Source organism: Elaeis guineensis, chromosome 16 (genome assembly GCF_000442705.2).
Source record: "Elaeis guineensis isolate ETL-2024a chromosome 16, EG11, whole genome shotgun sequence".
Lineage (NCBI taxonomy): Eukaryota > Viridiplantae > Streptophyta > Magnoliopsida > Arecales > Arecaceae > Elaeis > Elaeis guineensis.
The window spans coordinates 47,105,054-47,220,460 of record NC_026008.2 but is presented as its reverse complement, the minus strand read 5'-3'; the positions used below and the strand labels follow the sequence as shown (position 1 = coordinate 47,220,460).

The 115,407-nt window shown below is 40.5% G+C and overlaps 5 protein-coding genes and 1 long non-coding RNA gene across 10 annotated transcripts; 5 read left to right on the top strand and 1 right to left on the bottom strand.

The window, feature by feature from the left end:
- Positions 1 to 6,928: 6,928 nt before the first annotated feature.
- Positions 6,929 to 22,014, top strand: LOC105033423 (protein FAR1-RELATED SEQUENCE 11). Of its 4 annotated transcripts, none has more exons than XM_073249898.1 (5): positions 6,929 to 7,190; positions 7,466 to 7,486; positions 19,049 to 20,103; positions 20,237 to 20,680; positions 20,769 to 22,014. In XM_073249898.1, exons 3-5 carry the CDS (start codon positions 19,090 to 19,092, stop codon positions 21,471 to 21,473), a joined length of 2,163 nt encoding a protein of 720 aa, XP_073105999.1. In that variant the 5' UTR covers positions 6,929 to 7,190; positions 7,466 to 7,486; positions 19,049 to 19,089; the 3' UTR covers positions 21,474 to 22,014. The 4 variants fall into 4 exon arrangements, with proteins under 4 accessions (XP_073105999.1, XP_073105997.1, XP_010906525.1 ...); XM_073249896.1 differs by having other exon boundaries at positions 7,457 to 7,486; XM_010908223.4 differs by lacking the exon at positions 7,466 to 7,486.
- A 6,906-nt stretch (positions 22,015 to 28,920) lies between these two features.
- On the top strand, positions 28,921 to 33,260 carry LOC105033424 (phenylalanine ammonia-lyase 1). The gene is made up of 2 exons (XM_010908224.4): positions 28,921 to 29,636; positions 31,320 to 33,260. The coding sequence occupies exons 1-2, from the start codon at positions 29,272 to 29,274 to the stop codon at positions 33,067 to 33,069; spliced, it is 2,115 nt and encodes a 704-aa protein (XP_010906526.2). The 5' UTR covers positions 28,921 to 29,271; the 3' UTR covers positions 33,070 to 33,260.
- A 953-nt stretch (positions 33,261 to 34,213) lies between these two features.
- Positions 34,214 to 67,539, bottom strand: LOC105033425 (uncharacterized). The gene is given in 24 exon segments (XM_073249886.1): positions 34,214 to 35,376; positions 37,253 to 37,463; positions 37,568 to 38,275; positions 41,687 to 42,945; positions 42,948 to 43,050; positions 44,070 to 44,174; positions 48,211 to 48,431; positions 48,549 to 49,587; positions 50,874 to 51,047; positions 51,228 to 51,548; positions 51,707 to 51,847; positions 52,031 to 52,285; positions 54,508 to 54,657; positions 58,704 to 58,991; positions 59,121 to 59,260; positions 59,374 to 59,546; positions 61,648 to 61,793; positions 61,938 to 61,992; positions 62,141 to 62,271; positions 62,858 to 62,927; positions 64,613 to 65,258; positions 65,516 to 66,234; positions 66,869 to 66,967; positions 67,383 to 67,539. Coding segments are annotated over 22 exon segments (7,746 nt in total). The 5' UTR covers positions 66,150 to 66,234; positions 66,869 to 66,967; positions 67,383 to 67,539; the 3' UTR covers positions 34,214 to 34,600.
- A 15,406-nt stretch (positions 67,540 to 82,945) lies between these two features.
- LOC140850862 (uncharacterized) lies at positions 82,946 to 83,572 on the top strand. The gene is made up of 3 exons (XR_012137535.1): positions 82,946 to 82,990; positions 83,074 to 83,127; positions 83,232 to 83,572. It is a non-coding gene; the product is annotated as an uncharacterized lncRNA (long non-coding RNA).
- Positions 83,573 to 83,911: 339 nt separating this feature from the next.
- Positions 83,912 to 90,029, top strand: LOC105033432 (uncharacterized protein At3g06530-like). Its single transcript, XM_073249843.1, has 4 exons — positions 83,912 to 84,097; positions 84,359 to 85,045; positions 85,130 to 85,539; positions 88,864 to 90,029. Exons 1-4 carry the CDS (start codon positions 83,912 to 83,914, stop codon positions 89,078 to 89,080), a joined length of 1,500 nt encoding a protein of 499 aa, XP_073105944.1. The 3' UTR covers positions 89,081 to 90,029.
- A 15,773-nt stretch (positions 90,030 to 105,802) lies between these two features.
- LOC140854391 (lysine-specific demethylase JMJ13-like) lies at positions 105,803 to 107,899 on the top strand. Of its 2 annotated transcripts, XM_073250347.1 has the most exons (4): positions 105,809 to 105,951; positions 106,027 to 106,197; positions 107,177 to 107,333; positions 107,412 to 107,899. In XM_073250347.1, the coding sequence occupies exons 1-4, from the start codon at positions 105,936 to 105,938 to the stop codon at positions 107,713 to 107,715; spliced, it is 648 nt and encodes a 215-aa protein (XP_073106448.1). In that variant the 5' UTR covers positions 105,809 to 105,935; the 3' UTR covers positions 107,716 to 107,899. The 2 variants fall into 2 exon arrangements, with proteins under 2 accessions (XP_073106447.1, XP_073106448.1); XM_073250346.1 differs by having other exon boundaries at positions 105,803 to 106,197.
- Positions 107,900 to 115,407: the final 7,508 nt, after the last annotated feature.

Genomic DNA, 115,407 nt, shown 5'->3' with positions numbered 1-115,407 from the left:
ATAAAGCTCGACCCTACGAAAGGAGGCTAATCCCGTCCTTTTCAAGAATGGTTCCTTTTCTAACCTAATGAAATCTTTAACTATCAGGACCATACTAGCGAGCGAATTATAAAGCATATCATATACTCTCTCTAAATTATTAAGATTTGACACCTCGAGATTTAGTCCATATTGAGTCCACAATGAGGTTCGCGACGAAAAACGAAGTCCAACGAGATCAAGATCACTTCAAATGAAGTCCGAATGGCCGAAATACGTGCTTTTGAAGCTTGCACGGAACCCAAGGTGATGGAGGACCGTCGGTGGCCGGCGGCGGGCATGCGGAGCGGCGGCGGCGCGCCTGCAGGAGGCGAGACGCCGCCCAGCGCACGGCAGCATGCAGGGCGCGGCCCACGCGCGGGGTGCGGCCTGAGCCCAGGCGCCTTGCACAGGTGCGGCCCAGGCCCAGGCGTCGCGCCTGGGGCCTATACCCCGATCCATCGTGGACCGGATGGTCCACGGCCCAGTGCGTAGATCGTGTGGGCATTTTTCATGCGTTTCGTGCGGTCCACGATACTATTCCGTGGATCGGTCACAATCGAATGGCTTTGGGATGTTGCGGTGTTGATCCAACAGCTTGGGAGATTTTCTGGACTTGATTTAAGTCTAATTAGGAGTCTTAATCGTGATCTAACTTGATTTATGGCCTTTAAAAGGCCTGATGCTCAACAGAGAAAGCTGTGTGTATGGCATGTTTTCCCATGCGACGTGAAGACCAGAGATCTGGGAAGAGAGAGAGAGCCGCGTGACGCTAAGAGAGAAGAAGTAAGAGGCTCTTGGACAGCAGATGCCGATCACTTCAGGGGTTCAAGGGGTCTTCCTAGAGAAAGAGCTTTTGTGAAGGAGAACTTTCTGTGAGAAAAAAATTAGATGTACGAGGATTAAGGATGAGATCTCCTCTTGTAATTTTTTTTTTATAGTGAAGTTTACATGCTCCGTGGAGACGAGCCCTTTTATGGCTGATCCACGTATTTTGATTGTTTTTATTTTATTTTTTCTTTCTTCCTGCTGCATCGTGCGGTACCAAAAAGATCTTGAGAGATGGTATCCTGGCCAGACATCCACCCAACAAGTGGTATCAAAGTGAGGAGGTATAAGGATGCAGATTGCAGCGGTGGTGAATAAAGCTGAAGACAAAAACAATCAAGATGGAGATCAACAAGTTTGATAGAAAGAGCAATTTCTCCTTGTGGTAAGCAAGGGTGAAAGACGTACTCATCCAACAAAAGTTGATCGATGCTCTCTTGTGCGAGGAGAAGCCAACCACCATGGAGGTGCGGGATTGAAAACGGCTACAAATGCAAATGGTGAGTACCATCTGCATGTCCTAACGGATGAGGTGGTGATCTATGTGTTGAATGAGACTTTTCCGACGGTGCTGTGATCGAAGCTTGAGGAGTTGTATATGGCGAAATCTCTCACCAACACTATTTTCCTCTGGAGCATCTAAGCCACTTCCAGAAGATCCTCACTGACCTCCTCAGCGTTGGCGAGAATGTTGAGTAGAAGATCAGGACACTGATTTTGCTGGAGTAGCTTCCCCCTTCGTATGAGTTCTTAGTGACTGCTCTTCTAGTGGGAAAGAGCATCATCAAAATGGACGAGGTCACTGCGGTGATACTCCAGAGCGAGGTTTTCAGGAGGGAGAACCCGGCTTCGAGCTCACATGGCGGTAGCTCAGTTTTGGTGGCTTTTGGAGGAGCAGGAAGCGGTAGATGGAGTGACAGGAGATCGCGACAAGGGCAGTCCAAGTTCAGGAGGGACTTGAGCAAAACCAGATGTTACCGATATGAGGAGTTGGGACATCTAGCCAGAGATTGTCCTCAATTTAAAAATTAGACGGTGGCTGCTGTAATGACGGCCGACAGCGATTCAGATGGAGATGTCTTGGAGATATCTGACGAGGTATCTATTTCTTCCAAGCAGTGGATATTAGATTCTACATGCCCCTATCATGTATGTTGCAGAGAAGAATAGTTTGACTCCCTAGAGAATAGTGAGGGCATTGTATATCTGTCAGATGGATTGAGCTGTGCGATTAGAGGCATCAGAACGGTCAGCTAGAGGACACATGATGGTGCAATGAGAAGATTGGGAGAGGTCCGATACATACCCGATTTCAGATGGAATCTTATTTCACTGAGCAGACTGGATTCGAGAAGCTACAGGATGGTAGCTGGTGGAGGAATCCTGAGGGTGCTATGCGGCGATAAGATTGTGCTGGAGGGAAAGAAGGGAAGCAGAGAACATTATTACCTGGCAGAGAGCCCAGTGTGAGGTAGAGCTTGGGGAGCCAGGGGGAGCTCTGAGCAAGGTGGAGCTTCAGGTGGAGATAAATCAGGCACGAGACAGGAGATTCGGGAGGATGAAAGGCGATGTCGTAAGGTGAAATTCCTATTGCCGCAAGATGATGTCCCGAGTAGGTCTCAGATCAAGAGGAGCACAGCATACGACGGAGATAGGATCGAACTGCCGGGCTCGACTCTCATGATTGCCTATCCATGATCAGCAGGCGATTGCCCCAGGATATGAGGGTGAGGAGATCCAGAAGCTCTCGGAGTTAGGAGGAGGTCGAATATCGAGTCGAGGTGGAGATTGTTAGAATTTGATGCCTCAAGATTCGGTCCACATTAAGCCTACAGCGAGGTTCACGACGAAAAATAGAGTCCAACGAAACTAAGATCACCTTAAACGGAGTCCGGATGGCCGAGATATGTGCTTTTAAAGCTTGTACGGAACCTGAGGCGACGGAGGACCGCTAGCGGCCGGCGGCGGGCCGGCAGCGACGTGGCAGCAGGAGGTGGAATGCCGCCCAGCGCGCGGGCCAGGCGCGTAGGGTGCAGCCTGGCACGGGGCGTGCGGCCCGACCCAGGCACGTGCGTGGGGCATGGCCTGGCCCAGGCACCTGGTGCGGGCGCGGCCTAGGCCTGCGCGCACAGGCCGGCCCAGGCTCAGGTGCTGTGCCTGGGGCCTGTACTTCGGTCCACCATGGACTGAATGGTCCACAGCCCAGTGCGTGGACCACGTGGGCATTTTCCACGTGTTTCGCACGGTCCACAGCACTATTTTATGGGCCGATTGCGATCGGATGGTTCTGGGACGTTGCAGTGTTGATCCAACGGCTTGAGAGGTTTTCTGGACTTGATTTAAGTCTGATTAGGAGTTCTAATCGTGATCTAACTTGATTTAAGGCTTTTAAAAAAGCCTCATGCTCAACAAAGAAAGCTGTGTGTGTGGCGTGTTTTTCCGTGCGGTGCGAAGATCAGAGATCCGAGAAGAGAGAGAGCCGCGTGACGCTGAGAGAGAAGGAACAGGAGGTTTTTGGACAGCGGACGCCGGTCACTTCAGGGGTTTAGGAGGTATTCTTAGAAAGAGAGCTTTTGTGATGGAGAACTTTCTGTGAGGGAAAAATTGGTTGTACGAAAGTTGAGGATGAAATCTTCTCTTGTAAATTTTTTTTTTTATAGTGAAGTTTGCATGTTTCGTGGAAGTAAATTTTTTTGTGACTGATCCACGTATTTTAATTATTTTTATTTTATTTTATTTTTTTTTACTATATCATGTGATATCAAAAAAAATTTAAAAGATGATATTTTGATCAGACATCCATCCAACATAAAATTTTGCATGCATTCATGCGACGAGGAGGACAACTTTCTCATAAAAATGACCTAACCTTTTCTTTTTAAAGCTTTTCTGTGGAGCGTAAACCAAGTGGGACGGCAGCAATCTCCACTTGGACGTCAGGAAGGATTTGTGGGCGTATCCCGGCTGGGGTTGGCCAAGGCTTAAATTGCATAATTGGAAGGGTCGTAGAAAGAAAGCAAACAGGGCCAGCGAATGCATCATTCTCTGCCCACCCACCAGTACCACAACAAAGTGAGCAGCTGCGGGAGGTTTTAATACTTGGTGTTTCCTCCCCGTCTTTTCTTTCTTCCTCTCCTTTTACTATGATTATAGCTAGCCTGACCACGCTGGGCTCCACCAGTACCATCACTTCCTAAGATACGATAGTGCCAAAATGAATGGCTGGCTTAAACGCGGAAGCGATCTTTTACATGCGGGAAGCCATGGACTCATGCATGGCATGGGATCTTGGATTTAACTTCATGGCAAACTAGCAAGCCAGCGGTAATTACGTACGGAGGTATGGCCATGTGTCAGGCATCCATAGCTTTCTACTGCGAGTTAAACAAACAACCCCGGCACGGCTTCTCGCTTGAGGTGAACTTTAAGTCCGATTAACTCTATATGGTACGGACCTATCGATCGATGACCCCTGCGACAGGGCTATGGTACGCCCTTGAATGCATATGTAAAAATGCAAGCCAAGAAGGCATGCGGTAGTATTCTTTGTATTTTGTTCATCGCAGTTTCATGCATGCATCCATCTGCCTCGCAGAAAAATAAATTTCTCCGTACGTATATTTAATTTGGACGGTGGGCACGAATAAAACCAACCCGGTTTACACCTAATTTTAATCTGGTTTCAGATTTTTGCGATTGTGATCACGTGGGATGATAAACGCACACAGGTTGTGCCCCAAGGTCTACCGGCCTGCATGCCACCCAACTTTTTAATGCGGGCTCAGGATGTTATCATATTAAGTCTCTGGAGGGATCATATTTTTTCTTCTTCCCACTAGTAGGTGCTGTTGGTGGGTGTCTGTCTTTAATTAAAAGGTCGGTCGAAGTATAAAAGAAAAAAAAAGAAGAAGCATATTTAATAATATATCTGGTGCCGGTGGAGGTGTGGTTGCAACTACCACAATGAATGAGTAGCTAGCCTGGGATACCTTGGATGACGATGGATAGGAGCCGTCGTTCTCTTTTATGCATTCGAGAATTATTGTGATGCAAATGTATGGGAACCTTCCAGCACTACCCATTTTTTCCTCTCCTAATTTACGTGGGATGGCAGGAATTATCTTTAGATGGTGGGGATTGTCAAATCCCAAATTATCTTCTGCTCCAGGTAGGGTAATTGGCTTGAACGACCATAGTGGCCAGATTGTCATATTTCAAAATTTCTTGTGCTTCACGGAGGGTAGCTGACATGATCCACTGGAACATTAGCTTCCGAGAAAATACAAGCATTTCATTCTCGGATGCAACTGCCTAATATTATCTTAGCTAGTCTTTTTTATTATTTTTTAATAAAAATATATATATATTTTTTTATTTTCCTTACTATGAGATATTTTATATCTATCTATCTATCTATCTATCTATCAATCAATCTATTATTATTATTGCTCCATATTGACTAAATGAGGAATTGTTTCTCAATATTCTACACAAAGATGCATCCTACGGCTAATTCTTGGAAAATCAATTTTGCAACCTATAAATAACTTGGAGGATCCAATAGCATCATTGCAAAATCCTATAAAAATGATCAATGATTATTTATTTTCAATTTTATTTTATTTTATTTTTCTGATGAGTCTGAATTTATTAATTCAATCTAATAAAAATATATCCATATAAATCAGAAAATAAATATGGCAAAAAAAGACCTGAAGGAATATTGACGAAGCAATCCAAAAGATAGTTTTCATATCATTAGCTACAGTATCATCCAATTTAGCTCATCTATAGACATCTAATTTTATTGGCCTTTTTTTTAAAAAAAATTAAGTTTTCGAAACAAACTTATAAGAAAGGTGCACCGCTGGGCGGGCTGCGCCAGAGACGATACGAGTTCCACTATTTTACATCGAGCTCAACCTGTTGGAAGAATAAACTAGATAACGTTGAGCATGAGCGATCGGAGACGGAAAAATCAAGCATCCGGCGCAAAACTGATCACATATATCTTCTAGTTCTTGGTACTTAACAGATCGTGGCCCATATTTAAAGCTATGCGGTCGGCCAGCCGAATCCATTCAGGCGTGACCCACCCGAAGGGCCTGTGGATCAAGTATCATGGCTTGGCCCGCCAGTACTATGTGCTCCCTTACCTCTGCGTGCATGCTTAGCTTCAGGAAGTTTTTCGTACCTGCGGGCATTGAGAGATCTGTGCTGCTCCAAAGTATAGGTTCATTACCCAACAGTTGAGAACTCAGGAGGGTGAAGATGAGAGAAGTGCCCACATTGTTTTTCATGTCTTGACCGAGAGAACTTGAAATTTATAGAACAATTAATATAAAAAAAATAAAAAAATAGAGCAGGAAAAAATTATATTATAGATAGTTATTTTATATATTGTAATAAAAGAGGGGCATGTATAGACCATCAACAAGCCGTATTCCTCTTCTTATATTATATATCATTTTTTAGATAATTTTTTCTTGTCTTGGCAACTCTGACATCTTTTAGATAGGACTTACCTATATTAATTACTTCTTTTGCACAGCCAATTCCAGTGATCAACTATCCTAATATAATTCTTGCATAAGTGACACAATGAAGATCTCTCCATCTCACGACATAGCTTATTAATAGAATCCTGATCTATCTAGTATTGTCCACTTTATTATAGTTGGTTGATAATTAATTAATTAATTTTTTATCATAAAAAATAACAAATCAGAAATGAGAGAAACAGACTGACATGACTATCTGACATAAACTTACGTATACTGAAGCCTGTACATAGTCAGGCAATCTTTTGAGCGAGAAAGTTAGGATCGAACCTGGTCCTCGAGACATTGAGTTGAGGAATCCGCTCCAACACCTCATCCATATCGATGGAAATAGTTGTTGCTTTTTTTTTTCAAAAAAAAGTTATTAAACATATAAATATGATCAGGGCCCATCCGAGCATGATAGATAATGTCTGAGGACCCATGGGCTAACTCTCAACTGTAGGTACGGCCACCATGAGCAAGCCCCAAGGGCCCATTAGAACGGGCGCAGCCCTACTCCACCTGATCGGTTCTCTTGTCTCTCTCCCGACCAACAAAGAAAGAAATCCAAAGCACTCCCTTCTCCCATTTCGTTCCTTGGATCGTATTCCCCTTCTTTGTACCTAAAATATCATTCTTCGCTCTCTCCATTCGCAATCCCATTCGCCTTCGATCGATAAGAGAGGAAGAATCGGAATCAGAGCGGAGAAGCGGAGGAAGGTTAACTTGAAGAGATCCATCCCTTACCCTACAACATCACCATCATCACCATGGGAACGGGCGTCTACGACCTCTTCTTCGGTATCCTTTTCTCTCTTTCGCCCTTCCTCAATTAGCCAGTGTTTCGTCTTTGCTGCTTCTTTGCTTAGTTCAGTGAGATGCGTTCTTAACGTCTGATGATTCCGCCGCCTTGGATGATTGTATATATACTATTTCGTGGATTTTTACTTATCTTTGTCGCGAACAGAAAAAAAATAAAAAAGCTGATTCTTTTATGCCTGATAATGGCTTTCTTAATCCGAGGTAGGTATATTGATTCTTATATTGCTCTGATTCGTCTTCGACAGCCGATTCAGATCGGCCGAGCTGTTCAACAGGTAAATTTTCCGGTAGAGACGGGAAGCTCGCATCGTGGAAATTACAAAAATTAGTCTCTTTCAGTTGATTTTGGGGATGATTTCTGAATCGGCATCGAAGTTTCCTGGATATAACAAGTCAATTTGTTGTGCTCCCATTTTACTTTTTTATGAATTTCGGATTATGTTCCGGTATGAATCTTGGGAAATCACCAAGTTTATCTGTTTTCTGACGAAAACTTCACCAGGTTCATCTTGATTATTTATTTCTAGCAATTTCATGCATTTTTTACTGCATCTCAAATGCCTCAGGTCCTTATTCTCGTCATTTTTGTTCATTGTGTTCTTTCTTTACTGTATAGTGGTAGATTACGAAGGTAAAATAAATGAGAATTGTTGGGGGATACCCGCCGACCGACTGCCGGAGGGCCCGACCGACCGGAGGGCCCGACCGACTGCCGGAGGGCCCGACCGCCCGACCGGCTGACGGCCTGACCGCCTCCGTTGGACGACTCCGACTGGCCGACAGACCGACCGATCGTCGGTCGGGGCGACCGACTGACGGATGCCATCAGCGGCTAACCACCGGCCGTCCAACGGCCCATCGCCGACTGGGGGTATGTCGGGCGTATCCATCCCGACCGACTGAACCTCGAGGTTATATGGCCGACTTACATGAAGCTCGCCGACCGATGGAGGGGTCCGACACCACTCGGCTGGCTACCGACTTTAGGTCGGTCGGCTCCTCCAACCACCGTACAGCCGCCAGACGTCGTCAGCTCTGACACGGACACGCGGCACAGTTACCTAGGGGCATTGTCCCGCCGAGAGCCGGGTCAACCCTGGTGATTAGACGGCCACACGGCGACATGACGTTTTTCACGGCGGCTCTGACAGCCTACAGTGAGTTGACAGTTCCTCACTTGTCCGCGCCATTAATGACGGCGCCATACCTAGCTCCACTATATATACCGGGAAAGGCAACAGTGCAAGGGATCGATCCGCTCCGTCTCTCCCAAAAACGCAGGCTCGCTCCTCCCTCTCTCTCTCTCTCTTTCTCGAGCTCTCCGTCTATATTTCACTGTTGCCCAGTCACCTCTCTGACTTGACCGTCGGAGGGTCCCCGCCGGAGCCGCCTCCGGTCAGTGCGGACTTCTTTTTGCAGGTGCACGCTTCCCGGCGATCGGGCGACGAGGTGATTGGCCGCAACAGATTGGCGCGCCAGGAAGGGGACAGCATGACAAAGACAAGAGCTCAACGATCGAGAATCACTGGGTCGGCAAGGCGCTCTTCCCGCCGGGAAGAGGCCTCCCCGCCACCACCGGCGGCGGAGCCTAGCTCTCCGCGCCCTGCAGTGACCACGGAGGCGCAGATTGCGGCCATCGTACGGCAGATGACCGTACTGACCGACGCAGTCAAAAGCCTCCAGCAGCAACCGGCGGCCCGACCTATGCCTTCCAGGAGCAGCCGCCGACGACCGCGCCGATCCCTGTCGCCTCCATGCGAGCGCCCCCAAAAGCGCTCCCACCGAGAAGAGGAGGGACGACCATGGCGCGACGACCGACGGTCCCAGCGGCCCTCCCCTTCCCCGTTGGAACGGGCAAGGAAGGAGAAACGGCCGCGCACGCCGTCGGCCTCTCTCTCAGAATCTTCCGGAGACTCCACTCCTGGGGTCTCCCAGCATCGACGAGCGGACGACTACGAGCGCCGGTTCGAGGAAATCGACCGCCGACTCGCTCAGTTGCAGATGGACGGCCAGAAGTCTTCAAACGACGTCGACTTCCAGACCGCCCAACCTCTCTCCCGACTCATCCTCGACGAACCGATCCCCAGTCGGTTCAAGATGCCGCACGTGGAGCCATACGACGGCTCCACCGACCCAGTCGACCACCTCGAGAGCTACAAAGCTCTCATGACGATTCAAGGGGCAACCGACGCTCTTTTCTGCATCGGCTTCCCCGCTATGCTCCGCAAGGCTGCCAGGGCTTGGTACTCCGGTCTTCGATCGGGCAGTATCCATTCCTTTGCGCAGCTCGAGCACTCGTTCGTGGCCCATTTCAGCACCAGCCGGAAGCCGCCGCGAACGTCGGACAGCCTTTTCTCCCTCAAGCAGGGAGAAAACGAGACGCTCCGACACTTCGTGGCGCGATTCAATGCGGCCACGCTCGAGGTCCGGGACCTCAACGAAGACATGGCTGTTTCAGCCATGAAGCGGGGCCTGAGGTCGTCCCGATTTACCTATTCTCTGGACAAGACCCTCCCCCGAACGTATGCCGAGCTACTGGAGCGCGCATACAAGTATATGCGCGCGGACGAAGGAGCGTCCGACCGACGCTTGGCCGAGCCCAGAGGCCCGAAGGAGAAGCGGAGAAAAGGTCGGGAGCCCGCCGAACCAAGCCGGCCCCCGACCGATAGTCGGCTTTCTCCACCCCGACAGATCCAAAAATCGCCCCGTCTGCAGACTCCGAGGCCGGTGCGTCCCAGGTATGACTCCTACACTCCTCTCTCCGCTCCCCGTGCGCAGATCCTGATGGAGATCGAGGGAGAAGAATACCTGCGACGGCCTCCGCCTCTGAAGGCAAAGGGTCTCGACCATCGGAAGTACTGCCGGTTCCATCGGAGCCACGGCCACGACACCGAGCGGTGCATCCAGTTGAAGGACGAGATCGAAAATCTCATCCGCCGGGGGTATCTCGGCAAATTCCGGAAGGGTCCGCCGACCCAACCGATTGCCGAACGACGCCCCCAGCCGACTGAAGAGGCGCCGACTAACCAGCCGACGGCCGGAGTCATCAGCATGATCTCCAAGCGGCTGGGACCGGGGACGTCAGCAGGGGGGAGCCGACGAAAAGGCCACGCCCGGACGACGTAATCACCTTCACAGAAGACGACGTTCGGGGCATCCAGACTCCCCACGACGATGCTGTTGTTGTGTCGGCGACAATAGCCAATTATGATGTAAAACGAATTTTTGTTGATAATGGAAGTTCGACAAATGTTTTGTTTTACTCGACCTTCTCCCGAATGCGACTGTCAACTGACCGACTTAGGAGGATCCCTGTGCCCCTGATCGGCTTTGCCGGAGACACCGTCACGACAGAGGGAGAAATTATCCTGCCCGTGACGGTCGGCACCGAACCACGGCAAAGCACGGTCTCCCTCTCTTTCGCGGTCGCCCAAGTTCCTTCGGCCTACAACGCCATACTCGGACGACCCGGATTGAACGCCCTCAAGGCGATCGTCTCGACGTACCATCTCCTTGTTCGATTCCCGACCAAGAACGGAGTCGGGGAGATGCGCGGAGATCAACAGCTCGCTCGCCGATGCTTCCAAATCTCCGCTCAAAGCGACGGGACGAAGGATCCTCTGACAATCGACAAACTGGACCAAAGGGAGGAGGAAGAATGGGGTTCGCCCGCCGAGCAGCTCGAGGCAATCCCGATTGGAGAAAATCCCGACAGAAAAGTTTGGGTCGGGTCTCAATTGCCCGACACCGAACGTCATCGACTGGCGGAGCTGCTGATGGCCAATGCCGACATATTCGCTTGGTCAGCAGCAGATATGTCGGGCATCCCTCCAGAAACAATTACTCACCGACTCAACATCGACCCGACGATGAAGTCGGTGAGGCAGAAGAAAAGGTCCTTCGCCCCAGAAAGGCAGAAGGCCATCGACGAAGAAGTGGACAAGCTACTCGAAGCGGGCTTCATTCGGGAATCTACGTATCCCGACTGGCTCGCCAATATCGTCATGGTCAAGAAAGCCAACGGGAAGTGGAGGATCTGCATCGACTATACCGACCTCAACCGAGCCTGCCCGAAGGATAGCTTCCCACTTCCGAAGATCGACCAGCTGGTGGATGCGACGTCCGGATTTCGACTGCTCAGCTTCATGGATGCCTTCGTCGGGTACAACCAGATCCGGATGGCGCCTGAAGACGAGGAGCACACCGCGTTCGTAACTCCCAAGGGCCTCTACTGTTATCGGGTGATGCCCTTTGGATTGAAGAACGCCGGTGCCACCTACCAGCGACTCGTCAATAAGGTCTTTAAAGACCAGATCGGGCGTAACATGGAAGTGTACGTGGACGATATGCTGGTAAAGAGCACGCAGATCCCGGACCATGTTCAGGATCTCGAGGAGACCTTCTGCACCCTTCGACGACACCGAATGAAGCTCAACCCGACCAAATGTGCTTTCGGGGTGACCTCAGGGAAGTTCCTCGGATTCCTCGTTTCTCAGAGAGGGATCGAGGCCAACCCTGAGAAGATAAAGGCAATCCTCGACATGCGTCATCCGAACACCAAGAAGGAGGTCCAACAGCTGAACGGAAGAATCGTCGCTCTTAGCCGATTCATTTCCCGGTCAGCTGAAAGGTGCCTCCCGTTCTTCAAGACTCTGCGTCAGGCGAATGGCTTCTCTTGGTCGGATGAGTGCGAACAGGCCTTCGAAGACCTGAAAAGATACTTGGCTTCCCCGCCGCTGCTCGTAAAGCCGCAAGTCGGGGAAACCTTGTATCTCTACTTGGCCACATCTTCCGAGGCGATCAGTTCGGTGCTTGTTCGGGAAAACGAGTGCCGGACTCATCAGCCCGTCTACTACACCAGCAAAGTGCTCCACGGTGCCGAAGCCAGATACTCGGAGACTGAAAAGATGATTTTCGCCCTGACCGTCTCCGCGCAACGGCTTCGACCATACTTTCAGGCCCACGCCATCGTGGTACTCACCAACTGGCCCCTGAGGGCCATACTGCGCCGACCCGACACATCCGGACGACTCGCTAAGTGGGTGATGAAGCTTAGCGAGTTCGACATTCAGTACCGGCCAAGGCCTGCCTTGAAGGCCCAGGTCCTGGCCGACTTCATCGCCGAATGCCCGACGACCGATCTAGGGTCGGGAGCTGAAGGCCCGGGACGAGATTTGGTCTCTGAGCCAGACCCGATCTCCACCTGGGTACTCCACATCGACGGAGCCTCCAACGCTCAGGGAAGCGGGGCCGGGCTCCTGCTCACGAATTCGGATGGGGTAGTCGCCGAATACGCCCTCCGGTTCGACTTCAAGGCCTCCAACAATCAAGCCGAATACGAGGCACTCCTCGCGGGCTTGAGGATGGCGAAGGAGCTGGGCATCGACAGCCTCCGGGCATTCTCCGACTCTCAGCTGATCGTGGGGCAGGTCAAGGGCGACTTCGAGGCGCGAGATCCGACCATGGTCAAGTATCTTCAGAAGGTGAAGGACCTCGTGGCACGCCTCGAGTATTTCGAGATCTCCCACATCTCCAGGACGGAGAATGCCCGCGCCGATGCTCTCTCCAGATTGGCAACGTCGGCCTATGACTCTTTGGGCCGGACGTTCGTCGAAAATCTCCAGCAGCCGAGCATCGATCGGGTCGAAGAGGTGCAGCAGCTAACGTCCGAACCAAGTTGGATGGATCCGATCGTCCAGTACCTGACCGACGGGACCAGTCTCGAAGATTCCGCGGAGGCCAAGCGACTCCGATGGTCGGCGTTGCAATATGTGATCATGGACGGCCGACTCTACAAAAGGTCGTTCTCCCTCCCTTTGCTCAGGTGCTTGGGGCCATCCGACGCCGACTACACTCTCCGAGAGGTTCACGAAGGAATTTGTGGGAATCACTTGGGGGGCAAGTCCTTAGCCTTCAAGGTCTTGCGACAAGGCTACTACTGGCCAACCATGAAGAAGGATGCGGCAGAGTTGGTCCGAAGGTGCGAGCCATGCCAAAAGTATGCCAATATTCAGCACCAACCGGCCAGCCAAATCGCTCCCATTATCGCTCCGTGGCCCTTCGCTCAGTGGGGAGTCGATATTCTCGGCCCATTCCCACCGGCGTCGGGCCAGAGGAAGTTCATCGTTGTCGCCATCGACTACTTCACAAAGTGGGTCGAAGCCAAACCCTTGGCGCAGATCACCGAGCGGAAGATGGAGGACTTCATCCAAAAGTCCGTCATCTTCAGGTTCGGATTGCCACACACCATCATCACCGATAACGGACGGCAATTCGACAACCAAGACTTCAGAGACTTCTGCGCCAGGTTCCACATCCGCCACCGACTAACTTCAGTCGGGCACCCACAGTCCAACGGTGAGGTTGAGGTGACCAACCGAACCTTGCTCCATGGACTCAAGACCCGACTGAACGAAGCCAAAGGTCTCTGGGTCGACGAGCTGGGCTCCGTTCTGTGGGCTTACCGAACGACCCCCCGCGTCCCGACCGGGGAGTCGCCGTTCAGCTTGGCCTACGGGACGGAGGCGATGATCCCGCTCGAGATCGGCCTACCCTCTTCAAGGGTCGAGCAGTACCAAGAGCCAGACAACTCCGAGAGTCGGAGGGTCGACCTAGACCTCCTCCCCGAGCTGCGAGACGAGGCTCAAATTCGAATGGCCTCGTACCGACAGAGGGTCGCCCGGTACTACAACGCCAAGGTCAGACCAAAGCTCTTCAGGCCTGGCGACCTAGTCTTGAGGAAGGCAGAAGTGTCGAAGCCCTTGGATCAAGGGAAGCTGGCTCCCAACTGGGAAGGACCCTACAAGGTTGCAGACACCTTCGGGCCGAGAGCCTATCGGCTGGAGACCCTTGAGGGGAAACCCATTCCCCGAACTTGGAACGCCGACAATTTGAAGCTGTATTATCAGTGAATTTTGTAACTCCATTGTCGGAATACAAGTTCAGTTTGAAAAATCGGAGTTCTAACTCTTCGACTAGCAATCGGCGCTCAGCCCCGACGTATCGACGTGGACCTGGCACCGACGATGCACCGGGCCCTTACACGGACCGATGCATCTACAATGACGGGAGTCAACACTCCTTCGACGTTTCGTCGGACCTTCACAAGGGCCGACGGACTCTTATGAACGGGAGTTACACTCCTTCGACTTTAGGCAACACATCCGCCCAAAGGCCGATGCAGCTGTTGCGACGGGAGTTCATACTCCTTCTACGGTCGAATTTTCGGGTAGAATCCATCGGCCGACAGGCCGATCGGGCCTTGACCGAAGAAAGGCTAAAAGCCCACGCGACCATTGTCGCGACTTCCGACCAGGCTACGGCCGGTCGAGGGATATTCGGCTTACCACCGTCTATCACACGACGCGACCTTAGTCGCACCCACTACTTGCCGATCGATTTTCGGCCGGCTGAACGACATTCGGCTTGCTACCGTCTGTCGGAGGATACAGGACCCGACGCAGGAGAGTGGGGACCCGACTTACTATTGTTCCCCGACATTGCGACGCAAATGACCGACTAAACGCATCTACGGAAGTCCGACTCCCTAACCTTTACCAGGTTCGGTCGGCTCCCGACTCAACAGATGGACCCGACTGACAACTTCGACTACCCGAAGTCCTATCGACTTACGTAAGTTGGCGACTTGCTTAAGTTAGTGACTAAGGTTCCGCATCGCAGCAATGGTCGGCATTACAAACAAGAAGGAAAAGAAGAAGATTTCATTCATTGATGAAAGGAAATTACAAAGTCGGGTCGAAGCCCGATTACATGTATTTTCAAAAAGAAACAAAGAGGGAGGACGGTCGGCTGGGCCGATCATTCGTCCTAGTCGATCTCTTCAACCAACGGAGGATCGGGGATGATCGGCGTCTCGACCGTGAGCAGCACTGGGTCAACGGCAGAAGGATGTCCTTCAGTCGGCAAAGAGTGGGCTTCAGTTGGCAAAGGAGCTTCGGTCGGCACCTGCTCCGGGACAGCTTCCTCCGCTAGGATGACGCCTCCCGACGGCTGGTCGGCTTCTTCTTCGGCTCCTTCCTCTTCGGCTCCTTCCTCGGCGAACGGCGGGACGACGCGGCTGACGTCCACCTCCGGGTACAAGGCATGGACGGCGTCCCGACCATCCTCGAACCCGACCCGGTATGAGGCGAAGCCCGACTCGAGCATCTCCTCCCGGTATCGGTCGGAGGCCCGGAAGTCCTCCACCGCCCGATCGGCCGACTCCCTCGCCGACCTTGCCTCCTCCTCAGCACGGGCAAGCTCCTGCCTCGTCGACTCCGCCTCGGCCTTAGCCATTTCGGCGTCGACCTGGGCGATGGACAACTCCTCTTCGGCTTCCGCAAGTTTCTCCAGGCCAGCCCGAAGTTGCTCGCGTTCACCTTGGAGTTCGGCGGTGGCACCATCCCGTTCACGGCGAAGGCGGCGTACGGCCCGACCTTTGTGCTTGGCCTCCTTTTGGGCCGACCGGAGTTCGGACCCAAGCCGGGAGACCTCGTCGACCAACTTGGCCTCCCGGTCGGCCGATTGCTGAAGTTGGTCGGCCAGCATTGCCCTCTCAGCCTCGGCCGCCGCCGACTTTTCCTTGAAGGCTGCCCGAGCGTTGCCGAACCTTCGGTATCCGGCCTCAGTTCAGACATTGTGAAGATCAGCTGCCGGCGGAAGGAAGCTTCGTCAGAATCGCATGATAAACAAAAATTCCTAAGGAAAATTTCTAAGGAAGAGAGGACCCGAAGCTTACCTCGACCATCGCCGGGTAGAACCGAGACAGCATCTCGGTCACCTGCCGAGTTCGCAGCAACCCCACGTCGGTTGGGAGGAGGATTCCTTGGCACAACCTCCTCGCAAGATCGTGGTCGGCCAACGCCGACGCACCCTCGGGGTAGTAGGCGCTTGGAGGCATCGACCGGCCCCCCGACCTATCCTCTTCCGTGGGCTCCATCGGGGACTTCCCCCGATCCGTTGCCCCGACCGACGGGACTGGCAGCGACGGGACGCTGGAGTTTGACCCGGCGCCTCCCGTTGCGCCAACGGACGCCGCCGGACGATGTTCGGTTTCCCGAACGTCATCCGGCTCCACCCGCATAGGCGAAGACACCGATACTCCTTCGGCCGCCTCCTCAGTCGGCCTCTCCTCGACTTGGACCGTCGGAGCCGCCAGAGCTATGACCGGCTCCGACTGGTCGGTTGCCGACGACTCGACGATCGGCGGGACTGGGGTTGGCTTCTTTGCAGGACGCGAAGGGCCGGCCCCCGATGCTGGCCTCTTCCTCTTGGCGAACTGCCGAATCTCGGCATCCGTCGGCCTCATCCTCGGTGGTGTCCCTGCAATACCGACAAGAGAGTTAAAGGCTGGACCAAAACCGACCAAAAGATGAACAAAAAGAAAAGCCGGAGGATCGGGCGATACCTATTCGGGGGACCAGACTTAAGCCGGCGTCATAGAGAGCTTGTTCGGTAACAAGCTCCCTCTGCTTCGGTACCGACATGTCCTTCAGTCGGTGGAAGTCCTCCGGTCGTCCGCATCCACCCGACTGTTGTCGTTGGCCTCTGTTCGGGGTATACCCCAACGAGAAGGAAAGCCCCAAGAAGAAGAGGAGGAAACAAAGAAAAACTGGTTCTTCCATCCATGAATGGACGACGGAAGACCAGTTATGAAAGCGAGACCCTTCCGGGGGTTGAAGAGCCACCACCCTCGGGCTTTAGGGTGGGGTCGGAGCACAAAGAAGGCCCGGAAGAGCGAAACACGGGGGTTGGTCGGCAAGAGCTGACACAACAGCGCGAAAGAAATGATTAAACGAACAGAGTTCGGCGCCAGTTGCGCCGGACAGAGTCCGTAATAATCAAGTAGATTCCGGACGAACTCCGGAATCGGAAGTCGAAGACCCGCGCGAAGGTCTTCAACGTACAGCGCCAGATCGCCAGGCGGAGGGTTGTTGACCCGACCGCCGGCCCCTGAGCGGAGAGCCGAAACTGCTCCGGGATGCGATAGTGCTCCCGAAGCTGATCGACGTTCGGCCCCGAAAGCGAGGAGGCCTCATCTTCCGGAGCCGATCGGGAGTCGTCGGTCGGGTTCCCCGACCGAGCTCCCTGGGTCGGTTTCCTGTCATTATGCAGGGACCGAAAGAGAAGAAAGAGAAGAAAGGAAGGAAGAAGGAGAAGGAGGGACCACGAACCGGATGGACCCTCCGCAAGCGAAGAAGAACTCTGCCCGCGACGACTGAAAAATCGCCCGGACAGAGTTTCCCCAGCGAAATGTTGCAAATGTGGGTCAGGGTCCGGGGGTCCTATATATATAGGGCCGACCGACGGCCGAGATCCTTCCGCGCCGACCGAAGACCTGCAGATGCGCGACGCGTGGCGCCCACCGATTGGCGGAGGATTCGGCGCGCCCCGCCCCGGGACGGCCGCACCGCCCGCATTAAATGCCGGAGGGGGCGCCGGCCAACCACCTTGACACGCGGCATGCGGGGCGCAGTCCTGCATTCACGCGCCCGCGCCGGTTCGCGTTCCCGATGGGACGCCTGACAGCGGCCCTCTCTCCCGCGATCGGCGCCGAATATCCGATCGACTGACGCCGTATCGTCCGGCGCCCGATCTTCTGACACCGACGTAACGACTGACGACGACAAGACGTGGCGTCTGACACCTGACGCCGACGTGACTTCTGAAATCGACTGGACGTCCGGATCGCTAGGCATTCATGAGGCGTCTGACATCGGATCATCCGACAGTACGGTCGGATCTACATGTGCGACAAATCCACTCCCAGTCGTCCGGGATTGCTGCCCGAATGGAAGCCTCGGCCAGCTCACCACCCGACTTAGGAGTGGAGGGGGGCAACTGTTGGGGGATACCCGCCGACCGACTGCTGGAGGGCCCGACCGACCGACCGGAGGGCCCGACCGACTGCCGGAGGGCCCGACCGCCCGACCGGCTGACGGCCTGACCGCCTCCGTTGGACGACTCCGACTGGCCGACAGACTGACCGATCGTCGGTCGGGGCGACCGACTGACGGATGCCATCAGCGGCTAACCACCGGCCGTCCAACGGCCCATCGCCGACTGGGGGTATGTCGGGCGTATCCATCCCGACCGATTGAACCTCGAGGTTATATGGCCGACTTACATGAAGCTCGCCGACCGATGGAGGGGCCCGACACCACTCGGCTGGCTACCGACTTTAGGTCGGTCGGCTCCTCCAACCACCGTACAGCCGCCAGACGTCGTCAGCTCTGACACGGACACGCGGCACAGTTACCTAGGGGCATTGTCCCGCCGAGAGCCGGGTCAACCCTGGTGATTAGACGGCCACACGGCGACATGACGTTTTTCACGGCGGCTCTGACAGCCTACAGTGAGTTGACAGTTCCTCACTTGTCCGCGCCATTAATGACGGCGCCATACCTAGCTCCACTATATATACCGGGAAAGGCAACAGTGCAAGGGATCGATCCGCTCCGTCTCTCCCAAAAACGCAGGCTCGCTCCTCCCTCTCTCTCTCTCTCTCTCTCGAGCTCTCCGTCTATATTTCACTGTTGCCCAGTCACCTCTCTGACTTGACCTCGGAGGGTCCCCGCCGGAGCCGCCTCCGGTCAGTGCGGACTTCTTTTTGCAGGTGCACGCTTCCCGGCGATCGGGCGACGAGGCGATTGGCCGCAACAAGAATGATCATGAAAACATGAATTTGTTCCGTATTTTGTGACTGGTGATAGATTTAAAATTTTACATTTAGTGCAGCACCGACATTCATGTGCGATTGTTAGCATGTCATTTCTCCATTCTTCTTGATCCCTTCCTCAAATTAACATGTTTGTGTTTTGTCCGTGTTTTAACTTCAGAAGTTATCACTAGTTGGTAAAATTACATTGTTAAGTGGAAGATGATGAAAGCCCACTGGAGTCACAAGCAGCAATGCCCATGTGGGGATGATCAATGTTATCTCGATGCTGAAAGTTATGAGGAAGATGAATTAGTGGAACCAATGCATCTGACGGAGCCTAACCTTTCACTTGGAACACCCCAAACTTCTTTAGGTGTGAACAAGATTGTTGCATCTCCATATGTTGGACAGTCATTCCAAAGTGATGATGAGGCCCTAGAGTATTATACGAACTTTGCACGGAATAATGGTTTCCTGGTCAGGCGAGAGCGCTCCAAGGGAAATCCAGAGCATCCATTGGGAGTATACAAGCGAGAACTTGTTTGCCATCGTGCTGGCCCTCCTCTGCCCATAAAATCAGGAGAAGCAAAACGCCAGAGAAAGAAGAAACCATCACGGTGCAAATGTGATGCTCAAATGGTGATAAAGAAGAACATCTCAGCAGGCATAACTCGATGGGTTGTTGTCAATTTTAGTAATGTGCATAACCATGAATTGTTGGATAGCAATGATGCACAATATTTCCCTGGTTACCGTTATATATCAGCAGTTGACCGTGAGCGTATCTTGGCTCTAGCAAAGGGTGGATGCAATGTCAATCTTATAATGAGGGCTCTGGAAATGGAAAAAGGAGTGAGGCCAGGTGAGCTGACATTTACAGAGAAGGATTTGAAAAATTTCCTTCAGGCCTCTATGAGCATTAATCCAGAAAGTGAAGGATCAGAACTTCTTAAGGCTTGCAAGGCTATGAAAGAGAAGAACCCTGACTTCCGTTATGAGTTTACATTGTACGAAAGTAATAAGCTCGAGCATCTTGCTTGGTCATATGCAGGATCAGTTCGTGCATACAAATTGTTTGGAGATGTGGTGTTTTTTGACACAACTTATCGTCTACATTCATATGATAGGCCTGCCGGGGTATGGTTTGGTGTGGATAACCATGGGCATACCATATTCTTTTGTTGTGTTGTCCTGCTAGACGAAAAGCCAGATTCATACAAATGGGCCTTGCAGGTTTGTCTGTCATGCTTTGCTCCCTCATTATACATGTTGCTTTTCTTTTGTGCGAGAAGTTATTGATGTTTGTTTCGCAAGACCCTATAATCTTTTGTACACCTCCTGATACTCTGATTTTCCGTTTATTTAGGCATTTCTCCGGCTTATGGATAAGAAATTCCCACAAACAATATTAACGGATTTTCATATGGGGCTGAAAGATGCTATTTCAGTTGAGTTACCGAGCACAAAGCATGCATTTTCCATATGGCATTTAATGTCCAAGCTACCTAGTTGGTTTTCTGCCTCACTGGGTCCACAATATGAGAAGTTTAAGTCTGAGTTTTATAGAATACATGATCTGGATACTGAGGAGGAATTTGAGCATCAATGGAATCAGATGGTTGTTGAATTTGGACTTGGCTCGGATAAGCATGCAGCCCTACTCTTTTCTCATCGGTCCTATTGGGCAGTTCCATACTTGCGAAATTGGTTTTTTGGTGGATTATTGACGACTGGTCATTCAATGTCAATTAGGTCTTTTTTCAGAGGATTCTTAAACTCACAAACTCGTCTCAAGGATATCGTAGAGCAGGTAATCCACTATTTCCGAACTATTATTTTGCATTTGCAATTTGACGTTCTTGTCCAATTATCTATGTGTGGTTTAATACTTCATGCAGGTGGGTGTTGCAGTTGATTTCCAAAATCAGGCAGGAGAAGAGGCAACAACACAACAAAGCCGACAGAATATCAAGATTAGAACATGCTTGCCCATCGAAGAACATGCATCAACCATTCTTACACATTATGCTTTTGAGATGTTTCAGAAGGAAATCATGTTGTCAACACAATTTGCAGTTTTTGAAACGTCAAGAGAGAATTATCTTGTTCGACACCACTTGAAGTCAGATGGAGGGCACATAGTAAGCTGCATCGCATCGAATGAAGACATCTGTTGCACTTGCAGAGGATTTGAGTGCACTGGAATATTATGCAAGCATACTCTTCGGGTGTTGTCATTGAAGAATTGTTTTCTTATTCCGGAGAAATATCTGCTGCATCGCTGGCGTCGTGAAAGCTCATTGTTTCCAAAAAGTAGTGGCTATAAGTATCGCTCCCAAGCACTGAGGTCCCTTGCTTCTATCATCATTCAGGAATCATCAATAACAAAAGATCGTTTCGATTATGTTCAGTGGCATTTGAGCCGGCTTCTTAATCATGTGAGGGACATGCCAGCTACAGATGAAGCTGCTTCAGACTTGGAGCCAAGCTCATCATTCGATGCTACAGTGGATGTTGTTCCTGCACGTTCAGTCACTAGAGGAAGGCCCCGGAAAATTAGAGGGATTGTCAAAGTGATAAAGGAAACACAGGCATCTTCATAGGGTGGTCGGGTGAAAGAGGTTATGTTACAGCAGAAAGAGGAATCAAGTGTCTGCATCAATGGTAAAGAAAGGAGAGGCAAGAGAAGAAAAGAAAAAGGGAGGTGCTTTTTTGGTACCAAGATGCAGATGTGCTACTGCAAGTTCATGCAATGGTTCAAGTTGCCAAACCAGAAATAATTTTGCCGAGCATGGTACAACCCTCTCAAAGAAACTCGTCTACATCATGCACGCTGGGAGGAGCTTTAAGCACAAATCTGCTTCCGGGGTCTTGTCTATTGCTTATATGCTAGGGGAAAAGTTCTAAACTGGATGGTTCATGTGAGAGAGCCATCTCTGTTTACAAGTGTTTAATTAACAACACTCCAGCACCTTGCGAGGGCGACAGCAGCAAGCACCTGAAACTATATGTCTACACTAGCTCTGGTCTTGTTATTCTCTACCTTCTTGACCCTGCTCAAGTTACTAATGCCACAAAATTCATGGGCTCCACTCGAACATTCTGTTATCAAATCTTATGTGATTCATGCCCCGGTTAACCACACCTGGCAGTGCGTTGTAGGAGAGGGGAGGTGAGAACTCAACCACTCCCAAGCCAAGTAGTGAGGAGCTTTAGTTTATATAATACATCATATAATTCAAGGGGAAAATGTAAGTAAAGATCAAGACGATACAGCAAATCGAATAACTTCTGATCACATCGACCAGCATATGGTGACATGAAATATTCTAATCATTAAACATAAATGGCCATGTCCAAAATCAAAGTTAATTAGCCTTCCTCTATGCGTTGGCCTGCTGCTGGCTTGCTGGTTGCCGATTTAAGATACCTTGCCGACTGGTGCGTCTTGTGGAATGTCGATACATTTCGACTGTACTGATGTACTGATTCAAAATCTATTAGCGACGTACGAGCTTCATTGATCATCTTCCCAAGTTTCCAATCACATCCTAATTTTTCTGGTGAAGCTGCTTTATGGAGATCTAAAATGCCCGACTTTGTCAATGAAGTGGTAACTATTCTTCCTCAAGTGCCTTCATATAATTCAGGGAAATACGAGTGGACTTAACTTCTTCTCTTTGCTTTTCAACCCAAAGGAGGAGCAAAGCTCCACCAACTATGTTAAGCTAAACTTTTTATCATAACCCAAGAGCACCCAATTTTGTTATTATAACTTAAAGAGAACTCAAGCTTGATGTGTTTTGTCATGAATTGGGTCATGTGAGCTTGTATGAAAATTACTAGATGGAAATGTCAGGTAGTTTTCCTAAAATTTTATATATAATAGGCCCTCTGAACTAGCATAAAAGTTACTAGAGGGTCAGGTAATATTCATAAAATTTCATATATAATACACGTTGTTAAAGTAGAAAATTTTCAAGAATATTATCGTGGCTAAGCCAGAAAAAATCAAAGTGTGAGACTCCCAAGGCATGTGCAAAAGTTGAGCCATGTAACTTTACTTGGGGTTGTGGAGCCTTGATGGTGGACAAATAAAACATGGGTCATTTTAAGCCGCATGATGCAGGACAGGGCCTGATAGCGTACGAAGCAGGTGTCTCTATTGGAATTTAGAAGGCACTAGTTATACATCGATGGATGGTGGAGGAAAAGAGAAGACCTTTCTGAAGATGGCTTTAACTAACATAGGTACCAGTCAAGTGTCATCATGGAACTTGAGAGGACATTCCATAGATTGGCTTCTTCTACAACTTTGATAGGAAGGGAATTCAATTTGTCAGCTTTTCCCTAAGATGTTCTTACTGCTAGAACTTTGATATATCTGATCATTCTTTCACTTTCTCACTGCTGTTTCCTGGAGCTTGATTTAGCACTTCGCTAGTTCATTTTCATCTCTTTCAGGTTTCTTAAGCAAAGGCTCTTGACTAGTTGAATAGCAATCGGAGGGAATGTACTATACATCCTAATGCGTGAGATGAGGAAAGGGGATGATTATAAATTGTAATTTATCACAACTTAGGTTGCATGAACATTAATTTTTTTTTGTACGAGAATAATTGTTTAAATCTCAAACATCTGTGCCGTAAATCCAGAAGGAAGATTTCTTGCTCAGTTGCTTGTAACCATAAAACTGCATCATAGGAAATGTTTCGGTCCTATGCTTTGTTTTATGTTATTACAATTCATCAAATGAGACTCGATGTGCAACTGAGAGGCACCAATCTATATATTTATTTTTAAAGTCAGAATGAGGCTGGTAATGCAGTCGCACTGGCCATCAATCAGTGAGTTTGACAAGTGCTGATTGATGACAATTTTTGTGGCCCACCTGCATTTTTCCCAATTAAGGTCCATATATAGTTGCTCTCAACCAAGCAGAGATTGGACATACTTCAGTGGAGGTGTTGACCTATCCTGTTCATGGACACAATCAAGGCCATGATTCAGATCGTCAAGAGACTAGGTTGTTCCAAAACATCTCTTGCTTTTCACAGGGATGACATGACCACGAAATTATTTCTCTACCGTATTTACATGCAAATCAATGGAGAATTAATTCTAATTTAAAATAATTATAGTCATGTTCGGTGCTTGTTAGTATTCATTTCTATTTTATAATGGTGTTAAATCTCAATAAATTTAATCATAACTAGTGTAAGAATAGGTTCGCTTTACAAGAGTTAAATCTCAAAATCAAAATCTGCGGGTTCCACAAGTTTGGGCGTAGAGTAATTCTTTCTGCACCATATGGTGCAGTAAAAATGCACCATCCCATCTTATTGAGCCACGTAATGTGTATTTAATACCTGTAGTTCGAAGAAAGTCCAATTTCTGGGATATGCATGCGAAAATAAAAAACTAGCAGCGAAAAAATAATTTCAAATTTAGATTAAAATATTTTTAATCTATCATGCAAGCAACATATAGATCTAATTTGCACAGTGTCAGGAGCATTCACATACTGAGATTAAGATTCTGAAAAATAAAAAACAGATTTAGAATAGATCAAACTGAAGATCCGATCTCCATATCTTTGTGTAGGTCGATGATCTCCACAGCTGATATCGTTATATTCTCTAAGATTCTTTAATTAGCTGCACGCACGTTTGGCCTTTACGGATATCCATACGAGGCTTTTAAATCCGATTAGAGGTCTACATCTTCATCGAGATGTTAGTTCTTTTACATAAGACACCTCCTGATGATTGATGTGGATCTTCTTTAACTCTCTAAGATCTTCTCAGAGAACAAAGAGAAGAGAAGGAAAAAGAAGAAGAAGGAATAGAAAAATTTTTTCTCTCTATTTTTTTCTTCGTATAAAACCAACGTCACATATTTAGGAAGAAAACCTTAGAGACCTCAAGCCAAGAGGGGACACCTCTCCTCTTTTTCATGCCCAAGAGAAAAGCCCACGCCCTCTTATGTTTCTCACGCCCAGTTTCAGGAATTTTCACGTTGAAAAGCTGAACCAAAAACTCATGCCCACCCTTCTTAGATATGGCATCCATAGATGGGATAAGGTTTAGGATTTGAATCAAATTCAAACCCTAAACTTCATCCTTATCCATGAACCAAGAGGTTGGTATGGGGAGGGAGTCTTGGGCGTGCGTGAGGTGAGTAGGGCATGAAAAATTTCACGCAAAATCTCAAGAGGAGGGGCGGCTTGGCGTGATATGGCGTGGAGGGTTTTGGGCCGCCTAAGGAGGGAGAGAGAAAGTCTCAGCCAATTTGGACTTTTTTTGGTGCTTAAGTCAAAATCTAATTTAATTTCTAATTTAATTAAGAATTAGTGCATCCAAAAAGAGAAAGAATCTTAGTCCAACTAGAAATTCAATTTCTCTTAATTAGATCCTAATTTAATTAGAAATTAGGTTAAGCTCAAATCTTAATTAAAGAAAAAATTGATCTTCCTTGTAATTGAGTTATTTTATAATCTAATTAGACTTGATCTAATCAAATACAAACCAATCTAATTAAATTAAATTCAATTAGATTTGATTTCAGCTTCATTGCTCAATCAACTTGAGCCAATTAGTAATCCGATTGCTAATTAATCCTCTTACAACTTACTAACTCTTAGTAAGTTAGATAATTGCAATAATTACATTAGATCAATTATCAATTATATTGACAATTAGATTCCTCTGTGATTCTTAATCACAAATCAACCATCTGATCGGACAATGATCTCTTTTGTATATAATCTCATAGGTTCTATTCTGTCTGATAGTGAGATATACTGTGATCCCTATCACAATAACATCAAAACTCCTTTTAATAGGTTAGAATGATTCCAACTCTGCCCATTAAGGGTCATCTATCATCAAGACGACGCTCGACGAGTCTCACAATCCATCAGTGACACCTAGCAGTATGTAGTGGCAATCCAGCGGAATAGAATATTGAACTTTTAGGTGCAGTTACCGTATGATTCGATTTTTCTATCGTGAGTCCCGACGAGACAGAGGTTCTGAAAAATTCGTCAAACTTCATCACTTGTCATATATAATATTCAATCGACTTGAGTTCATAAGTGAAATCTTATGAAAATTCTTTTCCATCATTTACTCTGCCATGGTCATGATCTTCTAAACTCAATCTCATAAATAACATAGGACTACTCCTTCTCTGTTAAGGTTGATAGATCCTATATGCGCACCCTACTCTTACAGTAAACCTATTGTAACCAACGTCCACTACAAGGACCCATATGACTAGAGACCATGTTTATGTGTAGTCAAATTACAGCAATCTTACTGTGAGCAATCGAAGTACCACAGGTCTAAGGACTACTCATACCACTGCAACATCGAGTATGTCATTGATGAATGGATAGACATCCATGTGACTACTTGTGTTGGTCATGCTCTGTACCATTGATCTCTAACAATCACCTGTACTCTCACTCTAGTGTCTCTACACTATAGACTCGAGGCTCGTCTATTCAGAGAAAAATGATTTATACACCAATCTAACTCGATCAATCACCGTCCTCGTGATGATCCATCGATCGGGAGCATTTAGGAATTAATCACCAATGACACACGTCCCAAATTCTCAACTCTTGAAAATATATGTCATCATCCTATTAATTCCTTGGACGATTCATAGACATATGATTCTACATGAATGAGAAAATAACCCTATTTATTTTATTCAATTACAAAACTATACCACTAGAAAGGTTACATATGTCGGCCAACTTGGCTTCTAAGGTATACATCTAACACAGTTCTCTTTTTTTGTTTGAAATTTTAAATGATAAAAATATCCCTCCATTTTTGAAAAAATTATGACATCATGCAGCTAAATTATGACTTCCTGCACAAGAAGTTATAATTTTCTTCCAAAGGTCATAAAGAGAGAAAGATATTTTCGTCATTGAAAATTTATGAAATTTTTAAATAACAAAAATATCTCTTCTTTTTTTATGACATCTTATGGCTAAATTATGACTTGCTGTTGTGTAGGAGATCATAATTTAACAGCAGGATGTCATAATATGCCATAGAATTTCATAAATTTTTCGAAAGAAGAGGAGTATCTTCATCATTTAAAATTTCAAACGAAAAAGCAGAACTATAGGTATGAAATGCATATTAAAAAATAGTGGCTATATGGTCCAATAAGATGAGATGATGTATTTTTGTTGTACCATATGAGGTGCATGAAGGCTTTCTTTTTGGGTGTACTGCTATAGAGTCCAAGTAGAATATGGTTAATTGAAGGGTGCGTGTGTGATGTTGGGAAGTGCCGTGGTTGGTGGATGGGTGAGTGGATCATACATACACGCTTAATGTACGGACTTGTGCATGGAAATAAAATTCTGACACACACACTCTCTCTCTCTCTCCCAAATGGAAATCGTTCCAAAGTTGTAGACGGATTGCTTACTTATAGTTGTCACCTACCTAGGAGAAACGTTTCTTCTAATCTAGCTTGTATGTTCTTACAAACTTGCATATTCTAAATGACGCCTCTTGTTGTTCTTTTTTTCAAACAGCTAGCCTGGAGATGCACGCAAGCAGTGCCTGCACAAATGTCCTTAACTGGCAGGAGTTTTTGGTTGGATTACATATGGGATGGTAGGCGTGAGTTGCGGGAAGTTGCCAAACGCGCCAAGATACGGATTTCGTGCCAAACTTTTAGTCAAGAGGTAGTCATCAAAAATTTTAGAATCGGACTTCGTTTGTGACATCAAATGGAACCGGCTCTCTTTTGTCTGATAAGAATGGTTTCTTCGATTAGGAACCCGATCCGGATGTCTGTCTTTGAATCTACCAGACTTCATGAAACCACCGGTCAATTCTTGGATGGGTGCAACCATCGTGCTAAGATATTATCCTAGTCTCCCCACACGCAACAGGAGATGCTTACTTCATCTATATCTCATGGACACAGTGTTTGATCGGCACCGTACTATTGTGTTGTGTTGCTCGAATGGTATTATTGTTCACAGATTTTGGAGTTTGGACTTTAGCCGTTCTTCAGCAAATTATACAATCGAATTTGATCTTTTTCTGTCCACGTTTGCTGGCACGTAATTGAGGCATTCCACCCGTGCCAGAAAGCAGGGGTTTCACTTTTATCATCTATTTCTCAAAAAAAAAAAAAAATATTGCACTTATAACATTTTCTCTAGGTATCTTTTCGTTAATCTTGACTCCAACATAATAGGCTAAATCTATCCAAAAATGTTTTACACGAAAGGATTGTTGGACGAGACACACGGTCTCCTAACCGCCCATTCAAGTCTTACCCCTTGCCACCCACCGAACCCGATGCAGTAGATACAACGTACTCCTCTTTTTTGACACCACTGTATCGTTTTTTTTTTTTAATTTTCCGATAAGACGGATGACACACTGTATCGTTCAAAATACAAAAATCTTTGGTGCACATACATTTGTGATGGGTGAAGAGTGGTGAGAGTGGAGAATGGAGAGCCCTCGCGTCACACTTGTGACGGCAATCGACAGCTCCGCCTACCACTTGGTGCCAAGTGAGGCACGTAGGAAGGAAGAGCCGAGAGGAAAGAACGGGAGGAGGCCACATGTGGTGGTGGGTGGCACGCGAGCCACCGGAGGGTTGGTTGGCTGGCGGGGGGGCCCCGACCTGGACAGCATTCCTGCATGGCATGGTACGCCTGTCAGCCCGCTTCTCTCTCTCTCTCTCTCTCTCTCTCTCCCCCCCCTTCCCCTCCTTTTGATGTAAATCACGTACGTATAGGATATATCATATTAGGTCTAAATCATTGATGGCTATATATATATATATATATATATATATATATATATATATATATATATATATATATATATATATATATATCATATTGTGGTTAAAGAAAAAGACAAAGGACGTACGAAAGGTGACGGGATGATTACACCAAACCCAGTTCTCTTACGAACCCTGTCTCCCTTTTGACGAGCAAGAAAGGCGATCTTGGCGCTCCCCCCTGCGTGCCCACCCACCACGCTCACCCTCCCAGCGCCGGCAAATCAGCCGTCCAACTCCACCATCCTTCAGCGGCGCTGATTCCTCCTCAAGCATCTCCTCCTCCCATCCAACCACCCAACTCCAGGCCCCTCTATTTAAGCCTATCCAAATCACCCAGCAAGAGTCGGGAGCTCTGAATTAATAATGTCCTCTGGAGCTCCACACTTTCACACCATTCTACATTAATTGGCCTCCGCGTTTTAGCTTCTCAATACTGGCATACTGTCTCGCGAGCTAGCTAATTAGCCTGCAAGAATTACTAGATAGCTAGTAGCTAATCGTTATTGTTGCGGTGGAAGCTTGTTGTTAGCCTCGATCGATCAGTTTGTTAGTTGTGCCATGGAGAACTGCAATGCTAACGGCTTCTGCCTGCCAGACCCTCTGCGATGGGCCGAGGCCGCCGAGGAGCTGAGCGGGAGCCACCTCGATGAGGTCAAGCTCATGGTGGAGGAGTACAGGAAGCCTCTGGTCAGGCTGGAAGGCGCCACGCTGAGGATCTCTCAAGTGGCCGCCGTGGCGACGAGCAAGTCGCCCGTGACGGTCGAGCTCTCGGAGGCCGCCAGGGACGGCGTCAAGGCCAGCAGCGTGTGGGTGATGGAGAGCATGAGCAAGGGCACCGATAGCTATGGGGTCACCACTGGCTTTGGTGCAACCTATCACAGGAGGACCAAGCAAGGAGGTGCCCTTCAGATGGAGCTCATCAGGTGACTTTTCTCCCCTCTCTCCCCTCTCTCTCTCTCTCTCTCTCTCTCTCTCTCTGTGGTTAGTTTTTGTTTTTAATGTAATGATAGTTAGAGAAACGTTGATCTCTTTCATTCATCGGGGAAAAAGGAATTGTTCAAAATACGAGCATCCATCTATCTAGACGCGATATCGTCGTTTCAAAACCAAAAGAAGCCTTAACCTTCTCCATACTTGAGGGAGGTGGTTCAACCACACCCCCACCACAACCCAAAAAAAAAAAAAGAGTTGGGGGGGTGGGGGAGGAGAGGGAGGGTGATAGAGATACCTAACTTGCGTGGATTTTGGTTTTCCTTGTTTTATGATGTAAGATTATAATTTACCTTGGTATATGGAGGGAGATTTCTCCTCTGTAATTGTTGTTATTATTATTATTATAAAGTAAAACATGACCTGATACGTAGAGCCTATTTAGAACCCATCTATACCGTAGGAAGGACAGATTCTAGAGGTGGGATGAGCATTTTGGCGACTAATATCTCCTACCAACTCCACCTAATTCGGGAAAAGTGCCTAGAGACCGGAATAATTCCTTGTGGGGCTTTTGGATAGGTGCACGGCAAACATCAATCTCTCTAGAGCTTTTTTCAATTTTTTAGAGTTTATACAGGATTGGACTGAAAATCTTGTAGGATTCACGAACTGGATTATCCATTTAAGCATAATCTTGTTTAACCAAACTCCAACCAATCTAAATCTTGTCGGAAGAAAAAACAGATCTTTGTAAATCTTTTTTTCTTCCTGCGACCTAAAAATTAGGATCTAGATTGGATTTAACTAGGCTTTTAGAAAATGCAAGCTAAATCAACCAACAAGTCAGATTCCTACTGAATTTTTGAAAAAATCCTATAGAAATATTCAAGCAAGCCCTAAATGACCAATCCCTCCTCAAGTTATTGCAATCTGCCATTTTGATTTTTGCATACCATATATCTAAGAAAATATATATCTTGATGTTTCACCATCTTTACCATGGATTACACCCAAAAGCCCCGAAGGTATGGAATGGATGATATTACAGATATACTTTCACAAAGAAATCGAAGAAGCAATAGATTTGGATTAACCGGCAGGCTTATGAACTTTTAAGACATAAATTATTAAAATAGCTAGGGTTTAATTACTGTCATATAGTATTCAAATGTGTTCCTAGCTCAAGAAATTGCTCCAATAATTGGCATCCTGATTATTGCAAATATGGTGTGTGACAAGAGAAAATTGATGATGAAAGATGCATGGTCAGTATGGTCCGCAGAAAAAAAGTTAAAAATCTTGGATCACTCTCAGAAGTATTAGGTACGTCTGAACTCTGGACCATCCTTTAGATTGAATCTTTCCTCCAGGAAAAGCTACGCAGCACTAGTTTTCCTCTCTAGATGGCGCCCTGGGCTTTTAAGTCCCTTTCCAGCAGCGTGCACAAGAGAAGCCTCACCGACACCGATGATTTTTTAAATGAAGTCGACACCGATCGACATTCATTACTCTGAAATTTATATATGATGCTCTGTTTCGTATATCAATTTATTAATTTAAAAATTATGGTAACTACCTTTTTTTTTTTTTTTTTTAATATATATTAGTGACTATTTTTATATTGGTGAGTTACTCGATCGATAACAGAAAGATCTGTTCCGTTAATGCCGTAGATTCCTCAATGCCGGAATATTCGGCGCAGGCCCGGAATCGGGACACGCATTGCCGGTGTCGGCGACGAGGGCAGCCATGCTGGTGAGGATCAACACCCTGCTTCAAGGCTACTCGGGCATCCGGTTCGAGATCCTGGAAGCAATGGCTCGCCTCCTCAACTGCAGCGTCACCCCATGCCTGCCGCTCAGGGGCACCATCACCGCCTCCGGCGATCTCGTCCCGCTCTCCTACATCGCCGGCCTCCTCACCGGTCGCCCAAACTCCAAGGCCACCACCCCTGATGGCACCGCCATCGATGCTTCGGAAGGCTTCCAGCTCGCGGGGATCGCCGGCGGATTCTTCAAGCTGCAGCCCAAGGAGGGCCTGGCGCTGGTGAACGGCACCGCCGTCGGGTCCGGCCTGGCCTCCATGGTCCTCTTCGAGGCCAACATCCTGGCCGTCCTCTCGGAAGTTGTGTCGGCGATGTTCTGCGAGGTGATGCAGGGGAAGCCCGAGTTCACCGACCACCTCACCCACAAATTGAAGCACCACCCGGGCCAGATGGAGGCTGCGGCCATCATGGAACACATTCTGGAGGGCAGCTCCTACGTGAAGATGGCCGAGAAGCTCCACGAGCGGGACCCCCTCCAGAAGCCGAAGCAGGACCGCTACGCCCTCCGCACCTCCCCACAGTGGCTGGGCCCTCAGATCGAGGTGATCAGGATGTCCACCAAGTCGATCGAGAGGGAGATCAATTCGGTGAACGACAACCCACTGATCGATGTCTCCAGGAGCAAGGCTCTCCACGGCGGCAACTTCCAGGGGACGCCCGTAGGCGTTTCCATGGACAACACCAGGTTGGCGATCGCCGCCATCGGGAAGCTCATGTTCGCGCAGTTCTCCGAGCTCGTGAATGACTCGTACAGCAATGGCCTGCCTTCCAATCTCTCCGCTGGACGCAACCCCAGCCTGGATTATGGATTCAAAGGTGCCGAGATAGCGATGGCCGCCTACTGCTCCGAGCTCCAATTCCTCGGGAACCCGGTCACGAACCACGTCCAAAGTGCCGAGCTGCACAACCAAGACGTCAACTCCTTGGGATTGATCTCGGCCAGGAAGACGGCGGAGGCTGTGGAGATCCTGAAGCTCATGTCTTCCACCTACTTGGTCGCGCTCTGCCAAGCCATCGATCTGAGGCATCTGGAGGAGAATCTGAAGAGCACTGTCAAGAACACGGTGGCCCAAGTCTCTAAGGGAGTTCTGACCATGGGAGCTGATGGGGAGCTGCATCCCTCCAGGTTCTGCGAGAAGGACTTGATCAGGGTCATCGATGGCGAGTACGTCTTCTCCTACGTCGATGACCCCTGCAGCTCTACATACCCTCTGATACAGAAGCTAAGGCAGGTCCTCGTGGAGCACGCCCTCAACAATGGGGAGAAGGAGAAGGATCCCAGCTCTTCCATCTTCCAGAAGATCGCTGCTTTCGAAGAAGAGTTGAGGACTGTCTTGCCGAGAGAAGTGGAGGGCGCGAGGGTAGCTCTCGAGAATGGGAGATCGGCCATTGCCAACAGGATCCAGGAGTGCAGGTCTTATCCTCTGTACAGGTTTGTGAGGGAGGAGCTCGACACGGGGTTGCTTACGGGCGAGAAAGTCCGGTCGCCTGGCGAGGAGTTCGACAAGGTGTTCGATGCTATCTGCGAGGCTAAGGTGATCGAACCTCTTCTCGAGTGCTTGAAGGATTGGAACGGTGCTCCCCTTCCCACCTGTTAGGATCACTCGGGAAAGGGACGATGCTTCTCTGCTGCTGCTTGATGGACCTTATCTCATTCGTTTCTTCTTTTGATTTTTTGGATGTAAAGGACCCTGCAATGCTCTATTCTGGCGGGGAAAATGTGATCCCGAGGTTGTTTGCCTTCGTATTTTCTTTCTAACATCTTTATTCGTATCTCTTCTTAATAGTATTTGGAGCGGAGTAATTCTTTGTACGAGGCCCACTTTCTTTTAGCTGGATTGTAGCACAATGGGCGGCGAGAAAGGGATGGATAGAGAGAACGAAGAAGAATATGTTGGGATTTTCGTGATAGATTCGAAGGTATGTATCTGATAAAAATATGCAGTACTGGCTGCAGGTCTTTTTGGGACCGAACACGAGCCAATCATTACAATTGTGATTGGACAGGTGGTTTTGATTTTTGACCCACAACCAAGGAATAGCTTGTCATTTGAAAAAATAAACGAACGATATGTCATTGCTGTGGGAACAAACACGATGATGCGACTTAGACTCACTGTCCTAAATATACTCGACAAGTTGATCTAAATTTGCAAAACTATAACCATATTGGTCAACACTCAGTCCTTTTGGGAGAAGAAAGGTTAGAATGCGCTCTGAAGGCCTAAAACCACCGCAAAATATAAAGAGATCCAGAAACAATACCTCTAATAAGCCGATAGATTGCCTCAAAAGCCGTTCGAATATGAGTGTACTGCCTAATTTATTTGATGTACCATTGATATCTATCAAATAAAATCTAGCACGATATATCAGCACGCAAGAGCACCATGTGCTAGGTATACTTAGCACGATTCTCCTCAGGAAAAATTATACAGTTAAGCCAGTATACACCGATCCCATCTTAAATAGCACGTAAACTGCCACCTGATTTTGCCACAGTTTGTGCAAGCACCATATTGCTGTTAAGTAAGTGCAGAACAATAGAGCATATGTCACATCATCTCATTCGAACCCTGAAATAATTGGACTCCATCCCATGAATCCTGCTGAGTTACACGCCAGAAAGAATTAAAACGGTGATCTGCCCTGCCGCATACGCACACAAATATTTTAACATTTTCAAGAAAATCAATTCTGTAAAGGGTCAAGAAAGTATAGAAATCTATACAGCAGATAAAGGATCAAAAAATATACACATTTTATTAAGGAAAACGATGCCTTTCACTGATTGCCAACATCCAGCATACAAAGCATAGCACAGTAAACCCAGACCTCGGAACGAGATCCTACCAACTGAAACACGTAAGTTTGCATAGCTCCAGTGGAATACAAGATTGCCTCTCAGATGAACTCCATAAAATATCAGCGCACATCTCCAGTGGAATACAAGATCGCCTCTCATATGAACTCTATAAAATATCAGCAGCTTCAGGCACAGTAAACGATGTTGGGCTTACCACTTATCTTCCCGAAAAGTGGAAAGGCTGACAGGATGCTTAATTTGTTAAATTTAATACAAAAAATTGTGATGAGCACGTTGCACTCAGGATGCCTCCTCCCCATTAATCAGTCATCATCTGATATGCAGACCACATCTGCTGAAGCAACGGGCCTTGCAGCATCCATACATGACTGAGGCAATTCACCTCCAATCAGAGCCAGATTGGATGAGAGATATCTATCAAAATTTGGGCTTAAATCTGCCAACTGTGATAGGTTTTGCAGATCAGCCCCAATCTGGGGGTCCCCAGTATCTAGAGGCAAGTCAACCGGGGCAAGAGTGGAACCACGACAAACAGGTAATATACCTGAACTGACGGGCTGACAAGTTCCATTAATTGTAATGGAAGATGGACGTACATGGGAAGGAGCAGCAGCTTGTGCACTGGTGGAAGATGCAGAACCGAGATTAGCAAAAGCCCACTGCTGACTGCTCATCTCATTGGTTGGTTTCACAAGATTTTGTACTGACATGGATGTGTGTGGTCTGAAGCGATGCAAATGTGGAGCAGGGGCGCGAGCCTCACTTCCAGCTTGAAGGTTTGCACGTGGTGTAAGTGTTTGAGTATAGCAAGGTCTGGCCACATTGCTCAGGACAACAGACGTTGTATTGCGGACCACCTGACCAGAAGAGACCAAGGTACCGGCAGAACCTGGGACCCGAGTTCTGGCCGAGGCAAGCAAAGATGGAGTTGGTGCTGGGCCAGGGGCTGGAGATAGAGTAGCTGGAGTTGAAGCAGGTACCAATGTGGCTGACACGGGCCTCTGGGCAACCTGTGGCTGGGATGCCTGGGACATCCGGGATGCCTGAAGAAAGTACTGCAAAGAATTTGAAAATTGACCTAGAACAAAAAAGGGAAGGACAAGACCTGAATTAGTTTAGTAGAGGAACAAAATAGTGATTTTCTTTTGGTGCTCATTCGTTCTATTTCTGGATCACGAAATATAGCCTGTGATCATGTCATGGATAAAAGGACAACAACATATATGAACAAGTTAGTCCTCTGGTATCAACTTGACAAAAGCAACAAAGACAAAAGACATGATACAAATACAACATTGACGATGCTAATATTCATGATAAGCATGCCACATATCTTTAGGCCTACCACTTCACATTACATATAATTCAACAAAAACTTTCAATAAAAATTCCTGGATGAGTCCAATTTGTCCATTACTTGAAAGAATTTCTTCAGCTGACACAAACTGGAGATGTCTTGACTGCCTTTAATGCATTTATCTAGTTAACAACAGGATATGAGCAAAAGAATAGTTCACAGACCTAATATAGAGTGCTGCAATATGATGACACACACACACACATTAATATGGCTTTAAAGTTTAAAAGAACAAATGGTTAATTAAGCATGACAAAGACAGCTGACGTATGTTGGTGAATGTTATATGGTCACTGTTTCAGGGTATCTAGGGGTACTTCACATATATGCCTCAATGGGTAAAGCATCCATGCTTAATCACCTTGGCGTCTGCATCAAATCCCATTATCCAATCTAGGGCTTAGATTAAGTTTAGGTTTTCCAATTTTTATAGAGTTTTGGCTACCATTACTCTTTGCTGCTTTTAGGGGTTCAATTGTAAATATAGTGGTTTCTCTTACCTGAAAAGCCGAGAATTGATACCATATATGGTCACATTTTTTTTTGTAATGATGATCCATTCTGAATGATGAGCAAAACTTTAAGCTGAAAGGGCAGCAACTTAACAATAAGAAAATAATGAAGCTGGCCAGTCAGATAAAGACCACCTCCATGTAAGAGATCAAAAAGAAACAATACACACATCTCTACTCAGAAAAGGGACATGGTCATTCATGAATGACCCTTCGCACAGTGCATAATAAGTGGGAGAGAGGAGACAAGTAAGAAGAAGAGAGAAGAAAAGGGGGGAATGAAAATAGATAAGGAATACAGAGAAGAGGACAAGTTGCCCACATTTGGCAATCCCTTATCTACCTTTCAACTGCTCTCTCCCTGCAATATTTTTTTCTTTTATGTGAAGGTGTCTGATTAGATTGAGTGCCCATGGCCCACAAATTCCTATGTGAAATCTAAAATTGATTTTGAGACTTTATTTTTTTAAAAAAAATCTCCAGTAAATTTAATATCAATGTTGTTACTCCTGCAAAACATCACAACTAAAACCTCCTTAAACAATAAATTATCTCCCTCCCCCCACCCCGACCACAAGCATGAGATAAGAAATCTGCAGCACAGAAAACCAAATTACAAAAAAAGAAGGAAGGAAAGAAAACATGTATTTCACATACCAAAGTTTTACCAGAGGTAAACACCAAACAGAACTGGCAACTTCACTAACAGAAATCCATCTGTCACATTGGCAGCTTTAGGATGTCCTAGTTGCTTCTTGTTATATTTGCACACAAATGTACTTCTGTATTTATAGGGGCTCATAATTACCTCTATGCAGATATGTATGATCAACCAAAAGTGGATGAGATGTGTATAGTTGTCTTTTTGATGATAGTAAAATGTAGCAAGTATATGAGGAACATTCCAAGTAAAACTCAGCATAAAGAATATGTAAATGAGAACAGGTATGCAAACCATGCAACAAGAACATCCAAGATGGTTGCCGCTGCATCTTAACAGTGCTAATTTGCCACTGTCAAGCAAATCAAACAACATAAAAAGCAAAGAACAAAATAGAATGGTGAAGATGCTTCACTTTCCATACCATGAAAAGATGCAGAAGTTGGTCCCTTATTTTCAATGAATTTGGCTCTAAACTCCTCAGCTAAAATTTGATTCATGTAAACTTTGTTATAGATTGTCTCTATCATCTCCTTATTTCGAAGAAATTCTGTTTCTGCATCCTTAAGTAAAGCATCATACTTCTGTCTTACCCTCTCTAACTCTTGATCACACTCTAATTCAAGTTGCTCTTTCTGTCCAACAAAGGAATAAATATATAACTAATAAAGCACAAGGGACAAAGTATAACAAAAGAAAACAGCAAGATAGTATTTAAAATCAAGTCCCAGACAAAAACCTTATCATCATGCAACTTGGTGAGTGAGTCCTGATGTATTCGAAGTCTAGTTAGTTCATTTTTAAGTGGTTCAGGTTGAAGCCCCAGAGGCGGCAGCAATGGTGCCATAGGAAAAAGTTGAGAAAGATGGCTTCCAGATTCTGGTTGCATACTAGTGCTCCTCAAATCCTCAGAATGTGGTCTTTCTGGTGGCATACTGGCATTCAGTGGTGATGGATGTACAAGAGGCTGTGATAAGTGCAATACCAGTTGACTAGATTGCCCAATCGGCACAGTTGCAGTCATATTTGGTTGTTGTAATGGTGCTTCAGTTTGTTGGCCAGAACAATGTATCTGTCTATGAAGCTCCTCTTGCCTTTCTATGCATAGAGATGCACTTCCTCGACCATGCTCAACTAAGGGCATGTCAGTTGATGGAGGCAACTGAAGCTGAAGGGAGTCCAAGATGGTTGTGCTATGATTGATTGGTTGTGAACGGACAACATCAACCGAATGTAATGCAGGATCCACAATTTGTTTGGAAGAACTGGAGCATTGGTCATGGGAGTCTGAGATGGTGGCATTCTGATTTGTTTGTTCAACTTGTGAATGGACAACATCAATGGAATGTAATGGAGGAACCGCAATTTGTAGGGAAGAACCAGGGCCTTGATCACCCATCACTCCAACAGATGCTGGAGGCCTTTCATGTTCACAGATAAAGTGTTCCTGGTCATGCAAAACTAAAATCAGAATCTGGCACCAAATGGCTACACAAATAATCATCTTAAATCTTGTTAAAGGTGAAATGTTGTTGATAAATAGGTCCTCAACATGTGTTACACTGGTTAAAGAAATTTATCTCCCAAGCTAACATGATCTAACATTATACTGGAGTAAGTTGACAATAAAAAAGAAACTAAAAAAACAAGAGACATTGGGGAGTTTGAAATGGCAAAGGAAATAAGTCAAAACCACCTTATATGAAACAATTATCTGTGGGTAGGTCATCTTCTTAATGTATGTGTAGTTTAAGCATATGTCAACCCATATCAGCCTATATCATTGAGATGTAACAGGTTGCAAGTCTATACAGACCAACACATATCATCGCAAACTGGTATTGGCACACCCCATGCATAGTTGCTTAGCGCTGATAACTGTGCAGCACACTAGCAAACTGAGAGGCAACCTAAGCTAAAGAAAATAATATTACCAAGAAAAGTAATTTCAAACTGATCCATATTACACAAACCAAATTGGCTGACAGTGATGTGAAAGTCAATTGTTTCAAACATCGTATCAATTAATATTTTGTTTCAGGTCATACCTGATCCTTTTTTCTTAAGAGTACATCAACATTTTTATCGGGAGGCTACATCATCCATTGAAGCCACTAATGAAATATAGACTTAATGCAGACTATAATCTCTCACGTGTAAGTAGGTATGCAACACATAGGAATATCAAGCATATACATATAGTGCAAACAGTATGACAAGCAATACAAACTCTAATACCTCTCTCAACTCATTTTTGGGTGTAAAACACAGGGCTTAACAAGTGAGAACAGAAAACCATTGTTTTTAAAATGCAGTGCATTAGGCTGCATACATGGCTTATGGCTGCATAGGTGTACAACTACACCATATGCCCTAAGAATGGCTACCAAATGAGGTCATTTCACATATGAGCTGAAAAGATGGTTTGCTTAGCACTTAGTGGATGCATGGTAGGAGTATTGTTGTGGGGCTGCATATGCAATCTACTTACCATCAAACTACTGCATACATGGCCCTTTCAGCATTGTGAATGACCATATTTGTCACCACTCTTATGTAGCCCATCCAAATGAGGTATGTTCAAGCTAATGGTTGAGTTACATGCGGGTTTGAACTGGGCCACGTGTGTATATAAATAATGCCAATATTTTACTTATGCTATAACTATTGCTGCAATGAAACAAGCAAGAAGTATAAACATTAGTCACTAGATGAGACTGTCACTATCAGTGCTACCATTTATAAAAAAACTATTGCAATTACTATTACTACCTAATATATTTAACTATTTTTAAATATTAAAAATACTAGCTGCATATGTGCCCTTATATGCAGCATGCATAATATATATGTACTATGCAATACCTTGACCGCCCATATAACACAGACACCTTTTAAAACATTGCTGAAAGACCCACTGGTAATGATGAAGTCTCAAAGCTGAGCATAAGACTTATTCAAGTGATATATATGCAGTAGAGATGGAAAACTAGATGACAGACAATATAAATGTCTATTTGCTCACATGATTTGTTAGGGTACAAAGAACAATGGCTTTCACAAACAAATGGAGTTGGAACAGTTCTGACACCACCTTAGTTTGAAGATAAAGCAAAAAGGCTAGCAACAATAAAAAGAGGCAGTGCTTGATGGTTGATACTCAGCCTCACCAATGGAATGGGAGTCCATCTAATAATGGCTGATCAATCAATAGGTTCACCAGCACGGTAAGCTATAAATATAGCCTTCAAGTTCCAAGTTGGAGCACAAGGAACACAAAGCATGTTGAAAATTATGGTCCCTATGCTGGATGAGCACAAGAAGCTACATACTTGAGAGCATGAGAATTAACAAAAATCTTACAGAATGACCAACATAAAACAATAATGAAGATATGTTTTTTGACGATAATGATGATTAAACTTTGATGAAGACCGATAATAAAAGGTAACATAACAGACAGATATGAATGACTGACAAAACCCAAGAGCTTCACTTTGCCACTCTTCCCACAACAAAAGAGAGCAAACTCAAGATCAAGTAGTAAAGGGGCCTGTTTCCCAAAATCAAATTATTGCTGGACATGTGATGCATAGAATTAATGAATGAAAACTTCTAAAGTCAACCTAAAAGGTTAGGACAATTCTTGATGGTCACGCTGACGGCAATGTGATGGACAGAGGGCAGCAGATCAACAAGATGATCTGCCAGTTTAATTTCAGCCACTGGATCACTGAATTATGTTTTGACTTTTGATTATTAATTATTTTTGTTTATTTTCCATATGAGTGCACTCTACTGAGTCAAACTCAAGGGTTGACGTTAAGAGATCATAAACGCCTTCAAAGCACAACTATACAGTCACTTAGGGCTTAGGCTGCATTTGATCCAGCATTAGGGCTTAAAATAGGCCTTATTATTGCCAAACAAGTTCAAGAAAAGGGAAATAGGGATATTTGCTATGATCAAACAGCTTATTCCTGGAATAACAATTCCAAGGAGAGTTGGGAGTAAAATTATTCCCACTTTTATTCCTACCCTCTGGCTTCACAAGCAGAAGTACCCTGTTCTAGATCTATTCCATCCAGGAATAGAAGAGCTTCATTTAACAAGCATCAGTAATAACTTGTCCATGAGGAGAATTCCTCTTTTCTTATTCTGGAACCAAAGAAAATCTCAAGGTACAAGCAACATCTTTATCTCATTGGACCTGTAAGATGGATTGACCACTAAAAAAAGAAAAAAGCACCCACACCCTTCCCTTTAGAAGGTACTTGGTTCGCGATCGAAATCGGAATGGGAATCAGAATGGATTGAAATAGGAATCCGAATGGCCTAATCCCCCGAAGCGTTTGATTCGTAACCAGAATCGGAATCAGAATGAAAATTTGAATCCTTAGGTGAGAATAGGGATTGAATTTTAGGTAGATTGGGCCATTCCCATTCCACCCCAAAATCGGAATCGGAATGGGACTCCTTCCAACCAAAACGGTTGGCATGGGGTCATCCATTCCCATTCCGATTTCAAACCCCCATTACCCCAACCAAGCACCCCCTTAGAGTATCCTACAACCTAGGTTTACATGTCCTCAGGTGCTAGCCACTTTTAAGTGGGTATTCTTGGAAATCTGGAGATAAGGGTCAAGCTTTTAAGTTTATAGAAGAGCTTTACTAAACTATAAAATTGCCTTCTAGAGAAGCTTGAACAGAACACAGTTTCCAAAACGAGTTCAGCCTCCAGAAAGCTTATCCCCTCCTACAGTTCCAAGGAAATCCATAGACTATGCCATGAATCTGTAGATATTCATCAATTTGTTGTATGTTCTCAAGATGTGCACCATGAGTTTGATGGCTATACCTGATTAGACGTGACACTGTTTCGACAGCCAGAGCTTGTTGAAGCATTGACAAGGGAAGGAGACTGGGCATGGCTTTGCAGATGGGGAGATATCAACCATGCACCATCAGAATTATCTGCACCAACAACTCTCTCGCTATCAACAGCTGTTGTTGCTCTAGAGACAATTCCGTCAGGCCTGCTACCTTCTGAATTCATGATACTGGCCTGAGGAGCTGGATCTTCAGTTCTGGTAGGCAAGTTACCTGTCTCTCCCGGTGAAATACTCTCTGGAATTTCCCCAGATGCGCTACTTGGTTCAACAGATTCCATTTCATTCATGTTGTTGGACTGAGAAACTACAGTTTCAGGTTCTATGGGTACACCCTCTGCCACTCCAGTGGGATTTCTTGCAGATTTTTCAGAATACTTGGCTGTCAAATCAATAGGTTCCACAACATCTGTTGTCACATCAGTGAGTAGAGGATCCGAAGATGGCCCAGATTGAAACACCATGTTTCCTGAACCATCACACATACCACTTTGCTCTCTTACCTCTTTGAACTCTTCCACCCCAAAACCAGAATCTGGCAGAGGAATGCTATCAAATGATTCTGCTAGTTTACCAGCTTTAGCTTCTTCCACCCAGTGATCCTTTATCTGCTCCTCTTTATTCCTTGCATTTAACTGCATAGCTTCAAGATTACTACGCCTGCATTTCATGCGTTCCTCAAATGCAGCCATTTTTTTGGAGAATTCTTGAGTTAGCAATCTTATCTTGTCATTTCTTACTGTAGAATCTGTATGTATAGCGCGGATGAGTTCCAAATCCAAAACATGAGTTTTCTTCAATTTCATTTTCTCCTCTTCCTTGTGTATGTTGAAATCTGAAATTTCTAGTTGTTGTTTCGCCATTAGCTCATCTGCCCTTCTCGAACAAATTTTATGAATCAAATCGACTCGTTTTTTCAGGAGTTCATCTTTTAATGACCCAATGTTATGCTGAAGCATTGGAGTCACAAGAACCTGCTCCTGCCCCACCAATATTTTCTGTTCAGTGCACCTACGACCATGAGGATTTTCTCTGAGTTCAATTCCTTCTGTTTCCTGACGATGAGATGCTGCTGAATTTGGAGTCATCTCATGCACAGGTTCTCTGGAAATATCTTTCCCTGATAGAGATGACTGATTCTCCACCGAATTTGGCTCATCTTCTTTCCTTAATGCACCTGTTTGATGAGAAAACTTTTTCTTTACTTTTCGCAGTTTATAATAAAAAATTCAGCCAGCTCCTCATTGCACTCAAAGTTCAGGTACTTTTTTGCAAGCGCAAATGATGCCTGGTGATCCACCTTGTGTTTCAAAAGAGATGCAGCACACCAACACTGAAAGTTGTAAAAGGCATATAACAGTAGTTAGAAAATATCACTAACAATGGCAGGTTTCTAGATAGCAAATTACAAAGTGGCATACACAAAAAAGCTTTATGGTTACAGAGACATGCAAAATTACCTCAATATCTAATTTATGGAATACCCTGAATTTGTTGCACACAATTTAGCGTCCAACGGATTTAATCAAAGTTGAAATAGCATCGATTCTAAAATTTCAAGGAAATTCAGTATAGGCACTAATCCTGGATAAATTTGAGGATATATGCAGGCCTGGAAAAGACAAGGCATAACTTGAAACAAGAAAAGATGTAATTCTGATCCAAGTCAAACATGTTATTTTAGTCAATGAAACGTGGGTTCATTTCCTTCTTCAACATTATGTTAACCCTGGAAAAAGGAATTGCATCACTAGCATTGTAAATAGCATAGATTTTATGCACCTAAAAATCTGCTTGGATCTCTGGATTTTGCTGGATGGCAACCAGACTTGGTGATACACAGGCCTTAGGAAGCAAAGGCAACCCTCACCTGGATGCCTAGGTCTAACAAGTTCTGCTTCAGAAAACTTGTAGCTTCATTTAATACAATGAGATAGAATGGCGATTTTAACTATCACAATGTCACTGATGCAAAATAGTAGTCGTTAAAGTTTAAAAGAGCCAGATCTCTACTAATAATCCTAATACATGCAGGTAATTTTAGCCAGATTCTTGTGTATATATTTTATGAAGAACTTGGCCTTCATCAAAAGAGAACTAATTTTCCAGAACTTCAACATGTTTTAGATATTTAAGTTATTCAATCATATATTCTATAAATGTCATTACATTCATTATAAATAAGACATAGCACAACTATATCAAGTAACTACTTCACTCAAAGTGCAAGGGAACATTTGAAACAGCAGAATTGAGAAACAGGCAAGACAATATGACATTGCGAAAAAAGTCAAAAAAAAAAAAAAATCATCGCTTCGACAAATCATTTAAAGTATTGAAGGTTATCTTTACCAGGGATATCTTGAAGGCTTGCAATAAGGCTTCTGGTTCCCGATTAACATGATGATTATTCATAATATACTCGAGAAACATTTCAGCTGTGCTCTTGACATCATCCTGTATGTGTAACCATGAAAAATCGAATAAGGGATCCATTCATCATCCAACTGTGATATGCAATGAATACTTTACTAAAACCACCAGCAGATTTCTCTCTTTCCTTCGGAGAAATCAAATAGCAAGAGCAAAATTTTATGCACATGAAAACCTCAAGACTTATAAATCTTGATTGAAAGAATATCAAAACATTATTGAACATTTGAGCATGCCATTAGATGTACAAACTGTACAAAGCTGTGCATTTTACAAGTTTCAGACATTTTGTGATCCTTCTATCCAACACATAAAGGTTATCATGTTTCAAAATTCGAATATATCAATGCTTCTAGGCACTGCTTAAGCATACTAAAATCCTTGGTTCTGCATGCATGTACTTAAACCACCCCCACTTCCCCCCCCCCCCAAACTGCCACTGTTGGTTAAGGCTACCTGGCACACTAATTATGCATCTTGCATTTAAACTCTCCTTGCTTTTACACTCTTTACAAAATTTAAGTGAGGAAATCTTTCTTCATGACGCTATCTGTGAATGACTATGTGCAACCTCTGGCCTTCCACATGCTTCCAACAATGTTCATTTATCACCTTCATGGTGCTGTGATCTTTAGCACCATCTTCAAACTCTATCTTGCCTTCCAGTTTTAGTGTTTAGCCAAGTCATCCTGGAAGTAAGGTACATCATGGGCTATCATGATCATATTCCCTTTACTTGATAATGCATTCACCATCGCCCGACAAAGCATCATTCTCCATATTCCATATGATCTTGGGCCCTTCACTACTCCATAGGTATTAATGTTGCCCCATCTTATCCACAGAAAACTTTGTACCAAATGTGAAAACCTCACCTGCCCACTCAGTGCCCCTTTCTGATCACTCTACATTACCTATATAATATTAGTGTTTGACATGTGTGATGCATATAACACCATGAACAGATGGATTCAATCTTATCATTTTGAACATTTTTTATTATTTATGTTACGCACGCACAAATATATATATACACATACATACATATACATATCTATATACATATACATATCTATATACATATATACATATACATACATATATATATATATACATATACATATACATATCCATACATATACACATACATACATATATATCTCTATATATATGTATATATACATACATATCCATACATATCTATATATATATATATATATATATATATATATATATATATATCTATATATATGTACATATACATATATATGTACATATATATATATATATAGATAAATAGATAGATAGATATAGATATATATATATCCATGCTACCATTTTTAGTTGGTAAACTTGTTTCACTTTAAGATGAAGACATTTGTAATAAAATTACAGCTGATTGGATAAAGTGGAGAGGTGCTTCTAGGGTATTTTATGTGATCAACGCATATACTAGCGACTTAAAGGAAAATTATATGGAATGACATAAGGCCTAAAATTATATGGGTAGAATGTTGGGCAATAAAAAATAAATTGAAGGTAGCAGAAATGAGAATGTTAATATGGATAGTGGTAAAACTAGGAAGAATAGACTAAAAAATTAGTATTTATAGGAGCTATGAGAGTTGCAAAAATTATAGATAAAGTGATCAAGAAGTAATTAAGATAGTCAAGGCATGTATAGTGAAGATTTCAAGACCTGCAGTAAGAAGGTGATTTAATTTGTATTTAAGAATGTAGCAGAAAGAGGGAAACACCTACAAACTAATGGATGGAGATTATGAGAAAGGATATAGAAAAGCTTAAAATAACATATTAGCCTCTGATGTAGGCCTTAATAAGAATACTTTGCAAACATGGATCCATGAAGTTGACCCAAATAGATGGAATGAGGCTGGATGGCGGGACGGCAGCGCATCCCGTTCTATGCAAAAATCGGAACATCCCCGTTCCACGAGATTTAAAATATTGTTTGTAACAATCCAGGACCTCATCCAACAAGGTTAGCAAAAAGGTACTATTTGGATTCTTGAGTCCTGTATAAGTACCCAAGATCTTTCCAACAAATAATCGAAGTAGAACTAAATACACACCCGCATGGGTTCTCATATACTCCCCCTATTAAAGCACTGATATCCTCGCCAGATTAAAGGTTCAAACCTATTCAAATCTAACCACAAGCGCCATGATTGGCCCATGGTCAACCCCTATAGACCCATGCTGCAATGTCCTCTAGTCCACATAAGCCATGGGTTAGATCTACTCCGATACCATTACTAACAACCCAAGACGTCACCCAAAATGGCTAGCCAGAAGGTATTATTTCGATTCTTGGATCCAATATAAGTACCCAAGATCTTCACAACGAATAATCCCTAAAGGTCTAAATCCATGCAAATCTATTTATAAACACCACGGCCGACTCGTAGGACTTTGAAAAGGGGAATAAGAAGCCATGAAAAAAAATAACTTTGAAAAGTCTGATATAGAACTCTCTCAACCAACAGACCATCGTCATTAGACAAACAGCTGCTAGTAGGTAAATGCAATGGAAGCTTTCCTTGGAGAATGACTGATCAATATTTTGGCACATGGCAATAAGTTCAAAGTCTAATCAAAACCTTAAACACAAAAATAAAGCATGCAACTGTGAATGTAAATTATATATCAGTAAAACTTACATAGACAACTAAGCAGATGTACATGGAATGAGCATCAAGTATAATGCAAATCATTTGCACATCAGAATGCAAGCAAGCAAACAAGATAATGTTTGAGTGCATCCATGACAAACCATATATATTTTAACGTTTCAAGCAGCAACATCCACATTGTGAAAATATGTCACGTCAATTCACATAGAAAAGCAGATGAGCTCTGATATAATTGAAATCAACATTATGAACCTTGGATAGCCTTATTTAAATAAAGAGAAAATTTGAATGGAGCATCTTTTAATAATTTATGTGGGGTTAGGATACAGAGTAACAATAAACCAATACATTTGATACCTACAGCTGTTAAGTGGAAAATAATATATCCATTATTATCAAAACCAAGGTTCGCAGACTTGGTACTGGAGCCCATGCCGGTTGGCTAGCGGTATGGATCGGTACAGGTCCGTACCATACCAGACTGGTGCAAACCGAAACAAGAAAGGAAGAGAATCGGGAGGAGGAAAAGAGAGAGAAAGAAGTAGAGAGAGTGGGACGAAGAAAGAAAAGGAGGGAGGAGTCGGAGGGACCGCCGGACAGCGCAGTCCATGTATGCGGTACCACAGGCATGAAATAGGGGCGATACCCCTGTTTCATGGGGTTTTTTAAAAAAATTGAAACTTAAGTGAAGCTGGCAAACCATTTACCAGCTTCACTGTTTTTGCTTTTTTTAAAAAAAAAATCAAAAAAATGAAGCCGGCAATCCGATTGCTGACTTCACTATTTTTAATTTTTTTAAAAAAAACCTCTTAAACAGTGAAGCCAGCAAATGGTTTGCCGGCTTCACTATTCATCTCCATTTTTAAAAAAAGGACTGATACGTGAACAGAGGTGACAACCCCTGTTCTGCGGGCGTGACTCCACTCGCATGGTTTTCGCTGCCCGCTTGGAAACCTCCGACAGCCCCTTCGCCATCCCGTCCTCCTCCGGTGAGTCACTCGCCCTCTCTGTCTCTCGTTTAATAGCCCTATTGGGTGGACCGAGCTACGGAGGCTTCTGTGGCCCTCCGACGACCGCAGTGGGCCCTCCTCTTTCTCCCTCTCCTCCTCTCTTTCCCTCTCTTTCTCCCTCGGTGCCGGCGTGTACCGCTTTCCAAGCCAGAACCATCCCGATTCCACGCCGGTCCGGTTCGGCACACCCTGAACCGTCCGGCTTAGGATGGTTCTAAAAATCTTGATCAAAACTATCTTCGAAGTAAATGTTGCATCTACAATTTAGTGCTTGTGTATCCTTAATTTGTACTCGTAAGCCACTAAATCACATAGTGCCAAAAGAAAACATATCTAACCATACAAAGTCAAAGCAAATAAAGTAAATGAAAATGATGCAAATCATAACATGCATACTGAAAGTCTCAGAGTGTCGCATAGTTTTGATAACTCCGGCTTCAATTGGGCATGAAGGCTCCTCTGCGCATTCATCAATTTTTCCCTCCCTTCATGTCTATGTACACCTGAATCATCAAGAGACATGGGAGATACACTCTGATTATGGATTGCATGACTCATAACATTGCATGAACTGACTGTGTGTCGTGTCACAACATTCGTTCGACCTCCCGATAATTCTGCAAATTAAACAGCATTCAGCCTTACAATAACTAAAAGAAACTAAAAATTTCACAATCCTGACACAAAAAAAAAGCAAAATTGCAGAATCCAATATCTTACTCCCTTGGCACTACCTGGTTCGTTGGTCATTGTGCTTGGAACCAGTGGTTCTTTCCGTGGAGAATTAAGGGATGGATGACTGGAGCTACATTGAGCCGAGTTTGCAGGCAGTACAAAATCCTTGCCCTCAGCTGCTTCTTTTCTTTTATCATGAAGCCAACTTTGCAAAGAAGTTGGATCAACAATGTTGCTAGCTACTTTTCTACGCTTTTTCTTTACCTCATCATTTACTGCTTCTGGTGTCTTCAGAGAATCATCAGGATGTTGAACCTTTCTGCGGCTCCTCTGAGATGGCTCAGATATATAACGCCACTGAGGATATTTTCCATCCAATAAATGTGACCAGAAGCTAGGTGGATCTTTATCCAATGAGGAGATTCCATCCTTCTCACCAACTAACATAATATTTCTTGAATAGGATGCTCCACTCTGCTGTGCTTTTATCAAAATTGAGCAGTTGCTAGGATCCCGAGCTCCAGCCTTGCTGGACAATTTTGTTAACAGTTCGAGCACTACATTATCCAAGAGTAAATTGTCACTGGAATTTTCAGAACAATTATTTCGGTTCTCCTGCTGGTGTAACTCATCAAGTTTACTGAAAAGGTACGAGGCGCCCCAGCTAAGAAGTGAATGGCTAACACTAGGGCTTATGCTTTGTATATTGCTCTCAAGAATCATATCTTGCTTCGCAAATATTAAGACTTTTTCCTCGATTGTACAAGATGAATATAGACGAAACACTGCTACCTGTTCAAACTGCGATTCAAGGCTTATTTTCTGGAGAGATCTTAGGTCATTCAATGGATTCCAATCACTATTATAAATAATAATAGCATCAACTGATGAAAGTTTGATACTGGGGAGACATGCACGATTTTCAATTAAAAACACAAATCTCCCTTTCACCTTATCATTAAACATATTCAATGCAGCCAATTTTTTTGACAGAACCAATCCACTGTCAACACGTTCATACGAATCAGCACCAAATCTCTGACGAAGAAAATCATCCAAGATATCACCAATTGAATTCCTTCCAGCCCCACCAATAGACTGTCACATTTAAAAGATGTAAATGAGAACACAGATGCCTAGTCTAGAACTAATCAAACATGTGATGTGAGTTTAAAAAATTCAGTAGAATCTATCAAAAAATGTTGACGATAACCATTCCACTACATAATGTAGCATATTAACCAGACTTGATGGTTCATCATATGGACCAACAAAATATATTAGAGTTGCTTTATGTATTATACAATTTTGTGATAGTAGCGAGTGTACAAAACATTTCAGGCAAATAAAATATAGCATGCTAATTCTTGATGTTAGGCATTAAATACACTTTTCTCAAATAAGATAAATTTACAAAGATGAGAATGTTCAGAAGGATGTGTAGTAAAATTTAGGAATAAGTAAATTTTGGAGCCAATGGCTATAAGAATTGACGAAGAAGTGGTAAACTATCTCAAACACAACAAGCCTGTGCAACAAAATTTGCAGATATTGCACAGTGAAGAACTCAAATAAATGTTGAAGAATCAATATTCACAATGAAATACCTAAAGGTAAGATATATAACAGATCCAGAAAAGATTTGGAAAATCTGCATCAGTAGAGACATCCATTCCCACTAATAGACACCTTGACACAAGCACCTTTGAAAGACAAACAACATCATTTAAAAGAGACAGACATATACATAAAAGGAAAGCAATTACTGGAGGATCCATCTCATGTACAATATAAGTCAGTAAAACACTACTGAAACCAGAAACTAATCATGACAGAGCATTGAAAATACCACTTCGGATTTGTGTCTTTAGCCAACTTCTTCCAGAAAAAAATGAATCTTGACATCTTAAATTGAAACAAAATTAATGAATAATAGAATCTGATTATAAATTACAATCATAAGCAATATATATTAAAGATTCTGTTTTACAACCTTCAAACCTACATACCCTGAACAACCAATTTACCACCATCCTCATTAACATATAAAATGGTAGTTGCTATCCTTTTAAATGAATTAAATAGTAGGGTTTGAATGATAAATTCTAAGACAGAGGCAATGATGCAGGGCAAAATGTAATACCAAATCAATCAGACTTCCCTCATCCTCATCTTTAACAAATTCAACCAGATTAACATAAAACAGTGGCTTTTCCTGATAGGTCATCAATAATGTAGTAACGCAGCAATGTGAGCAGAGTGATTGAAGAATTATATGATAAAATTTATTCTACATGTGTTAGTCTGCATGCTTTTGACCACAATAAAAGGATGCACAAGCTCCACAGAGAACAGCCATGTTTACAAGAAATCAAATTGCAGACCTGAAAAAGTATCAACACTCTTAACCCTCGATTCTTGATCTCTTTGAGAATCTTATCAAGTAGCAGTAATTTTCCACTTGCATTTACTCCAACATCCAAAATATTGACTGCTGGAAGATCTTTGGTTAGTGAAGTTTGCAACAATTCGTCAACTAGGTAAGGATGGTCGCAGCACTGCCAGAAAATAATAAATTAATAATAAGTTAATAGAAAAACTATCAGCAATATCTATAGATAGACATCTGTAGACGGGTGAGAAATTTAGGACTACATGGTCTCACATGCTGCCAAGTGCCAACTATTTTTTATCAGGTCTTTTGGTTATAGTATGATCATAAAGTGATAAGAGTCAACCTTCCGAGTAGATATAAGAACGTCACGAAGAGCTCCAACATGATCAATTTTTGAACATGAACGAAGAGCAATGGAGTTTGAAATTAATGTGAAACAATATTGTTCAAGCTGCACATTTGAAAACTGAACAGGAACCCAGTACTCTATAAACTTTGAGGAGTCTGGTTTGCGCTCATATGCGTAATAACGTGCTAATCTCTCTTTTAATATAGCAAGTGTACCAGCATGATCATTATGATCAAACTTTAAATTACTGATACAATTCTCTTTTCCTCCTGAATCAAGGAACAAGAGCAGGTTGATGTATTCAGCAAGGCTATCCTGAAAAGTTCCAAAAGTTAACAAGGCATGATTCCAAAAGTTAACAAGGCATGATTCAATTAAAAGAACAAAATTCTAAAACATATACATTAAATATATAGGATATAGGCACACGCACAAAAACCCACAGACCCACACATATATATGCACCTGCATACCTTCAATGGTGCACTTAAAAGGAGAAGCTTGAAATCAGCGGAAAGATTCTTAAATTGTTCAAAGTGTTTGAATACTCTCGAGTTTTGACACTCGTCAACTATAATTGCTTCCCAGCCAATGCATTCTAAATTTTCAAAGTCCTGGATACCAATAGAACATACCAAGATGTCAAATACAGGAACCCTACAAGTGAGACAGCATACAGATAGCAGGTTACACATACAAATTGAGAAGTAACTTGTGACATAGAGCAACATTGAAAAACATTAAAACACCAAAACTACTTGCTATTACGATGCAAAAGCAACTAGAAATGAAGATACCTCAACAATAGCATCAGGATGTGATAAAAGCACTTGAAACATTATGCAGCCGCCTTCTTCATAAAATTCTAGAGTTCGAATCATCTTACGAACAGCTTTACTCCCATTGTAAACAACAACATTAATAGAGGGTGCTAAGCGATGGAACTTAGCTTCCCATAAGGACAGAGATGTGATGGTTGAAATGATGAGAAAAGGGCGACATGCATGAGATAGTAAGGCTATTATAAATAATATGGATTTAACAACCCTCTCCTGCAAATTTAGAAGGTGCAATAGAACTGTCAGCATACAAAAAAGCAGAGTACTCATGAAAGCACAGAACTACCTTATGCATTTTCTATGAAGCAACAACAAAAACAAAAACTTGACCATCGATAGGATCATAAATACATATTTACATATAAAACTTTGCAGAAAAGATCATTCTCTGAAATGTTTTGTTTGTTTATACTCCTTCAATTGCATAAAAGAATGAAGAAATATTTGAGAATTTCTAAACTCGAGATAGCATAGGCGGATTATGTCGGATGCATCTCTGATGTTCTTCAATCTTCAATGACATTGACATTTATGATTAAGCATTAACATGAAGCAGATTTAAGAATAGATCAGCAAAAATTATCTAAATCTGATATCAATCATAACATGTAAACAAGGAAGGCAAAGACAAAGAATGAACACAGAGGAGCATTGGAATTGCACCAAGCAAAAAACCAAATTAAAGCTACAGTAGGGAAGTTCAATGAAGATTTTAAGTGGAAGAAAAAGAAGAGGTACTTGGATGTTTCTCTGAGAAAATAGATACTTGTGAGAGAACTTTAAGAGATAAGGAAGCAGAAGATTGGTGAGCAAGGTTACCCAAACCATGTGAAACCAGCCAGCTTGGGGTACGCCAAACCAGACTGATTGGTTACCAACATGGTTCAGCTAGTCGGTTTGGAATATAAAGGCCATCCCTCATTCGAGGCCCTAATCCCATCGCTCGGTTCTCTTTCAAGCCTTAATCCCTGAAGCCCTCCAGCCCCATCGAGTCAATGATGACGACGACCAGCAAAGAAGTCCCCAACCACATAAGTCTCTCTCTCTCTCTCTCTTGCTGCCCCCCCCCCCCTCCTCTCAGTCCCCATCGTCGGATTTGGAGCTCTCGAAGCTCCCCAGCAACAGATCAAAGTGATTCGGCCTCTCTCTCTCCCTCCCCCCTCCTCTCTGCCCTTCTCTCCCCCCTCTCTCAGTCTGCATCGCTGAATCTGGAGCTCTCGAAGCTCCCCAACAACAGATCAAATCAGTTCAGCCTCTCCTCTCTCTTCCCTCTCCCTCGCTATCCCTTCCTCTCCTTCTTCCTCTCCCCCATCCCTCTCCTTCTCCCTCCCGCCCTCCCTCTTCCTGTTTCAGTATGCTTAGATGCAATTCAGTACACATCTATATCGTACCAAACCAATCATCGGCCAACACAAGTCCTAATAGCAGTTTGGCAAACCTTGTTGGCCAAGCAAGGATACATAATGTCAAGCCCAAATAGTTGAGCTAGGTCATATGATAAGGTCATGATCATGAGCTATGAAACTCTGATGACAAAGAGTGAAAGTCCACAACTCCACATGTTTAGACCGGTAGGAGGTATATCTGAGAATTCAGAAGAACTGGAAAGGATAACTATGTTGATGACAGTCCTAATGAAGCAAGGGGCACAGATCGTATAGATGGACATGGTAAGACATGATAAGAAGTTAACCAAAAGAAAAAAAAAAACAAAACAAAACAATATTATGAGCCTTAGCCTCAAACCAGTAGTTAAGCAAGATGTAAGACCAGTAAGAGTAAAAACAAATTGATAGGCTAAGTTTGTTGTTTATGCTAATAAGTTACACTTCACTGAAGACATGATGCTTAGTCAAACAAAAATCTTTAGCTTTCATGACTTTAATTCTGGGCACATATCAAACATGCAAGGTAGATATATGTTTGGCACGCTCACTTGCAAGAGTGGGTGAGCTCAAGGCTGCACTAGTAGTGGATCCAGTCCACTAGGAAAAAGCATATGGCATCAAAAAAAAATACTACTTATTTAAAACAGTCAAGTGATCAAAATAGTTATTTATACACAACCCCCTTTCTTACAACTATTTCATGATTGCATTCTTGAAGATATTCTTCAAAATGTCACTCGTTGCATGATTTTAGTCTTCTAGGTCTGCAAGCAATCTTGAAAGATCTCATGAAGTTGGCATTTACCACTAAGAAGAGTATTTAGTACATCCATACCAAAATAAACAACTCTCAATTTAAATATCCAATAGAGAACTATGACACATGCATGCAAGCATCCAATTCATACACATATTTTGTAGAACACATCCAGACAAAGAAAAGCACTTTTCAATAACATAACAATTTAGAAACTTTATGTCATAAGTAGTTTACAAAACTCCTATTGTAGAAAAACAAGATCTTGACTGTTAATTTAGCAAACCTACCTGATCATCAATGAAAACAGCATTTTGGGACTTGTGCCAAAACTCACGAAGCCGGTTAACAGAATTTAAATGATCATTATCAAGTCCAGGTGGGCACCCATCAGGCAGCCTGGGCAATTTATAGAAAGGATTTTTCTTCACCTGTGAAGCCTGGAAAATGATACATAGCTTATATATTCCAGAACCACATAGATTGGACCGCTCTAACAAAATATCCTTTCAACAAGGAAAAGCTCAAAAGAGATTATTTCTAGAAGCAATATCAATAAAGCAGGATAAAATACCTTAGCATAAGATAGAGGGATAACCAACATTTTCTATTAAAAAACATAAACCAAACATGTGAAAATGATCACTATCAAAGCATACAAATATCAAAACATAAGAATTAAAAGAAAAAAATCCAGACAATAAGGAGAAGTTACAAATGATTTTTTTGCCAAGAATACATTATCAACATAAAATTCAATGATTCAAGTATACATGCCAATATTTCAGCATTTTATACGAAGTGGTTAAGGTTGAAACTTGAAAGAAAGCATGACAAGGCCAAAAGTAAACAATATAATGCTATCCATTAGTCTCCAACCTGGTGACATTACATAGCAAAATTCATGTTTTGATAAGATCAGACCATTCCAGACAAAATAATAACATAATAGACTCAGCCTAAGCTAGTGTTGCAACTTTTACTGGTTGAAAAGGATGAACTTTTGTTCAAAGGGTTTAGGGTCCAAATCTCTATTTAAAACATCATGATTATATGATACATGCCTTTTTCTCATCAAATATGAGGTCTGTTACAGAACAGCTCAAAGTGGAGAAGGCTCCAGGGAAAGGATTGGGTAAGGCCTCATGTCAACCCACTAAAACATACATGAACATGTTCTCAAACATATTTTGAACAAAAAGATTGAAATAACACCATTTGCATCCTTTAATAGGAAAGGTTGACAAATGAGCATTCAGAAACTGATTCTAAGTAGCTGGGTCAAGGCATGATGGGTGTTGATTATAGTTGTTTTGGAACAAAAAATATGATTATAAATTTTATAATTACTTTGAACAAAAAATAGACTTGGAATTGAGGTGAAAAGGTGCAATTTTAGGGATATGTGGCATCATGGAATTAAGAAAATTAGCATTTAACATAGAGAATAAAGTTTCTTGGAGCTTTAGGATGAATTTATAGAATTTGAGAAAATTTGGAAAAATAATTGGAACCGATCTGCTTTAAGATCTTTCATGATCAAGGAAGTGAGAAGGAAGAAATAAAGTACCAAAAGGACTTCACCCAACAGAATGATATCTCGCTATTTTAGTCTTAAGAGACTGCTTTGATGCCTAGGCTGAAAGTACCATAGGTTCTAGAAACCAAAGGAATGGATTGATGCTTCAATAGATCCCCGTAGGAAAATAATCCTACCAATTTATAAATAACCATCAGGAACTAATCAAATAAAAGTGGCCACCAACATAATGCAACGTGCTAATAACCACATTAAAAAATCAACTAAAAAAATGAACAAAAAGATTCTAAAAAACAAAAGTAAAACCAAATCTTGTTGATAGATGCACAAGCACGTATTGTTAAAAGATGTTTAAAGGCCAAAAAAAACAATTAAAATAACATATAAATGCAATCAGATCCGAGTGAAATAACAGTCATAAATCAGCTACTGGTTATCTTCCTCCAAGAACATCAGACAAGCCTCCAACTACCTTTTGCATAACCACCCTTAGACAAACTTTCTAATGACTCCACAATAAGGCAAAGTAATATCCTGAATCAGAATTCATAAGCTGGAAGAAGCATTGCCCATCTTCTTTGTTTTACCTGATCAGACCTCCACAAACTGCATCAGGACCATAGATTCACAGACTAACAAAAGGGGGTCCGGGTTGGTCCCTACAGTGAATGCTCAAAGTCTTTCTATTAGCTGGTGCACCACAAAATAATGGATCAGCGATCGCCTGGCAATGCCGAGGCTCAGCATTCCATATAAGAAATTTGCATGTGTCAACTCAAGCATATTAAACCGCACTTTTTTGTAAATTAAAGGGAAAAAAAGATATTAGTAGCTAATTTGACGATCGCATCACACAAAATTTTGAAAATATGGAGAATGGAGGAAATGTTAAAATGCTGGTACTTGACAAAAAGTCTCTTGTGGTCACCTAACCAATAGAGTGAAAGACCTTTCCACATTCTCTCATGACCTATATTACCATTATCGACAACAGACCACATAACTTGCCTTCTAAATACAACAGACTACAAAACTTGCCTTCTAAATACTGTACATTTAAACATCTGTTTCTTCTAATATTGGTCAGACACGCGCTTTTGAGCATGCAGAATACACTTCATAATATATATAAAGTGGAACCACCATAGTCACATGCCACATATTGGGTCTTGACAATCACAACCCAGCCTAAGAGCATCTCATTGATACAAGGATGACAGAAGGCTTATGTATGCATGCAATGGTGAACCTAAAAGATTAGGAAACCCCAGGATGTTAAGCTCAAGTTGATATCTTGAAGGCCAATTTTTCAGAACTGCAATGGAGGTGTTATTCCAGATATTGCAAGAGACAGAAGATATATTAAACAGTCCTAGGATCAGAGGTTATAGAAGAGTTCTGTAAAAGGATTCTAAAGGTTTTATGCCCAACTGAAACCGAGTAGGTTCAAAGTTGACTAAAAGTCAGCTTTAAATGAATAGTTTTTAAATAAAGATCTAAATAGACAACTAACTGATTATTAAAGTAATGATGAATGCAGGCTATTGGTTGAATTCAACTTTCAACTAGTCTTGGAAATTAAAGTTGCATGAAATAAGATTCAGAATTTTCCATATATAAATCAATTCAAGTTCAAATATGTAATAGTGGAAAAGAAAAAACAATGAAAAGAAATGAAAGAAGAAAATAAAAGAACTGGGAAGAACAATCATTGACAGGTTTATTCAAATGACATCGGATCAAGCTCAATCATTTGATAGTAGAGAAGAAAGAATAATGCATAAAAAAGTAAAAGAACAGTAAAAAGAGTACAACCAGCAAAAAGAAGAAAAATAGGTAGGAAAGAAGAGAAAGAAGAGGAACACAACTTGGCTCTCCTGCTGTGAAAAATGCGTGATTCAAAATCCATCAACATTCATCACTCTACATGAACCCCAATTTAACAACACCATTCACCTAAAAGGACTCTTAGCTTGCCCACTATAACCCTAGACTCTTTCAACACAAGTCTGACTCCAAAAAAAGAACTAATCAGCCTGAACCTCCGATCCATCTGATAGTTTCCAAGTAACAACCTGAAGATAGAGCAAGAGAGAGCGAGAGAGAAAAGATATTGGAATCCTGAGAAGACTCCTAAAGTCTTTTTTTTTTTTTTGGTAGAAAGGAGGATCGCAGGCATCAAAATGTGAAGAAAGAAGAACCGGAGCAACCAGCAGTTACAGGAGAAGATAAAGACAAGGGTAAGGTCCCCTCCCCAGAGAAATCCTGATTCCCCCAAAACCCGTTAGAAACCATCAAGTCCACTGGCTGGTTCCCCCTCTCGAAAGGTATGAGAGACCACAAAATGCTGAGGAGACTGGATACTAGAGCAAATGTTGCACCACAGAAAGTTGTAATCAAGAGTTGAGAGGTTAGAATCATTATCCAGGAGATAATGCTACTAAAATCTCTACTTACAGTAGACTTGAGCATCTGCTTGGTTGCCGGGTTCGGGCCAAGTCAACGTCCCATATCAATACAAAGAATCCAGGCCCAAGCCTGGCCAGGTGCAGCCCAACCTCAGACTTGAAAGTTGAAGCCTGTTTTTATGAAAATATTCCTATCCCTGACAATTTATACTCAATGAAAATTTTCAATCTTCACCTATTATGGTGCAATTTTATAATAAAGAGTAAACTGAGTACAATAGTGTGATTGCTGCTTCAAAGAATCATTCAGCTACCAAGACCGTGATCATTAGAAGCAACTTAGCTTACAAATTCTAGCAAATAAGCATCCAAAAATACATGCTAGAATAGACATGTCAAGAAAAACAAAACACGTATAAAAAAAAAAAAAAGCATTCAAGTTTCATGTTGTAATAATCAGTAAACAGTGAAGCTAGAAAGGTGAAACTAACAATTAAAGCAGGCCTCTTTGAGGAAAAATCAATCTTACTAAACCTACCTTCTCAATTCTTGAAGGATCATAGGCTTTTTTTGCCTCCTCACGGCGAGTCTCATAATCTTTTATAAGCATCTTCCCATCAGATGAGCATAAAAACGGTGAGTTTTCAAACTCCCAAGTAGCATGCTCATAATCAAGCCCTTTCCATTTCACAAGCCACTCATGATAACAATGTGAAATATTATTGCCAAGCCCACAAAAAAACTCATCAGCCAATTTCAGGGGCATCAGCAACCTTTTCTGCAACAACCTGTGAGGCTCAGTCCATTCTTGCTTCCACCTTATGACCTGGAAAAAATTAGATTCAACAAGAAAGATAATTAGCAAAAAATATGCAGCTTATAGCTTACAAAGTGTCAATAAGAAAATGGAGTGGCAAGATTGTCCATGATGACAAATTAAATTTCCATAGACAACCTTCTCTTTCTGATATCTCCTATTAAATTTAGATACAAGTGTAGGAGCTTCAAGAAGCATTTGGCTTTCCGGAATCCAACGGTTATGGACATGGGAAACACCTTCATACTTGACAAGATAAACCTTGACATTCTGCATTCCTATAACCATAGAACCCATGGCAATGTTAGCAAGATTGGCATTATTAATTCAATTCAACAGAAAAGCAATTTGCAAGTCTCAGAATATGGCATTGATTGATAATCATTCTCACCCTCTTTAACATCCCAAACAGATTCAATCCCCTTAGATACTGAGTGTTCCCCGAACTCTATCTTTTTTTTCACGCAACGTATACAAAGCCAAAGGCCAGTAGGGATAATTTGCAGAGGTGGATCCAGACAAGTAAGATGGTAGCTTCTTTTGCAACCTTTCCCATCACAACATCTAAGATTACACAGATAATTTACCATTTCTTAGTTACAAAAAAGAGAAATAAAGGTACAATGTAACAAAGGAAAACACACACACACACAGAGGCATCCAAGTATCCTTTCTTATTTCAGACAATGTCAGGTTAAACTTGCATGTAATATAGGGGTTCAAAAACTGAATCAACAGCAGTAAAACAAACAAGATGAGAAGGGATTTATAAAATCTAATATGGTCACTAACCATAAAAATAAATCATAACCATCAATCATTATCTCAATTACTTAGTGTTGGCTTCATGAGTCATTCTACCAATCATTCCCGATAAGAGTAATTCTTTGTACACTGCACCCGATGTAGAAAAAAAGCATCGCCCCACCTAATTGGGCCACGTAGCCACCACTTTCCAAAATGCATTTAATGCTTGCAGGTCCGTTTTTTCGTTTGAAATTTTGAATGACGAAAATACCTCTCTTCTTCTGAAAAAAATTATGACATCCTATGGCCATATTATGACATCCTATAGTCAAATTATGATTTTTTGCACACATGATGTTATAAGGGAGGACATTTTCGTCACTTTTTTCAATGATAAAAAAGTCCTCTGTCTTTATGACTTCTGAAAGAAAAATTATGATATCCTATATGCAGGAAGTCATAATTTGACCACAGAATATCATAATTTTTCAAAAGAGGGGTATTTTCATCATTCAAAATTTCAAACAAAAAAATGGAACTGCAGGCATTAAATGCGCTATTAAATGCGCGTTGGAAAACAGTGGCTACGTATTCCAATGTGGGTTGGGTGGTGCACTCCATATCAATTTTATTGCACCTCACGCAGTGCACAAAGACTTTCTCTTCCCGGTAATGAGAACATCCACTAGTCACCATAGGTCATAACAAATCCTTTTTTGCAATTGCCATCCATTTCATATCATCCTTTCCTCCATTTACTTGATGAGGTTTCTATAAGGTTATTGCATATTTTTCAGAGAAAAAGAAGTAGTTTGGTATCTATCAAGCATTTTCTCTTTCTTTCCCTCTCTGAGATTGGTTCAACTGGATCAATAATAATTATTCCTCAACCATCCAGCATCAAAATGTAACACTTTGCAGTTGTTGTCTAAAAAGATTCTACCACACCAACATCTCTGGCAACTACCAAGAGATCACAAACAGTTCTCAAAAGGAAAAAAGTCAAGATCATATTTTGTAAATTCAGTAAATTAGATTGGCAGATTAAAGAATCTAAATATGACAGATACCATATATATATATATATATATATATATATATATATATATATATATATATATATATATATATATATGTATATAATATGGATGCAACAAAAGTAGTATATTAACATCACAAAATCAATATATTCTTAAGGTGAGCAAGGCACCATGGTACTCAACAATCAGAAATATGAAGTTCATTCCTTAAAATCAATAATTTATTAAAAAAAGATTACCCTTCCATAAAATGAAACATTATCCATCCATCCACATATATACATATACATATATACATATACATATACATATATACATATATATATATATACATACATACATACACATATATACATATACGTATATACATATATAGGCACACACAAACATATACATACACACACACACACACACACACACACACACACACACATATATATATACACATATATATATATATATAGACACATATATACATATATATATACATATATAGACACGCACATACATATACATACACACATATATATATAGACACACACACACACACATATACATATATACATATACATATATAGACACACACATACGCATACATATACATATACATATACATATATATATACATATGTATATATATATATGTATATATATATATGTATATGTATATGTATGCGTATGTGTGTCTATATATGTATATGTATATATATAGACACACATACATATATAGACATATATATACACATATATATACATGTATATATATATATACACTGCATATTATGATTTTAGGACTTAAAGTGTTTATGCTTTTTAGACGAGCTAGCATCTACACTGACATCAAAACCAAAAACAAATAGCAAAACAAGGTCACTCACAAAAGCAGTCCAGGATGCCTGCAGATGATGCAGGCATTGGCATCACTTTCTGTTTGAATTTCCCTTGAGGACTCCTTCAAGTAAGTTGCGCCAGGCTGCTCATTTGGAGCACCTATGCAGTCACTGAATTCAAGTCTTCCCCTATCCTAACGCAAGTAATTAAAGAAAAGAAGGCAACATCAATGTGCAGATAGCACACTTGAAAAAAAGAAAAGAAAAGAAAAGAAAAGAACTACTGCAATAAGAAAACTAGATGAAAGTAATTTCTAGTGGCATAAAAATTTAGTTACCCCATCCATAGAAACGTTGACATATACAGTATCAGTTGATGCTATTAAGCTTTGCCTTCAAAAAAACAAAACAAAACAAAACAAAACAAAAAACAATGTTAGGATAAACTGTACAAGTACATAATGCCTGGGGTGCCATACATTCACCAGAGCAACAGAACCATGAAAATAAAGTATAAACATAGACAAAAGGTACACAGTACATTGCAGTTCCAGCAAACTGTTCTCTAGTTTCTAGTACTGAATTTCCTTTAGCTTCAACCCCTTGATGGCACCCAGCAACAGTCTCATCTTTGTGTGGATTTTCCAATGCATTAACTGTCTCTAAGACTTCCTGCTGAAAGAGAAGATAAGCATACCCTAAATATTTCAGCCGACAAACATGTTAAGCCAAGAGTTAGAAATATTTTGCTAACAAACAACTATTACATTTTGCTAAGATGAAAGGAAAGAGAGCGGAAGAATAAAGCAAATTAACAAGGTGCAAAATATTATACAGCAGCAATGCCCTATCAATTTCAATGATTGAAGAACAGGATCAAAGAAAACAAATGATTAAAGTGAGGCAAACGAACAAGGTGGTACATATCATACAGTAGCAATGCACTTCCGACTTCAAAGATGCAAGAACAAGATTAGAGGGGGGAACAATACCAAAAAACTCACAGAATAAAAACAGTATGGTGATGGAAGGTTATAGAAGGTTATGACAACAAGAATCTGTACACTGCCCCAAATTTTAGTCCAGCCCCCAACACATATTATAATATGAAGACTACAAGAAAGGACTGTTGTTGTTAAAAATTTGCTTGATATGCATGCTTACTACCTACCTTGTCACTACATTAATAAAATATAACGAAAGCAAAAAGATTATGATAAAAGGATTATAAGCAGCTCTCGGAGAAAAAGGAACATACCTCTAGTTCTGTTGTGTGTTTACATGAACATAATTCCTGATCTTCAGAGTCTTGCACCCTGCCAGAAATACTGGCATATGAATAATAAGAATTCTGATCTCATATGCACGAATTCATCCATGAAAATCAAAAGTTGCAGACTTGCACAAAGATCTTTGAGAACAAAATCATTGGCCTCATCAAATATATTTTACCAATTAAAAGTATACCCACACTCTCAGTGGAGCATATAAAGAATATACTGCTCAACGTCCAAAATTCGGGATGGTTTAAGGCAGGCCAAATGAAATTCAAATTTGGCACTTCCAGTAATTTCAGTTCATTTACAAGTTTCATCAAAAGAAAATGACAATAAAAAATATAAATCAGAGATATAAATAGAATTACAACAAGTCAAGAAGATGCATTAAGTACATTTTAGAGTATTTGTACTGTTTGGACTTTGGACCTTTCAGCATATTATATGTGCTTTGTGCAAATATGCAAGCTTAGAAATAAATGTTAAAAGATTATTAAAAAATAAAAATCTATAACACTTATTTAAAATAGAAAAATACAAGTTAAAATAAGTAAGTTTAAAATAAGTTAAAATAATATTATATGTTGTTAATTATAAACCTCATATGCTAAGTTTTATCCATTCATAGATTTAGAGGATTTTCATAGGCACACATTATGATAATTAAATTTGCCCTAGCATATTCTAAATTGTTTGCATAGCATATTAAGTCATTTTTTGCCAACTAGCTTCTTAAGGGAAAGGAACTTCCCACCGCATATAAAAACCTGACAAGAGTTTTACGTGACCTCCAAGATGCCTAAGCAATTCATTCCCTATCATCTTTCATGTGACACATTCTATCATATCTTTTTATGGAGAAAAAAGTCAGAGGTATGTGCATCAAATTAAGAAAAAAAAAATGACAGCAAGAAATTGATATCTGTTGGCAAGAAGACACACCATAAACAAGATTAAACATTTGTTTTTGAATAGTAAGATGTAACTGAATCAAACTTATTTCTCAGAAAAACATTGTTGAGATCATTGAGTGCTGTAGTCAAAAAGATTGTTCTTGAGATAAAAAAGTAAAGTCTACATTCAGCAAGGCACAGGAGAAACACTTTCTACAACTCCAACAAGAGAAACAAACCAATGGTTTACAGTCTCATTCTGTTCACCATAAACCTCACTAGAATAGAAAGCTAGAATCAGTTGATATTTATTCACTTTAATCCCTTTAAAAGATAGCACATTAGTTTCTTTTTAACCCTGCTCTCAGGTAAAATGAAGGAATTAGCTCTCCCCTCCTCCAACAAGGTATTTAAAAAAAAAAACTGATATTTTTGTCATAGAAGCCATAGATTCTTGTGATCTTGCATAATAGAATAACAAATGCAACTAGTTTGAGAAACAGGAAGAACAACAAGAACAGAGCATTCAAAATCTGGCTACCATGGCAGCACGTCACCAGTACTTCCTTGTAGGACATGCTGGGTTTTGTTTTTACTTCAAGAATGTCTATTCATAGCCAGACCAACCAAAGGCCTGGCAGGGTAGAACTCGAGGATTCAATTCCAAGTTGCTCCCACACCCTAAGGGAATAATCTTTCCAGGAAATATTTCCTTTGGTCAGATATTTGGCACCACCAGTGGATATAGAGAATCAAGAGAACAACCAAACAAAAAAACATATTATCTTGAAAAATAAAGAGAATCCGAAGTCAAGATTATGAAGGAGAAAAATGAAGGCCTACCTTTTAAGTTTAGAGCACACTGCGCATTGCTCCAAATTTTTCTTTTCAGTCATGGAAGGAGATGAGGATGATACATCTGCCGTGGAAGTTTCCAGAATAAGGATTTGTTTACTTGATGGTCTTACTGAAATGGCCGCACTTTCTGGATAAAGATCACCAGCAAGGGCCCTATCTTCAGCGGAAGACTCTACAAGTTCTGCAGTTCCAAGCTCCTCTCTATCAAATCCACATGCGTTAATTCTGTCAGCTTCAACATCATTATCTCTTCGAACATCACCACCACTATTCTCTTTGGCAGTGCTTCCAACTGGGGAAGATTGTAACAAAATACCACAGCACTTTGATTGTGAGCAACTACCTTCAGTTTCAGGCTCATTAGTCTCAATAAATTCATGTTTCATGCTAGAACTAGGTATCTTTCTTTTTCCCTCGGTTCCCAATGTCACCTCAACAAGATCTTTTGAGTCAGAACTAGAACCCTCCCCAGCTTCTTCAAAATTTTCATTGGGACATTTCCACCTAAGCTCCTCTCCCTTTCTTTCACTGCATCCATGTCCATCTTTTTGCAACTTCGTACAATCACTAGCTCCAGAATCAATTTTATCTCCATGTGATGCAACATCTTTCTGGTGCAGTATGGTAGCATCTAAAAGTCCAAAATCAGCAACAGAAAAATTAGAATGCATGAATTTGCAGGTAAAATCAAGCTGGATGCCAGAACAAGCATAGCTAGAAGATAGAGTTACTTTATTTTTTACAACAAAAGTTAGCATCATGCAGATATAAAAAGAACCGTATGCTGCTGCATGCAAGGATTTTCTGCATGACAATGTTTTGTTTCAAAATTGAATGAATAGGAATAAGTAACAATAAAGAAACTTATTTTAACTGTTTAAGTAGTACCTGAACTTTTGGGTTTCTTTGTCTGTGGCTTAAGTGATGCCCTGTAACTGCGTGCATCCAATCTCTTCCTCTTTTTCAACAATCCATCATTCTTAACATCAATCTTCTTGTCCTTGCTCTCTTCTTTGGTGACTGATTCCACTAATTTTTCTTCATTGTTCACTTCCTTCACTTTCTTCTTCTGCATCAGTGGACTTGAGCTTTTGTTGGACATCTTTGAACCAGATGAACTTGAAGCATTGTACTTCTCAATTCTCTCTGACCTTCTCAAAGGGCTTTGTGGCCTTTTCTTCTCACTTCCTTCCAACTTCCACTTATCTGAAGAACCTGGAGTTCGATTTTCAGGCCTTCCAGATTTTTGCAATCTAGAAAATGCACTCATTTTTTTCATAGGTGCTCCCCTAGCAGGCCTTCTCAAATTAGATGAATCCATTGATGCATTGCCCAGGGTGATTGGACTTTTGATATCTTTTGAATTGATTTTACCATTTCTGCATTTTGAGCTGCCATTTGCTGTTGAACCAGAAGCGATGGAACCGTTCATATCTTTCACTATTTCCCCAGCACTCCTAGTCTTTGAGTTGCTAGTGCCTTCATCCTTATTGAGACGTCCTGATCGGGTACCACTAACCATTGATTCTCACTTGTAAGGCACTACAAAGCATACATTCAGTATATTTTGGCCAAATGACCTGCAGAATTATATGGCTTGATAGTAACTGAAAGAATAGAAGGTTAGTTGATTGAAATCAAAATGGTGAGCCCTTCACAGCTCATAAGAGTAAAAAGAAACTAGGGTAAAAAAAAAAAAAGGGGACAATCCTTCAATATGCATGATCACAATAAGCCTGCCATAAATACAACCAGATGGTCATTAAATGAAAGTCAACTCTAGCTTAAATAAAGAACAAATCAAAGGCTTTCCTTCAAATTCAGTGAACATTAGTTAATTTGCTATGCATCTTCATATGTGTGCTATTCAGCTTTTCTACCTTAATAACTATAAAATACTTACGCTTACTTCTAATCCATTCTAAAGGTTAACGACTATTTCCCATCCGCAACTTAAAAATACAAAGAAAAATGATATTTACTCTGCTTTCCAACCATGGGTCACCATCATCAGAACCAGCACAAATATAAGCCCTCGACTATATGGGTAATTGTACTGGTTTGGACATACATTCAAGAAATGCAAGATGAAAATCTGCAGTCTATTTCCAGTCAACCAAAATAATATCAACCAGCAAGAGAACTAAGATATGCAGAGATGAAATACCGAACCCTAAATTCGGGATTGCACGTGTTTAATTTGATAAAAAGAGAATAATCTAAAACCCGCGCATCAACTACCTTTACACGACTGCTTTGAAGTCCAGGACGACAGATTGGGAGGAAAAAGAAGTGATCTTGAACTGCCACGAAAACAAAACCAAAGCAGTAGCCGTTGCCCTGATAAAACCAAGGAGACAATAACCCTAGTTGTCAGACAGGTCGTATGCACCAATGACGAAGCTCCGCAAAAGAAAAACCTTCCCGACCACTTCTTTAGCCACTAAAACCTGAGATAAACCCAAACAAACGGCGAAAATCCAGACCAGAAGACTGCGGGGAAGACAAATACATCACCCGGAATCGGTTCTTGCTCTCTTTCCCAAAGATTTTATGGAAAAAAACATGAACATATTTCGGACGAAACCCTAGAACAAAAAAAATGACGGGAATAGAAAAGGAAAGAAATACTGACGTCGACCACGAACTATTGGAAAGGAAAAGAAAACTACAAAGAAGTATAATTCTCAAAAACAAATCGATAAAAAATTTGAAGAGTATAGAGATGGAAGATGGAGGGAATCAGAGTTCTTACGATGGAGAAAAAGCACCGCTCCTGGCTCCGGGACGCGGCTGGGGAGAAGGGGCGCGGGATATGAGGAAGGGAGAGGGAATTGCGAGGAGCGCCTTGGAAAGTGCGGAAGGAAATCCGACGTATTTCCACTGAAGAGGTATAATAACGTCGAGGACCAATACGGAGATCGGTTTGACGATAACGCCTGTGAGGAAGGACCAACAGTGAGGAATGCACGGCTGGTTATAAGATTCGGATTTTGGAACAATGCAATCACAGCCGTCCGTCTTCTGTGTAATGTGCTGCTCTTCTTGCGAGACACTTTTGAGAGAAAAAATCGGGATTTTTTTTAAATATTCTTTTTTAAACACTTATTTCTCAATCTACCCTGAATCCAACTTATTTCCCAAACTATCCTAGTTGCGGTGAGTTGGCAGTAACGTGATAAAATTATATGTTGAAGATGCAATTTCGAACTTGAAATCGCATCAAATTGAGATGGCACCCACAGGTAAAATAAAATAAAAAATAAAATTACACGTAGAAGATGCGATTTCAGATGAAATCGCAACTTCAACATACGATTTTTTGACCTTTTTTTTTGCCATTTCTCGTGCATCGCAGCCGACCTGCCTTCTTTTTTTTTCCCACTCCGCTCTATTGAGGAGCACAGACAAAGCGGCGCGGACGGTTGCCGGTGCTTGTGCGAAGCCACGGGGGCTCTGGTTCATCGGGGCTGGAAGAGAGAAGGGGAGGGGACAGCAACTGTACAGGGCCGTAGAGGGTGCGAGGCGGTCGCACAGAGTGCGAGAGGTGCTAGAGGTGCCTGTGCTGGAGAGGGGAGGGGGGTTGGTGGTGCCGGAGCCAGGGGACTCGAATTCACCAGGGCCGGAGGAGAGGAGTGGAGGAGTTTGATGGCCACGTGGAGTCAGGTGTGGCACGGATAACGACGGGGCGGGGCGGGGCCATGGCCTGTGTCTCACAAGGTGGCCGCAGATTGTCATTTGATCGGGCGGGGGGGGGTGGTGGGTGGTAGAAGGAAGGGAAGAGAAGGGGGAAGCGACAAAAAAAGAAAATATTTTGATGAGGAAAGAAAAAAAATAAAAAAATAATTATTTTATCAGTAATAATAAATTGAATAACAATAAAATATTATTATTTTATTAATAATAAAATATTATTATTTTTGATTAATAGTAATAAATTATTATTATTATTTTTGATTATTTCTAATTTTTAATAAAATGTTATTATTATTTTTGATTATTTTTGCCCAAAAAATCTAGATTTTTTAAATATTTTTTTTAAAAATAATATTTTTATTCATAATTTAAAAATACTATTTGTATAATAACATATTATTTTTAAAAATTTATTTCAAAAAATTAATAATAAAATATTATTTAAAAATATTATTTTCAAATAATAATAAAAATATTATTTTTTAATAATAATAAAGTAGTATTTTTAAAAAATTAAAAAAAATACTTTAAAAAATAAAAGCAGGGGATGGGAGGGTGCGAGGGGCGATCGCATGGGGTGTGGGAGAAGCAGAAAGCATCAGAAGCTGGGGAAACGTGTGTCACAGATCATTGATTTTCGAGTCTTATCTAGTTTGTGAGTCCTATCTTCAAAAAAATATAGCTAAGCTGCTCTTTGTGGGACAAGAAGAAAGGGCAACTGAGATATTAGCTCTAATGCATACTGATGTGTGCGGTCTATTTGATGTACAAGTCAAGGGTGGCTATCTCTATTTTATAACTTTTATCGATGATTGTTCATGATATGGATTTGTATATTTGATGCATCATAAGTTTGAAGCTTTGAAAAGTTCAAAGAGTTCAGACATAAAGTAGAAAAATAAATCAAAAAATCTATAAAGATTCTTCAATCATATCGAAGAGAGAAATACCTGAGTGAAGAATTTTGGACCTATCTTAAGGATAACAGCATAGTCTCACAGTGGACACCTCCAGGAATGCCTCAGCTCAATGGGATATCCAAAAGAAAGAATCGGACTCTATTAGATATTATCCGATTCATGATGAGCTTCACAGATCTTTTCATTTTTCTGTGGAGACATGCGTTATTTTCTGCTATTTATCTTTTGAATAGGGTTCCCTCTAAATCTGTTCCTACCATACTATACGAGTTATGGTATGTTAAGAAATCGAATCTTGGTTATCTCAAGATTTGGAGATGTTCGGCCCATGTCAAGTAACAGCAGGCGAACAAATTAGAGGTTAGGTCAATTGGAGCTCATTTTATTGAGTATCCTAAGAAATCTATGGGATATTATTTTTATCTTTCTGAGGATCACAATGTGATTATGAGCCATCATACTGTCTTTTTGAAAAAAGAGTTCATCCAAGATAGAGATAATGAAAGAAAAATTAAGCTCGAAAAAAATATTTCTTAAAAGCATCGAGTCCAAGAACTTGAACCTGATCATGAGCCAGTTGATGTGGTATATCCTCCACCTCGTAGATCAAGTAGGATCTTCCATCCTCCTAAAAGATACTTAGATATTTCTTACAGAAGATCTAGATGAAGCATTTCTTGTGGAAGATAGGGATATTAGGAATGATCCCAAGACCTATGATGAAGAAGTATTAGATATAGACTTTGAGAAATGGAAGAAACCAATGAAGTCAGAAATTGACTCTATATATTTCAACCAATTTGAATCTTGATAGTTCCACCTAAAGGTATTGTACCGATAGGATGTAAATGAATCTACAAGAAAAAAATTAAATCGGATGGTAAGATAGAGATCTATAAGATAATGTAGGTAGCAAAAAGTTATAGTCAATGCGAAGATATTAACTATCAGAAAATCTTCTCGTCAGTGGTCATACTAAAATTCATCTAGACTCTGCTTGCTATTGTAGCTTACTACGATTATGAAATCTGACAAATAGACGTAAAAATTATTTTTTTAAATGGATATCTTGAAAAAGATATCTATATGGAGCAGCCTATTGGTTTTACATACAGTGATAGTAATCACAAAGTCTGTAAGCTACAAATGTCTATTTATGGATTTAAGCAAGTATCTCGAAGTTGGAACACTCACTTTAATGATGTGATCAAATCGTTTGATTTCATTAAAAATGAAGAAGAATCGTATGTATACAAAAAAGTCAGTGGGAGTGCGATCGCATTTCTTATATTGTACGTGGACGACATCCTTCTGATTGAGAATGATATTTTCATGTTGACATCAGTCAAAGTATTATTGTCAAAAAAAATCTCCATGAAAGATCTACGAGAAGTTTTCTACATTCTTGATATAAAGGTCTATAAGGATAGATCTAAGAGATTGATAGGACTTTCTCAGAAAATGTACATAGAGGAGATACTCAAAAGGCTCAGCATAGAAAACTCTAAGAGAGGACTTTTGCCCCTTAGGTATGGTATTTATCTCTCCAAGAAAATGTGTTCAACACACTGGAGGAGATCTAACGCATGAGCAAGATCTTTTATGTTTCGACTATAGGAAGCTTCATGTATACCATACTATATACTTGACTTGATATAGCACTTGCCATGAGTGTCACGAGTAGATATCAGTCGAATCCAGATGAAGAGCATTGGATTGTAGTTAAGAATATCCTTAAGTACTTGAGAAGGATTTTGATCTTTGGTGGAGGTTCAGAGCTGAAAATAGAAGGATACACCGATTCAGACTTCATGTCTAATATCGATGATAGAAAATCTATATTAGAGCATATTTTTCTATGTAATGGTGGATCGATTAGTTGGAAGAGTTTCAAACAACCGATCATTGCAGATTTGATCATGGAAGTCGAATATATCGTCGTCTTTGAAACTGCTAACAAAGTATACTGGTTCAAGAAGTTCGTTACAGAGCTGGATGTGATGCCATCAGATACCATTGCACTGCACTGCGACAACAATGGTGCCATAGCCTCGCTAAGGAGCTCAGATATCATCAAAAGTTTAAGCATATAAAGCGGTGGTTCCACATCATACGCGACAACTTCGAAAAGAAGTTCGTCGAGGTGCAGAGAGTCAACTCCACGTAGAACGTGACAGACCCACTGATGAAGCCTCTTAGTCAATAGAAGACCAAAGCTTATCTTAAGAAGATGGGTCATAAGTATATGGTCAATTGACTTTAGGTCAAGTAGGAGTTTATTGAATGTGTGCCCTAAAAAGCCAATTGTTGGCCAACACAATTGTATTTTCAGAGCTTGTATTTGTACTTATAAAATTTTTTATTATTAATAAAAAAAAATTTATTTTCAATCATATTTATGTGTTCATGATTTATCTTTGAAATTAACAAAGATGATTTTGTATATTCTCAAGGAGTTGAGAATTTGAGACATATATTATTAATGTTTAGTTTCTAAATACTTTCGATCGAAGGATCATCACGGAGGACAGTGATCAATTCATTTAAGATCAGTACATGAATCATCTCCCTTCTGGATAGATGAGTCTCGAGTCTGCAGTATAGGGATACTAGAGTGAGAGTGTAGGTGATTGTTAGAGAACAACTTACACTGAATATGATCAATACAAAAAATCACTTAGATATCTACTCACTCATCAGTAATCTTCTCGATGCTATAATAGTGTGAGTGATCTTTTGATCTACGGTATATTGACTATTCGCTCCGAGGCTACTGAGTTTGACTATACATTCTCTTGGTCTCTAGCCATTTAGATCCTTGCTATGTATGTTGGCTATAATAGATTCAAATTCGTTGTTTAGAGTAGGATGTACCTAGATAAAATCTAGCGATCTTAGTAGAAAAGAAGTAGTCCTATACGATTTGCTAGACTGAGTTCAGAAAATTTTTAGTCAAAGCAAGTGTGAATACTAAAAAAGAGTTTTCACGGATTCACAAATGAATTCGAATCGAGCCAATCTTTCATATAACTGATGATGAGATTTGATGAGTTCTCCATGACCTCCATCTAGTCGAAACTCATGATAGAAGAACTGAATCAAACGGTAACTGCACCTAGAGGTTTCATACTTTTATTCTATTGGATTGCCACCATATACGATTAGATGTCACTGGTGGATTGTGAGACTCGTTGAGCATCGTCTTGATGATCGATGACCCTCGAAGGGTAGAATTGAAATTATTTTAATTCATCAAAAAGAGTTTTAATGATATTGTGATAGAGATCACAATATATCTCACTACTAGATAGAATAGACTTATGGAATCACATACAAAAGAGATTTTTGTCTGATCAGATGGTTGATTAACGATTACGAATCGTTAAAGGGTAATGTCACCAATATGATTGATGATTAACTTTATACAAAAGTTCAATAAATAATTTGCTAATGGTTAATGAATTATTGAAGGATCAATTAGCAATTGAATTACTAATTGGGTTAATTTGATTGACCAATGAGATTTGGATCAAGTCTAATTGAATTGTATTCAGTTTGACTTAAATTGTGTTTGGCCTGATTAAATTATAAGATAATCTAATTGTAAAAGAATTCAATTTTTGATTTGATCAGGACTCGATTCAATTAAATCTTAATTAGATTGGATCTGATTTGGTACCTAATTTGATTAGGTTTATTCATCTTAATTTGAGTGTAACCAAATGAGATTTGGTTGGGATCAAATTGAATTAGATAGAGTCTAAATGAGTTTGGACTCCACCCTTGCGTCACCTTTCCTCATGACGCCTACCTTTCTCAATGCAACAATATTTTTGCGCAAGCTTTTTCTAGTGCACATATCCCTTTATGCGTGCCCCCTATCTCTTTTTATCACCCCACATATGGATAAGGATGGAAGGTTTTAAATTTGATTTAAAAAACTATCCTTATCTAGATAGAATTTGATCTCATCTTAACCTCTCTTGATCGCATACCATAAATTACTTTCCTTTTGCACGTGCAATCAAATTTCATGCTAATAATCCGTGAGAGGAACCATGAGATACATTCCACAAGTTTCTCAGTATGGAATAAATTTGGGGCGTGAGTTCTAGGGGTGGTTGGCTCCTTTTTGACGTAAGAAGGTCTAGGGTTTCTAGACCTAGGCGTGGGGGTTTTGTGAGAGAAAAGGTTCTCTTATCTTCCACCATTTTTCTCTTCCTCCATTTCTTCTTCAACTCTAGAGCATCTATGAGATCCGAAGAGGACTTCAGATCATCCATCAAGAGAAAAGTCTGCAAGAGAGCTAACACTCCAGTGACTTCGACAGCCTCTGATCGGGCAAGGCACCTCGTGTGAGTACTGTGGAGGTCAGGTGTTTGTGCGGCTCGAGGAACCTCATCAAATCTACGGATCATCGACTGCGATAAATTACGACCCGCGTAAAGTGAGATCTGATCTCAATAAAATAGTAGATATGATCTGCTAGTAAATGTGATCTACATATTCTTAATTTCATTTATGCATGCTTGATTTCAGATTTATGTATGTCATAGATCTGGATAAGAGTAGTTAACAGATTAAATTTGATTGCATGCAAGCTTAAAAGATTTATTTTGGGTCTTCCACTGTTATATTTTTAAAATAATTTTGAAATTCATGCATGCAATCTATCTGCAATTCTAACATTGGTATCAGAGCCATGATTTAATCTTGACATGCATGATCTGAAATTATGATTTGGATCTAAATGTAAATCATTAAATCTGATTTATACATATATGTTTAGATTTGATTTTATGATCATATATATGATATATGAAGTATGTTTAAATCTAATCTGAATCTGATGCTCATATATGTGATATATATTTCATGTTTAGATCTGAATTGTAAGCATGCGTAGATCTAAAATTTAGAATAAATGCATATGTGATATGTTAGTTTAATATCTTAGTAGCTTAGTATTTAGATTAGATGCATCACCATGACCGTTTGGTCATAAGAGGAAGTAGAGGTTAAAGCCCCTCACTTGTCCAATCAATGAGTTCTCTTATAACGTGTAAGGGTGTCACTTGTAATGATGTCCTATGAAGAAGAACCATGAACAAAGATCCTAGGTGTATCGGACGTATGTTTTAGATCTAGATTTTATTTTTATGCATATATTAGATATATTTTTTTTTGTTTAGTTTTAGATCATAAAATTATATAGATGATATATAGTTTGTTGATCGATAATCTAAAACTTAATTTTCTGCAAAATCCTAAATCTCAAACTCGAGGATCTTTATTTTTGTTGCATAGTAAAGTTGTTTAGATTTAAAAAATTATTTTACATTTAAATTAGAAGTTCAAATGATACAAAGAAAAACTAAAACTCTGAAACTTTGGCTGACACGTTTGTCGAGTCAACTGGATTTCTGTTCGAGTCGACTCGAGTCCCTGCGAGTCACTCGAGTCCCTGACAAGTCGACTCATTTTTGTTGGAGTCGGCTTAATTCTGCAGATCGAGACTTATAGTTTCTATTTGTCACATTCGAGTCGACTCGGTCTAAGAGTCGACCGACTTACTGTGATGAGTCGACTCGAGTTTCAAGACAAGTCGACTCGATTCTGCAGAAAGCATAATTATATAAGATATAATGTAAATAAATTATTTCTAAACCCATGTTCATAATATACTCAATTAAGATTTAAAAATAAGATTTTAAGATCTGAAATTAAGTTTAATAGATCTGAAAATAAGTTTGTAAGATTTAAAATTTAATGCATAAAATATGAGATTGGGTATGGGTTGAATAAATTAGATCTAGAGACCAAACTACAATTAGGGTCCATGATTAGATCCAGCTAGAACTTTTTTTCGATTTTGAGCAGTTAATCAATCTAATCAAAAGTTGATTGAGTTTAGGTTAAAGGGGTTCAAAATTGAGTTTAGTTGTAGTTGGTTAAATTGATTCATATCTGATGTGAATTGGTTAACTCAAGATCAATTTTGGCTCAGTAGTCTGAACCTGAGTAACTAGGTTAATCTATTTGATTCTAATAGGTCAATTGGTATGTAAGGTAAGTTTGGCAGCTCGATCGACAGTTTTTAATTGAGAGCATGCTTATCTGACTATTTTGATGGTACCTAAGGCAAGCATCGGCATATCCTTCCATCAATCTCATTTATCTGATTAATTTGATAGATTATGAATTGAATAAGGTTGCTTGGTCATTTGAGTTTACCCATACCGACTAGGTTTGTTGAGATATGCTGATCTGAATCAATCTAGTCATTTACATCAAATATATGTGACTGAGTAAAAGAGACCTAAACCTAAATCTCTTTAATCCAATATTAAGTTTAGCAATTTTCCACCATTGTAGAGATGCGAGTACCTTCCTAGCATTGATAGTTCTCAGCTGCTCATAGTGGTTCGATTGCATCATGGAGGCACAACCACTTTATTAGCATTCGATGCCCTGGGGTGGAGATGGGGTTGGATCCAATAATTGTTAGGTGTGGGACCTAATGATAGCTCTGCATCTATTGGTGAATGGTAGGTCTGACTTAACTAAGAAATATGCCTATAACTATTAGGTGAGGCCACAGGACTTAGAGACCGAACTTACCGCATCTTACTTTGTGAAGTAATGGATAAAGTGATGTTCACTTATTGGTTTGTGCATTATCAATAACTGTTAGGTGAGATACACATAGATCAATAGAAGCACAGTACCCATTAGAAATCGATCGCATATAGATTTTTTTTTTCTATCCGAAGAGTGTGGAAGATTCGTAAAAATAGTGGGAGCCTTGTTTGTTTTTAAAGTCTCTAGAAAAATATTTATCAAGTATAGATATGTAATTAGAAACTGTTCTCTCTGTAGATAATCATATCGAGTTCTAACCCTCAAGTCTGAATCCTTGACACCAATAGGTTGACCGTGTCCAATCACAATAACTGGCTTAGGAACTTGGGATTAGATCTCAGTTTCAAAAAATTGATCCATGTCCTCAATCAGGATGCGCCTTCTGAAAGCATGTTTGATTTGCTCGTAATTAAAATTAATCTAATGATTTCTTTTTCTCCTTCTAGTTAGATTCTAGATTCTGATTTGAGGGCATATTGTATACTTTCATACAGATCTAGAAGAAGTTAGAGGGTTGAGAGAAGATAAAATTATCCTTCGAGTCAGTAATGGGATAAGAGTTGCTGTTGTAGCCATCGAGATCTACTCTTTGTGATTACTGTTAGGATTTAGTTTAATTTTAAAGAATTGCTATTATGTACCTGTAGTCAGCAGAAATTTGATTTTTATATCAGTGATGGTATAGGATAATTATAATTTTTATTTTAATAAAGACTTATGCATAATTTATTTTGAAAAATAAAGTTGTTGCACGTGCCTTTTTAATAGATGACTTTATCATTTGCATGTGGATGCGAGTATTAATGTTAATGAGCAAATAATAAATACCATAGAGTCTAAGAGATCTAGAGATAGGATTAGTCAGAAATATCTGTGGCATCTTAAACTAGATCATATTGAAGAGGACAAATTTAACAAATTAAAGAAAGATGGCCTTCTCGGGCCATTGACTTTCGAGTTTTATCTAGTTTGTGAGTCTTGTCTTCAAGAAAAGATGGCTAAGCTGTCTTTTATGGGACAAGGAAAAGAGCCATTGAGATATTAGCTCTGGTAGACACTGATGTATGTGGTCCATTCGATATACAAGCCAGGGATGGCTATCTCTACTTCATAACTTTTACCGATGATTACTTATGGATGGGTTTTTTTATTTGATACATTATAAGTCTGAAATCTTTGAAAATTTTAAAGAGTTCAGATATGAAGTAGAGAAATAAATCAAAAAATCTTTAAAGATTCTTTGATCAGATCGAGAAGGAGAATATCTGAGTATAGAATTTCAAGCTTATCTTAAGGATAACGGTATAGTCTCAGAGTGAACACCTTCAAAGATACATCAGCTCAACGAGGTATCCGAAAAGAGGAATCGGATCCTATTAGATATGATCCGATTCATGATGAGCTTCACAGATCTTTTTATTTTTCTGTGGAGACATGCGTTACTTTTTGCTATTCATCTTTTGAATAAGATTTTCTCTAAATCCGTTCCTACCATACCGTATGAGTTATGCATGATAAGAAATCGAATCTTGGTTATCTCAATATTTGGAGATGTTTGGCTTATGTCAAGCAACAACAGACAGACAAGTTAGAGGTTAGATCAATTAAAGCTTATTTTATTGGATATCCCAAGAAATCTATGGGATATTATTTTTATCTTCCTGAGGATTACAATATGAGTGTGAGCCATCATGTCATCTTCTTGAAAAAGAGTTTATTCAAGATGGAGGCAGTAGGAGAAAGATTAAGCTCGAAAAAAAGATTTTTAAAGAGCATCGAGTCCAAGAACCTGAATCCAGTCATGAACCAATTGATGTAGTACCTCCTCTACCTCATAGATCAAGTAGGGTATCCCATTTTCCTAAAAGATACTTAGATATTCTTACGGAGAATCTAGATGAAGCATTCCTTGTGGGAGATAGAGATATTAGGAATGATCCCAAGATCTATGATGAAGCAATGTTAGATGTAGACTCCAAGAAATAGAAGGAAGAAATGAAGTCAGAAATTGACTCTATGTATTCTGTTGGTGCAAAAATCTGCTTGCGCTGGAGAAGCTGGAGTCGGAGAAGTCACGGTCGCCGCCGGGACCTGCAAAGGAAGTCTAAATCGGATGTGGGGTTGCTCCGGCAAGACCTCCGACGCTCAAGTCAGTTCTCTGCCTCAACAAGAATGGAGTGCTCGAACGAAAAATTTAGCAGAGTTTTTAGATAAAAAGACGAGAGCTTATGGAATAACGTATTTGGGGTTTCCCTTTTATAGACGGAGGGGGCAGCAGATTGACAGCGACGCCTGTAACCGTCTGGCAGACGGCTGCCCAGAGTCAGGCGGAATTTACTGCGAAGAGTAGTGGAGTAGATCCGTGGCTATTGCTATGGCCTGCCACGTGGAGCCTGTTGCAGGTAGTGGAGCGGCGTCCGTTGCCGCTAATTGCCAGGGAGTAGTGGAGTCACGCAGCACCCGCCACAGGGAGTGGAGCAGAATCATGGCCGTTGATACAGCCTGTCAGAGAGTAATGGGGTCACGTAGGGTCCGCTGCAGGGAGTGGAGCAAAATCATGGCCGTTGATACAGCCCGTCAGAGAGTGCAGATCCATCGGCTGAAGCTCGGCAGTGGTCGGAGCTGATGACGGAGTTCTGCTCCCATAGGAGTCCGGGCGGAGTCCTCTGCAACTAAAGTCAGGTGGAAAGTCCGGCTCCCGTGGGAGTCCGGACGGATCTTACCGGCAATCGGAGTCAGCGATGGAGCCCGACTCTTGTGGGAGTCCGGACGGAGTCCCCCTTGCGGTTGAAGTTGTCGTCGGAGTCCGGCTCCCGTAGGAGTCCGGACGAAGTCTATCTGCAGTTGTTGGAGTCGAGGGTGAAGCCCGGCTCCCGGTGAAGCCCGGCTCCCATAGAAGCCCGAGCAGAGCCTTCCTGCAATTAAAGTCAAAGGCGAGGTCCGGCTCCCGTAGGAGTCCGGACGGGGCTTACCAGCAGTTGATGTTAAGGACCCTCCAGTAGGAGTCCGGGTGGATCTACTTGCGGTCGAAGTTGTCGGCGGAGTTCGGCTCCGTAGGAGTGGACGAAGTCGTCTGTAGTCGTTGGAGTCGAGGACGAAGGGTCGTAGGAGTCGGGGGAGTTTCCTGGAGTGATTCTGCTGAGGCTTCGGCTGTGGTATTCATACAATTTCCAATCAGTTTGATTAGTAGATCTACTTGAAAGTATTATACTTATTAGGTACAAATGGATCTATAAAAAAAAAATAGATCAGATTATAAGGTAAAGACCTATAAGATAAGGTTGGTAGTAAAAGATTATAGACAATATAAAGGCATTGACTATCAAAAAATCTTCTCACCAGTGGCTATCTGAAATCTATCCGGACTCTGCTTGCTGTTGCAGTTTACTACGATTATGAAATCTGACAAATTGATGTGAAAATTATTTTTTTAAATGGATATCTTGAGAAAGATATCTATATGGAGCAACTTATGAGTTTCACATCCAGTGATAGTGATCACAAAGTCTGCAAGCTGCAAAGATTCATTTATGGACTTAAGCAAGCATCTCGAAGTTGGAACACTCGCTTTAATGATGTGATCCAATCGTTTGATTTCATAAAAAAATGAGAAGCCATGTGTGTACAAAAAGATTAGTGGGAGCGCTATCATATTTATTTATTATACGTGGATGACATCCTTTTGATTGGGAATGATATTTTTATTGTTGATATCGATCCAAGTATAGCTGTCAAAAGAATTCTCCATGAAAGATCTAGAAGAAGCTTCCTACATTCTTGATATAAAGGTCTATAGGGATAGATCTAAGAGAATGATAGGACTTTCTTAGAAAATATATATAGAAAAGATGCTAAAAAGATTCAGTATGGAAAACTTCAAGAGGGGTCTTTTGCCGCTTAAGCATGGCATTTATCTCTCCAAAATAATATGTCCTGACACACCTGAGGAGATCCAATGCATGAACAAGATCCTTTATACTTTTGTTATAAGGAGCTTTATGTATATCATACTGTATACTTAACTTGATATAGACTTGTCGTAAGTGTCACGAGTAGATATCAGTCGAATCCAGACGAGGAGCACTGGATTGCAGTTAAGAATATCCTTAAGTACTTGAGAAGGACTTTGATCTTTGGTGGAGGTTTGGAGCTGAAAATAGAAGGATACACCGATTCAGACTCATGTTTGATGTCGATGATAGAAAGTTTACATCAGAATATATTTTTCTATGTAACGGTGGATCGATTTGTTGGAAGAGTTTCAAACAATTGGTCATTACAGATTTGATCATGGAAGCTAAGTACATTGCCACCTCTGAAGCTGCTAAAAAAGCATATTAGTTCAAAAAATTCATTACGAAGCTAGGTGTGATGCCATCAAATGCCATTGCACTGCACTGCAACAATAACGATGTCATAGTCCTTACTAAGGAGTCCAGATCTCATTAGAAGTCCAAACACATAGAGCAGCGATTTCTCATCATATACAACTATCTCGAAAAGAAGTTCGTCGAGGTGTAGAGAGTCGACTCCGTGCAAAATGTGGTGGATCCACCGACGAAGCCTCTTCACCAGTAAAAGGTCGAAGCTCACCTTGAGAAGATGGGTCTTAGGTATATGGCCAATTGGCTTTAAGTCAAGTGGGAGTTTGTTGGATGTGTGTCCTAGAAAGTCAATTGTTGACTGACACATTTATATTTTTAGGGCTTGTATTTGTACTTGTAAAAATTTTTATTATTAATAAAGATTTTTTTATTTTCAATCATGTTTATGTGCCATGATTTATTCTTGAAATTAATAAAAATAAATTTATGTATTCTTAAGGAGTTGAGAATTTGAGATATACATTATTAATGATTAGTTTCTAAATGCTCTTGATCAAAGGATCGTCACAGAGGATATCAATCAATCCATTCAAGATCGGTGCATGGATCACCTCCTTTCTGGATAGATAAGTCTTGAGTTTGCAATATAGAGACACTGGGATGAGAGTACAGGTGGTTGTTAGAGAATAACTTGCACTGAGTATGACCAACACGAGAAATCACTTAGATTTCTATTCACTCACAAGTGGTCTTCTCGATGCTGCAGTAGTGTGAGTGATCCTTTAACCTGCAGTGCACTGGCTATTCGCAACAAGACTACTGATTTTGACTGTACATTTTCTTGGTCCCTAGTCATTCGGATCCTTGCTGTATATGTTGGCTATAGTAGATTCAGGTTCGCTGTTTGGAGTAAGATGCATCTAAGTGAAATCTATCGATCTTGGTAGAAAAGGAGTAGTCTTATGCAATTCGTGAGACTGAGTTTAGGAAGCCTTTGGCCAAAGCAAGTGTGAATAGTAGAAAAAAGATTTCATGAGATTCACAAGTGAACTCGAGTCGAGCCAATCTTTCATATGATTGATGATGAGGTTTGACGAGTTCTCCATGACCTTCATCTAGTTAGGACTCATGATAAAATGACTGAATCATATAGTAACTATACTTAGAAGTTCAATACTTTTATTCTGTTGGATTACCACTATATACTGTTAAGTATCACTGGTGAATTGTGAGACTCGTCGAGCGTCATCTTGATGATCGATGATCCTCGAAGGGCAAAATTGAAATTGTTTCGATTTATGAAAAAGAGTTTCGATGATATTATGATAGAGATCACAGTATATCTTACTACTAGACAGAATAGAACTTATGAAGTTACACACAAAAGAGATTTTTGTCTGATCAGATGGCTGATTAACGATTACGAATCGTTAAAGGATAATATCGTCAATTTGATTAATGATTAACCTTATGCAAAAGTTGTAATAAAATAATTTGTTAATAATTAGTGAATTATTGAAAGATCAATTAGCAATTGGATTGCTAATTGGGTCAATTTGATTGACCAACAAGACTTGGATCAAGTCTAATTGAATTGGATTCAGTTTGACTTAAATTATGTTTTGCCTGATTGAGTTATAAGATAACCCAATTGCAAAGGAATTCAATTCATGATTTGATCAAGACTCGGATTCAATTAAATCCTAATTGGATTGGATCTGATTTGGTACCTAATTTGATTAGGTTAATTCATCTTAATTTGGGTCTAACCAAATGAGATTTGGTTGGGATCAAATTGAATTAGATAGAGTCCAGATGAGTTTGGACTCCATCCTCGCGCCACCTTTCCTTTTGCGCGTGCAATCAGATTTCACGCTAATAATCTGAGAGAGGAGCTGGGAGATACATTCCACAAGTTTCTTAGCATGGAATAAATTTGGGGTGTGGGTTCCAGGGGTGGTTGGCCTCCTTTTTGACATGAGAAGATCTAGGGTTTCTAGACCTAGGCGTGGGGGTTTTGTGAGGGAAAGGGTTCTCTTGTCTTCCACTATTTTTCTCTTCCTTCATTTCCTCTTCGATTTTAAATCATCTACGAGATCCGAAGAAGATTTCAGATCAGCCATCAAGACAAAAGTCTGCAAGAGAGCTAGCACTCCGATGACTTCGACGACCTTTGGACCTGCTTTCAGTTTCATTGCTTTACATGGAATGCTCTGGACTCAGGAACATATTGGCCATTTATGTAGGAAAGCCCTATGATATAAGTACAATAACTGCAACTAAAAATTGTTAAAATTGATGGTTACTGAGGATTGATGCTAACACCATTAGTCCTTGTATATTGATTGCTTTCGATCTGTATGTACCGCTGGCATCAGACTTCGTTTGACTAAAAACACTCTGAATGTTAGTGAAGTTGTTCGCTTCGGTTAATGAATTATATACAAGAAACCCAACGGTTAAAAATTGTATACCCCCATTCTTTAAGTGATATGTTTGACATTATATTAATTTGTCTTGAAGATCCCGTGTACATTCAGCTATAGCTAACATGTTTTAGGTATTATGTTGTCAAGACTTCCATAACAATTAAATCTAGAATTTTACTTGATTATTAGTTATGATTCAGTAATACAAGAAGCAAAATGGAGGAATTAACTAATTCCTGCTTTATTTTTTCTCATTGATGTCAAAGAATGACAGTCATTCCCAACAAGTTTTGGAGGACATGATATCAACGTTGGTTATCAAAGACCAACAGTGTAGGAGAGTTGCTTCAGGTATTAAGATGCTGCAAGTCCTCACGTGAACTTTGATTTTGCCTTTCTCATCATCCTGTTGATTTCATGGTCGCTGCTTTCAGATATTCATAAAAGCCTTGCCAGATGTCGTTGAACACCGAAGACTGACTCTAATGGTTTACCTTCTGAGGCTCCAAGAAATTCACGTTTTGGTTTAGATGGCTTTCTTCTTTGCACTTTTCTTAAGTTATTTAACAAATTGTATTACATTGCTTTTCAGGACATTAGGAGAAGAAGGTAGCTTGGGCGTGCTTGTTGTGTATCTTTTCCGCTCGTTGGCTTCACGGATCACAAAATTTCCTTCTAAACATCTGAGGGATTTACATGATTTCGTTTCTTCATCCTCCTTTATATTCGATGAGTGGGAATAGGAATTTGCAGCACAAATATTCAATCAGTATTCTTGTAAAATATGGTTTCCTTGCTTGGTAAAGGTTCTGCAAGAAATTAGAGCACACAGTGAACAGGAAGGGCTATTACATGAACTATATTTGGCAATGCAATTTATCTTGCATAAGTCGCACGATACTGAATTGGTTTTTGAGCTTGAGTCTGGACAAGATAAGGATTGTCCGCAGGTACATTATTCTTGTTTAAATGATCATCAAAGTTCATTTTTTTTGCTTGAAAACTGTTTTTCGGAATCGTTGGATCCAGAAGCATTATAATTTGACCTTGATATGTAAATCTGATAACTGAATTTTAGACAATAGTAGAACTGAGGCATTGGATGCCTGTTGTTTTGAGCTAGTACTGCACCAGTGAAGCTGGTAGTTCACATTTGCTCATTCTTAATAATTATAGATTCTCTGTTCATTATCAATGTAAAAATTCTGGATCAATTTGCCAATGATATGGCTGATGAATTATGGAATTTTACCGATTACACTTGGAGAACTTATGGAGCAGGTTGTTTTGCACTCGCAACTTGTCACTGTGAGATGCAAACAAGTCAGCATCACTTCAGATATCATAAAAGCATTTAAAGATTGTGCCAATAGAGTGCTAAAAACTATTACAAGGTGGATGTTACCCTCTGCATACTTTAAAGGAATAACTCAGTTACTGGGGCATGCAAAAAGGAAGGTAATTTCTTTGGCTACATGAGCCTTTCTTCTTTAACATGCACATTGTAGTTATGCATGCTTGGCATGGAGGGAAAATTTAATTGTACTAGTAATGGAAGTTATAAACTGAAGACAACTTCACATTTTGCTCTATTAGTGATTTCACATGCTTTGAGTTATCCACCATTTCTCCTGATGATTATCTTCTATATTAATCTGAATGCCTGTGAATTATTCGTTTATCAGACTTTGATTGATTAATTGTCGACTTTGTGAACAGACGCTTGGACCACCATCTGAAACTGTTAAGGGCCATAGTTTGGTTCAGAAGAATCCCAAGGAGATGAAAAAAATGAAGCAGAAGTTTATAGCATTTCCACTTCACATAGATGAAAGCTCTGCTCCATCGTTCAATGAGTTGTGTTTAAAAATAGTTGAGTTGATTGATAACACGATGGATGGTCCAGACAGTCCTGTGAAGCTTGATACAGTTTCCTCCATTGAAATAATGGCCAAAGAGTTCCCATCTGATCATTTAATATATGCCACATGCCTTAATGTTATCGTGAAGCACATTGGCTCTGATAATTTGACCCTTTCTTCTCGGTGCATTCGAACCACAGGTGCTTTGATCAGCGTGCTTGGCTCCAAAGCACTGTCTCAGCTTCCCCTTGTTTTGAAGCATATGATAGCCAGAGCTCATGAAATCTCCAATTGCCCCATTCAAAATTCCAAATATAACCAAGCTGATGTATCTCAGGAAGTTACAAGCCACAAAGTGTCTCTCTTGCTGTCCATACTTGTGACTTCGGAGGCAGTTGTAGAAAAGCTTGGTGGATCTCTGAACCCATATCTTGCAGATATCTTGGATCTTTTAGTACTTCATCCTGAATATGCTTCAGAATTAGATATGAAAATGAAACTGAAAGCTGCTACGGTCCGAAAGCTTTTGTCAGAGAAAATTCCAGTAAGTTTTTGCTCATAAATATCTATTGGATACTGTATCAACTACCTACTGTTGTTAAATTTAATGAAAATATTTACATTGTAGGCTCGCCTTATGCTCACACCTCTGCTGCAAATATTCTCCAGTTCTCTCATACGTGGAGAATCGAGCCTATGTTTGGTTTTTGAAATGTTATCTAGCATGATTGGTGCTATGGATAGGTCACCTATAGTAACTTATCATGCAAAGCTATTTGAACAGTGCTTGATGGCACTCGATCTTCGCCGCCAACACCCACAGTCAGTGAGGAGCATAAATATGGTAGAACAAAGTGTCATCCATGCCATGATCGTTCTGACAATGAAACTTATTGAGACCATGTTCAGGCCTCTTTTCCTTCACAGTCTTGAATGGGCAGAGTCTGAATTTGAAGGGAGCTATCTTACAAAAAGCAGAGGTGTGGAGCGAACCATTTCCTTCTATATGTTGGTGAGCAAACTTACAGAGCAACATAGGTGAGTCCTCGAGCATATCGATTTTTCCACTTTTTGTTCTGATTATGGTGTCTATTTTCTTCACTGAAGTGACCCAAAATGACCATGATGGTACCTGGAATATTGTTGATGGGGAAGAAGGAAATGTTCCTTATCACCTGCAGAGCTTGGTTGGTGATAGTCCTTTGTGATAGCTTGTGATTTCGAAGTTCTCTAACCTACTGGATTCTCAAAGATTCACAATATTCTTAGATAATTTCAAATCTTTTCTCCTGTAAATTCATTTCTGTTCATCTGATACAATGATTTGATGTTGTTGAGAGTCATTGAAGTATGTAGAACTTGGTCCTTCAACAAATATTTCAGAAACCTAATCCACAGAGTTAAATGGACTAGTGGAAGATGATCTCCTGAATGAGAAGGGTCAAAGGGAACTTCAATTGAGCCAAGAGAGGACTTCTGAAAACATGGGTCCCGTAACTCACTATTTTTGGATCAAGGAAATTCTAAAGCAAACTTGGATTCCAACTAGTGCATTTAGGAAGGTAACTCAAAGTGTGTTGGAAAGGTGAACCCTTCTTTTGGATGGAGTTTTAGAGTGTATTGCTTGCTTCTGGAAACCATTTCCTCTGACTCTGATTGTTACTCTTAGATAAAAACTTGCCTTTTAGGTGGCATGGAATCTGTCCTTGTTTATAAAGGTTGAGAGTTAACTAATTTTACGATCTCACTTAGTTCTTTTCACATTTCAGGAGTTTCAGCTTTTCTATGGATTCTAATTTTATACATGAATTTTGCAACAATTAATTTCATTGTGACATAGGCCTCTTTTAGACTTGTCACAAAAGAGATGATATAGGTGGCAGGCACGTGTCACAACCAGTGTAGGTTGAAGCCCCAGAATGGCTTTTCATCGTAACCAGAGGGCACTATAAGAATGGGGGAACCAAATCAGTATGATCCAATTTGCCAGTTTGATATCAGAAGAAATTTAATGGGTGGTCACCATTGCTTGGTATAGGTTACATTATCAGAGCATCTGGCACTCATATTCCTTCGCCAGATGTTTATATTAGCCAGAATTCAGGCCAATGTTAGCAGACTAGTTAGTCTGAGTCATATTAATTAGATCAGACACCCAAATTATGTATCTTTTACTATCTGCTTAATTTTGGGTTATACAGGCACCCAAGTTATGTATTTTTACTATCTGATTAGTTTTGAGTTATATTATGTAACTGCCATTTAGCAGAGACTGGTTTCATTCTTTGCAATTTGAGTTATATGTGGTGTAGTTCCAATATGAGTGGTAAGGGCTTACATTGGATGTTTAGCACCTGCAAGTGCTCCCAAAGTACAACATATCTTATGAATAAAGTTTTTTCTCTATTCTTGTGTAGTGTGAGACCTTAGTGGGGAAGAAATGAAGATTTTGAGTCTCCGTATGGCGTCACTTATAACAAATACACACTTCCATGATTAAATTTCTTTTGAAAGAGATTAATGCCTATGTCATAACAGCTTTAGCTATTTAATTTAATTTCTCCCTTTGTTAAAGCTCGGCTGGTTAAAATATTCTTGCACTTTTTGAATTTGCACTATTACGTTATTGTTCTTTTGCTTCTTTAGTCCATTAGGTGTGAAGGGAAGGAGTCTAGACGGTGATACGAAAATACTTTCAGACCTGTGGCAAGATAGCTTGGTTCACTGAAGATTGAGAACAAAAAAAATTCTTTTTCAGATATTATCAGTTTCCTTTCTGCTAAGACTCCTTCCATCAACGGCATGTTGGAGGGTTTTTCTCTTCTGTATGAGCTTAAGATAAACCAGAAACGTAGACTTTCTAGTCTAACCATTTCCCATTCTGTCGAGGATATGTTTGAGGTTTATCCCCTCCTGTTGTATGGGCATAAATTACTTAATCTAGGAAGTTAATTGTTAGCATACTTTCTTTAGAGTTGTGTGGCTGGACCATCTTTGTTATCTGTCCTAGGAGGTTAGAGCTAGTTTTGGATTCAAGTACCATGTTATGGTCCTGCCTGTTCTTGTTATACCGCATATGCTGCATTGGCCAGATATGGTCAGAGTACCGGTACATGTACCCGTGTGTTTGTACCCCTATTAGGGTTGTGGACCTTGTAGTAGTATGTCCTAGTTGGCCACGGGCTTACTTTTATAGCATGAGCTTTGGCATGTGGCTTAGCATGATACAGTACTGGAATTGTACCAGTCCGTTAGGGCCTTGAAACTAATTTCTGTAGAGGGTTCACATGTGGTTGGGAGTTGTTGTTAAATACTCATTTGAAATTTGATCTTACATGGATAGGACAGGACTCAATGGTTGAGATCAATGTAGCTGCATACTTTATCTACCGTGAAGGATGATCGTCAATACGTGCGATATCTCTTGGTGCAGCCATATTCATTCAGATCTCTGCCATAATTTCATGTCGCTGCCTTCGTATTGAGGTTCAATATCATAGATGTTCTGAAATCTTATCGCAATATGGCCACTATAAATGCGACAAGGCTTACCGATTAAGGTTGAGGTAGTTAGCTTCAGTGTTTCTAAAGAATCCATGCATCTGCAGTAACCAATGACAAGCATCTGAGATAATTAGTGATTGGTTTAAAACTACCTACCATGTCAGAGTGGTCTGCCTGAAACTACCATGGAAGAGTATGTGCTCCAGAATCACGTCCTTTGATTGACAAAGGTGATACTTTCCATTTTCCATTTATATACCTATTTTTTTGTCAAGGTTCTCACCTACAAAATTTCTCGTAGTAACAGTTGTCCATTATTATTCTGAGACGTGGCACAAAGCTGTCCAATCTTTCCCTCAAGGGAACCCTGAAAGTTAGATCATGACAGCTGGATTTTCGAAGATGGAACTGCTACATCTTTCCCTCCAATAATGAAGGGAGCCCCTGAAAGTCGGATAGTGACAGCTGGATCTTTCGAAGATGGAACCGCCATAGCACCTCCTTTCCTAGTATTCGAAATATTTCCTGGTTAAAGTAGTTGACCTGCAATTGCTTCCCCTAGCTCTAAAGTAGAAAGCAATCTAGGACTGTAAACATGATTGCCAACTAAGCTCCCGACAGCATTTTATGCCATGAATTCTGACTGATTTTGATTAATTACTAATGTCATTTTCCTGCTTATTCCTAGCCATTAGTTTTCAGTATATAACGCATAATAATTTGTCCACTTGCTATATCCTTGATATGTTGGGAGCTGGTTTGCTTAATATTAAGTTTGATTCGTGTCTGTCAAATGTTTTCTTTCCTTTTTCCCCAGTTTTATGTCAACATCCAGGTGACATCTTTTCTTAAATGCAGGACCCTTTTTGTACCTTACTTCAAGTACTTGCTTGAAGGTTGCATACGATATCTCACTGAAGATCAAGATGCAGGTTTGCCTACTTCAACACAAAAGAGGAAAAAGGCCAAAGTTGGGGATACACATAATCGTGGAAAAGATAAAAGTTCTGTCAGCAAAGCAATGGCATTTGAGAGCACTGATTCTAAATTCCTTATATCATTGCTTCCTCTATGATACCGACCTTTAGCTTTTAGATTCCTCTAACTTCCAGGTTATCCTTTTCACCATTTAGAATTCTGGCATGATTAATTCCACTTTCATGTAGTAATGGAGGCAACACACTTGTAGAATGGCTTGCAGTTAATCATCTGGTTTTAATAAGCCATTTTTGGTTAATGTTGTCGTCTTTTATAAGGTTCCCTAGAAATATTTTAAGTACGTGGAGTTTGGAACGGTGTCAAGACTCTCACTAACCATTTTGTCATTTTAGTTACCTTGTTATATTTCACGTTCTTTGTTAACTTATTTTAATAATTAATGGGAAAATGTTTGCTATTGGACTTATTAAGTCGATTTTGAGGGAAGTTCATGTTAACTGGTCAATGCTGTCTTTGATCCGGTGGCATCAAGACTAGATTCAAGGGTCAGTTTGTTTGCTCACCCTGGCATCAGATCTTTAATACATTAGATGTTATTGGTTATTTTATGCTGGATGCTGCTGTGTATGAACTAATCTGTCTGCTTGTTTTGGCAGGTGCTAATGCATACGAGGAATGAGAAGGTCCGCCCAAGGATTCTAGGTTTGAAGTTGGTCAAGTACTCGGTAGAACACTGAAAAGAGGAGTAAATGGTGTTCTTGCCTGAGCCGATCCCATTTCTTGGTGAGCTGCTCGACGATGTGGAGCTTCCTGTGAAAACTCTGGCCTAGGAGATACTCAAGGAGATGGAGACCCTTGGCGGTGAAAGTCTTCGGCAGTACCTCTGAGAAGTTTTAACACTCGTTCCCCTTTTTATTAATCAAATGTGAAAGGTTGGGCGGGGTTGCAGGTGGAGCCAGCCTGAAAGAGCTACCTCACTGCCATCATTATATGGGTTCTTTTTCTGAATTTTGCGTCTTTCTGATGGCACACAAACTAGCATATGTAAATTAATCAATTCTTTATCGGAGATCAAATGTAAATTAACCCACCAAGCTTTTTTTGAGTAAAAATGTAAGTCAATTTCTTCATGGAAATCTCCCGTTCATCTATTTAACTTTGTTCGCACTTTGCACAAACCCTGATAAGCACAGGAGAGAATCATGCAGCCCTCGCCCTCTGGGAAGAAAGTTTTCCCCGAAGTTTTGTATAGGTCAGAGAGGACCGAAAATAGTAAATGCTGAGGTGAAATGCGTGGCTCAATTCTCTGCCATGCTCAAGGCCGAAGGTCAACCATTTAGAACAGTTCAGCTTGGCTTCAGATTGATCTCAGGAGACTGGTGATTAGAATTAGGAGTAAATAATTTGAGTACATACCTGCTGTTTATGCTTCCTTTTGGACTTGATTCTTACCAGGTTAGAACATGTTAGGAACACGAGCCCAAGATATTAGACTTTAGGATCCGCACTATAAGAAATTGGCATATTAGCGGCAATAAAAAAAAGCTGTCGCTAATACCAGAATTTATCAATAAAATATTATGATAAAAAATATTTCTATCGCTAAAAATTTATAAATTTTTAGTGACAATTTAATTAGTTATTATCGATGAAAAAATCATCGCTAATAAATTATTAGCGATGAGAAAGTCGTCGCTAATAAATTTATTAGCGACGGCTTTAACGATGAAAAACAAACCATCGCTAATAACTGATAATTTTTTTTTAAAATTTCACTGTAACCTTGTTAATAATGGAATAGTTTATTACAGACTGCATTTTGCCATCGCTTACTGATAATTTTTTTTTTAAATTTTACCATAACCTTATTAACGACGGTGTATTGCCATCGCTAATAGCATTAGCGACAGCTCTAGTGACGGTGATTTTGCCATTACTAATACTAATCCTATTTCACCTCTTGCTCAATTTTTCATTTTCTCTCTTTTCCGCCTCTTTCTCCCGCCTTCGGTCCCATGCCGCCCCTCTCTTTACCTCGCCTCTGATCCCCCTCTTCCCTCACCATCGGATCCTGTCTCTTTGAGCCTCCGATCGTCGGATCTCGCTTTCTCAAATCTTCGACCGTTGGATCCCGCTTCCCCGAGCCCCCGGCCATTGGATCCCACTTCCTCGAGCCCCTGTCTGCCTCCTTGAGCCCCCGACCACCTCCTACCTCTCCGAGCACCCAACCACCTCCCGCCTCCTTGAGCATCCGTCCGCCTCCTCTGGCTGCCCTCGATTCCACCTCTCCAAGCTCCCGGCCGTCTCTCCATCACTGTATTTTACTTTTCGTGCCCATGCGAACATTGTTATTTTACTCATTATCATTTTTGGAATTTGCCTGACACTATTGATCATAATTTTGCTGGGTGATCTGAAATGGAAATTGAAAGTTCCACTCCGAATTTTCTTTGCTGATTATTCCCATTTCATTTTGTTTTTGGAGCTTCATTTCTTTTCCTAATGCTTGTAGTAATAATTTCAAATGCAGTCAGGTGGTCGATGAACTGAAATTTCTTGGATTCCCAATGATATTGGACCTGCTACTTATTTTACTTGGCATTTTTGACGGATCAGTTGTCGATGGTAGTTCTTTCCCTCGATGTTTGTGCGCTCCTTTCATTTTTCTGGTTCTTGTTGCTTTTCTGGAGATGTTTCTCTTCATCATTCTGCAAAGGAGTCTGTTGTACTCCTGAGGCTTGTTATAGATTACTCTGTTTCTCCACGGGCCCTATGTATTCCTTAGTTGAAGTTATGCTTCAACCAAAGTTGGATTGCAATTTAAGTTGCGGTAGTCTTTAAAAAAAAATTAAAGATGCGTCTGGTTTGATTAGTCATTAAAAAAATATTTTTTAAATTTTTAAAAAATAAAAATTAAAAAAAAATATTCGATAATATCATAAAAAATAAAAAATCAAAATAAAAAAATCAAAATAATTATTTTATATGTAAAATAAAAAATTTTTGCTTTTTAAAACTTGTTTTTCTATTTTTTTTATTTCTACGTATCTAAAACGTCAAATCAAAAATTAAAAAGTCAGAATCATTCTCTCTCGTCGAGTTCTTCACCTCTCCATTTTCTTCTCTCTCTCTTGTTGAATCTTTTTTCCTCATCGAATTTTTCATTTGTCGTCTCCAAACGTTGTTTTTTGCTTTATAGCAATATAGTTATCAAACATATTTTTTATTTATTTTATTTTTATTCAATAATAAAAATAAAAAAAATAAAAAATATTTTTTAAAATTAAAAATTAAAAATCAAAAAGTGTAACTAAATGCATCTTAAGTTGCAACTAAAGTTGCATTGCAATTTAAGTTGCAGTAGCTGAAAGAAAAATTTAAGTTGCACGTGCATATGGTTACTGTTGGTGCAAAAATCCATCGGCGTCGGAGAAGTTGGAGTCGAGGGAGTCGCGATCGCCGCCGGGACCTACAAAAGAAGTCTAAATCAGAGTTGGGGGTGCTCCGGCAAGACCCTCCGACGCTCAAGTCAGTTCTCTGCCTCAACAAGAATGAAGTGTTCGAACAAAAATTTTAGCAGAGTTTTGAGATAGAAATTAGAGCTTAGAGAATAACGTATCTGGGTCCCCTTTTTTTATAGGTGGAGGGTGCAACAGACTGATAGCGACGTTTGTAACCGCCTGACAGTGGGCCATTCGGGGCCAGGAAAAGTTTATTATGAAGAGTAGTGGAGTGGAATCGTGGCCATCACCGTGGCCTGCCACGTAGAGCCCGTTGCGGGGAGTGGAGCAGCGTCCGTTGTCGCGACTTGCCAGAGAGCGGAGGAGCCGCACGGAATCCGTCGCAGGAAGTGGAGCAGAGTCGTGGCCATTACTGTGGTCTGCCAGGGAGTGAAGGAGCCGCGCGGTATCCGTCACAGGAAGTGGAGCAGAGTCATGGCCATTACTGCGGCCTGCCAGGGAGTGAAGGAGCTGCGCGGTATGATAGCCTATTTCGCAAGTGTACGAAATTGCTCAAGTAATATAATGATAAATAAGAGATCGTTCCCACGAGGACTGAGTTTAATTACCAAAAATGAACGCTGATTTTACTAATATCTAAACGATCGAAACTGAATGATAATGAAAAATAAAATTAACTCTAAAGAACTCAATGAAAGCTGAATCAAAATTCGATTGATAAAGCATTAGGGTATATCTGATTTCACTTGGACCAATTATCAATTCCAGCTATTCTGATTAATAATCTAAATTTAATTATTAATGTAAGGATAAATAATCCTAAATTATTTAATAATCTCTCCCGAGTCTTATTAAATATACTAATTAAAACCTATAATCTATCTTCCAATAGTAAAATAGATTTCAATTAGTTCAACAAGCACAGTGATTATTTTCAAGATCCCACAGGTCAAATCTTCTGCTCCCGCTCCAATTATTATTCCTATGATGTTTGTTATTAACTCCAATTTATAATCTTCCTTCCCAGTACCAATTATAAATCGAAATCAATCAAGTACCAAAGATAATAATACTTAAAAGCATTAAGCGCAAATAACAAACAATTGCATTAACAAAGAAAATTAATACAAGATTCTGGAATTAAAATTTAATTCAAGCTACATCAGGTACCCTAGCTAAAAAATTAGCTTTTCATCATAACAAAATCAAACTCAAGTTTACTTGAATAAAACTCCAAAATCATCCTAACAATGAGTTCTAGAAAATAAATTCAAAGTAAACAAGAGAAAGAAAAAACTCTGAAGGAATTGCAGAGCCGAATGAATCTTCTCTTCAAATCTTCCAGATACTCCAAACTCTCCTTGCTTGATTTCTAGCTTTCAAAGATGATTCTCCTCCCTTCCTGCTGGTGTTTTAGGATCCTTAAATAGGGCTAGGGCTAGGGTTAAGGTGCTATTTTTCTCATGATTTTATTCTATATATCATTCTTTTTATTTAGTATAGAATCTCTCCTCCTTTGGATAGGCTTTAAGCAACCACCAGCCATCTACTCCTTATGCTGCCCAAATTTTCTGATTTTATTATGATTTCCATAGTAAAAGAAGGAAAGGAGGCATGGTTAATTAGAGGAGAAGAATTTCTTCCTTTCTGGGTCCACAAAATCTGCAAAACAAGGTAAGGTTTCGACTGCCCAAATCAAGTTTTTCAAGAATTAGTTTCAATTCTTTCTCAGTTTGCTCCTCATGCAGAATTAGTTTGGACTCTGATTTTGATGCAAGACCTGATGACTCCGGATGACAAACCCTGCTGAATCGGACTCAACCAATTTCACTTAATTTGACCTTTAAAACATGGTTAAGCCCAATTAGGTGTGACCTGGCTCAATTACCTGCAATTGACATAAAACATATCAGGTTCTTATATTTATTTAGTTAATTATTATACCAATTTTATCAAAATCATTAAAAACTAATAATAAGAATTACTATAAAAATGCAATACATCAAATACCCCCAAACTTAAGTTTTTGGTTGTCCCCAAGCAAAAGAAAAGTCCAAATCAAAAATGAAGAATCTCAAAAAATTAATGCTAAAAACTTTATTTAACATTAATATACTCAAAATCCATCTAGACACAAAGGAGTAATACCCAAATGCCATGGCTTAACCACCTCAACCCAAAATCGAAAGGCAAACCCACAAGCTAACTATTCCAAACTCATTCATACTCAAACAAAATTACGCACAATCAATAGCTACTCTGCTTCCTTTAGATTTTAATAAAATAATTCGGTTCAAACATCCAATCCTGAATGCAAAATCCTATCAGCCCATCTCCAATAGTGCAAACAACGTACTCAAGAGATCAATAGGACTTTTTCGGGTAAAAAAAAAAAATGAAAAGCAAGCAACAAGAATGATGGTTATGGTCACATAAGTGAAAATAAATTAACCACAATAAATCAGAGCATACTCAATTACTTATGCTTTACATCCCTTCCTTTATTTGTTTTATTTTATACTTTTAGAACAGCCTATACACTTTGGCACTCTTCCTTAAGTCATCATTTGCCTTTTTACGCGAATACCGACATTGGTGATGAAGGCACCCGGTTACTCAGCAAGTCATATACTCAAAGTGCTTTGCATACTCATAATTCAAGTCACTGTTTGACGTAAAAGCAAACATGGGGCTCATGAATGCTCCTAGTTACTAGGCAACTTGAAACAGCGGAGTAGATTGTGCTTTTTTTTTTTTTTCTTCTTCTTCTTCTTCTTCTTCTTCTTCTTTTTTTTTTTTTTTTGAAGGAAAGGAAAACTAAAAATTTAGTATGCTCTAACCATTATAATCAATTTATTCTCAAAAAATATGAACAGTAGATATGAGATAGGATGAAAAGAAAATACAAGGGGTCAAAAAGGATATGCCAAAGGAATGCCTATATCATTTCTCCCAAGTAAATTGTCTACATTTTATTGCAACAAAGCTCACAAATAGGATTGGCGAAGCAAAGTAACTATCTCCTATACGAGATTTTATTTAAGTATTTACAAGTATAAAACAGTCAATCCCTGAATTTGACTTCCAAATTTAAAGCTAAGATAGCCAAACACTAACACAAAAGTAAAATTGTCCCCCTCTATATCCTTACAAGTGATCAATGAATCAATATTCCAAATTTTTTTTTTTTTAAATTTTATAAAAAAATAAAGATAAAGATGCAAACATAATGGCAATCCTATATTATTAACACGAAATGCTCATGCAAATGCACCCCCAAATCTGAATTTGACATTGTGCTCAATGACAAGATCATCATCACAATACATATTATAGCAAGGCATTCTTAAAGGTTAGGGGTACTCCCCTTTGTAGCGTGCCTATGCGCTTGTGTGAGTTTGCAACTCGTCCTCAGTCATTTCATATCTCTTGTCTTCTTCAATGTGCCTACAAAAAGTGAACAACGTCCATTCAAACCTTGAAAATATAGTGAGGATTAAAATTGACTCAAAAATAAAAAAAAAAAATTTGCTTAGGTTGCCTCCCAAGAAGCGCTAGTTTATAGTCGTTAGCTTGACTATCCCAATGCATTATATCAGTGCTATGGAGGTTTTTGGTTGCTCAAATCCTCCATCTATGTATTCCTTCAACCTTTGCCCATTGACTTTGAAGGTCCTATCACCACTCTTCAGCTCAACAGCTCCATGTGGAAAAACTTGTATAATCTCAAATGGACCTGACCACCTAGACCGGAGCTTGCCTGGAAATAGCTTTAGGCGAGAGTTATACAGCAACACCTTTTGTCCTGGTTGGAATTCATGCCTCACAATATGTTTGTCATGCCATCTTTTCGTTCTCTCCTTGTAAATTCTTGCATTTTCATATGCATGGAGGCGGAACTCATCAAGTTCATTAAGCTGTAATAACCTTTTCTCCCCAGTAGCTTCCATATTGAAATTTAGCAACCTAGTTGCCCAGTAAGCTCGATGCTCTAGCTCCACAGGTAAATGGCATGCTTTTCCATAAACTAGACGATACGGGGACATCCCAATTGGCGTTTTGAATGCTGTTCTATATGCCCATAACGCATCATCTAATTTTAGGGACCAGTCCTTTCTTGATGAGTTGACAGTAGTCTCCAATATTCTTTTAATTTCACGGTTGGAGATCTCTACTTGTCCACTTGTTTGAGGATGATATGGTGTTCCTACACGATGAGTAACACCATATTTTATCAATAGAGAATCCAAATAACGATTACAAAAATGCTTACCTCCATCCGTGATGATAGCTCTTGGAATACCAAAGTGTGTGAATATGTATTTTTTTAAGAACTTGAGCACACTCTTGGCATCATTAGAGGGAAGTGCTACTGCCTCAATCCATTTGGATACATAATCCACCGCCACCAGGATGTATTGATTTGAATGAGAAGGTGGAAAAGGCTCCATAAAATCTAATCCCCACACATCGAACAGTTCTACTTCAAGGATATTGGTTAGTGGCATTTCCTGTCTAAAAGAAATATTTCCAGTTCTTTGACATCGGTCACAAGAAGAAACAAAAGCAATAGCATCTTTAAACAGGTTAGGCCAATAAAAACCACACTGTAATACTTTAGCAGCTGTTTTGTTGGGTCCAAAATGGCCTCCACACTCTAATGAATGGCAGTGTTTTAAAATATTTTTAATTTCATCATCAGGCACACATTTCCTAATAAGCTGATCTGGACAATACTTATATAAATATGGATCCTCCCAAAAATAATATTTTGCATCATGTAAAAATTTCTTTTTTTGCTAGTAATTAAATTCCGAAGGAATAATATCACATGCCTTAAAATTAACAATATCAGCATACCAGGGTGTACTAGATGTGAGTAATGCAAATAATTGTTCATCAGGGAATGACTCATTAATGGGTACCTCAGTGTTCTCAATTTCTTTACTTAACTCTAACCGAGACAAGTGATCTGCTACAAGATTTTCTGCTCCTTTCTTATCCCTAATCTCCAAGTCAAATTCCTGCAATAAGAGCACCCAACGAATTAGTCTCGGTTTCGCATCCTTCTTTTCAAGTAAATATTTAATTGCTGAGTGATCAGTATAAACTATTTTTTTTGCTCCTATAAGATATGGCCTAAATTTATCAAAAGCAAAAATAATGACGAGCAACTCTTTTTCTGTGGTGGCATAGTTCAACTGTGCATTATTCAGTGTTCGACTCGCATAGTACACCACATGAAGTCTATTCTCCTTTCTTTGTCCCAAGACTGCTCCTATAGCATAGTCGCTTGCATCACACATGAGTTCAAATGGTAGATTCCAGTCAGGTGCAGTGATGATAGGAGCTGAGATTAATTCTCTCTTTAATCTGTTAAAAGCAACCAAACACTCATCAGTAATTTTAAAAGGCGCATCCTTGATCAATAAATTACAAAGAGGTTTGGTAATTTTAGAGAAGTCTTTTATAAATCTTCTATAGAAGCCAGCATGCCCTAAGAAACTCCTCACTCCTTTAACAGATGTTGGTGGTGGTAATTTTTCAATGACCTCCACCTTTGCTTTGTCTACTTCTATCCCTCTAGATGAAATCTTATGGCCTAAAACTACTCCTTCCTGCACCATAAAATGACATTTCTCCCAATTCAACACAAGATTAGTTTCTTCACAACGCTGTAGAACTTGGGAGAGGTTAGTCAAACACATATCAAAAGAAGGACCAAAAACTGAAAAATCATCCATAAAGATTTCAATGAATTTTTCAACCATATCAGAGAATATAGACATCATACATCTTTGAAAAGTTGCAGGTGCATTACATAACCCAAATGGCATTCTCCTATATGCAAATGTTCCATATGGACAAGTAAATGTAGTTTTTTCTTGATCCTCAGGTACAATAGGAATTTGAAAATATCCTGAATAACCATCTAAAAAATAGTAGAAGGGATATCCGGACAATCTCTCAAGCATTTGATCAATAAAAGGCAAAGGAAAATGGTCCTTTCGTGTGGCTTTGTTTAACTTCCTATAATCAATACACACACGCCAACCAGTGACTGTTCTAGTGGGTATCAGCTCATTTTTATTATTTGTAATAACAGTCATCCCCCCTTTCTTAGGAACTACTTGAACAGGACTCACCCAACTACTATCAGAAATAGGGTAGATAATTCCTGCATCAAGTAACTTCATTACTTCAGCTCTAATTACTTCCTTCATATTAGGATTTAACCTACGTTGATGCTCAATTGAAGGTTTGTAGTTTTCTTCCATTAAAATTTTATGCATGCATATACTGGGACTAATTCCCTTAATATCATCAATAGACCAGCCTAATGCTCTCTTATACTTTTTCAACACATGCAACAATTTTTTCTCTTGTTCAGTAGACAAATGAGCAGATATAATGACAGGAAAAATAGATGAGTCTCCCAAGAATGCATATCTTAAGTGAGAAGGGAGCTGCTTAAGCTCAAGCTTGGGGTTTGGCTTAGCCTCTACTGAATCCTGTATTTTCTCAATATCATTTAATACATCAACATGCTGTTTATTTTTAACACCATCAATCAAGTCATATTCAGAATTGTCAATTATTTCACTAACAAATTTATTAATCACATCTAATCTAAAACATTCATCATTCTCAAGAGGATATTTAGATGAATTAAGCACGTTAAAAATTACCTCTTCTTGTCCCACTCTTAAAGTAAGCTTACCCTCATGGACATCTATAAGTGCCTTGCCAGTTGCAAGGAATGGACGTCCCAATATCAAAGGAACCTCTCTATCTTCCTCCATATCCAAGACAATGAAATCCACTGGGAAGATAAATTTGTCCACCTTGACTAATACATCCTCCACTATGCCTTTAGGATATGTCACCGATCGATCAGCTAGTTGTAATGAGACACTGGTCGGTTTCACATCCCCTAGTCCAAGCTTCCTGAAAACAGATAAAGGCATTAAGTTAATGCTAGCACCTAAATCGCACAATGCTTTAGTAAATTCGATATTGCCAATATTGCATGGAATTGTAAAACTCCCTGGATCCTTTAATTTTGATGGCAACTTGTTCTGAATGATTGCACTGCACTCTTCGGTGAGCATGACTGTCTCATGGTCCTCTAGCCTTCTCTTTTTGGAAAGGATGTCCTTCAAGAATTTGGCATAGCTAGGCATCTGAGCTAATGCCTCTGCAAATAAATATTTATGTGTAGTTTCTTGAAGACCTCCAAAAACTTCAGAAAGTTCTTGTCATCCTTACTTTGCTTAAGCCTTTGAGGAAAAGGAACTGGTGGATTGTAGGGCTTTACTGGCTCTTCCTTTTTCTCTTTTAGCTTCTCTTTGACCATAGTCTCTTCTTGAGTTTGTTCCTTTACTTGTTCTTTAATAGGCTCTTTCCCTTGTTGTTCCCCTAGTTGTTTTCCACTCCTCAAGGTAATTGTCTTCACATGCTCCTTCGGGTTCGTTTCAGTATTGCTAGGCAATGACCCTTGAGTTCTGTTAGCTACCATATTGGCCAACTGTCCCATTTGTATTTCCAAGTTTTTAATGGCAGCTTGCTGGTTTTGAAAGTTTGCCTTAGTCTCACCCATGAAATCAGTAGTGGCCTTAGTGAGTGTTGCAACCAATTCTTCCAGATTAGACTTCTTTTCTTGCTGTGGAAAACCAGGTGGTCCTCTATTCTGATAATTTTGTTGTTGCTGTTGATTTCCCCAGAAAAAATTTGGATGGTTCTTCCAGGCAGGCGTGTAGGTGTTTGAGTATGGATTGTTCTGTTGCCTTCCTTGGTTTGCCACATATTGCACTTGTTCTTGTACTGGAGGCATGAATGAGCTGTCAATCGGGCAATCTCGAGTAGCATGTTGCCCAGTACACATCTCACAGGTCTGCACACAAGTATTGACAGCATTAATAGACAAATGATCTAATTTTTTGAAAAGAGTGTCTACTTTTGCATTGAGTGCAGTAATAGCGTCTATCTCATGAACCCCAGCAGGTCTCCTCGCCATATTTCTCTCATTGGGCCATTGATAATTGTTGTTGGCCATTTCCTCCAAAAGATCATAGGCCTCATCAAGCGACTTCCCCATCAATGAACCTCTAGCAGCAGCATCAATATTAATTCTGGTATGGTTGTTCAGCCCATTGTAGAAGGTTTGCACAACCAACCATTTAGGCAGCCCGTGGTGTGGACACCTCCTAAGCAGATCCTTGAACCTTTCCCAGGCTTCATATAAGGTCTCCATGTCAATTGCACAAGGTTTGGATGTCAGTCCTCAACTTGGCAGTCTTAGCAGGTGGAAAGAATTTTGCCAAAAATTTTTGTGCTAAGTCATTCCAAGTGGTGATCGAGCCAGCAGGAAGAGACTGTAACAATGCTTTAGCTTGTCTCTAAGTGAAAACGGGAACAATCTTAACCGAATTGCATCATCTGACACTCCATTATGCTTAAGGGTATCACATATCTCCAAAAGTTTGCAATGTGCGCATTAGGGTCATCATTGGGCAATCCTCCAAACTGAACTGCTGTCTGGATCATTTGGATCAAAGCAGGCTTGATCTCAAAGTTGTTTGCTTGCACAGGTGGTCTTGTGATGCTAGATGAAGCTCCATTCACGGTAGGCATGGCATAATCCGCAGTGCCCTGGGGTTTGCCTCTCTAGCAACCTCATTATTTCCTACTAGGATTACTTCTCTCCTTGGATCTTCAGCCATTTTGGATCTACTTTTGCCTCAGATTTCTTCCTTCTCTGACTGCTTTAATGTTTTGTTTACAAGTGCGTTCAATTTCTTGACTTGAAATGGGATTTGATTCAATTCTACCAGTCGACCCGATTCTCTTTTCAAGTTGTAATTTTGAAAGATTATTATCTTTTTTTTTTTTTTTTTTTTTTTAGAGAAGAGAGAAGAGGAAAGAGAGAGAAAAGAGTTCTAGAGATGAGTCCTAAGGAGTCCTAAATCTAGAGATGAAAGAGAAGAGTGTTTTAATTAGGTTTAAATTTTCATGGCAAACAAGTTAGCACAAAATGGACTTTCTATCCTAGGTTAACCTAGATCTAGACAGCTCCTAACTGTTCCAAGATCGCCTTCAAGCACTCCAAGCCCAAAACTGACTAACTGTCTGGCAGGTAAGTGTAAGATGTGGGAGGTCCCCTGCTTGTTGCTTTCCTTAGACACCAACTGAGTTGGCCAGGTCAGACAACGGAACCAATTGAAAACCACCTTCTTAAACCACTTGCCTTAGACACCGAGCAATTAATCAATTCGAACCCGGTCTAACTTTAGGGCTTTTTGTCCTATTGAGCTCGAATATCCTAGGGCCAACGTTTAATTGATTTTAGATTAAGGTCTAGGTTATGCAGATGAAGGATGTGGTTTTTGGGCTAAGAAAGGGTGATCAAATCCCACCTTATCTGATTAATGGGTTAAGTGCCCTTAAAGTTAATTATGGAGATGCAATGCAAAGAAACAAGATGTCCAATCAAGTTTGATTTTTTTTTTTTTAATATTTTTGGTTATACTATATTAGTTAAGCGTTATGAATGTCAGTGATTTTTTTTTTTAAATCTCTAAGAAATAAAATATCTAGATTACTAGTAAAATCAACTATTCTTGATATTAAAGCATCAGTCCCCGGCAACGGCGCCAAAAACTTGATAGCCTATTTCGCAAGTACACGAAATCGCTCAAGTAATGTAATGATAAATAAGAGATCTTCCCACGAGGACTGAGTTTAATTACCAAAAATGAATGCTAATTTTACTAATATCTAAACGATCGAAACTGAATGACAGTGGAAAATAAAATTAACTCTAAAGAACTCAATGAAAGCTGAATCAAAATTCGATTGATAAAGCACTAGGGTATATCTGATTTCACTTGGACCAATTATCAATTCCAGCTATTCCAATTAATAATCCAAATTTAATTATTAATGCAAGGATAAATAATCTTAAATTATTTAATAATCTCTCCCGAGTCTTATTAAATATACTAATTAAAACCTATAATCTATCTTCCAATAGTAAAATAGATTTCAATTAGTTCAATAAGCACAGTGATTATTTCCAAGATCCCACAGGTCAAATCTTCTGCTCCCGCTCCAATTATTATTCCTATGATGTTTGTTATTAACTCCAATTTATAATCTTCTTTCCCAGTACCAATTATAAATCGAAATCAATCAAGTACCAAAGATAATAATACTTAAAAGCATTAAGTGCAAATAACAAACAATTGCATTAACAAAGAAAATTAATACAAGATTCTGGAATTGAAATTAAATCCAAGCTACATCAGGTACCCTAGCTAGAAATTTAGCTTTTCATCATATCAAAATCAAACTCAAGTTTACTTGAATAAAACTTCAAAATCATCCTAAGAATGAGTTCTAGAAAATAAATTCAAAGTAAACAAGAGAAAGAATTAAAAACTCTGAAGGAATTGCAGAGCCGAATGAATCCTCTCTTCAAATCTTCCAGATACTCCAAACTCTCCTTGCTTGATTTCTAGCTTTCAAAGATGATTCTCCTCCTCTCTCTTGCTGGTGTTTTAGGATCCTTAAATAGGGCTAGGGCTAGGGTGAAGGTGGTATTTTTTCCATGATTTTATTCTATATATCATTCTTTTTATTTGGTATAGAATCTCTCCTCCTTTGGATAGGCTTTAAGCAACCACCAGCCATCTACTCCTTATGCTGCCCAAATTTTTTGATTTTATTATGATTTCCATAGTAAAAGAAGGAAAGGAGGCATGGTTAATTAGAGGAGAAGAATTTCTTCCTTTCTGGGTCCACAAAATCTGCAAAACAAGGTAAGGTTTCGGCTATCCAAATCAAGTTTTCCAAGAATTGGTTCCAATTCTTTCTCAGTTTGCTCCTCATGCAGAATTAGTTTGGACTCTGATTTTCTTCCATTTAATTCTTTCCAAGATAGCTCTTTGCCACCCAAAATCGGTTGCCATATCAGATCTTTGTGCCAAGAAACACTAAGAAGAATCTGGGTGTATCGGGTGTTTCTTGTTGTGTCCAACATTGTTACCAACTTCAACCTACTGGAGCCACCTCATCTGGAATCCAAATTCAATTCTGTAAATTATGTTCCTTTCTTGCTTCTCTCAAAATTCTGTAGGATCTAATCTTGCTCAATTTGGAGTCCTGTAGCTTGCCTTTTAGGGGTCCTCACACCAAAATATCCAGAATTTAGATTGGTTGACTAGATAGGAGAGATTAACTACTTGATTTATTTCCTGCACCTCTAGTTTCTTTTCTGGCTGATGATGCCAAAAAGGATAAGGTGTGGGGTCCATTGATATCTTGATTTGGTTATTCTGCTTTGAGATGGACTCTGATTTTGATGCAAGACCTGATGACTCCGGATGACAAACCCTGCTGAATCGGACTCAACCAATTTCACTTAATTTGATCTTTAAAACATGGTTAAGCCCAATTAGGTGTGACCTGGCTCAATTACCCGCAATTGACATAAAACATATTAGGTTCTTATATTTATTTAGTTAATTATGATACCAATTTCATCAAAATCATTAAAAACTAATAATAATAATTACTATAAAAATGCAATACATCACCTCTAATCTCTTGGTTGGCACTTGATGGCATGAGTTGATTTCAAAAGATTAGCAGATCTCACTATTCTCATTTTATAACAGCATGAGACCTGTATGACACATTGCACATTGCACAGGTGTTTATTTTGCAATCTTTTCATGATAGTCTATTTATGTCTCCAAAAATGCTACATTTTAGAATTAACTAATTTTTTAAAATCTAATATTCTAGAATAATTCATGTCCAATCCCTTATAGACTGTTTGTCAAATACTGGAGCAATCAAAGATTCACTAAGCCGTTGGCTCAATGGACTCACATGATAGTGATAGATCCTCTAAGGAATGCTACTGCAATCTTTAAGTGTATTTCCCAAGTGTTCAACCCTAAGGACAAGGGTGGTTTTAAAGGTGTGGAATGTTACACGCTTCTCTGCTCTATGTTCAGTGGGGTTTTTAAACAAATATTTTATTTTTTAGGCAGGAATCTGTTAAGGAGTTCATTAGGGTCTTGAATATATATATATATATATATATATATATATATATATATATTCTTTTTTTTTTTTTTTTTCCTTTTCCTCCCCCTGTTATTTCTCATTTCCCAGGAAGTGAGCAACATTCTATCTTGTATGGCTGACATGTCAATGGAGCTTTGCTTGGTTCTACTCTTTAGATAACTTCTTAGACAGCTGGGCTGTCTGAAATAAAGTGATAATACTAGACATGGTACATCATTGTAGACCTTCTGTTTGCTGAAAATATAACATGTAGAAACTTGCACCATGATCAATAAAGGCCCAGATGAATATGCTTTAAATGCCTATTTGAAGGCAATAGCCTTCTCTAGTACTAAAGTAGATTAGAATGTTCTATGATTGACTTGCTCAATGTGTCTCCTCTGGCTTTAGTCTAGGTAGTCATTTCCAATGATGGATCTCACTTTGGACATGTTTTTATAGTCTTTCCATATGACATGTCTATTTGTGGTGCTCTTGGCAGCCTTATACATTGATGATGGTAGTTTTAGCCCTCTTTTTTTCATAGCATCTCTGTTTTCCTTCTATTATGCAAACTAGTTCTAGGTGTTCGGCTAGCTTCAATACTCAATGTTAAAACCCAAGGTGGTTAATATAACATGCCCAGCTGCCAAAGGTGCAGAAAGCTTAACTTGTAATCAAGATTTTAAAATGAGCACAAAGTCACCTATCTTTCCTCTAGGAAAGCTTGTTTTTGTTACCTGTATATTTTATGAAATGTGCTATATATGCACTCAATCCCTTGTTTTAACTTACAAAAGCATGCACTAATCTCCTCTACTCTTACCCTTTCTTTTATCTTCTCATCCTCCTTTATGGTTCATCTGTAACCTGAGTTTTAGCCTATTTTCCCACGAAACATCCATTAAGACCTGAAATTGCCCTGGAGTCTTACCTTACCTCATGTAGCCATTTTCATTCCAAGCCTAGTTTCCAGGAAACGGTCCCTTTCTAGTTCAATTTTCATATAATGAAATCTGATTTTTAAAATTCCTGCAAGTGTACTTTTAGCTTTTGCTATTCTAAAGGACCTCAACCCCATCAGACTGTAAAGATCTTTCCCCTTTCCTTTCCTTCAGGTATTAGAGCTTCATATCCTTGATTTCCTGACATCATAAGCTGTATTTTCATTTGTTATATGACAAAATAATATATAAAAGTAGCACCACAAAAACTGTAATTTTGGTTTCAGTTATTTGTTTTTCATGAATTCTTCTTACAGGTGAAACAACTAAGGTGATATTGGTAATTCATTTGACATTTGATTTTGATCTCATTTTCATTGCTCCTTTCTGACAGGTTGAGGGAAGGGCTTGCTTGTCAAGAGAGGTTAAAAATGGATTAGAAATTCTGAAACGTAAACGGCTCCAACGTTTGAAGTTGTCTGTAGGCCCTGAAGGGGCAAACGTCACTACCATGATGACTAGAAGTGGTGGGGATGCTTTGAGAACATCTGCATCATGTTGGACAGGAATGCAAAGAAATGCTGATGAATTTTCTCACTCAGGTGGTCCTGTGAAGGATGCTTTTGTGAAGCATAAGGTGGAAAAATTTGACATGTCAAATTTTGACTGGATTGATAAGATTCCAGAATGTCCTGTGTTCTGTCCTACAAAGGAGGAGTTTGAGGATCCCTTAATTTATCTCCAACAGATTGCTCCTACGGCATCTAAATTTGGTATGGCATAAATTTTTTGTTTCTCTTGTTGGTAGTATTACGTGAAGTTACACTGTGCTCACTAATGGTTTACAATCATATACCAGTCACGATCTGTTTTTTATGTGATAAAATTGATGCCATTATGGACTGATTGGAAAATAAGTTGGAGAAACCTCATTGGATGCTTTATTTTATTAGATATATATTGTTCTTTCTTCCTAAGCATGAATGATGGCATATGGAATGACTTTTTATGTCATGTTTTTTTGATAAAGTGCTCACTCCTGTTTAAAATTTTATTGTTCTTTTAAAAAAGGCCATTTCTGGCTTTCATGAGATGGGCGCATTTATGCAATATATTTACTATATTACCACTAGTATGAGCAGGGCAAAAATCATTCTATTTATTTTTATTTGTTTATTTATTATTGAATTGAATGATACACGGTGGTGTAAAAGGGTTCTATGATGTTGCACGAAAATGCTGCATATCCTGTTACGAGTAATGGCAGCTGATGCATTGGAATTTGGATATTAAAGATGACCCTTTTCTTGAAATAATAATTTTGTACTTTCATTGTTTACCTTAAAGTTACAGAAGGTTGAGTTACAATTATTACTATTAGATTAAAGTAAATAATTTCCTTTTTTTATTTTTATGTTTTCATTCTTCACTTTATTGTATCTTCATTCATGGTTTACCCATGAATATTTTTGATTCGCACTGGATTATCTATCCTCTTTTTCTTTCTTTTAATTTTTATTTTTTGACTTTTCAATAGGATATTGGATGTGGCAGCATCATTTTGGAAAAAGTCACTTCATTTTTTTTGGCAAGGAAAAGACACACATCATTGATGCAATATAACTTAAAAAAAAAAAAAAAACTATTATTTTGCTGGCCTATTTGACTCGGAAGACCAGTCCTTTATCCAATGTAGCATGGAAATCCTTTCTTTATCTTTTTGAGAACTGCAGGCTGCTATTTGTGTTTCAGGCATATGTAAGATCATTTCCCCATTAAATGCTTCTGTGCCTGCTGGTGTTGTGTTGATGAAGGAGAAAGCTGGATTTAGGTTCACTACTAGAGTACAACCTCTGCGCCTGGCTGAGTGGGATACAAATGACAAAATCACCTTTTTCATGAGTGGAAGGTGAGTGACTATCTCAGTATAAGTGTGACTATTGGTCTTCCAAGTTCTATGTTGTATGATTTCTTGCATTTCCCTCAGAAATTATACATTTCGGGAGTTTGAGAAGATGGCAAACAAGTTATTTTCTCGACGTTATTCTAGTGCTGGAGGCCTACCAGCTAAGTACTTGGAAGAGGAGTTTTGGCATGAAATTGCTAATGGCAAGACAGAGTCAGTGGAGTATGCATGCGATATAGATGGGAGCGCCTTCTCGTCTTCTCCTGGTGATCAACTTGGAAAAAGCAAGTGGAACTTGAAGGTGTTCTCATCTTTCCTTTCTTCTAAACAGTCTTACATTCCATCAGGAACAATTCGGTTTCTTGTTCAAATAATGCAGAGCTGAAATTGATATCTTTCAAGCTTGGCCTTATATGTCAAAATGCGAAAGCTGAAATGAGCATATACTTATTCTGCATGAGTTTTAGAATGTTGTGCTGGAAATTAAACCAGTCTAATCTGAAACACATTATGCCGTCCAAAAATCATTTAAATAGACAATGGAGCTTCAAAAACCAATTTACTATAAATTATGTCTTAAGTCTTAACTATATTGATATTTAGTCATATGATTGGGCACTTGTCTTTTGTTTGTTTTCCAGCAAAATGAATTAAGATGCATTTGATTGAAACAATCATCTACCATGTTTAGAAATGCTGAGTAGTCATATTGTAGATTATGCATTGTGTAGTATAATATGTTTTTTTTTTTGGCAAATTTGGTCTGATTTGATTAAGGTTTGCCGAACTGGTATTGGGGCTTGTATTGCTCAGTAACTGGCATGGTATGGTATGAGTCCGTGCCTTATTGTTCCGGGATATACCAGAACTTTTTTCTACAATGTCAATTTGAAATCGATAGAAAAAAAGAAAAATTAGGTTTCCTTTATTTTAAGACAAAACAAGGGTAACTCCCTATAAATGAGCCGAGAGGGCTTTTAAGCCCTCTCTCTCTCTCTCTCACTCTCCTGTTCTCTCTCTCCCTCTCTCGGCCTATCTCTCTCTCTGCCCCTCCCTATCTCTCTCTCTCTTCCTCTCTCTCCTCCATCTCCCTACGAATGCCTTACCATGCTTACGTTTTGAATTGATACCTTCAATCATGCGGGTAACTGATCGATCTGATATGGTATTCTGAATTTGGTTGGTTCAATATAGTTCAATATATCCTGGGTTTGATATTTTTCAATATTTTGTATATTACTGAAAACTCACACTATGATATCCGACTGACCCTCAACCAGTCTCAAACTTGGCCTTAACTCAGTTGAGTCAAGTGCATACTTGCCAGTAGGAGGGATTCAAAAGCTAGCTGAGTAGTGAGATTCCTATGGCAAGATTGGGGAGGCTAAAACCCCACCATCCATATGTAATGTTTGAGGCAGGACCTCCGAGATGATCCCAAGTCAGTTGAGTTATCTCGGAACGTCCAGCGAGGGCTTGCGAAAATGCTTGTATCTATTGCTCCCTCTATTTTTTTCCTCATTACTCCCTCGATTTTCCTCCATTGCTCTTCCTCTTTGCTGGAAACCAGTGAACAACCAAAGCCCTTCCGCCTCCCATTTTTCAAAGGTGAGCCCACTGGACCCCTTTCATTCTCTCTCCACCTCTCTTTCTCTCTCCCCCCTCCTCTCCCTAATCCATCTCCACCATTCGATTTCCCATGATAACCCATTATCTGCCGATCTTCATTTGACCTTAATGGACCCGGCCATCAATGGCCTTGATTATGTTGTCCCTACTCAGATCGGACCCTTGCCTCTAGTCTTGCTGGATGCCATTCAGATCTGATCAAATTTGGGATCTCGAGCACCGCCACTTGGCTAGCCTTGTCCGTTATCCCTATCTTATTTTGTTTTCTTCTTAACTCGGTGATCTAAAGTTTGTGCAGGTTTGAGCCAAGATGATCCTCATATTTGATATAGATCATTTTGACTATTACGGATCTAGCTGGAAAGGATCCATGAGCAAGATTCATCATATCAGAAAGCAAAGTCACATGCCAACCTCTAAGAAACCATAACTTGATTCTACGATGCCCAACTGAGATGATCCTTTTTTTTTTTTTGAAATCAGATATCTTTTAGAGATCTATAACTTTAGGCCAACCTTCTAAGAGGTTGAACAAGCCAAATTCCCTTGTTTGGGCTCTGAAACGAGCTAGTCAAATTGAAACTTTACTTTTTGGGAAAAATTTTGATTAGATGTTATCTTTCAATCCTTGAAGAATTTGGTAGAGCAATAGCAGGCAAAGTTGATGTAGAAGTCGAGATCTATCTCATAGAATTTTAGTATTTTTTCATGATTATTTATTTTAGTCTTTTTTTGAGATCTAATCCTATTCAAACTAGAAGAGGAATCTTTACTCAAATTATGAAAGGAAAGACCTCACTAGTATTATAAATTGGGGTTGCGTAATTTAATTTATGAGGGTTGAGAATTAATGAAAGAAAAAGGGATTTGAGTCCTATTTTTGACATTCTTCCATCTTCTATTTTTTTTTTGAGATATTCGAGTTGAGCAGGTCGAAGGAAGTCTTCTTTCTTTTCAATTAAATCAAGTTAGTATTAGAGTATCAATCCTCTATGTCTATGAGGGCCTTAGTTCATGATCCAGACATGCAAGCAATACAAGCAATCAAAATAAGACCTATCTATGCTTCAAGTACATCGAAGAGCAAATATGAGTATGGCTGTTAGTTTTTTCTTGATGGATGGTGAGATGAAGGTGTCGCACACATCTAGAGGAGAAGACTGCCTAACTTATCAAGATCGATTTCGGATTGCCGATATCTTCAGCCTAAGCTCCAGCACCAACAATCCTATTGCAAAGCTATCTCCTATGTTTGGAGATGAACCTTTACTATCTATGGATACTTTAGTATCCAGAACATAGCTTTTCTGCATTTTAAGCTTTTTAGCTATGCTCTTACTTAGTGGAATTTTTACATGAGGAACAATGATGTTTTTAATTTGATGTCGAGTAAATTTAAGAGCCTAATTCAGTAGTTCTACTCAATTGGCCATGAGGGTCGGTGTATCAAGTGGCAATACTTATGGCAGAAGTACAATCAATCTATCTATAACTACACCATCGAGTTTCACAAGCAAGCAATGTCACTCAAAATCTCCATTGACGATCATGCAGTCTTTATGAAGTACATCGGAGGTCTCCATAAGAGCATTCGAAAGAAGCTAAAATTTTTCAAAGTTGAAGAGATTAACGAAGTCAGTGTGAAAACCATAGGGATTGAAGAGAAGAATCAACCTAGAGAAGGCAAAAAGGGCAACAAATTTAGGAAAAGTGGTGGAAATTCAGGTCAGAAAGGGAAGCAGGGCAAAAAGCATGTCAACACGACTCAGAAAAAGTACTGCGATTATTATAACCTTAGATACATTAAGAAGTGTTGGAATCTTTATCCCAAATTGCAGCCGAAGTGAAAAAAGTCAAAGGATGATGATTTTAAGAAGGGGAAGGTAGTCCTTAATGCTGTAGAAGTTGAGCTGCCGAAACTCGAGTAAGCAAACTCAAATTGAGCTTAATGGTGAGGAAATATGAGCCAGCAACTGAGGTAGATCTAGAGGCATTAGAGAAACTCTTTCGTTTGAAGATCTAGATGAAGCAGAGCATCATTGAGGCAATTTTTAGATCCTAGAAGCCAGAAGAAGTGAGGAACCTCATCTTTGAAAATCTAGTTCAAAAGCTAGGGTTGTAGATCAAGCCTTATCCATGTTCCTATCCTCTTAATTGGATTCAGAAAGATCTTAAAGATCATGTGATAGCCCAACCAAGCCCAGCCCAGCCAGCAGATCAAAGCCAAAAAAAAAAAAAAAACAGAGCAACCGGGAAGAAGACTCCCGGTAGGAGTCTTCTTCTCCGGCGAAACCCATGGAAATCAGGAATCCTAGGACCCTTCGGAGTCCTAGGACTCTCTATAAGAAGACCCCTTCCCCTTTAGACTGAAGATCGACCTCCTCCCTCTCTCTTTCTCTCCGTTTTTCTCAAATCGAAGCCGCGGATATCGTTCGGGTTCTCGCCGTGTTTTCTCGCCGGCGAGGTCACCGGAGGTTAAGGTAAGTTCCCCCTCTTCTTCTCCTCTTTCTTCTTCTTCCTCCCCGTGCAATTGTGCGCGACTGCCAGCGACAAAAGTCGCCGATTTCCGGTCGGGAAAGGGACCTCTGTTTTTGGGTCTCTTTTCCTTGAAGTTTCCGGCGCCGGCGATCGGAATTGATCGCCGGCTACCCTCCTCCGTGATCGGGGGAGTGATTCCCGTCGGCCGCCGGCCTCAGCCGCGGTGGCCGTGGCCCGAACGGCCGGTCAAGGTCGGAGAACCCCCACCGTCCCCTGTTCGGCCTGGAAGGAACCAAGGAAAAAGAAGAAGAAGAAGAAGAAAAAGAAAAGAAAAAGAAAAAGAAAAGAAGAAAAAGAAAAAGAAGAAAAAAAAAGAAAAGGAAAGAAAAAAAAAAAGAAGAAAAAGAAGAAAAAGAAAAGAAGAAAAAAAAGAAAATAATAATAATAAAAATAATAATAAAATATATATATATATATATTTATATATATATATATATGAACAAATAAGTAAGTAAATAAATAAAAATATATATATATGTATATATATATATAAGTAAATAAATAAATAAATAAATAAATAATTGAAATTGATGAGAGAGAGAGTTTCTCTCTCTTCTCTCAGTCTGAACCCTGACTTTCTCTCTCTGGAATTGAACTTTCTCTCTCTATTTTCTCTTTCTAGAATTTTCTCTCTCTAGGATATTTCTCTCTCTTGATGGATTCCTCTCTCTCTAAAGTTATTCCTCTAGGATTAGCGTAGTGGGAGGTCTCATCTGATGATTCTGATCGAGTTTAGAGACGAGTCTGATTTTAAGCGAGATTTTAAATTTTGGGATTTGTTAGATTTAATTTTGAATTAAAATTAATGTAAAAATATAATTTTGGATAATAGGCACGGAAGAATCTCCTAGAAGTTAGTCGATCCGTTCATTCAGTGCTCCGTGAAAGGTAAGTAATGAATCATCTTCTCGAGATATTCCATATTTATTCTGAAAATAAATAATTATTCTCTGAAATTATGCATGATTTATGAAATTATGTTTTGAAAGAAAAGTGCTTTTGAAATGTTATGGTATATCGATTTATGCACATGTTTAGTGAAAGATTATGATATATATTGTGGTACTAAGTGTTTTGATATAGATCAGATTTATGCTCTCAGCCTAACTATGTTTCAGTGGGCCCCGCCAATGGGGATTATACGTTGGTACTTTGTGGACCCTGTCAGTGGGGGTTGTGCGCTGGTATTTGTGAACCCTGCCAGTGGGGGTTGTGCGCTGGTATTTCTGGACCCTGCCAGTGGAGGTTGTGCGCTGGTATTCTGTGGACCCCGTCAATGGGGGTTAAACGTTGGTCATAGTCAAGGCTGTTGAGTTTCGAGTGTTTTGAATCGAATCGGATTTATTATATGTAAATATTTGAAATTATTGGATTTGCATTAAATCAGCATTAAATATATTTTTATGTTATTTGCAGCATTGTTCTTGAAAATTAAATAATATCTGAATATCTGGTAGAGATACTTGTTACTTACTGGGCTGTCTAGCTCATTACTTTTCTTTCTATTTTTCAGATTTAGATAATTAATTTCAAGCGTGGGAAGAAATATTGGGACAGAGCTTTTAGAGGCGAGATTTAGCATTGTCAACTTCATTGAACTTAGATCTATTGTTTTTATTATTTTTAGCGAAAAAAATTTTATTAGATGTAAGACATTTGATTTAATTACTTGAATTATAGTTGAATAATAATTATTTGAATTTATTCCGCTGCGATGCATTGATATCGTGATGAGATGCCTTGCATGCTTATGGAGAGAGTTCTTCATGAGTATGCGGCGGTTGCCGCGACCCTCGATTCACAATCTCGGGTCGGGGGCGTGACAATTAATATGGTATCAGAGCATAAGTGGATAAATTATGACACATAGAATTTAACATATATGAGTGTAGGTGGGTAGACATTAGGAATATTGGGACGTTAGAGTATGAGCATCATAATAAATCCATCCTAACAAATAGATCAATGAATCTAATAAGGTTTTACTACCACAAGGTTATCATGCCTCCCCGTAGAATGACAAGAACTACTCAAGGAATTGCAAGAGAGACATCACAACCACGGGATGGTAGCACTCCCCATCTGACTAGTGGCACCCCTCAGGAGGAGGGAGTTGTAGATCCTAATGGGAGTACTTCGAGAGCACGTCAAGAACCAGATATGGCTCAGTTAATGCAGACCCTAATCAGGATGGTACAAGCGCAACAACAAATGCAGCAGCAAATGTTTGAACAACAGCAGATACAACGAGATACACAACAACATCAGCATCCACCACCACAACATGGAGAGCAACCAGTACAACGGAACAACATTTCAGAATTTAAAAAGCTTGCTCCTCCAGCTTTCAAGGGAACTACCGAACCTTTGGAGGCTGATAACTGGATAATGGAGATGGAGAAGGCTTTCGCTGTCCAAGAGTGTCTTGATGAAGAAAAGATTCGATATGCAGCTTATGTACTACAAAGAGAAGCATACAATTGGTGTCAGCGACTACAGCGCAAGCATGAACAAGACGGCGAAATACTTACCTGGGAAAGATTTCGGATTGCATTCTATGATCAGTATTTTCTTCGGAGTATAAGGATCCAGAAAGAGCAAGAGTTTATTTATTTGAAGCAAAAGGGTATGAGTGTGACTGAATATGAAGCAAAATTTACAGAGTTAGCAAAATTTGCTCCGAGATTAGTGGATGGTGAGCAAGAACGTGTTCACAAGTTTGAGATGGGACTGAGAACTGAAATTCGAAAACAAGTGGTTCCATATGAATTGACAACTTATGCAGATGTGGTAAACAAAGCACTGATAATTGAAAGGGAAGTCAATGCAGAACGCATGGAAAGGGAAAGAAGGCAAAGAAAGAGAGCAAGATCAAATGATATACAAGGGCAGAATAATAAAAATATCAAAAGATCAGCCAAGGGAACAGTAGACAATAAGACTCAACAGATTGATGATAAGCAGTGCTCCAGATGTGGCAAAAATCATGCAGACAAGGATTGCTACTGGAATACAGGTGCTTGTTTCAAATGTGGTCAGATGGATCATAAAATTGTTAGCTGCCCGCTAAATATAGAAAATCAAGTTGGCCAAAGAACTCATGAAGGACAACATAAGGGTGGCGGACAGATTTCTAAAACCCAGGGAAGAGTTTATGCGCTTACTCAACAGAATCCACAGGCTTCCAATACAATGGTGACAGGTATGAAAAATTTCGAGGACGAAATTTTTTTTTAGGGGTGAAGAATGTGATAGCCCAACCAAGCCCAGCCCAGCCAGCAGATCAAAGCCAAAAAAAAAAAAAAAAAACAGAGCAACCGGGAAGAAGACTCCCGGTAGGAGTCTTCTTCTCCGGCGAAACCCATGGAAATCAGGAATCCTAGGACCCTTCGGAGTCCTAGGACTCTCTATAAGAAGACCCCTTCCCTTTAGACTGAAGATCGACCTCCTCCCTCTCTCTTTCTCTCCGTTTTTCTCAAATCGAAGCCGCGGATATCGTTCGGGTTCTCGCCGTGTTTTCTCGCCGGCGAGGTCACCGGAGGTTAAGGTAAGTTCCCCCTCTTCTTCTCCTCTTTCTTCTTCTTCCTCCCCGTGCAATTGTGCGCGACTGCCGGCGACAAAAGTCGCCGATTTCCGGTCGGGAAAGGGACCTCTGTTTTTGGGTCTCTTTTCCTTGAAGTTTCCGGCGCCGGCGATCGGAATTGATCGCGGCCACCCTCCGTGATCGGGGAGTGATTCCCGCGGCCGCCGGCCTCCGCCGCGGTGGCCGTGGCCCGAACGCCGGTCAAGGTCGAGAAACACCCACCGTCCCTGTTCGGCCTGGAGGAACCAAGAAAGAAGAAGAAGAAGAAGAAGAAGAAAAAAAGAAAAGAAGAAAAAGAAGAAAGAAAAGAAGAAAAAAAAAGAAAAG

What these genes read in the sequence shown, in the direction of transcription:
- LOC105033423 (XM_010908223.4), top strand. Translation starts at nt 19,090, where the DNA reads ATGATGAAAGCCCACTGGAGTCACAAGCAGCAATGCCCATGTGGGGAT. An exon ending in CATACAAATGGGCCTTGCAG is followed by an intron (nt 20,104 to 20,236) that starts GTTTGTCTGTCA and finishes CCGTTTATTTAG; the next exon opens with GCATTTCTCCGGCTTATGGA. An exon ending in TCAAGGATATCGTAGAGCAG is followed by an intron (nt 20,681 to 20,768) that starts GTAATCCACTAT and finishes TACTTCATGCAG; the next exon opens with GTGGGTGTTGCAGTTGATTT.
- LOC105033424 (XM_010908224.4), top strand. Translation starts at nt 29,272, where the DNA reads ATGGAGAACTGCAATGCTAACGGCTTCTGCCTGCCAGACCCTCTGCGA. An exon ending in CTTCAGATGGAGCTCATCAG is followed by an intron (nt 29,637 to 31,319) that starts GTGACTTTTCTC and finishes TTAATGCCGTAG; the next exon opens with ATTCCTCAATGCCGGAATAT.
- LOC105033432 (XM_073249843.1), top strand. Translation starts at nt 83,912, where the DNA reads ATGGAGCAGGTTGTTTTGCACTCGCAACTTGTCACTGTGAGATGCAAA. An exon ending in TGGGGCATGCAAAAAGGAAG is followed by an intron (nt 84,098 to 84,358) that starts GTAATTTCTTTG and finishes CTTTGTGAACAG; the next exon opens with ACGCTTGGACCACCATCTGA. An exon ending in AAACTTACAGAGCAACATAG is followed by an intron (nt 85,540 to 88,863) that starts GTGAGTCCTCGA and finishes TCTTAAATGCAG; the next exon opens with GACCCTTTTTGTACCTTACT.
- LOC140854391 (XM_073250346.1), top strand. Translation starts at nt 105,936, where the DNA reads ATGATGACTAGAAGTGGTGGGGATGCTTTGAGAACATCTGCATCATGT. An exon ending in TCCTACGGCATCTAAATTTG is followed by an intron (nt 106,198 to 107,176) that starts GTATGGCATAAA and finishes TTTGTGTTTCAG; the next exon opens with GCATATGTAAGATCATTTCC. An exon ending in ACCTTTTTCATGAGTGGAAG is followed by an intron (nt 107,334 to 107,411) that starts GTGAGTGACTAT and finishes CATTTCCCTCAG; the next exon opens with AAATTATACATTTCGGGAGT.